The 125,681-nt window shown below is 37.2% G+C and overlaps 2 protein-coding genes, 3 long non-coding RNA genes and 2 pseudogenes across 59 annotated transcripts; 4 read left to right on the top strand and 3 right to left on the bottom strand.

The window, feature by feature from the left end:
• Window positions 1-6: 6 nt before the first annotated feature.
• LOC148783971 (pentatricopeptide repeat-containing protein At5g52850, chloroplastic pseudogene) lies at window positions 7-2,309 on the top strand (annotated as a pseudogene). The gene has a single exon (XR_016040600.1). The product of XR_016040600.1 is annotated as a pentatricopeptide repeat-containing protein At5g52850, chloroplastic pseudogene (transcript).
• Window positions 2,310-5,939: 3,630 nt separating this feature from the next.
• Window positions 5,940-10,270, bottom strand: LOC148783970 (uncharacterized). Its single transcript, XR_016047132.1, has 5 exons — window positions 10,108-10,270; window positions 9,412-9,526; window positions 8,745-8,859; window positions 8,057-8,133; window positions 5,940-7,416 (listed from the first exon to the last, which is right to left on the bottom strand). It is a non-coding gene; the product is annotated as an uncharacterized LOC148783970 (long non-coding RNA).
• A 3,514-nt stretch (window positions 10,271-13,784) lies between these two features.
• Window positions 13,785-18,301, bottom strand: LOC148783969 (uncharacterized). Its single transcript, XR_016047127.1, has 4 exons — window positions 17,997-18,301; window positions 17,580-17,624; window positions 14,515-14,629; window positions 13,785-13,874 (listed from the first exon to the last, which is right to left on the bottom strand). It is a non-coding gene; the product is annotated as an uncharacterized LOC148783969 (long non-coding RNA).
• Window positions 18,302-21,233: 2,932 nt separating this feature from the next.
• Window positions 21,234-22,222, bottom strand: LOC148783968 (uncharacterized). 2 transcript variants are annotated; one of them, XR_016047125.1, is made up of 4 exons: window positions 21,785-22,222; window positions 21,664-21,695; window positions 21,459-21,518; window positions 21,234-21,327 (listed from the first exon to the last, which is right to left on the bottom strand). It is a non-coding gene; the product is annotated as an uncharacterized LOC148783968 (long non-coding RNA). The 2 variants fall into 2 exon arrangements; XR_016047126.1 differs by having other exon boundaries at window positions 21,477-21,518.
• Window positions 22,223-26,279: 4,057 nt separating this feature from the next.
• On the top strand, window positions 26,280-82,414 carry LOC18440529 (uncharacterized). 50 transcript variants are annotated; one of them, XM_088851914.1, is made up of 23 exons: window positions 26,280-26,347; window positions 43,474-43,626; window positions 45,877-46,347; window positions 46,549-46,789; window positions 47,869-48,022; window positions 69,745-69,838; window positions 73,277-73,359; window positions 73,550-73,622; window positions 76,980-77,164; window positions 77,263-77,332; window positions 77,764-77,863; window positions 78,101-78,143; window positions 78,253-78,356; window positions 79,130-79,255; window positions 80,050-80,195; window positions 80,315-80,377; window positions 80,874-80,971; window positions 81,058-81,139; window positions 81,258-81,316; window positions 81,490-81,529; window positions 81,675-81,736; window positions 81,859-81,914; window positions 81,984-82,414. In XM_088851914.1, the coding sequence occupies exons 14-17, from the start codon at window positions 79,133-79,135 to the stop codon at window positions 80,884-80,886; spliced, it is 345 nt and encodes a 114-aa protein (XP_088708040.1). In that variant the 5' UTR covers window positions 26,280-26,347; window positions 43,474-43,626; window positions 45,877-46,347; window positions 46,549-46,789; window positions 47,869-48,022; window positions 69,745-69,838; window positions 73,277-73,359; window positions 73,550-73,622; window positions 76,980-77,164; window positions 77,263-77,332; window positions 77,764-77,863; window positions 78,101-78,143; window positions 78,253-78,356; window positions 79,130-79,132; the 3' UTR covers window positions 80,887-80,971; window positions 81,058-81,139; window positions 81,258-81,316; window positions 81,490-81,529; window positions 81,675-81,736; window positions 81,859-81,914; window positions 81,984-82,414. The 50 variants fall into 50 exon arrangements, 41 of the variants coding, with proteins under 41 accessions (XP_088708040.1, XP_088708010.1, XP_088707901.1 ...); XM_088851884.1 differs by having other exon boundaries at window positions 81,675-81,741; XM_088851775.1 differs by having other exon boundaries at window positions 80,893-81,139; window positions 81,675-81,741.
• On the top strand, window positions 42,965-43,617 carry LOC148783967 (cyclin-D4-1-like; annotated as a pseudogene).
• A 29,521-nt stretch (window positions 82,415-111,935) lies between the features above and the next one.
• On the top strand, window positions 111,936-120,137 carry LOC18436542 (regulator of V-ATPase in vacuolar membrane protein 1). 4 transcript variants are annotated; one of them, XM_088851700.1, is made up of 10 exons: window positions 111,937-112,560; window positions 112,954-113,117; window positions 113,335-113,426; window positions 114,299-114,463; window positions 114,989-115,261; window positions 115,373-115,624; window positions 116,590-116,969; window positions 117,103-118,498; window positions 118,708-118,764; window positions 119,446-120,137. In XM_088851700.1, exons 4-7 carry the CDS (start codon window positions 114,299-114,301, stop codon window positions 116,893-116,895), a joined length of 996 nt encoding a protein of 331 aa, XP_088707826.1. In that variant the 5' UTR covers window positions 111,937-112,560; window positions 112,954-113,117; window positions 113,335-113,426; the 3' UTR covers window positions 116,896-116,969; window positions 117,103-118,498; window positions 118,708-118,764; window positions 119,446-120,137. The 4 variants fall into 4 exon arrangements, with proteins under 4 accessions (XP_088707818.1, XP_088707826.1, XP_088707814.1 ...); XM_088851688.1 differs by lacking the exon at window positions 113,335-113,426 and having other exon boundaries at window positions 111,960-112,560; XM_088851705.1 differs by lacking the exon at window positions 113,335-113,426 and having other exon boundaries at window positions 111,960-112,560; window positions 116,543-116,969.
• Window positions 120,138-125,681: the final 5,544 nt, after the last annotated feature.

Genomic DNA, 125,681 nt, shown 5'->3' with positions numbered 1-125,681 from the left:
AATAATCAAATGGATCTGCATAGAAATGCCTTGGATGTTATTGTCCTTATGAGAGATGATGACATTGAATTGGATGGTCATAGTGTGGCCGGTTTATTATCAGCTTCGGCGGGTTTGGCCTCGTTAGAAACGGGAAAGCAACTTCACTGTCATTGCCTGAAAAGTAGATCAGATTGCCGGATGCCGGTCGGCAATGGCATTCTCGATATGTATGCCAAATGTGGAAGCATTGAAGATGCAAAAAGAGCCTTCATGGAGTTGCCAGGGCAACCTGATTTAGTCTCTTGGAATGCTTTAATTGCTGGATTTGCTTCACATGGGCTATTTTCTGATGCACTAAGCAGCTTTGAGGATATGAGATTATCAGGCATAAAACCTGACCATATTACACTCTTAATAGTCCTCTATGCATGTAGCCATGCAGGGTTGGTAGATCTAGGGATCGAATACTTTGAATTGATGCAAAAAAATTACCAAATCAACCGTACACCAGACCACTATGTGTGCATTATTGACCTTCTTGGTCGAGCTGAGCGGCTTGAAGATGCACTTGAGGTAATAAGGACTATGCCCTTTGAACCCAATGCTCTTATGTATAAGACCCTTTTGAGTGCTTGCAAAATTTACAAGAACTTAGGGCTTGGAGAGTATGCAGCTGGGTCTGCACTTGAGCTTGATGAAAACAACCCTGCGGTCTATGTGCTGTTGTCAAACATGTATGATGAAGCGGGAATGTCAAATTCTGGTGATGAAATCCGGCAGTTGATGAGGAATAGGGGACTGAAGAAAAACCCTGGCCAAAGTTGGTTAGAGATAAGGAGCAAGGTCTATAGTTTTGGGGCTGGAGATCATTCAAACCCACAAACAAGAGGGATGCATGAGAAGCTAGAGGAATTAAGTCTAGAGATGGAGGGAGGGCTTGGGATATTGCAGCAGACTTTTTGATAACAAAGCTTATAGTTATCATAGTGAAAAATTAACCATGGCTTTTGGGCTTTTGAATTTGCCGGTCGATGCACCTGTACGCATAATTAAGAACTTGAGGACATGTATCGATTGCCACAGTTTTATGGCCCTTGTAACAAAGCTACTTGACAGGGAGATTGTGGTGAGGGATAGCAGCCGTTTCCATACTTTTAGAGAGGGTATTTGTACTTGTGGAGGCTATTGGTAGTAAGAACAAGGAGGACATTGATAAGCTATTGATATTTTTTCCCCATATTGCATTTAATCTGTATAGTTAATAAAATAGATTCACCAAACAATCTCTTGTAAGGTTCTCTGAGTCATTAAAATGGATTCACCAAGGGATCTCTTATCATTCTCTCTTAATGAAAATTGCTTATTTCATATGGTAGCTCTAAAGAAATCTCATTCAAGCATATGCAAAGAGAAAAAAGCAATGAAGCAGATCATTTTTTTTTTCTTGGGGAGTTCAATGAAGCTGATGATTCGATAAACTAGGAAGGGGTCCCTAGAGTGGGGTTGAAAATGCGGAACACTCTCACTCCCTTCAGTATAATATCAGCACTTACTGTTCCTCTTACGTTATCATACCTCACAGTCAACTTTGGCAAGTTTCACTGCTGATGAATGTTAATAGAGCTGTTCTGTGCATCATGTTGGGTCATAAACATTTACACATGTGCGACAGTATTCAAGTATTCTATGCATGGTGGTGCATGCCCATACCATTGGTAATGTAAGGATGGGAGTTTCTTCGTACCCACTTCTCTCATGCTGTAAGTATCTTTCTCCATCCATGTTGACTAACCATAAGTTCACCATTACAATGTTTGCATTCCTTGTAATGTAAAATGATTACAGAGCATACCAGGTATGCTCTAGTGAAGCATGTGAGATTAAGTTTCTAGAGATTCAGAACTTAGAAGAAAGTACATAACACAACTACATATCTTACGCAAAACTTCATGTGTGTGGAGGTTAGGATTTTTTTTATGGTGCAGCCAAGGCTATATCAAGCCATTTCACATGTGTGGATATTATTCTATACGCCCGCCATATAGAAAATGTGCTACTTCCCTTTGGGGAGAAAATCAGTCGACCGATTTCACTGACTTAGATAGAATATCTACGTACATGCGTGCATGCATACACACATATATAGTGTCAACACAATGTGGAAGTGGGAGTTAATAGTTTAATTTGAAGATGGTTCTCATGCAAACCAGGCTGGCGTGCTGAACATAGCTTAGAGTTGCATGCAAAAGTAAAATTCAAATTTTCAGACAACTACTAAGCCATGCATAATAATAAATATGATGCTGATAATGGCATAATCCAGAAAATGAAATGAAAAGTCAATCAACATAATGAAAATGCAATGCGAATATGTGATCTACTTTATGAGAATCTAGGACTGCAAGATATTCAGAAATAGAACTCTTGTGAAAGGGGCTTATGCTAATGCAATTGTAAGAGTATTGAGGAATCATGTCATAGAATAAAGCAAAAGAAGGGAAAAAAATAAAAAATTAAAGAATAAACCCCCAGGGACAAAGGGGGGGGGGGGGGGGGGGGGCGGCGTTGGGGGAAGGGGTGAAGGGAGTTGCTGAATGCACATATTCAGTGGATCCAGGATGATTTTTCTCTGGGGCTATCTGTCCTACGTTAAGAGAAGAAACACTCGTTTAAAGTCACTTATTACAAGGTGGCCAGGTGGCTGGTCACATATTATAAGATGGCCAGATGTTGAGTGATGACTATTTTATTCACTGATATCACTTTGTTGAGCCATGAAGTCAGGCTCAGAGATCGCCAAGGATTGTACACTTAGGAACTCTCCCTGGTTGTGTTGTTTAACTGTAAGTCCTGTTTTCTATAACAAATTTTGTAAAGGAGGCTTTTGCTTTGACCTTAGTAGAATCACACAACCCTATTGGGGATGCGATAGCTGGACACTGAGACGACTGCATCCCTAAGAAGGCCTCTCACTCCAGAACTTGTGGGATTCCCAATGTGCTACTGATGAAGTTTGCCTGACCCTCCAAGGCAACAATTCTTGGACATCGCCACTAGTTAGTGCAATACAAACTTTACTCTGCTATTCATATTGAGAGCGTAGTTGACATATGCTGAAGATAGGCAAGAAAATAGGGGGGTGGGGAGAGAGAGAGAGAGAGAGAGAGTCAATGGTTTATGCTGATTAGTTTGGATTGTCTACATATGACAAAATTCTACCATGCAAAGCTGAGAAGAATGGGATTGGCTATAGACTAAAGTGTATACATTCCTCTTGTTCTTCTCAATAGGTGACAGCAGCATATACATTCAGTTTTGGATTTCTTTTCCTCTCTCTTTTGTAATTGTATTCACATAGATTGAATGTGGAAATTTCCTACTCTGTTAGGTCCCTGCCATCACCTGTAGTAGATCACCCCCTGATATGACCCTCTTAATCCAACTCTTCCTTGGGTTGAAAGCTAGGAGGAACTTGGCTACATGCCTTGTCAACAACATCTGTGTCCTCAAACTCCAAATCCATCCAGCTTGAAGTTTCACAATGAAAAACGTGCTCTTGTAACCCCACAACCCAATCGTTCATTTGGTTGATCACCATTTCTTTGGTGGGTTTGTTGCTATTCATAGTTGAGTTCATATTCCTCAATTGGAGATTATAATGGATTAGAATCACACAACCCTATACACTTTCTTACAAAGTCCTTTTCCAGGATATTGTTTTCTTGGAAAATATTTTCCACGGTATTTTCCTAAGAAAGTGTTTTCTAGGAAATTGTTTTCTGGAAAAACCTTTTCCAAGAATGTGTTATCTTGGAAAACGTTTTCCAGGAAAGTGTTTTTCGGGAAACCTTTTCTAGGAAATTATTTAGGAAAATGTTTTCCTTGAAAGTGTTTTCTAGAAAATGTTTTCTAAGAAAATGTATTCCTTGAAAGTGTTTTTTAGAAAACGTTTTCTAAAAAAATGTTTTCCTTGAAAATGGTTTCTAGAAAATGTTTTCTAAGAAAATGTTTTCCAGGAAAAAATTTTCCTAAGAAAGTGTTTTCTAGGAAAACCTTTTCCAGGAAAGTGTTTTCTGGGAAAAGCTTTTCCAAGAAATTGTCCATTTTCTAGGAAAGTGTTTTCCTGGAAAACCTTTTCCAGGAAATTATCTTGGAAATTGTTTTCCTTGAAACTGTTTTCTAGAAAATGTTTTCTCTGAAAATGTTTTCCAGGAAAATACTTTTCTAAGAAAGTGCTTTCTAGGAAAACCTTTTCCAGGAAAGATTTTTCTGGGAAAACCTTTTCCAGGAAAGTGTTTTCTGGGAAAAACTTTTCTTGGAAATTGTTTAGGAAAGTGTTTTCTTTGAAAGTGTTTTCTAAGAAAATATTTTCCAAGAAAATATTTTCCAAGAAAATATTTTCCAAGAAAATATTTTCCTGGAAAGTATTTTCTAAGAAAATATTTTCTAAGAAAATATTTTCCACCAGGAAAATATTTTCCAAAGAAAGTGCTGTCTAGGAAATCCTTTTCCAAAAAAGTGTTTTCTGGGAAAACCTTTTCCAAAAAAGTGTTTTCTGGGAAAACCTTTTCCAGGAAATTGTTTTCTTGGAAAACCTTTTCCAGGAAATTGTCCCTTTTCCAGAAAAGTGTTTTCTGGGAAAACCTTTTCCAGGAAATTTTCTAGGAAAATGTTTTCCAGGAAAATATTTTCCTAAGAAAGTGCTTTCTAGGAAATCCTTTTCCAAGAAATTGTTTTCTAGGAAAACCTTTTCCAGGAAAGCTTTTTCTGGGAAAACCTTTTCCAGGAAAGTGTTTTTTGAGAAATCCTTTTCCAGGAAATTGTCTCGAAAAATGTTTTCCTTGGAAAGTGTTTTCTAGAAAATGTTTTCTAAGAAAATGTTTTCCAGGATAATATTTTCCTAAGAAAGTGCTTTCTAAGAAAACCTTTTCCAAGAAAGTGTTTTCTAGGAGAACTTTTTCCAGGAAAGTGTTTTCTAGGAAAACCTTTCCAAGAAATTGTCTTGAAAAACGTTTCCTTGAAAGTGTTTTCTAGAAAATATTTTCTAAGAAAATGTTTTACTAGAAAATGTTTTCTAAGAAAACGTCTTACAAGAAAATATTTTGTGTTTTCTAGGAAATTGCTTTCTAGAAGAACCTTTTCTAGGAAAATGTTTTTTCAGAAAACGTTTTCCAAAAAATATTTACTAAAAAAACTTTTTCCAAAAAATATTTTCTAGAAAATGTTTCATGTGAGAAATTATTTTCTAGATGAAAATATTTTCATATGAAAATGTTTTCTCTATAAAATGTTTTCTAGAGAAAACATTTTCTAGAAATCGTTGTCAAAAATGTTTTCCATAAAAATGTTTTCTGAGAAAGTATTTTAATAAACCCAATCACGAGGATAAATATACGGTTTAAGGAAAAAAAAATAATAGAGCATAACTTAATTCATCCACTAACTGTTGTGAGACAAGACTACTTGATACAATTTGTAACTTCGATGAACATTTCAACTAATTTAATGCTCAAGAACGTACAAATTACCGGTTCATTGGCAGCTTGTGACTATATTGATTTAATGCCCAAGAACATACATATTACCGGTTCATTGGCAGCTTGTGACCGTCCAATTTTTAGAGGATGAGATTTTAGTGTTAAAAAACTCAAATTTCAAATTTTTTTTTTTTTTTAAATAATCATCCAAAATTTTAGATTGAAAAAATCCTCCTTAGTAGGTCATCTGACCAAGGTAGAAGAAGTAAACTACGCTCCTGAGGGAGCATAGTATACGTGCTCTCCATTGAATCCCCTTCTACTGCAATGGAGGGGCCCCATCTATAATCATACAATTTCAACCCCTCCAACAGTGCAAAGACTCAGCTTTGTTAGAATTTGTATGGTCCAGTTCCAATCCAATAACCTCTCATGGTCCATACTTTTTTTACATGAAATAATACATTTGCCCTACAGAAATTGCGAAAACAAAACTTTTATAATGTTAAAACTTTTACAATGTTCATTGCTATAAAAGCAAACTGAACATCAACAAAGAAAAATTTAAGAGACATCCATGCACATCAATCACAAAAAAAAGTGGCAAATCTTATATCCCTTACTTTTAAAATTTATGCTACCTTCACAAAAAACTCATCCGATGTCTGTGGCACCATCTTATATCCAAATAGAGGCCATAACAACTAAAAAAATTAACCATTTTGAAATAAGAGGAAATAAATATGGCAGATTGGGCTACAAACCATTTTCTATGCATAGCCAATCCATGCTAAAATGAGAATGATGTTAGAATTCAAATTTGATTTAGAAAAGTATTAACATGGCTACTCCATAGTTGACTGCGAGCAATTCAGCTAAGCATGCATAAGAAATGTTTAGATATTACCTGGTGTAAATGGAAATCGCTTAGGTACATTCAGCTCTTTATCTTTTCTTCTTTTTTTGAGGAAGTTTATATTGGAAGAGAAAGAGAAAACAAAGGATGAATGAATTTCACTCAACAAAATGCGACCATGTTAATGCAAATAAAAAATGAAGAATGCATATAATAGAAAGAAACTCCACCTTAATCCCAGAGGGACTCTCCATAAAGCTCAGTTTGTATGTATTTGATCTAAAGCTATGAAAAGAACATCCTTGACCTGGTAATGGGGGGAACCCAAGATTTCCTCATTCAGCACCGCAAGAAAGAAGTTGTCAAATCCCAATACACAAAAGCTATCTTATAAATATAAATAAAAATCAATAATGATAAAAAATTGTAAGAGATACACACTTTCTACTATAATTGAGAACTAAATAAAAGCTATGCCCCCAAACAATCACAACATTTGGTGTTAAAACCAACACACATTGGAATAACATAAGCCATATTGGAATAAGAGGAAATAAATATGGCAGATTGGGCCACAAACCACTTTCCATGCATAACAGCTAAAAAACAGAAGCTATATTGGAATAAGAGAAAATAAATACGGCAGATTGGGCCACAAACCACTTTCCATGCATAAGCAATCCATGCTTAAATGAAAAGGATGTTAGAATTCAAATTTGAATTCGAAAAGTATTAACATGGCTACTCCATAGTTGACTGCGAGCACTTCAGCTAAGCATGCATAAGAATTGTTTAGATATTGCCTGGTGTAAATGGAAATTGCCTAGGTATATTCAGCTCTTTATCTTTTCTTTTTTTTTTGAGGAAGTTTATATCGAAAGAGAAAGAGAAAACAAAGAGAAAGAGAATGAATTTCACTCAATAAAATGCAGCCATGTTAATGCAAATAAAAAATGAAGAATGCATATAATAGAAAGAAACTCCACCTTAATCCAAGAGGGACTCTCCATAAAGCTCAGTTTGTATGTATTTGATCGAAAGCTATGAAAAGAGCATCCTTGACTTGGTAATGGGGGGAACCCAAGATTTCCTCATTCAGCACTGCAAGAAAGAAGTTGTCAAATCCCAATTCACAAAAGCTATCTTATAAATATAAATAAAAATCAATAATGATAAAAAATTGCGAGAGACACACTTTCTACTATAATTGATAACTAAATAAAAGTTATGCCCCCAAACAATCACAACATTTGGCATTAAAACCAACACACATTGGAATAACATAAGCCATATTGGAATAAGAGGAAATAAATATGGCAGATTGGGCCACAAACCACTTTCAAAGTATAACAGCTAAAAAACATAAGCCATATTGGAATAAGAGGAAATAAATATGGTAGATTGGACCACAAACCACTTTCCATGCATAGCCAATCCATGATTAAATGAGAAGGATGTTAGAATTCAAATTTGATTTCGAAAAGCAGCTACATCGCTACCCCATAGTTGACTGAGAGCACTTCAGCTAAGCATGTCTAAGAATTGTTTAGATATTGCCTGGTGTAAATGGAATTGCCTAGGTACATTCAGCTCTATATCTTTTTTCTTTTTTTGAAGAAGTTTTTATCGTAAAAGAAGGAGAAAACAAAGACGAGAAAAAGAATGAATTTCACTCAAAAAAATGCAACAATGTTAATGCAAATAAAAAATGAAGAATGCATATAATAGAAAGAAACTCCACCTTAATCTCAGAGGAACTCTCCATAAAGCTCAGTTTGTACGTATTTGTTCGAAAGCTATGAAAAGAGCATCCTTGACCTGGTAATGGGGGGAACCCAAGATTTCCTTCATCAGCATTGCAAGAAAGAAGAAGACAGAGATTGTCCAACCCCAAATCTCAAAAGCTATCTTACAAATATAAATAAAAATCAATAATAATAAAAAATTACAAGAGACACTATCTACTATAATAGAGAAATAAATAAAAGCTATACCCCCAAACAGTCACAGCATATGGCGTTAAAACCAATGCAGATAACGGCTAAAAAAAAGAAGCCATATTGGAATAGGAGGAAATAAATATGGCAGATTGAGCTACAAACCATTTTCTATGCATTAGCCAATCCATGCTTAAATGAGAAGGACGTTAGAATTCAAATTTGATTTAAAAAAGCATTCACATGGCTACTCCATAATTGACTGAGAGCATTTCAGCTAAGCATGACTAAGAAATGTTTAGATTGCCTGGTGTAAATGGAAATTGCCTAGATACATTCAGCTCCATATCGTTTTTCTTTTTTTGAGGAAGTTTATATCGGAAGAGAAAGATAAAACAAAGAGGAGAAAGAGAATGAATTTCACTCAACATAATGCAACCATGTTAATGCAAATAATAACTGAAGAATGCATATAATAGAAAGAAACCCCACCTTAATCCCAGATGGACTCTCCATAAAGCTCAGTTTGTATGTGTTTGTTCGTAAGCTATGAAAAGAGCATCCTTGACTTGGTAATGGGGGGAACCCAAGATTTTCTTATTCAGCACTGCAAGAAATAAGAAGACAAAGAGATTGTCAAACCCCAATTCTCAAAATCTATCTTACAAATATAAATAAAAATCAATAATGATCAAAAATTGCAAGAGACACACTATTTACTATAATTGAGAAATAAATAAAAGCTATGCCCCCAAACAGCAACAACATCTAGCGTTAAAACCAATGCACATAACAGCTAAAAAAAAGAAGCCATATTGGAATAAGAAGAAATAAATATGGCAAATTGGGCCACAAACAAATGAGAAGGATGTTAGAATTCAAATTTGATTTAGAAAAGATATAACATGGCTACTCCATAGTTGACTGAGAGCACTTCAACTAAGCATGTCTAAGAATTATTTAGACATTGCCTGATGTAAATGGAAATTGCCTAGGTATACATTCAGCTCTTTTGTTTTTTTCTTTTTTTGAGGAAGTTTATATCGAAAGAGACAGAGAAAACAAAGAGGAGAAAGAGAATGAATTTCACTCAACAAAATGCAACCATGTTAATGCAAATGAAAAAATGAAGAACGCATATAATAGAAAGAAACTTCACCTTAATCCCAGAGGGACTCTCCATAAAGCTCAGTTTGTATGTGTTTGTTCGAAAGCTATGAAAAGAATATCCTTGACCTGGTAATTGGGGGAACCCAAGATTTCCTTCATCAGCACTGCAAGAAAGAAGAAGACAGAGATTGAGAAACCCCAATTCTCAAAAGCTATCTTACAAATAAAAATAAAAATCAATAATGATAAAAAATTACAAGAGACACAAACTATCTACTATAATTGAGAAATAAATAAAAGCTATGCCCCCAAACAGTCACAACATTTGGCATTAAAATCAATACACACATAACAGCTAAAAAAAAGAAGCCATATTGGAATAAGAGGAAAATAAATATGACAGATTAGGCCACAAACCATTTTCCATGCATAGCCAATCCATGCTTAAATGAGAAGGATGTTAGAATTCAAATTTGATTTAGAAAAGCATTAACATGCCTACTCCATAGTTGACTGAGAGCACTTCAGCTAAACATGTCTAAGAATTGTTTAGATATTGCCTGGTGTAAATGGATATTGCCTAGGTACATTCAGCTCTTTATCCTTTTTCTTTTTTTGAGGAAGTTTGTATCGGAAGAGACAGAGAAAAATATGAGGAGAAAGAGAATGAATTTTACTCAACAAAATATAATCATTTTAATGAAAATAAAAAATGAAGAATGCATATAATAGAAAGAAACTCCACCTTAATTCCAAAGGGACTCTACATAAAGCTCAGTTTGTATGTGTTTGTTCAAAAGCTATGAAAATAGCAGTCTTGACCTGTTGGTAATTGGGGGAACCCAAGATTTCCTTCATCAGCACTGCAAGAAAGAAGAAGACAAAGATTGTCAAACCCCAATTCCGTAAAGCTATCTTATAAATATAAATAAAAATCAATAATGATAAAAAATTGCAAGAGACACACTATCTACTATAATTGAGAAATAAATAAAAGCTATGCCCCCAAACAGTCACAACATTTGGTGTTAAAAATTACAAGAGACACACACCATCTACTATCATTGAGAAAGAAATAAAAGCTATGCCCCCAAACACTTACAACATATGGCATTAAAATCAATACAGATAACAGCTAAAAAAAAGAAGCCATATTAGAATAAGAGGAAATAAATATGGCAGATCGGGCCACAAAACATTTTCTATGCATTAGCCAATCCATGCTTAAATGAGAAGGATGCTAGAATTCAAATTTGACTTAGAAAAGCATCCACATGGCTACTCCATTTTTGATTGAGAGCATTTCAGCTAAGCATGACTAAGAATTGTTTAGATTGCCTGGTGTAAATGGAAATTGCTAAGGTACATTCAGCACTTTATCTTTTTTCTTTTTTTGAGGAAGTTCATATCGGAAGAGAAAGATAAAACAAAGAGGAGAAAGAGAATGAATTTCACTCAACAAAATGCAACCATGTTAATGCAAATAAAAAATGAAGAATGCATATAATAGAAAGAAACTCCACCTTAATTCCAGAGGGACTCTCCATAAAGCTCAGTTTGTATGTGTTTGTTCGAAAGCTATGAAGAGCATCCTTGACTTGATAATGGGGGGAACCCAAGATTTCCTCATTCAGCACCGCAAGAAATAAGAAGACAAAGAGATTGTCAAACCCCAATTCTCAAAATCTATCTTACAAATATAAATAAAAAACAATAATGATCAAAAATTACAAGCGACACACTATTTACTATAATTGAGAAATAAATAAAAGCTATGCCCCCAAACAGCAACAACATTTGGCGTTAAAACCAATACACATAACAGCTAAAAAAAAGAAGCCATATTGGAATAAGAAGAAATAAATATGGCAAATTGGGCCACAAACGAATGAGAAAGATGTGAGAATTCAAATTTGATTTAGAAAAGATTTAACATGGCTACTCCATAGTTGACTGAGAGCACTTCAACTAAGCATGTCTAAGAATTGTTTAGATATTGCCTGATGTAAATGGAAATTGCCTAGGTATACATTCAGCTCTTTGGTTTTTTTCTTTTTTTGAGGAAGTTTATCTCGAAAGAGACAGAGAAAACCAAGAGGAGAAAGAGAATGAATTTCACTCAACAAAATGCAACCATGTTAATGCAAATAAAAAAATGAAGAACGCATATAATAGAAAGAAACTTCACCTTAATCCCAGAGGGACTCTCCATAAAGCTCAGTTTGTATGTGTTTGTTCGAAAGCTATGAAAAGAGTATCCTTGACCTGGTAATTGGGGGAACCCAAGATTTCCTTCATCAGCACTGCAAGAAAGAAGAAGACAGAGATTGTCAAACCCCAATTCTCAAAAGCTATCTTACCAATATATATAAAAATCAATAATGATAAAAAATTACAAGAGATACACACTATCTACTATAATTGAGAAATAAATAAAAGCTATGCCCCCAAACAGTCACAACATTGGCATTAAAACCAATACACACATAACAGCTAAAAAAAAGAAACCATATTGGAATAAGAGGAAAATAAATATGGCAGATTGGGCCACAAACCATTTTCCATGCATAGCCAATCCATGCTTAAATGAGAAGGATGTTAGAATTCAAATTTGATTTAGAAAAGCATTAACATGCCTACTCTATAGTTCACTGAGAGCACTTTAGCTAAACATGTCTAAGATGTTTAGATATTGCCTGATGTAAATGGAAATTGCCTAGGTACATTCAGCTCTTTATCTTTTTCTTTTTCTGAGGAAGTTTGTATCGACAGAGATAGAGAAAACAAAGAGGAGAAAGAGAATGAATTTTACTCAACAAAATATAATCATGTTAATGCAAATAAAAAATGAAGAATGCATATAATAGAAAGAAACTCCACCTTAATCCCAAAGGGACTCTCCATAAAGCTCAGTTTGTATGTGTTTGTTCAAAAGCTATGAAAAGAGCAGTCTTGACCTGTTGGTAATTGGGGGAACCCAAGATTTCTTTCATCAGCACTGCAAGATAGAAGAAGACAAAGATTGTCAAACCCCAATTCCGTAAAGCTATCTTATAAATATAAATAAAAATCAATAATGATAAAAAATTGCAAGAGACACACACTATATATTATAATTGAGAAATAAATAAAAGCTATGCCCCCAAACAGTTACAACATTTGGCGTTAAACCAATACACATAACAGCTAAAAAAAAGAAGCCATATTGGAATAAGAGGAAATAAATATGGTTGGGCCACAAACAATTTTCCATGCATAGCCAATCCATGCTTAAATGAGAAGGATGTTAGAATTCAAATTTGATTTAGAAAAGCATTAACATGGCTACTCCATAGTTGACTGAGGGTACTTCAGCTAAGCATGTCTAAGAATTGTTTAGATATTGCCTGGTGTAAATGGAATTTGCCTAGGTACACTTCAGCTAAGCATGTCTAAGAATTGTTTAGATATTGTCTGGTGTAAATGTAAATTGCCTAGGTACATTCAGCTCTTTATCTTTTTTCTTTTTTTGAGGAAGTTTATATCGGAAGAGAAAGAGAAAACGAAGAGGAGAAAGAGAATGAATTTCACTCAACAATATGCAACCATGTTAATGCAAATAAAAAATGAAGAATGCATATAATAGAAAGAATCTCCACCTTAATCCTAAAGGGACTCTCCATAAAGCTCAGTTTGTATGTGTTTGTTCAAAAGCTATGAAAAGAGCAATCTTGACCTATTGGTAATTGGGGGAACCCAAGATTTCCTTCATCAACACTGCAAGAAAGAAGAAGACAAAGATTGTCAAACCCCAATTCCGTAAAGCTATCTTATAAATATAAATAAAAATCAATAATGATAAAAAATTGCAAGAGACACACTATATATTATAATTGAGAAATAAATAAAAGCTATGCCCCCAAACAGTTACAACATTTGGTGTTACACCAATACACATAACAGCTAAAAAAAAGAAGCCATAATGGAATAAGAGGAAATAAATATGGTTGGGCCACAAACAATTTTCCATGCATAGTCAATCCATGCTTAAATGAGAAGGATGTTAGAATTCAAATTTGATTTAGAAAAGCATTAACATGGCTACTCCATAGTTGACTGAGGGTACTTCAGCTAAGCATGTCTAAGAATTGTTTAGATATTGCATGGTGTAAATGGAATTTGCCTAGGTACACTTCAGCTAAGCATGTCTAAGAATTGTTTAGATATTGTCTGGTGTAAATGTAAATTGCCTAGGTACATTCAGCTCTTTATCTTTTTTCTTTTTTTGAGAAAGTTTATATCGGAAGAGAAAGAGAAAACGAAGAGGAGAAAGTGAATGAATTTCACTCAACAATATGCAACCATGTTAATGCAAATAAAAAATGAAGAATGCATATAATAGAAAGAATCTCCATCTTAATCCCAAAGGGACTCTCCATAAAGCTCAGTTTGTATGTATTTGTTCAAAAGCTATGAAAAGAGCAATCTTGACCTGTTGGTAATTGGGGGAACCCAAGATTTCCTTCATCAGCACTGCAAGAAAGAAGAAGACAAAGATTGTCAAACCCCAATTCCGTAAAGCTATCTTATAAATATAAATAAAAATCAATAATGATAAAAAATTGCAAGAGACACACACTATATATTATAATTGAGAAATAAATAAAAGCTATGCCCCCAAACAGTTACAACATTTGGCGTTAAACCAATACACATAACAGCTAAAAAAAAGAAGCCATATTGGAATAAGAGGAAATAAATATGGTTGGGCCACAAACAATTTTCCATGCATAGCCAATCCATGCTTAAATGAGAAGGATGTTAGAATTCAAATTTGATTTAGAAAAGCATTAACATGGCTACTCCATAGTTGACTGAGGGTACTTCAGCTAAGCATGTCTAAGAATTGTTTAGATATTGTCTGGTGTAAATGGAATTTGCCTAGGTACACTTCAGCTAAGCATGTCTAAGAATTGTTTAGATATTGTCTGGTGTAAATGTAAATTGCCTAGGTACATTTAGCTCTTTATCTTTTTTCTTTTTTTGAGGAAGTTTATATCGGAAGAGAAAGAGAAAACGAAGAGGAGAAAGAGAATGAATTTCACTCAACAATATGCAACCATGTTAATGCAAATAAAAAATGAAAAATGCATATAATAGAAAGAATCTCCACCTTAATCCTAGAGGGACTCTCCATAAAGCTCAGTTTGTATGTGATTGTTCAAAAGCTATGAATAGAGCATCCTTGACCTGGTAATTGGGGGAACCCAAAATTTCCTTCATCAGCACTGCAAGAAATAAGAAGATAGAGATTGTCAAACCCCAATTCTCAAAAGCTATCTTGCAAATATAAATAAATACCAATAATGATAAAAAATTGCAAGAGACACACTATCTACTATGATTGAGAAATAAATAGCTACCCAAACAGTCACAACACTTGGCGTTAAAACCAATACACATAACATTACAATTAAACACGAACAAAATTACAAAAAGAAGATGTGTAAATTTGGATACCTCTCTCTCTCCAATCATATATTAATGTGCACATAGCAAGGTTAAGTGTATCTCAATCTCTCACCATCCATGTTATCTCCTATATAAACAATTAAAGATAAATTTTATGGGCTTTTTGAGACCAAGACAGCTACATACAACTAGGTTCATCGCATCTACAGAAAAATAATGGAATTTTTTCACCCTAAAAAAGAAAACTTAGAAAGGTAGAGACACCTTGGTGGAACCTAGTTGATAAACTGGATAGACATAGAATGAAATACAATATTGCATGACTGTAAAAAATTTAACAAAATATGGTGATGTGTTCAAATACAATATTGCATGTATGTTTTTCCATAATCCGATCCTTGAAAGACCTTAAAGGAAGACTTCCATAGCTGCAAATCTTGAAGATTCGGTCAAAAAAAATGGTTCGAGATGCTAGGGACAGGGTACTTGATTGAGGCCAATCTAATAACATTCATTGAAGCCAAAAGATATTCTACTCCCTCAGGAGTATACTGTCCAGTTACTCCCTCAGAAAAAACCCCACCTAAGACTAGTTTTAGGGGATATAACCTTTTTAACACATAGATTAGCATCAATAGAAGAAATTTCCTAATTGCACCATCAAAGCACTTGAAAAAATAAATGTCTCAAGCTTGAATAGAAACCGTCTAATTTTTAGAGGATGAGATTTAAGTGTTAGAAAATTCAAATTTCAAATTTTTTTTTTAAATAATCATCTAGTGATTCTAAGGTGGTTATCAAAATTTAAGATTGAAAAAATCCTCCTAGTAGGTCATCTGACAGAGGGAGAGGAAGTAAACTATGCTCCTGAGGGAGTGTAGTATACGTGTTCTTCATTGAATCCCCTTCCACCGCAAGGGAGGGCCCCATCTATAATCATACAACAGAGCAAAGACTCAGCTTTGAAGAATTTATATGGTCCAGTTCCAATCCAATAACCTCTCATGGTCCATACCTTTTGACATGAAATACATTTGACCATCTATTAAGGATATGATACCCTTCAGAAATTGCGAAAATAAAACTTTTACAAAGTTCATTGCTATAGAAGCCAACTGAACCGTGGCACATCAAAACTAAAATTTGAGAGATACCCCTATCCCTTACTTTGAAAATTTATGCCACTTCAAAAAAAACTCATGCCATGTCTGCGTCTATACCTAAATAGAGGCATCCATAACAGCTAAAAAAAGAAGCCATATTACAATAAGAGGAAATAAATATGGCAGATTGGGCCATCAAACCATCTTCCATGCATAGCCATCCATGCAAAAGCTTAAATGAGAAGCATGTTAGAATTTAAATTTGATGTAAGAAATGTGGAGAGAGAAAGTAGGAGAAGAGAGAGGTTAGGTTTTCGGGCTTATGTGACGGATCCATCTTGGTAGTGAAGAACTTGACGAAGAAAACGAGACCAAACATGAGCTTGTGATCCTGTTGTGGACTAAGGGTTTTGAGGGGACAAAGCCATTCCCTATAAAAGAGGCAAAGGCCATTCCGATTTGATTTAGAAGGATACAAGAACATGCTAAAATACAAGAATTAAATTCTCGATAGTTTTTAATTTATATTTCAAATATATTGGACGAATTACCCTTCAACATCATCACAAGAAAAAAATCAACACCACACTTCATACATATTAAAAAAATGGGGAGCGTAGAGAGAGAAGCAAACACAATTATCAGACTAAGATCAAGCAGAGACTAATGACAACTAAGGATTATGTTTAAGTTTTCAAGTTTCGAAGAAAGTTGAGAAGATTGCTTCCCTGCTTGTGTTAGAGTGAGAATTGAGACCATCTTGCTCTTGATGAGCTCTTCTCCTGTAAAGGCCACCAAAATAGTTTCTCCTTTTTGGGTGGCTCTCGTTGTTGAGCTCATCATCTTCGCTTGAAGTACCCTTTGCCATTTTCTTGATTGTAAAAGTAGAAGAAAAAGATGGATTTCTGATCAATGACTAATGAAGCCTTATGGTCTAAACTAGAGGAAGATATTTGAAAAGATTCATGCCAGCTGGGGCTTTGTGATCAAGAAATGCATTAAGAGAGATGGATCGGTCTCTGATCAAGATACGCAAAGAGAGAAAAGAGAGTAGATCAGTAGATTGTTAATGGGGACGTGAATCAATGAAATATGGATTGGCCCTCACCGAGAACTTGAGTAAGGAGTAGTTTTGGGATTTATCTAGAGTAAAATTTGGGAGTGAGAACCCGTTACAGTATATATAAGACTATGGCTACATATATATAAATATGTATGAATTAGATTATTTTAAATCAAAAATATCTATTTCTAAAAAATATCTATTTCTATTTTAATATATATATTTTTATCACATATACATGTCTCTTCCATAATGTAAACCATCTGCATCTTAGTCACGTTTTTGTTTTTCTCTCAATTTTTATGTGGTTTTTTCATTTTTGGGCTTTGGAGCTAGCCGATTGTGAGCTCAGCTCGGCTTATTTTGGTTGACTCGGCTTATTTTGGCTATAAACAACTCGGCTCAGCTCAGTCGGCTCAGCTCAGCTCCCAAAACCGAGCTAGCCAACTCTAGCCAAAACCGAGACGACCAAAAAAACCAAAGGAAAAACAGAAAATTTTTAAAAAATCAAATAAAAAAAAAAAAATTAGTAAAAAATAATAAACAAATTCCTATTAAATAAAAAATCAAATAAAAAAAACAACCAATTAGCCAATTTACCTGTCAGGGGTCAAACCGCCTCGGGGCCATGTCCAATTAACCATTCTGGAACATAAGAAAGAGGAACAGTCTATTTGAGAGAGTGAAATGCAGGGGAGAGAGATGACTCGTATCAGTTCACATTGTAAAGCAAAGAATTGGGATATAGAAACCCTAATTAACTTCTAAAAATTTGAAGATTGTCTGTTTGTAATTTTTAGACAACAATTTGTAGCTGAAACGAAAAAAGATAGTTTAATTTGGGAATAAAAAATGATGTCTAAAATTTGCCTATGTTATAAAACTCCACAATTTTGCTATATTAAAATTTCACTGAATTTCGTTAAATCTTCACTGAAATTCTACAAATTTCAGTGAAATTTGTAATAGTTTTTTTTTTATTTTTTATATTTTCACTATTTTATTTTTTCGCAATACCTCGACTCATCTTATATAGGCTTGGCTCGGCTTGTATTGGCTCGGCTCGACTTACATCGATCATTCCTCTGTTGTCATTCGATACATGAAGACTTTCCAATCCCCATATGTTTTCATTTAGCATGTGTCAAATTGTGTCTAAGTGTCTAATTATTTCAGGTAGTACATGAAGATCAACGCAGGGCTCTCTATCCAACTCATTCTTTCAAGATTCTATTCTTCTGTTATCATTCTATTTTATTCTTCTGTTGTCAGGCTCGACTTACAGGCTCAACAGAAGAATAAAATAAGTCGAGCCTGACAACGGAAGAATGACAACAAAAGAATATATTCACATAGAATGACAACAAAAGAATATATTCACATAGAATGACAACAGAAGAATATATTCACATAGAATGACATATATTCACATTGAATGACATATAATGACATATATTCACATAGAATGACATAGAATGGCATATATTCACATAGAATGACATATATTCATAATATTTTATCATATGTGAATGTATTCACAATATATTCTATGTGAATATATTCACATAGAATGACAACAGAAGAATATATTCACATGTCTAACTATTTTATTCTTCTGTTGTCATTCTTCTATTGTCAGGCTCGACTTACAGGCTCAACAAAACCTGAAGTGTTATTGCAGAAGAATATAGGCTGATTAAATTTTTCATCATGCACATAAAGTTACAAAAGGTGACACATCATAAATCATCGAGGGGACATGAACAACCAAACAAACACACATGAGTTCATCATTATTCCTTTTTCAATGACTATTTAACTCATCATTATGATTAGGTATAATGACATATCAAACAATAGATAATATCAAAGGTTGTAACATAAGGAACTGTCAAAACATACAACCATTTTAATGGAACTACATGAAAACAGATATTTTAACTGTTGTGTGTCTTTTTTGTTTTGGCGAGGTCCATAGTTGTGCATTATGAACATGGGCAACCCATCTTAAAAGGAGATTGAGTTACACTCCAACTAAATATATATAAAACTTAACAGTTCAGATTTACTACTCATGAAGAATTGTGAGAATTTAATTGATCCAGACATTTACTGATCACATATTCATCGTGCACTACTGATGATGAAACCATGATCCATCCAAAAAAAGATTCAAGTATATAGGAAGTTGCAGATCCAGAACAAGAACATCAAAAGAAAGCTCACAGAGTATATGAATCCAATTCTGCATTGATAGAGAGGAACTGGACTTTTAGCAATTCACAGTCAACATCATATATGGATCTAAAACAATTCTCGTTAAATGGGAAAACTCAAAGTGGGTGACAGAGTCCCTTCCCCAGGCTTTAGTGACCTTGCAAAACTCCCTAAAGGAAACCTTTGAGCATAAGTTAGCAATAACAATTCAAATCCCAACCAAAACACACTAAAGAACATAAGAAACAACTCCCGAACTTCCTCTCAATGATAATTACAGAAGGGATAATTGTGAACAATCTCATATCAATGGCAGAAGCCCAGACACTATCGTAAACGCATTAAGCAGCAAACAAAACCAATAAAAAATGTATCCAACCTAGGACACTGACCTACAACTGTTAGATAATGGTATCCAACCTGGGACACTGACCTACAACTGTTAGATAATGGTATCCAACATGGACAAGAGTGACAAATTCAACTGTGAATTTTTTGAGTATGAACTATCAATCTGTTAGAGGCATGATCCAAGCAAAAGGGAGAAAACAAAAAATCACATACTAGTTGATATTTTTAAAAAGTAACTATGACTTCATGGGAGGGAATTTAAATGAAAACCATAATCAATATAAAAGGAAAGGCCAGCAACCAAACTTATAAACTGCTTTACATACTTGAGGTCAACTCCCATAATTTGTGGATTCAATGGATACTCAGTCACCTATAGAATGAATCAATGACAACATCAAAATCAAAATCAAAAATTTCTCTTTAACGAAAAATAACTAATAAGTAAAACTCAAGCAACAAAAGGACTGTTTCCATGTATGTAACTCAGAAACAGCAACCATCGTTAACAAATCACAGAATTTGGACATAATATATATGGATCAGAAGCGAAGTTACTCCATCTTATCAATCCAAGAATCCCAAACATAAATATTGATGATTATTCTGGAAGCTTACGTAAGGCCACCAGCCTGCAAATACAGACTGTTGTGGCCACATAACCATGGCATCTGTTGGAACATCCATATGCATATATAGAAATACAACTGTGACAATCAGAGGACTACAAAAGCTTTAACTTAGATAAAGCAGAATCTACATGGGATGAATTGGACTGCCACTTCGGGAGTCCACACAAAATGATTTATGATGCCTTGGCAAGAAGAAATACTCAATATGAAGTCCAAGAAAATATCACTTTTCTTCACAAGTATCTACTATCTTATATAGGGATCAATATTCCCATAGAATTTAGCAGCCAATATAAGATGAATTAATCTCCCTCAAAATATACAAGTCATCTAATGCTTAAGTGGCTCACCAAATGTAAGTGTTCCCTTGCCATATGTTCCATCAATCCCTTTATGTTACAGTCAAAGTGTAGAAGTCAATCCCTTCCATATGTTCGGTCAAGAAAAGGGGAATCAGTGCCATTGCGAGGGCACCAACTCTGGAGCTATGGAAAGTTTATGGGTAGAACTTTTACCAAGGGAAGTGATGAGGTCCATTATTTCACCTAGACAAAGTGCATCAACACAAGGGAGATTCTTGAAATTTTACTTCTCGCTAGTATCTATTTTCAAGGCATACATAGAATTGACCCGAAAACTTTTGCAAGTTAGACCTAGAGAGTGCAGCCATCAAGTGGATTTTGCATGCCAAGACCATGAAGGATCAAAGTGGCGAAGATGGATTAGGTGTCCAAGTGTTTTGATGGCTGCTATCTCAAAAAATGGTGCATGGAACCCCCTAAACAAGCGCTCAATTAGCAAAAAAGAACGAAAAAATAGCTAAACAATTTCTCCAAATAACCTTCCCATTATAATATGCAGAAATTTTGTGAACTAAGCTATAAAGCATAAAAATGTCATGATGGTAGATACCATGCCCTGATTTTTACCATATTTGCAGCATCATTTGACATTTGTAGAGATGAAAAACTAAGGCAGTTATACTAGCAAAGTAGCAACAGGAGATTAATTTTTCTTTCCATCCCTCCTGCATCTACGCAGAAGAATATGATTTTCAAAAGCCAATGGATTTCAACATGAAGTTGTACCCTAGTGAGCACTGAACTTAATTTCTGAATGACATCAATTATGTGATCGGACTTCACAGCCTAAAAAGAAGAAAAGGCAATTTAGTGAATAACCTATAACCTAAAACCTAAACATTTCAAATCTTTTGAGCCTATACCCAATCTACCTAAAATTCTGCAATTCACCAAATACAATACAAAAAAGACAATACCCATGTCTGGTTCTTAACTCGATCAGAGACCGATGGATCCAATCCAGGGAATCTAGCATTCTGAAACACCACGCATGCACATCAAATCAAAGTGCTATTCCATCCAGAAAATGCAACCAGATCAAAAGCACGCACTTAATCACCCTCTATCTTTCAATTATTATACGAGTTTGAAATAAACATCCCACTAAGGAATTGAACTTACCAGAGGAGAATTTCTATCTTCACCAATATAACCTGAAGATGATTAAAAGAATAATCAGAGGTTGCTCATCAGCCACTCATAAATCACAGAAGTTAAATGACCGTATGCTTGAACATTTCACCTGTCAGAAACACCAAAATCTAATGCAACAGAGGTCCAGATGAGTACTCTCCTTTTTGGGTGGCTCTCATTGTTGAGCTCGTCATCTTCGCTTGAAGTACTCTTCACCATTTTCTTGATTGCAAAAGAGGAAGAAGAAAAAGATTAATGGATTTCTGATCAATGACGAATGAAGCCTTATGGTCCAAACTGGAGGAACAAATTTGACAAGATGCATGTTGGCTAGGCTCTGTGATCAAGAAATAATGCAGAGAGAGATGGATCGGTTTCTGATCAAGATACAGAGAGAGAAAGAGAAGAGAGTAGATCAGTAGATTGTTAATGGGGACGTCTACTTAGAGAGAGAGTTGAGTGAGAGACAGAAAGAGCTGCAGCCAGGCCTTTTGTGTTTCGCTTGAGAGAGCTGTTGCCTTAGAGAGAGAGAGAGCCGTGGCCTTAGAGAGAGTTGCCTTAGAGACAGAAAGAGCCGTTGCCACATATAGAGAGAAAGAGCCGTTGCCTCAGACAGGGAGAGAGCCGTTGGCTTACTCCGGTGGTGTTCTTCAAGACCCATACGGAAAATTGGATAAAACCCTAAAAAATAGACGGCATTTTACCCACGTTAAATTTTTTTTAGCATATTTCTCCCAAAAATTAAATTTTAAAATAAATTTTTTATTTTTCACAATTTTTATTTTAATAATTTATTCATAATTTTATCGATTTTCTAAGTTTTGGGATTTTAGGCCAGCTATTTATTGAACTCGGCTCGGCTTTTTTCGCGCTAAAATGTCTCAGCTTGGCTCAGCTAACGTCGGCTCGACTTGGCTAACATCGGCTCGACTCGGCTAACATAGGCTCGACTCGGCTAATATCGGCTCGCTGCAGCTAACATCGGCTCGGCTGGGCTCAAGTCAATGAAACTCAACATTAGATTTAGCTATTATGCAAATATCATAGTTGCTAAGTCTCCATTCAAAACATTATTTTTTTAAATAAATATCCGATTTTCTTAAATCCGTTAAGAATCTTGAGTTTTTAAAAAGATCTTCAAAAAATTGTTTTTTTAATAGTATTGATATAAATTCGTATTTTATCTTTTCTAAAAAATACTTATTCCGCATAAGTTTATTTATTTATTTATTTAATATTATTGAAAATTGGTTTAAAGAAAAGTAAAGTTACAATAGGAGTAATATTAAAATCTTGATTTAACAAAAAATACCATTAAAAGTTTTACCAATGAGTTCCCTAAAAAATGTTAAAAAAATGCAATATATTCCCAAAAAAAAGTGACTAAAACAATCATATATCTCAAAATAGTAGGTAGAACCAGTGATTAAAAAAACGCCGAGTCGAACCGGAATCGGCACTGGATGTGCCGAATCTGTCAAAAAACACGGAATCGCCCTGTTGTAGAGAAAACCAGGCGATTTTGTACAGTGACTTGCCGATTCACTGTACGAAATTGGCGAGTCCCGTGAAGAACACGGGCTGCACAGTGTTCTTCACGGAATTCTTCAAAATTTGTCATTTTTTGATCATTTTTTTTGTTTTTTTTGCCCTGTGATCGAATATGCAGGCTTTATACAGCTTTTTTCAGCCTTTTCATGGATTAAATGGTGGAGAAATTTCGTTTTTTTTATCATAAAAGTTGGGTTTTTAGGGTTTCCGCTTTTCTTGTGTTTCATGCCAAATAGAGCATGAATCTGTGAATATTTGTAGCCATTTTGATCGTAAAGTTGTTCATCAAAACATTTTGTTACGAATTTGTGATAATCGTTGAGAAAAACAGAGTAATTTGGAGATTGAAGGCTCAGGTCTGTAAGCTGTGACTTATAGTTATGAGTGGATTTTGTGGAGTAAAAAGGATTTTTGGATGAGATTATAAGCAGAGTTTGGGCCCTGACCGTTCACGTTACACAGTCGTAATTGATCGTTTAGGGAAATTAATGGAGGTTGTTAAGCTCATAGTGACATGGAGGACAATTGCGTTCTTCCAAATGATGTCACGTATGGCGTAGTTATTAAATCTTACCATAAAGAGGGGCGACCAAGCGAGGCTTTAAGCCTTTTGAATGAAAAGCTTGAGAAGAAGTTTATGCCATGCCCAACCCCGTGCTGCAAATTTTTTTATCTTATTTGTAAAGAAGGCAAGGTTGATGAGGCTTGTATGCTATGGAAGAAGCTCTTAAAGAGGAAATACACCCGGATAATGCTATATAGTACTCTCATATATTGGCTTTGTAAAGGTGGTAAACTTAAAGCGATGAGGAAGCTTTTTGATGAGTTTGAGAAAGGGTTTTATCCAAGTACATTGACATATAATAGAATGGGGAGTTGTAAGAGGCAGGGAGATTATGGGATGATATACTCGGCAAAGCGTGTGTTACTAAGGTTTTTCACTTACAATAGGTTGATCAAAGGGTTTTCTAGCATTGGAAGGGCAATTGAAGGTTTTAGCATATTTGGAGGAAATGCTACGCAAAGGGTGCGAAGCCAATAAGTCCACTAATACCCAACATAGTGTGCTTCCATGATGGAGTTAGACTGTTCAGGGCAATAGAGGCTGGTATGTGGTCAGAGATTGTTTTCCCGAATGTGTCTTTTACGAGGACATTCATTTTTATTAACATGCTCGGTGAGCAAGTCTATTTCTTTCACCCTTCAAGAATTGTACTTTTCTAGTTGGAGTTGAACTTGGGTCTTAGAGTTAATCTCATATTTTTAAGGCAAGGCACCGATCATATTTTTACAAAAAACTGTAATCAAATGGCCCTCCATGAAGCTTGACGTTATTGTCCTATCTACTTTGACATCTTCTAGCCATTTTTCTAATATTCTCTAGCTTGGCCATTGGCATTAGGTTTTATAATTGGAGGATCTAATTCGAGTACATCACCACCCTATCATGGAAGGATACATATCTTTTTTTCTTTTTTTTTTTTTTTTTTAACACAAAAATTTGTTCTATTAATTTTTCCTAGCAATGGTACCAGATCGTCATCTAAAAGTCCCATGACCACTCTATGACCACACTTTGGACTTCAAGCCAACCCAACAAATCCACGAACCACATCTCCCATGCAATGGGTTCGTGGTTAGCCTATAGATCCCACGTGACCACTCCAAGGACAGTTTTGTGGTCACAAAGATCAAGAACTGCATAGGAGTGTCCTGATCTCTTTCTTCAGTAAAAGGGGAGTCCAACTACATGCAAACGAAGAACCAAGTATGCATCTCTTTCCCATTTTTGTCCAATGTCATTGTCATGCTTGTGTGCTGCGTAGGATGCCATGCAGAGGCTTTTAGGCACTCGCTTTTACAAGCCACCATATCATTGCACAATTAGGTCTTGGTTTCCTCTTGTCCCGCTTTGCTCAAAAGAGTCTTGGTTTCCTTCTGGCTCAGCATCCACGACCTTGGATCCTCTTTGGCTGTGCGTATTACATGGACTATACACATCCACCACCTTGGATCCTCCAAGATAATGCCTTTTCACATGCCAAGGCGAGAGTGATGGAGCCCCCTATGTCCTAGTTAGAATCAGCTCCAACCATCTCTAGTAGGTTGTTTTATCCAAGTAAAGCCCTGCTCAAATGGCCTTTTTCATCCAATTAGAGTACACCTTCCGTGATGATCTTTTCCTTCCAAGTAGCACACATCACATAGCATGTTTTATCCATAGAGCCTTCCTCACACATCTTTCACCCATGGATGTGGCACCCATTACTCTAATGGTTGCTTTCACTCAATTAGAGCCATACTCCCAGGGCTGCAAAAATATGAGTACCTAAACACATGAATATATGAGAGCGGAAATAAAAAAACCAAGCAGCAAGGGCTTTTAAAGGCGATTTATTAGGCTTTCGATGCACTCATGCCTATGAATTATATTGTTCTTCATACTACATGTACATGTTTGACCGTTGCCTGTATAGAGCTTTTGTAGTACTTTATATTTTGTATCTCATTTCTTTTGTGCTTCTTATACTTGGAATATTGGATTTCTGTTCGTTTCCTATGTTTTAATGGAAACTGCTAAATGCCTTCCTTCTGTTGAAAACGCTATTAATGGAATACTGAAGCGAGCTTCTAATGGGGTGGGAGCCTCCAATTGGTCACTTTTAGTATTGGAATGTTGGTCCACGTTTGAGCATTATGTCATAGATTTGGTGCAGTTATTTTTTGTGCATGGTTCTTTGATACTGCAAACATGAAGAAAACACCCACTTTACTCATTCAAAAAACTCCCGGCCATGCAGGGGACTCTCGTCTTATTGTCTCTCTTGTAATCTTATTTCAGTAATATAAATGTTAACACTTATCAAAAAAAAAAAAGATCAAAAAGTGAAAAAAAGAAAGACGGAACTATAAATCATGACCAAATATCTTGTTAATGCTTCTGGAATGACTGCTTCAAATAGACACAAGTATAACTTGAACTTTTTCATTAATGTTAATTAATGGCTTTTCATATCCCGTTGGGCTTACAAGACGTCACCTTGTTGCGCAGCAGCTCAATTGATTTTGAAAGGTTCATGAAATAATGTATCAAATTTTACAGTGAAGATGGAGTATTGGGGTAAGTTCTCGTCTCATTGCTTTCCCTGTGAAATGAAGATGAGCTGCAGTTAATATTTAGTGTTTAAACCGAATGGATACTTTGTATGCTTCAATATTCTAATGTACTAACCATGGTATTCTTGGACCAAACCATGTGAAGTTATGAACATTTGTTGCCATGGGATGTGTAGGATTATATGCATGCTCATGAGTGTGGCTTGCTGCTGGATGTCAATATGTGTTAGAAGGCTTATCATCTTAAACAAGGGAGTCTAAAGTAAAATAGTCAAGTTTTTGGAAGAAGATGAAACATAAAACTAGGAGATGCGTGAAGCTTTTCTCAGTAATGCATATTTACCTTAGGATATATTCTCTTTTTATATTTCTTTTTTGGCATGCAATGAGAAATGGAGCATCAACATGTGAACTTGTGCAAATATAGGGCTCACTGGTATTAAGAGGATATGTTATTTTCTGAGATGGGAGATGGAACCTTTATTCTTCCTTGTTTTTTATCCAAATCAGATGTAATTGTCATTCAAAATTGGGTTGGTTTAGAAACATAAGTATGGTATCTATCAATTTCAGAGTAGTATTTGTTAAGTTTCTAGACTAGCAACATATCTACGAACTTTCAAGGATTGTACCTTTTTTAAGTGACAAGCTTCCGCCATTTAGTGGGTTTTTATTTATTTATTTATATATATATATATATATATATATATATATATATATATATATATATATATATATATATATATATATATATATATATATATATATATATATATATATATATATATATTTGTTAATAAAGATACTTGACTATATGGAATGTTTCTTCATGGAGAAAAAAGGACTACGAACTATGGTTTCATATAGCTGTGACTTATTCCTAGATGCATCTGATTCCGAGTTAGCCAACTCATCAGCCACTGTATTTATCTTCTAAAAAATGTATTTAACAAGTTATTGAGAACTGGTCTTGGTTCTGTTAGTTCTTTTAAAACTATTGATGGCTTTCCAAATTTTTAGATCACAGTGGCAGTATCGAACTTTATAAAATTGATGGCTCATCTGCAGTTACTCCTATCCTACCACTTTAGATAATATCAATCCTCAAAGTTCTATTTAGGCTTCTCATTAAATACAAGACTACGTTATTGTTGGTTACGTGGCCTTTCAAGGCCTTAAAGCCAATAGTCTTACTCTCGGTGGGAGTTAGAGAGAGACTGAATCTTGATGCTTGCCGTACTGGGGCCTAGATTCATATACCCTGAGTATTTGAGGCATTGAGAATATACGTTTTGAGAGTTTGAACTCTCGAGGAGGTGTGAGGGTCACCTCCCAGTCATGACTATATTGATTAGAATGACTCATAGCTGATGTGATAAGCAAGGGCTTAGAGAATCCAATCGAGAATAATAGAGCCCGAGTAATTAAAAGAGTATTGCGCCTGTATGGAATGGTCGGCTTATAGGACATGAGCCCATATCCTGATACGAGACCTTTCTATGTCATGTGCACCCCACAATCGTTTGGGAAAGCCACTCTTCTATAGTATTATCCGACTTAGAAGAGCTAGTGCATATGTGCTTTGAGAGGACCCCTGTATTTGAATAAGAACATGCCCCACAGGGGTGCACCAGTAATCCATTGAACCCCTGGTGACGGGAAGCTCTGGTTCAGTGACTTTGATGTGAGCAATTATGTTTCCTTGCCATAGACCGTGGAGCATAGGTTCATTGGGTCAGCTTAAAACACCGGTGGAATGTCATTTGGGTTAGCCCAATGGAAGACTCCGACTAGTGTTATAAGTCTAGAGATCTCATTTACCTTTGGCCCAAATTAATCTAAAATTGATGAGAAAATATTTTATATTGATGAGAAATTGTGTAAGAATGTTGAGAAATCATTTAGAAAATTTTGTTGGGATTTTTGGAGAATTTTTCAAATGTTTTAAACAATAAAAAATGTGATTTTCAAATTTGTTTGACAAAAATACCAAACAAGGACATCCTATGGGGATGCTACATGGATCTCAAGTGGCCATAGGGATGCCACGTGGCACTGCCATCCCTCCACTCGTGGATGACATCATGCTGACATCATATCCATGTGGGGACCTATTTGTTATTAATTCTTTTGTTGGCATTATGTTATAACATGTTATCTTGTTATTTAAAGTGTTATATATTGTTATGAATTCAGTTTGATTTAAGTTACATGTTTTTTTCTTGCTCATATGTGTCATTTTTGGTATATGTGAAGTCATGGGATTTTGAGAATTAATTTAATTCATATTATTATCCACATATGTTTTTGTAGCATGTGGGTATATCTTATGTAGCACCACCTTATAGGCTTGACCCATGTGAAACTTTAGTGTTGTTAAAATCCTACATGTGTGGATATCTCATATTGCCTTTATGTTTATGTTCTTGTATTTTATTGACTCCCACAAATTATTTAAAAACCATGGGCATAAATGTAAACATGAATTTGGACTTAATGAGAAATAAAACATGGAGCTAAGGGCTTTTAAGTAAAATGCCTATAAACCTAGGTTTTAAAGAGTGAAGGGTGTCAAAAGCTCATCCATTGGTATTGGTGATAAGATATGGATGAGTGGCTTGGATAAAAGCCTCTCATTTGCCATTGATCTAAGGCATCAATGATCAAGATCAAATCCATCTTTATGATCTAAGATAAAAGTAACTTATGGGATCAATTATCCATAGAGCCTTCCTCACGCAACATCTTTCACCCATGGATGTGGCACCCATTACTCCAATGCTTGGTTTCACTCAATTAGAGCCACACCCAAGAGTGCAAAAATATGAGTTCATAAACACATGAATATATGAGAGAAAAAATCAAAAAACCAAGCGTTAAGGCTTTTAATGGTGATTTATTCAGCTTCCGATGCACTCATGCCATACAAATTACACTGTTCTTCATAGTACATGTTTGACCTTTGCCCTGATAGAGCTTTTGTAATACTTTATATTTTGTATCTCGTTTCTTTTGTGCTTCTTATACTTGGAATAATGGATTTTTGTTCGTTTCCTATATTTTAATCGAAATTGCTAGATGCCTTCTTTCTGTCGAAAATGTAATTAGTGGAATACTGAAGCGAGCTTTTAATGGGGAGGGAGCCTCCAATTGGCCACTTTTAGTATCAGAATGAGTGGAATACTGAAGCGAGCTTTTAATGGGGAGGGAGCCTCCAATTGGTCACTTTTAGTATCAGAATGTTGGTCCACTTTTTGGGCAGTGTTGTAAATTTGGTGCAGTTATTTTTTGTGCATGGTTCTGTGATACTGCAAACATGAAGAAAACACCCAATTTACTCATTTAAAAAACAGATCAGAAACGGAAAAAAAAGACGGAACTATAAATCAAGGCAAAATATCTTGTTAATGCTCTTGGAATGTCTGCTTCAAATAGACACAAGTATAACTTGAAATTTTTCATTAATTTTAACTAATGGTTTTCATATCCCGCTGGGCTTGGAAGACCTCACCTTGTTGCGGGACCTCACATTGTTCAATAAATACATATCGAACAATGAGTCTGTACTTCTACAAAATAAACCCATGTATTCCATATGATCCTTCAAAGCCAACAAATCACATTTAGTTAATCACTTTAGATAATATAAATCTTCAAAGTTCTATTAAGGTTTCTCGATCCATACGAGACTATGTTATTTCTGCCAAAGAGCCCTCAATACCAAAAGTACTGCATGGATCTTTTAATTGTCTCCTTATTTGTTTCATGTGATATCCAAAAAACATGCAAGTCTAGTGCTTCTCGTTGCAACTCCAAAAATTCAGCTTGATCATTTCATTATTTTCACTGTGGTTGGTGGTGAATCCAATCTCTATTGAGGCTTGGGTCTCAAACCTTGAAGATCTACGACTGTTTTTGGTCAAGCGTTTAACCAGTTCTTCATGAGCTTTGGTCCTTTGATTTTTCATTCTTTCCTCTTTTTTTTTTGGGACAAGGGTTTGACTAGTTCTTCATGAGGTCTTGATCCAGCTTGGATTTTTTTCACCATTTCGATTCTTCCAAGGACTCCATACTGTCACTAAGAAAATGCAGCACTACTGTTTTGGCCCTCGCTTGTTCTATCACATTCATCTCCATCCATGCGATGTAATGGAAATGCATGTATAAGTTGTAACTCAAAAAAAAAAAAAAAAAATAGACTGACATTTTTTTATCATATTGTGCAGCTGTATATGCTAACAACAACATGAGACTCCCACCTCTTATTCCTCTACGATATTGCATTTGTTTACCAAGACTAAACCCCTATGTTGGACATGATCCATCCATATGGTCCTTGCTTACCAGGGTCAAGAAATTTGGATACAAACATACTTAAAACATGAGAAACATGCTTCTTCCTCCAGATCAAACAAATCATGGATGCCTCTCAATAATGTGTACCTCATTGACTAGTTATTGGAACTTAGCTGGGTCACCAGCCCAAGCCCTTATGGAGCAGTGGTACTTTGGTACACCCCTCTTGAAAGGTGGATAATGTGACTGGGCAAGTCACTACCATTTAAATTTTTTCTATTTTTTCTTATTGTATTGCCACCCGAATCACTCACAAGTGTCTTTATACAATATGAACCAAATAAAATTGCCAAGAACTCTCATTTGCTTGCCATTAAAATTAAAATACATTCCAAATACAAATCTGAAAATAAAGATGCAATACAATCAAAAGAACATAAACTAAGAGAATACCTTATACCTTACCTCAAGTTACCCCAAGGACTTAGGACACCCCACACCGCGTCTCATCCACAACGGCACACAAGATCTAAGTCGAAAAACTTGTTTCACAAATTTGGGAAGCCTACGCAAAAACCAAGAGAGAGCGAGCATAACATAATATATGCTTGACCAAGGCTCAACATCTGAACATAAGGCCAAGACCTAGGGCTAGGTTATGTGGCTTGGGCATGCCACCCCTTGGCTTAGTTTTCTTTCCTAAACCCTAAAGTTTGGAGAGAGAATAAGAGAGAGATATTTAGAGTGGCATGTTACTCCATCAGGCATAGAGAGAGAGAGATCAAGTGAAGAGAATGAGCCCCACCCATAGCCAGTTTATATAGAATAAAGGCTAGGGTTCCTGGGGTTAGGGTCTTGCCCTTTTTGTGAGACTTAATCTCGACCTTTGACCTTGGAGATATGTGGGGTGAAGGGATCTCATCCATTATCCTTTAGATCGGCCATTATGATTAAAAGGATGAGATAAAACTATTATCCCTCAGTTTCCATAATTCTATTCCCATCAAATATTGTATAGAGAAAGTGATAAATTAATCACAATTAATTTCTTTATATCTTCTTATTTTGAAATCAATGACAATTAATTTCTTACACCTCCTAGTTTGAAATCAATCAAAATCGCTGCGCAAAAGGTTTCCTAAAATATCAAGTTAACATATGGCATAATTGCCATCTTTCATTTTAGGAAAGTTTGGAGGAGGTGGGGCGCACCACCCATAGGGTGGCCATGTGGGCCCTACGTCCCATAATATGGTGGGCCCAATGTACCCCAATAGGCCCGAAATACTTAAACATTATTTTAAAAAATAAAATAATTTTATAAAATCTCAAATATTTTATTTTTCTCTCTGATTAAAATAAATCCAGAAAATTTATTTTTCCTTAGTTAAAAATCATTTCTCAATAAAATAAAATACTTAGAGAGGTCTAAAAATTTATTTTAATTATCTAAAAAATAATTAACATATTTAAACATGTCTAAGAAGATTTGATGTGAAGGATCGATAAAGTTAGGATTACGACAAATATACTGAGGACTCATCCTCTCTAGAGTCCGTATCTCACTGCACCTTCTCAAACTGACCCAATAGTTGCCATGACCCACAACCTCTCACAAGGGTTCATGATTGGGCTATCAAATTCAGCCAATAAAGTGAAGGAGATACGATTCTAGACCATAGATTACAGGTCCGTCCTTGAGGAAAGTCCATACCCCATTTCAGTAATATGCTCCATGGGTCCTTCCAACATAGTCCGGTGTTGTAGGGAGTCATCTCTTCTACACATGTACATGTCATACAACCTTATCTAAAAGGCCCACTTCCCGGACGGCTATCTAGTGTACATGTCGTGTGATGGTAATGATGAGAATTTAGGCCCTTGTTCTCTCAAGCCATCAATCACGCACAAGGGTAATGATGGGAGTGATTTTGATTTTATGGTGTTAGCATTTTAGACACTTTGTAAAATAAAAAGCTGTATTATTGTCCTATCTACTTTGTCATCTTCTAGCCATTTTTCTAATAGTCTTCTAGCATGGCCATTGGCATTAGGTTTTATAATTGGAGGATCAGGTTCAAGTACATCACCACCCTATCTTGGAAGCATACATATCTTTGTTTTTATTTTTTATTTTGAAACACTCAAAAGTTTGTTCTATTAATTTTTTCTAGCAGTGGTACCAGATTTTCAACTAAAAGTTCCATGACCACCCTATAACCACACTTTGGACTTCAAGCCAACCCAACAAATCCATGATCCACATGTCTCCCATGCAATGGGCTCGTGGTTAGCCTATCAAAGATAACCAAGGCATAGAGGGACCATGGATAGCCATAGATCCCACGTGACCACTCCAAGGACAAGTTTGAAATTTACTATTCACTCTTTGAAGTGTGCCAAAATTTGGATATGAAATTCTGCAATTTTCCAGAAAAATGCATGCTCTGTAAATTGAGCTTTTCATTGACTTATATATACATCCAAATGAGCTCAACCCAGGTTTAAATGAAAGATGGGTAAGTTCCCTTTAAAAATTAATTTGGTGGCAGCGTGAAATTCCCTGTAAATTGGGAGATAGATCAAAGTTTCCAAAATACTATCACCTGAAATTCTGAATTTTTTCAGAAAAATGCATGCTCTGTAAATTGAACTTTTCATTAACTTATATATATCCAAATGAGCTCAAACCAGTTTTAAATGAAAGATACGTGTGTCTATTATGCTTTTTCTGTTTAAGCTCAATTGAATTCTTTACATATTCGGAGCTATGTTTCTGTTTGTGAGTGCATGTCACTATTATCAGATTTCAGCAGATTTCAGAATTTTCATTCTTTTAGTGTTGAGTTTTTGACTAATCAAATGGGGTCCAAATGATTTCAAACTACCTTCATTTGAAAGATATGTTTTTATATTTAAACTTTAGTTTTGAAATCATCTCCAAACTCCTTATAGATTGGAAGTTATGTCTTTGTTTATGGGAACATATCACTATTATCAGATTACAGCAGACTTCAGAATTTTCGTTCCTATTGTACTAAGCCTTCGACTAGGGCAACGGGATCCAAATATTTTCAAACACCTCCTTTTGAAAGATATGCGTGTCTACTTTGAAATTGATTTTTATACCATATTAAAATTTCATATATATTGGATGTTATGCCTCTATTTATGGGGATATATTAGTGTAAGGAATTGCAGAAATTTCAGGATTGTAGTCCATTTTACACTGAACCCTTGACTGACCAAATGATGCTCAAATAACTTCAAATTTCCTTTGATTGAAAGATATATATGCCAATTTCAAGTTGATGTTAAAATTGAGTTGAAATTTCTTACGAATTGGATACCATGCCTCATTTCGCATATGTATATCACTGATGGAAATGGTAGTGAATTTCTGAATAAAGCTTAAACCCTTCATAAAGAGATTGAAATTTTCTGTCATGAGGCACTGAATATGCATGTTTATGATACTGTGAATGCGCCTAAATTCTTGAAGGATAGCGAAGCATGAGTGAATGAATGCTTGAATATGCATGTACACAGTTGTAATTTGATGTGTTATAATATGACTGTGTTACTAACCACTACGTAATGGGATACCCATTGGTAGCGGGATACTGTTATGTTATGACTGTGATACTCACCACTACGCAATGGAACACCCATTGGTAGTGGGATACTGTTATGATATAATTGTGATACTGACCACTACGCAATGGGACACCCATTGGTAGGGGGATACTGTCACGATAAGAAAGTAATACCGGCAGTTAAGATCTTGCCCTGACCCCAATGATAGAAATGGGGTTGGGATATGGATATGAATATCTGTGAGGGTCGCACCCCCCCAGGATCTATACAGGCACTCCGCATTGGGTCACTCAGTGGTAGTGTGATGCCCCCTCACCTGAAAGGCATAAGGAGAGGGTCGTGTCTTGCAAGGCCACTGTCTATTGAAAACCCCAAAACACGCTGGGGATTGTATGCGTGTGTGAGGACATTCGAAAATAGAACACCCATTTGTCATTGTCTTCCCTCCTGAGTGAGGGTAGAAGTTCCAAGTTACAGAATAAGGTTGGCCTGATCGATGAGACTTCTACTTCAGGAGTAGGCAACTCTAGATTCTGCCTGTGGGCATTATGTGTTCTGTCTGAGTTTCTGACCCGTCATTGTGATAAGAGATGGAGTGTCTGCTAGCTCATGCATTATGGAATGTCCTGATATCTGTACTCTACTCCTTACATTCTTTATAGGCTGAATTGTGGGCACTATCTATAATTATCATTCTTTATAGGCCGAAATGCAATGGTGATGATCTACTTACTGGGCTTTGAGCTCACCCCTTTTATTTTCCCTATGTAGAGTGATAACCGACAGTTCTTATGTGGGCAGTTTAGCAAAGGAACTTCTTGATAGTATGTGTCTAGTGGTAGTGCCACAGAGTTGTTTGATGAAGTGATGAAATTTTGTTGTTAGGCCTGTAGTACTTTGAACATAATTGTAAAGAATTTTTGGAGAATGTATATGTATAAAATGGTTTTACTCTATTCAGTTGTGTAACTTTGTGTTTGTGTTTTACCTTCTTTCGTGGTTTGCGTTGATTCCGCCTTTCTATAAGTGTAGTGCCACTCCCACCTAAGTGGCATTCGCCATCTCTGGTCGCGATCCCGCACTCGCCCTCCAGCATGTACGGTAGGGGTCAGAGGGCGGGATCGTACAATTATTCTCTTGGCACAGGTAAGTTGATTATAGCATCTATGGTTTTATAGTTTTTGTTTGATTATTTAGTTTGGATTACAAGCTTCGACATGTATGATAATATGCTAGAATAAGCCCAGATTTTCCAGGGTTTTGCCTCTTATTTGCATGATAGATTGAGCATTAAAGGCATTTCTGTTGGCTATGAAAATTGGTGGGGAAGCACTCTTATGAATATGGTTTAAGATAAAAACAACCTTGCATTAATGCCTATTTTGGTTTGAAAGTTACTATTTACTCTTTGAAGTGTGTCAAAATTTGGATATGAAATTCAGCGGTTTTCCAGAAAAATGCATGCTCTATAAATTGAACTTTTCATTGAATTATATGCATCCAAATGAGGTCAACCCAGTTTTAAATGAAAGATGGGTAAGTCCCCTTTAAAAATGAATTTGGTGGCAGCGTGAAATTTCTTGTAAATTGGGAGATAAATCCGAGTTTCCAAAATACTGTCACCTGAAATTCTAAAATTTTCCAGAAAAATGCATGCTCTGTAAATTGAACTTTTCATTGACTTATATATATCCAAATGAGCTCAAACTAGTTTTAAATGAAAGATATGTGTGTCTACTGTGATTTTACAGTTTAAGAGAGAGATCTATTGCTCTATTCAATTAACGGTGGTTAGGATAAATTGGGTAGCATTGAGAGCAAGAATGGTTTTGGCTTTAATAATTTTTTTTTTTTACAGATGAATTGTTTTGTGCGGGCTGATATGTGGTTCAGAGGTATAAAGTATCGATCTATTTTAAATATGGAGGCAAATAAGGGGTCCATTTAAAAACAATTGAAACTAACGATCCAAATGTTTTTTTAACATAATTATTATTTTAAATTTTCAAAATTTATTTATTTTTTCATACTCATGATCCCCATGTTTTCAAAAATAAATTTATTAAGGCGTCCGCATTTCCTCGCATGCTTGCCGCTGCTTTTTCATCTAGGCAGAGAAAGAGGTGGGATCTTTGTTGGGGGAGAGACGCACGCAAGAAATTTTGACGTGGAAATTGAATGCCGCAAAATTCAACTACAAGTTCAATTTCTAAATATTCAGATTTTTGGGCGTTATTTGAATCTTAAAAGAGATGATTTGACTCTATAAAACAAGGCATGTAAATTTTTAAAATTAAGAGGTTTTTAGATTCTATATTGTCTTATAATATCACAATATTAGGGTGTTGTCAAACACAATATTGTTTGATAACACCCTAATATCACAATATTAGGGTGTTATCAAACAATATTAGGGTCTTATAATATCACTTTAGTGATTCATGATTGATAGAATTGACTATGTTATGTAAATATTGAGATTGTTCTTTAATCTTGTGGTATGAAATTTAATGTTATGCTTTGTTGTTTATGTGAATTGAAGTCTCATTGGATTATTATGATCAAGTGTATGATGTGTATGAGACATTGTGATACATGATGAGGATGAAGAATGAAGATGAAATTATCATGTAATTTTGATATAATAAAGAATTTTGAGTGCAAGTCATGTAATACGTCGTAGCAATGTACATTGTGAGTATCTAGACATTGTATTGAGTTTAAGTAAAGGATTCGTAAGGGACCTATTAGTATTGAAGTTTTATTATTCAAATGTGTGTAAACCAAGCTTGTGAGCTAGAATGTGGTTTTGTATTGAGCTATTCATAAATTCAAACCCTTGACTTTTAATAATATCAAAAAGCTTTTTAAAAGATTACGTATCTAGCCCCTTGGTCTTATACCACCAACAGGAAGGTGGGTTTTTTATAAAGCTCTTTTTTTTTATGGTTTTCATAGATTTCTTTAGTTTTTGTTTTGTGACATTTGTTTGGGTTGGAGTTTTGGGTTTTGAAGGGTTTTGTTTGGGGTTTTATAGGTTCATGGCCATTATAGCTTTCAGCCACTCACTTCATACCTCTTTGTAAATTATCTGGATCGATTCTTATCTTGCTATGAACTTCCTATAAGTAGTGAACAGAGTATGCCAAGATTGCTCCTTTTTTTCTTCATTGGTTTGTTTAATGATTGAGTTATAGGTGTTTTGTTTTGGGTTTTTGTTTTATTGATTGGTTTCACAGTTTTTTTATCATATGTAGCAAGGTAACGCTTGGATGATACAATTGTTATCAGTTACTCATTTGTATCCGGCTACTAAGATGGAGGAAGATGATGTGCCATTATCTCTTCATTTAAATGTTAGGGAAGTGAAATATTTATTCTAGTCTCGAACGATTCTGAAAACGGAGCTTCTTGCACATAGCACCTTGAAGTGGAGAATGCAGTCTGTGACACCATTCTCTTTTGTTGATTACTTTCTTCATAAGATCAATGGCTCGATTCCTGGGCCTTGTGAGCTTGTCTCTATAGATCACGTGAAATGATCTTAAGCACAATCAAAGGGACTGAGTTTTTGGAGTTGAAGCCTTTTGAGATTGCTGCAGCTGTCTGAGGAATCCAAATCACTTGATCTCAATAACGCTCTTTCTTGTAGCCCCCATGTTGAAATGGCAAGGTGTTGAGGTGTTATTGAACTTATTCAGTAAATTTTGTTGATTAAGAGCATTGGGTCAATTTCATCAGTGCCTCAGAGTCCAATAAGGGTTCTTGATTCTCCATGTCTAAGCTATAGAAATGATGATAAAACGGTTGGGTCTTGCTCTAGTTCACATACCAGCCCTGCTAGCAAGAATGGGAAACTAAACTGAATTGTTGAAGGGACATGAAGGGGAAAAGAAAGAGAATTCAGGGGTTGTAGAATTGTGTCACATATGGTGGGGGATTAATGTTAACTAGGAGTTTTTGTGAGATGCACCATCTAATGCGTTCGTAATATTTAACTTATTCATTATCTAATGAGATGCAGTTATAGATGTAATGTAATTTTTGGAATAACTTGTCTTGGGTCGTGTGCGTAGAGAGAGAGAGAGCGAGAGAGAAAGTGAGAATCATAATTCGATCTACAAAATATCTAAAAATATGATTGGAACAGTCTATTTTATTGCTTATATTATTATCACCTTATTCCCAAAAAATCTTTTTTATTGGTCATGTAATACTAGGGAATTATTAACTTATAGAATGAACGATTAAACTGCATTAACAGTAAATAACAAAAAACTAGTTTTCATCTTCAAAGTGCCAAATGGGGTCTTTTTCATATACTGGGTCCTTATCTTCCAGGAACCAGCCAAATAGCATTGTTTTCAAACTTTGCTTATACATATACTAGAATCTGCAAAATCATGAATTGAGAGAAACCCAGGATTGGCGTATTCTGGGACCCGAACGACCTTTTAATGAATGACAGGGTAACTAGTTGTACTTAGGGGTGGCAACGGGTCTGATAAGGGTGGGTTCCGGCTGGATCCAGACCTTGGCTCCAAAGTTGGACCCACACTCATTCCCGTTGGGTCCCAGGTCTATTGCCACCATCACTATGAGCCGCCCCCCTGTTTTACTGTCATATATCCATATTATTGATAACAAGTTCCTAATCACCTACCATTAGATTTCAAGCCGTCTGATTTGTTGTGTATATATATATATAAAGCTTGTGTGAGCCCACTAGCTCATGGAATAGTACAAGCCCAACGGCCCACTCTGGGCCGATCTGACGAACACATATGTTTGGCAATGTTTGAATTTTAAAAAACTTTCTACAAATCCAAATCACTTGAAATTTTAGACGTTTGTTATTCTCATCAAGCCGCACCTAATAAAAATATATATTATAATAATTTGTGAAAAAAATTGACCAAAATACCCCCAAAACCTTTTGGGGGTATTTTGGTCCATTTATTTCATGTAAAATATGTTTTTTGATATTTTTCTAAGATTCACCTATTTTTGATGTACATATGCTCTAAATTTCAAGTGCTATGGACTTTTAGAAAAAAAAATTAAAAATTTAAGCACTACTGGACATTCGTGATCGTGAGATCGGCCCAGATGCAATCTGGGTCGTTGGGCTCATTTTTTCCTGTGAACTAGTGGGCTTACCCTAGCATCTTCTTATATATATATATATATATATATATATATATATATATATATATATATATATATATATATATATATATATATATATATATATATATATAAACCCTAAACTCTATATATATGGGAAAAGTTTATATAGAGCCGAGGCTCGAAACCATCAAATTAGAGCCAACCTCAAAACATTCACTAGAATAGGTTGGTTTGATGCCCAAATATCCTCAAATTGATCATCTCAACATTAAGATGCATGGACATGAAAAGAAAATGGATTTCAAGTTTTTGAAATAGCATATTTTATAACTCATTTTTTGACCGTCAATTTTCAAGTTTTCGTAGATCTATCAATCTACACTATAGGGATTGTAGTTTCATCAAATTTAGTTATCTCGTGTATTATTTGTGAAATTCATTTCTGTTTGGAGCTCAATTTTACTGAACTTGTACCTGAATTGAGGTCTGCTCTTCAAACTAGCAAACTTTTTGGGAGAGGTGCAACTTTGCAGTGGAAGACCCTAAACAGCCTCACTATTGTTCAAGCTACTATCAAACCATTCCAATTTTATGTTCTATGATGTGACTCAATGTTCCTAATGGGCAATCTCAATACAGATTGTGACATACATGACCAGAATGATTTCAAGTTAATTAAACCCTGGTAATGCAAATTCCATAATATTGTCAAATAGCATGTTAATTATATTTCTATCTGAAACTCTAATTTACGTGGGGAACAAAATGTCTATTGATTTAGGAAATGGGACGAAGGGGCTGTGGTCAAGAGTAATGAGGAGGGTAGGTAGTGATAGTGGAGTTGACTGCATGGTTGCTTGACAACTTTCAAGCCTGGTCATGGAGTGAGGTACTGCTTACTTGGATCACCATTGGCAGTTAGCCGAACCAGAGGCCCAGGAAATAGCATTGTGTGAGTCCCCTTCTATGGTGGCCCTCAAGAAATGATCTAGCTTCTGCTGGTTGGAAATCGGAGTGCCCTATGATCTTCGAGAAAGATGTAAAGTGGACCCTTTGTGGTCTCTAAAAAGACGTATACCTGATGGTCCTGGGTTACTTATGGAACAACCATCAAAGTTGAGCTTTACACGGTCCAACTTTGGAGGAAGCCACAACGAGGCTCGTGAGTTACTCGTGTGGTTGTAAGAAAAGGAGATTGTACCAGTGTAGGTGGAAGGCTGAAGGGGGGAAGCCTTTGAACCTCTTGTAATTAGTAGCCCAGAAGATAATTGCCGCTTGGATTATATCAAACAAGGATTCAATGGTAGAGAACTGTCCTTACAAGATATGATTGTTACGTTCTATCCAAATTTCCCAAATGAGGGCTGCCATTGAAGCCTTCCACAATATGATAAAGAGATTGGGAATATTTTTTGGGGTCACCCATTGCCATTTGAAGAGCTGAAGAAAAGCTCCCCACAAGGAATGGGCCAAAGGACAATATATAAAGAGGTGATGCTTAGTTTCCTCGGCTTCGCGACACATGATACATCAATTAGGTAAAGCCAAGCCTCTCTTTGCAGTTGGTCAATCTCTTAAAGAGTGTAATCCAGTTGTTTGGCGTGTGGGTGCGTGGAAAATGAAGGTTTCACTGTGTGGGTGTGTGGATTGGCGTGTATTAATACTCATTCATTCTAGCTTGGTCTTTCATCTGACTCTGAGATATGAGTTTGGCTGCTTTGTTTTAGTATCAAATGGGCTATGAAAATTCCTATGTGTATCCTTATATATACATACACATGCACATCCTATTTCTGAATGGTAATTTCAGAAACCTATAATCGAAAATTTTTAAATACATGTGTCTTTTCCTTTCTATAATACTAGTGGAGGGCACTAAATATAATTGTGCATATTCCAAATTTTCAAATTTCAAGGCTTTTTATTTTTTTTTTACTTATCAAATCCACCCGAAATTTGGAGGGTGTGTGCGCTTAGAAAGATGCCACCTAAGAACACTATGAAAATAATTCAAATAGTAAAAATGATTAAAATAGTCCTACAAATAATTTTTGACAATTTTTATTATTTAAATTTTTGAGCGATTTATGTATGGAAACCCTTAGGGGGACTCTTAGCTGGCAATGACAATGTCGGATGTGAGGGCCTAGTCTTTCCACAAAGCACTAGCTCTGGCTAGTTTTTCTATTACCCAGAGCTCCCTCTCTCCACAAAGTAGCAGTCTGAAGCTCCACAACTGCAGACATTTTGCCATCCTAATCTGGTACGTCTAATGGTTGTGTATTAGTCTGGAGAAAATTAGATTAATGGTGGATTAGGGTTTTGCAATTCAAAAACCCTAATCCACTAGGAATTAGAGAGAGAAACTCCATCCTGATTGCAATAGGAATCCCAGGTTGCTCTTGTAAATCCTGTGGACTTTGATGTCGCAATCAGCTCGATTCCTATGTCAACTCACAATCACTTTGACTCATTCATTTTAATTGCAATCTCCTGAAAAGAATCATGGCATGCCAACATTGACAGTCTGCAAATGAAATCACAATATCCATGAGTTGGCTGACTTTGTTAATGGGTTTTTTCATTTGTTGTATTTTGTTGTTGTGCTTTATATCTGCATCCTTGCACTATCTCGTTCTCTCTCAACTCAACCACTCTCTCTCAAGGAGGCAAGGCATGCCCATGCCCTTTTCACAAGCTTTGGTTTCCAACACCTAATCTCTGCAGCTGCTCACATGGTCACCATTTACACTCTTTGCAACGACCTCCACTCTTCAAACCTCCTCTTCTTCAACGACCCCACAAAAATATATACCTTTTTAACACGATATTCAAGCTCATGCCCATGTTAATCAGCCAACCCAAGCTTACGGGTTTTGGAAATCTTAAGGGGTTAAGCAATGGGGACTTTTCGGGATTGAGGTACAGGATTGAGAAAAAAGGCATGAGTGTAGAGAAGAGAGAGAAGAGCAAGAACTCTATTGGGGTCTGAGATTTAGTGGTGGAGAAGGGCCCCAAGAACAAATAGGGGGGAGCAGCCTATGTTCAAAAATTGGGTTTTCTAGAGAGAGAGAGGGAGGTTTCCTCGCATGCTTGCCGCTGCTTTTTCATCTAGGCAAAGAGAGAGGTAGGATCTTTAATGGGGGAGAGACGCACGCAAAAATTTTGACGTGGAAATTGAATGCCTCAAAATTCAACTACAAGTTGAATTTCTAAATATTCAGATTTTTGGGCGTTATTTGAATCTTAAAACATATGATTTGACTCTATCAAACAAGGCATGTAAATTTTTAAAATTAAGAGTTTTTTTAGATTCTATATTGACTTATAATATCACAATATTAGGGTGTTATCAAACAGTCCCTTAGTGATTCCTGATTGATAGAATTGAGTATGTTATGTGAATATTGAGATTGTTCTTTAATGCTATGCTTTGTTGTTTATGTGAATTGAAATCTCATTGGATTATTATGATCAAGTGTGTGATGTGTATGAGACATTGTGATACATGATGAAGATGAAGAATGAAGATAAAATTGTCATGTAATTTTGATATAATCAGCAATTTTGAGTGCAAGTCATGTAATATGTCGAAGCAATGTATATTGTGGGTATTTGGACATTGTATTGAGTTTAATTGTATTTTTGAGTAAAAGATTTGTAAGGGACCTATTAGGGTTGAATTTCTATTATTCAAATGTGTATAAACCAAGTTTGTGGGCTGGAATTTATGTATTGTAGTTTTGTATTGAGATATTCATAAATTTAAACCCTTGAGTTTTAATACAATCAAGGCCATTACAGCTTTCAGCCTCTCACTTCATATCTCTTTGTAAATTATTTGGATCGATTCTTTTCTTGCTATGAACTTCCTATAAGTAGTGAACAGTGTAGGCCAAGATTGCTCCTTTTTTTCTTAATTGGTTTGTTTGATGATTGAGTTATAGGTATTTTGTTTTCGGTTTTTGCTTGATTGATTGATTTTGCAGGTTTTTTTATCTTATGTAGCAAGGTAAAGCTTTTATGATACAATTGCTATCAGTTACCTATTTGTATCCGGCTGCTAAGATGGAGGAAAATGATGTCCCATTATCTCTTCATTTACAGGTTAGGGAAGCGAAATATGTATTCTAGTATCGAACGATTCTGAAAACGGAGCTTCTTGCACATAGCACCTTGAAGTGGAAAATGCAGTCTGTGACACCATTCTCTTTTGTTGATTGAACTTATTCAGTAAATTTTGTTGATTAAGAGCATTGGGTCAGTTTCATCAGTGCCTCATAGTCCAATAGGGGTTCTTGATTCTCCATGTCTAAGCTATAGAAATGATGATAAAATAGTTGGGTCTTGCTCTAGTTCACATACCGGCCCTGCTAGCTAGAGTTGGAATCTAAAGGCATGAAGCGGAAAAGAAAGAGAATTCAGGGGTTGTAGAATTGTATGTCACATATGGTGGGGAATTAATGTGTAAACTAGGAGTTTTTGTGAGATGCATCGTCTAACGCGATCGTAATATTTAACTTATTCATTATCTAATGAGATGCAGTGTTATAGATGTAATGTAATTTGGAAATAACTTATCATGGGTCGTGTGCGTAGAGAGAGAGCGAGAGAGTGAGTGAGAATCATAATTCGACTTGTAAAAATATCAACAAATATGATTGGAACAGTCTATATAATGGTTTTGACTTTAATATATTTTTTTTATTTTTTTTACAGATGAATGGTTTTATGCGAGCTGATGTGTGGTACAGAGGTATAAAGATGAAGGCAAATAGGAGGTCCATTTTAAAACAATTGAAACTAACGATCCAAATGTTTTCTTAATAGAATTATTATTTCTAACTTTCAAATTTTATTTATTTTTTCATATTCATGGTCCCATATTAAAGATTACATGTGCTCTACAACTTCGGATCTAATTCTATTTAAAAATAAATTTATTAAGGCGCCCACATTTCTACATGTGCGGGCTTGACTGCATGCTAACTGCATCTATTTTTATATATTTAAATATTTTTTGTATTTTTATATTTATTTTAATTTTTATCTACCCCGCTTTTCGCTTTATGGCTTGGCTTGGCTTGGCTCGGCTCATGAGCTTGGCTATGAAAGAGGCAATAAACAGTCTATTTGAGGGAGAGAAAATTAGGGGGAAAGAGATGCCTTATAACAGTTCAGATTACGAAGCAAAGAATTGGGATATGGAAGCCCTAAACTTCTAAAAATTTGAAGTTTTAGATTGTTGAGAAAGAAATGGTTTGCAAAATGTGTGGATCTATAGAGGGTGAGAATGAAAGTCAGGATGAGAGATTAGTGTGGATAGTTGGCAAAAGGGGGCGAAGAGTCCAGAACATTGAAAGAGAAGGGAGATGGAGAGATTTCGGGAAATGGGGCAAGAGTCCCAAAAATTGAAAGAGAAGGGAGATGGAGAGATTTGGGGAGTGGGGAAGAAGAGATGAAAGAAAGAGGAGAGCGATAGATGATCAGAAAAGAGAGGGATACTCGGCTCATTCATTCAATTGCTCTCTCTCCCATTGGAGGGAGGCTTGGGGGCGAAGGAAGTTGGAATGGGTACTCTCTCCTCTCTCTATGCAAAAATTTCAATGGGTACTGTAAATGGGACAAGATTTTTTAGTGTTTTCCTCTTTCTAAATTAACATTTCTCTCTATACTAAATTGTGTAGTATTATTTATACTCTCCCTAAAAAAAAAATGATTGATTGGCTACTATATGCTATGAGTCTTTATGTTGTTTCTCAGTTTTCGAATCTGTAATTAGCTATGTTACTTTTGGCTTTAATAAATTTTTTTTTTCAGATGAATTGTTTTGTGCGGGCCAGAGGTATAAAGCATCAATCTATCTTAAAGAGGGAGGCAAATAGGTGGTTCATTTAAAAACAATTGAAACTAACGATCTAAATGTTTTTTTAATAGAATTATTATTTTTTATTTTTAAAATTTATTTATTTTTTCATATTCATGATCCCCAGTTTTCAAAAATAAATTTATTGAAGCGTCCGCATTTCTACATTTGCGGCCTTAACTGCATGCTAACCGCATTTATTTTTATATATTTAAATATTTTTTATATTTATTTTAATTTTTATCTAGTCCTCTATTGCCTTTTTGGCTTATCTTGGTTAACTCCGGCTCGGCTATGGCTATGAAGAAAGAGGTAATACACAGTCTAGTTGAGAGAGAAAATAAAAAAAAAAGAGATGACACATAAGCAAAGAATTGGGATATGGAACCCTAATTAACTTTTAAAAATTTGAAGATTGTCTATTTCTGATCTTTTGACAACAATTTGTTGCCGAAATGGAAAAAAAAGATCGTTTAATTTTGGAATAAAAAATGAACTCCAAAATTTGTCTGATGTTCTAAATTTCATTGAAATTCCACGATATCGCTATTTAAAAATTTCAATGAATTTCGTTAATTTCAAAATTCCACTAATTTTCTTGTGGAAACGTAAATTTATGTTTATGGCTTTGTTTTTTTTCGTAGGTTGACTATTTTATTTTTTCTCACTCAGCTCAGCTTATATAGGCTTGGATCGGCTTGGCTTGGCTTACTTCGGCTCAGCTCGGCTCTGCTCGGCTTGGACAAATATCGGCTCGGCTCAGATAGACTTGCTAGGCTTTTATCGGCTAATTTCGGCTAAAAGCAGTGAAAATTTAATTCAACCAAGCCGACATGAGCCAAGCTAAGCCCATAAAAGTTGAGTCGCGTCGATATAAACTGAGTTAAGCCAACAGAAGCTAAGCCGAGCCGTTTTAAGCCGAGCTGAGCCAAGTGTAGCTGAGCCGAGTCGAGTTGAGTCGCGCCGATATAAACTGAGTTAAGCCGACACAAGCTAAGCCGAGCCGTTTTAAGCCGAGCTGAGCCAAGTGTAGCTGAGCCGAGTCGAGTGTAGCTGAGCCGAGCCGAGTGTAGCTGAGCCGAGCTGTACTGTATGAGCCAAAGGAATAAAAATAGGTAAATTTCACCTGCCCGACCTCTTTTCTGATCATCTACTGCTCTCCTCTTTCTTTAATCTCTTCTTCCCCACTCTCAATCTCTCTCCATCCCCCAAAATCTCTCCATCTTCCTTCTCTTTCAATTTTCTGGACTCTTCCCCCGCTTAGACTATGGCAAAGTCCAACTACCCAGACTAACTGTCATTCTCACCCTTTATAGATCCACACATTTTGCAAACCATCTTTCTCTCTCTTACCACGAACCATTTGTTTCTCAACAATCACCGCTCATGGGGGACTGAAGACCGTTTTTGCTGAAAGGCTGCTATATAGGGCATTAAAACTTACTTAGCAAGCCGCTCTAGTGAGAGAAAAGAGGAGCTCTTATCTGGTTATGGATGTGAAACCTGGCAAGGCCATCCTTGGAAGTCCTCAATGAAGCATACGATAAATGTCGCAAGGTTTGAGCAGAGTATGCCATGACTTTTTTTTTTTTTTTTGTGAACGATAGAGTATGCCAAGACTTTTCACCTAGGTATTGCTTTCTCTCTCTCGAATTTCTCTCTCTCCTATTGGAGGGAGGCTTGGAGGTGAAGGAAGTTGAAATGGGTACTCTCTCCTCTCTCTATCCAAAAATTTCAATGCGTACTATAAATGGGACAGGCTTTTTTAATGTTTCCCTCTTTCTAAATTAACATTTCTCTCTAAACTAAATTCTGTAGCATTATTTATACTCTCCCTGAAGAAAAAAAGATTGATTGGCTACTTCTCTATTTTCTAACCTGTAATTAGCTACAGTACTCCTCTCTTCCTATCTCTACTTCTCTTTCTCTCTCTTCTCTTTGCAGTAATGTGACAAGTTTAAGATGGAGGTGGACAGTAATGCGACAAAATTTTAAGATAGAGCTGGACAGTCAAACATGCTTAGAAAAATGCATATTTAGAATAATTTATAGTTCATATATATGGAAAACTGGTTAAGGCTATACTCATATTTCTAAAAATATGAATATCCAGATTCTGTTTTGTCAAATAGAGCCTTAAAGTGTTAAACGAATTTTTTCTGCACCATTTTTATTTAAATGAGAGATAGCAGATAGAGAAGCTCACTGTGATGGAAATGCTATGGGATATGTTACAGGGAGTACCAACTCTATTGAAATGATAAGCCGGTAAGAATGTCGGCCATAACCCTCCAAAATTTTTTTTTGTGGGTAAGTCAGTGGGGGAGACATAACCCTCCAATTCTATTTTCGGACATGCACTTTTTGAGATATTATTACCAGTCGCTTTGCATTTGGTATATATCTGACATCTGCGATTTGGAGGTGTTTGAATTGAGTTGAGGCACGAGGGAGGTTAATGGTAATCATAATCTCGGAGATTCGCATAAATGTAACCGTGATTTTCGATTCTGGTAAAGTACAGAAGAGAGAGAGAGAGGATTTTTGAGGAATATTTTTTCGTTAAAAATGGGAGCATTGTGATGGGTGAGTATTTTGATTGGTTGATTATTTAATTGGTTAAAAATGGATTTCAGGAGGGGTGTAAGAGTGAAGTAGTGGAGGGAGAGAAGCCTTGTCCAATGATGCGTCTGTCAACTGAACAAGGCTTATAAGAATTAGCCTGACTTACAACTTAGAAAGAAAGAACATGCAATGTACATATGGATTCTCTTATGTACACATAGCAAGGTTAGATGCATCCTAATCTCTCATCACCATCTTTTCTTTCTAGATAAAGCATTAGAGAGAAATTTATGGGATTTTGAGAGTAAGACTGCTCCATACAACTGGGTTTGTTGCATTCCAACTAAACTCAATAAACTTATTCACGAAACACGAGAAGTGAATATATGAAAGTTTTGCACTATAAATGAGGTTTAACAAAGCCTCAACAAGAATGCACACCCTGAAGATATGCCATGCAAAACAAAGGTCAGCTCGTATTGACAACACCTATATGTCATTTCTCTTGTCTCCCCTCTTTTGGACTATCTGGATTTGATCGTTTCATGAATTTTACATCTATTAATTCTTCTTTCTAGTTCATGGCATTCGTTCTATCAGATTTTGGCCTGCCTTAGTTCCAGGGTACAACAAGGGTACCTTAAAGAATGAAAAAAACATAAGAATTATATGAACTTGTGGGATCAATTTATGTATATGTAATTTGGATATGCTTTACAATGGTTTGTGAGTTTTTATAGTCAGATGTCCTATTTTTGCATTTTTTTTGTTTGATTTTTCTGGAATCTCCAACCTTAAACCATATTTTGTAATCCAATTTGTTATATTCTTTTGATCTTATTTGGATTCCTTACATGTTGTTTTTAGTTTTGTTTCGGGTTTAAATATTTTATTTTATTTATTAGCATTTTAAAGAAATCTTTTTTTTAAGGGGCTTTTGGGTCATGCACAGACCTAGTCCACTCAACCTCGCACTTGGCTGAGTTACTCTGGCTGCTTCTAAGGCCCAAGCAATGTGGAATAACACTGCTTAGTATTAACCATGAATGTCTGTCATACATACAGACATGGCCGTGGTGTAAATGCTCATACATGAACCCATTCATTTCTTTAACATTGGGATATTTTGGTAGTTTACTCATGAATATTATTTTTAATAGATTATTCACATAACATAGCGTAGAAGCTTGTGAACAAATGAGGCATGTGATGATTTTTTCTTTTTTTTCTTTTCTGCGTACTTGCTGAACATCTATGGGGATAAAAATATTTTAAGATCCTTAACTAACTCTTTTTTTTTTTTTTGCTATTTTCTTTTTTTTTGATGGTTTGAGTGTTTGAAAAAGGCATAAATTTTGAAAGATATTCCCTTTAATGAAATATTTGTTGGAAAATTCATCAGAGTTTTCCACGGTATTTTCAGCACACATCTAAATGCTTTCATTTTCATAAAAGATTCCGTATTATGGCATCATATTCTATGTACCTATTCCGATAATGGGGACCAAGTTTTACTAACTTCTTTTCTCTTTTTCAAGACTACACATGAAATTGCATTTCCATTAGAAATTTATCAATCGAAAGATGATGCCTTTTTTCATCATACTACCAAGCAAATTTTCAACAAATTGTTGAGTGACCAATCTGACTTGATAATGAGGCAGTGTTGAGCCAAAAAAAAACCATTCAGAAGGTAAACACACAATACCTAAAGCTTTCAATTTCAGTCACAAGGGCCTACTACTCTTTCCTACAATCACTTAGTGCATATCATCCGGATCCTCCGTAACTATCAGAAATCCTTTTCTCGATGGCACTCATGCACAAGTGCCACCACAACTCAAAACTGTCACTGCATTGTCATTTATGCTGCCATTCCCCATACCCTCACCTCTCACTCACTGGCGTCTAAAACTCTCACCCAAGAGGCTCATAAACATCATCAGTCAACAACAAAATGTAGACCTAGCTTTACAATTCTTTGACCATGCTGTGAAATATCACCCCAATTTCTTTCATAATTCTGATACTTATCATATGATCATAGAGAACTAGCCATGGCTAGGGATTTGAATTCCATGGAAATTATACGCAAAGATTTAAAGGATTCCAGAATTTCAGTGAAATAACATTCATAAATGTTATTCCAAACTATGGCTTTGCAAACAAGCCCAAGTTGGCCCTTCAGCCCTTTTTCAGGATAAATGAGTTTGGGATAAACAAGTCAGTTCTTTTAATACTCTTTTGAATGCAATGATTTAAACCAAAAGGCTTGATTTGGTTAATTATATGTATTGTATAGGAATTACAGGAAATTTGGGATATTTCCAATTGTTTTTACGTGCAATATCCTAATTAAGGCCTTATGTTAAATGAACGATTTGAAATCAGCTTTCTAGGTTTTGGAGGAGATGCCAAGCTAGGTTTTTTGTTTTTCAAATACTGTAACTCTGTAAGCTGTGACTTACAGTTATGAGTGGATTTTTTGGAGTAAAAAGTATTTTTGGATGAGATTATAAGCAGAGTTTGGGTCCCTGATAGTTCAACTTACACAGTTTTAATTGATGGTTAATGGGAAATTAATGGAGGCTGTTAAGCTCATAGTGAAATGGAGGACAATTGAGTTCTTCCAAAAGATGTCACGTATGGTGTAGTTATTAATTCTTACCATAAAGAGGGGCGACCAAGCCAGGCTTAAGCCTTTTTAATGAAATGCTTGAGAAGAAGTTTATACCATGCCCAACCCCGTGTTGCAAATTTTTTTATCTTATATGTCAAGATGGCAAGGTTGATGAGGCTCATATGCTATGGAAGAAGCTCTTAAAGAGGAACTGCACCCCGATAATGCTATATATTGGCTTTGTAAAGGTGGTAAACTTAAAGCGGCGAGGAAGCTTTTAATGAGTTTGAGAATGGGTTTTATCCAAGTACATTGACATACAATAGAATGGGGAGTTGTGAGAGGCATAGAGATTATGGGATGATATGCTCGGCAAAGCGTGTGTTACTAAGGTTTTTCACTTACAATAGGTTGAACAAAGGGTTTCTAGCACTAGAAGGGCAAGTGAAGGTTTTAACGTATTTGGAGGAAATCCTACACAAAGGGTGCGAAGCCAATAAGTCCACTAATGCCCAACATAGTGTGCTCCCATGATGGGGTTAGATTGTTTAGGACTATAGAGGTTGGTATGTGGTCCGGTATTGTGTTCGCAAATGTGTCTTTTACGAGGACATTTTTATTAACATGCTCGGTGACCAAGTCTATTTCTCTCACCCTTCAAGAATTGTACTTTTCTAGTTGGAGTTGAACTTGGGTCTTAGAGTTAATCTCATATTTTTTAGGCAAGGCACCCATCATATTTTCTGCGATGTAGTCCGCTACAACGCTAATCAAATTTCCCTCCATGAAGCTTGACATTATTGTCCTATCTACTTTGTCTTCTTCTAGCCATTTGTCTAATATTCTTCTAGCATGGCCTTTGGCATTAGGTTTTATAATAGGAGGATCAGATTCAAGTACATCACCACCCTATCTTGGAAGCATACTTTATCTTTTTTTTTATTTCTTTTTTATCTTTTTAAAGCACAAATTTTTTTTTTATTAATCTTTCCTAGCAATGGTACCAGATCGTCAACTAAAAGTTCCTTGACCACCCTATGACCAAACTTTGGACTTCAAGCCAACCCAACAAATCCATGATCCACATGTCTCCCATGCAATGGGCTTGTGGTTAGCTTATCAAAGATAACCAAGGCCTAGAGGGAGCATGGATAGCCATAGATATCACTTTAAGGACAAGTTTGTGCTCACAAAGATCAAGAACTGCATAGGAGTGTTTTGATCTTTTTCTTTAGTGCAAGGGGAGTCCAACTACATGCAAATGAAGAACCAAGTACGCCTCTCATACCCATTTTTGTCCAATGTCATTATGCTTGCGTGCTGCGTAGGATGCCATGCAGAGGCTTTTAGGCACTCGCCTTGACAAAACACCATCTCATTGCACAATAGGGTCTTGGTTTCCTCTTGTCCCGCTTTTCTCAATAGAGTCTTGGTTTCCTTCGGGCTCAACATCCACCACCCTGGATCCTCTTTGGCTGTGCATATTACAAAGACTATACACATCCACGACCCTGGATCCTCCAAGTCAATGCCTTTTCACATGCCAAGGCGAGATTGATGGAGCCCCCTATGTCCTAGAAAGAATCAGCTCCAACCAACTCTAGTAGCTTATTTCATCCAAGTAAAGCCCTACTCTAATGGCCTTTTCATCCAATTAGAGTACACCTTCCGTGATGATCTTTCTCTTCCAAGTAGCGCATATCACATGGCCTGTTTTATCCATAGATCCTTCCTCACACAACATCTTTCACCCATGGATGTGGCACCCATTACTCTAATGGTTACTTTCACTCAATTAGAGCCACACTCCTAGGAGTTCAAAAATATGAGTACCTAAACACATATGAATATATGAGGGTGAAAATCAAAAAACCAAGCGGCAAGGCTCTTAAAGGCGATTTATTCGGCTTCCGATGCACTCATGCCATACGAATTACACTGTTCTTCATATTACATGTTCATGTTTGACCTTTGCTCTGATAGAGCTTTTGTAATACTTTATATTTTGTATCTCGTTTCTTTTGTGCTTCTTATACTTGGAATATTGAATTTCTATTCGTTTCCTATATTTTAATGGAAAATGCTAAATGCCTTCTTTCTGTTGAAAATCCAATTAGTGGAGTACTGAAGCGAGCTTCTAATGGGAAGGGAGCCTTCAATTGATCACTTTTAGTATCAGAATGTCGGTCCACTTTTTGGGCATTGTCGTAGATTTGGTGCAGTTATTTTTTGTGCATGGTTCTTTGATACTACAAACATGAATAAAACACCCACTTTACTCATTTAAAAAACAGATCAGAAAAGGAAAAAAAAAAACGAAACTATAAATCAAGATCAAATTTCTTGTTAATGCTCCTGGAATGACTGCTTCATATAGACCCAAGCATAACTTGAACTTTTTCATTAATGTTAACTAATGGCTTTTCATATCCCGTTGGGCTTGCAAGACCTCACATTGTTCAATAAATACATATTGAACATTGAGTCTGTACTTCTACAAAATAAACCCATGTATTCCATATGATCTAGAGATTGCCTTTTAAACCAACAAATCACATTTAGTTAATCACTTTAGATAATATCAATCCTCAAAGTTATATTTAGGTTTCTCAATCCATACGAGACTATGTTATTTCTGCCAAAGAACCCTCAATACCAAAAGTACTGCATGGATCTTTAATTGTGTCCTTGTTTGTTTCATGTGATATCCAAAAACCATGCAAGTCTAGTGCTTCTCTTTGTAGCTCAAAAAATTCAGCTTACCATTTCATTATTTTCTCCGTGGTTGGTGGTGAATCCAATCTCTTTTGAGGCTTGGGTCTCGAACCTTGAAGATTTGCGACTGTTTTTGGGTCAAGGGTTAACTAGTTCTTCACGAGCTTTGGTCCTTTGATTTTTCATTCTTTCTTTTTTTTTTTTTTTTGGGTCAAGGGTTTGACTAGTTCTTCATGAGGTCATGATCTTGCTTGGATTTTTTTCACCATTTTGATTCTTCCAAAGACTCCATATTGTCACTAAGAAAGTGCAGCACATCGGTTTTTGCCCTCTCTTGTTCTATCACATTCATCTCCATCCATGCAATGTAATGAAAATGCATGTATAAGTTGTAACAAAAAAAAAAAAAAAAAACTAGACTGATATTTTTTTATCATATTGTGCAGCTGTAAAAATAATGGAAGAATAATAGTGTAGAGTGGAAACATTGCGATGAAGGGTAAGCGTCGCCATTACTACCCTTCGTATTCCTGGCTTGTATCTATGATTTGTACCCTAAGACTCATCTTCTCCAACCTTCTTCCAACAATCTCTCCTCTCGCCTTCACCCTAAGCTTCCTCTTCCGCAAGCTAGAATCCGCCTCACTTCCTTTGCCCAAGTAGTAACTGCCTCCAAATCAGCTAACCCTATCCCTCCTAACCCTCCTCACCTCTTTGCTCCTTCCTCGGCCCCTTCGTTTGTTCTCCATCTCCCGGACACTCTTGGCCCATCTCCTTACCTTTCGTTCTGTGTTCCTTCTTCCCTAGTGGAGTCAGAGGGGAGCATCGTTCTGTGTTCCTTCTTCCTCGGCCACTTACAGATCCAAACTAAACGCCTCCTTGATTGAAAGTTTCGAACCTAGACGGGATGACATTAGAGGGATTGAGAAATGGGCACGGGGATACTGGAAGAAGCCTAACCTCTGTTGCAGTTGCCTTTCGAGTGGAGAAGTCTTGTTCTCTTTCTCGTCTTCTACAGGAGCTAAGTTGGCTTTACAGGATGTTACTGGCCTGCCTTTTAAAGAAGCTTCATGCTCACTTTGGGCCTGGTCTCCGGATGAAGGAGCCTTCAAGAAACAACGATCTAGCTCACCCTAACTCACATTCCCCTTCATGTGTGGTCGCCAAAAACTTTCCGTAGAATAACTGCTGTTTGTGGTTCTCTCATTTCCATCCATTGGATCTCCATGGAATCCCTTCCTCTGAGAGCCATTCGTCTTCTTATGGAGGTCCTTGATCCCTGTCGGATCCCTCGAACTGTCTGGCTTGAAGCCGAAGACCTCTTTTACCCTGTCTCTACTTCCTGGGCTCGACCCTCACCCCCCTCCTCTAGTTTTCTGAGACAGGAACATCTTTTTCTGGTGCCGAAAAACCCAGCTTCTTGGACAGTGGTGGAAAGGAAAAAGAGATCACGCAGTAGACCCCCAAGACGCTCCTTCGACCCGGGCCCGATTAAGTCAGGTTACCTGAGTCATAACCTGGCCACCCAGAGTAAGCCCCTGAAAGCTGCTTGTTGGGTCTCAGTTCCGGTCCCTGACCCGATAAACCAGAGCAAGGGTTCCTTAGCTTTGCCCTTCCCTCAAGAGAGGCCCACTTCCTCACATCGACCCGGGAAAGAAGTTTGGAGGACTCCTCCCCGCTTCCTCTTTCTCCCCGACTTGAGGACCAACCCGGCCTGTCAAGCTCTAAAAACCCTCTAGAACTTGACCACCCTAACGTGGATTCTCTCTCTTCCCCCGCAAGATAAGGACCGTCTACACCTTCAGCCCAAATCTGTCTATTCTCTGTCTCTCGATCTTCTCACCCCTTCGTCGCCTTCCATTTGTCCACCCCTCTCACCTACCCTTGACCACGTGCCAGTCGATGAGACTACCCATGCTCCCCTCCCCTCCTGCCACAACCGACTTCAGCTGTACAGCTGTCCCCATCCGCGTATAGTATGCAGCCCCCGCTGACGCTCCCTCAGCCACCCTCGTGCCACTAGGCAATGCCCCTTCCCCTCCTGGCCACGTGTCCTCGTTTCCGTTGGGAAGCATGCACCCTCCGCAGCCCATCCCTGTAGCTTCGTCTCCCGCTTTCCCTCCTCCTTCTTCCTTTCCTCCTGCACCTCCAGAAGCTGCTTCTGTTGACAGCCCCAATGATTTGTGCTCTTCCCAGCTCCTCCCTAAGGTTAGGCCGACTGGACCTCTACCCACCTCCCTAGCACTTCCCTCCCTGTGCCCCTTCTCCCTCTCCTTTTGCCCCTTTTCCTCTGATGACCTTCTGTTACTCGGCCTCAAGCTTTTGGACCTTCTATCATCCAGAGGTTTGGTGCCTCTAGGCATTGTTACAGTCCTTTCGATGGACCCCTCTCCTCCTGACCCGGCGCTCCTCTCTGACCTGTTATCCCTCCACATCACCTTTGTCACTCACCTAGTTCACATTTGGCGCGTGGCCCCCAACTTTCCTTACGTCGTCTCCACCTATTCCTCCTACCAGTCCCACCTCTTTCTGGCCTACATCCCTTATGGCTAGCTCCCTTTCTCTACTCACGGACTCTTAGCCCCTTCAGCTTACTCGCCTTCTCCCTCTCTTACTCCGTCCCCTGTTGATATCCCTTTTGTTCCCCTTGGTTCTCTAGCTTATTCCCCTCCTGGTTCTCTTTCTACCTCTCAACACCTCCTTCCTTTGGCTTTGCTTGAGCCTGTTCTCCGCCTCTCCCTTCTCTTCCCTTTGACCTGTATCCTTCGAACCCTTCCTCTCCTTCTCCCGACCTAGCTATCTTGGATCTCGCAAACCTCCTCGAGTCTCCAGATATACAAGAGCTTCTGGAAAAGCTAGACAGTGTCTCAAAGTTGGCTCTGGACTCCTTGGTACCAGAGGACATAGCATAAGAGACCACCACCTTTTCCTCTCAAGCTTTGCCAAGAGAAGTGTCAATGGAGGACGGCAGAGATGAGCACCAAACGAAAGCAAACAGGGAGGAGTCGAACATGGTCAATGAAAGGATGCTCTCGATGTGCAGACTCATGGGATTCGATTATGATGGCCCTAAAGGACCTGCCCACATGTTTATGACTGCTGACGCTCAGAGTAGGTTGCAGGTGAGACTCAGAGGACAAAGGAAACTCTGCAATCTCTTCTCATCCTTACCATTTACTGGCCAGCCCTTAGACGTCTCTTCGCCCTTGGCATCAGAGGACCGCCTAAGGAGGTCTCTTAGATTAGTCTCCTCCCACGTCCATTATTCCAAAAAATGAAGGTTCTTATCTGGAACGTGAGCGGCTTAGGACAGTCCTCTAGGAAGTCCGTGGTCAGAGCTTTCACTTCCAAACTGTCCCCCACTATCCTAGCCTTGTTAAAAACTAAACTACTTGCCCCTAACCACCAGCTCATCCGTCGAGTGTGGGGCAGCAGGCCATACCATTGGATTTCGTTGCCAGCCGATGGCGCTTCAGGTGGGATTTGGGTGGTTTGGCACCCCTTTGACTTGTCTCTAATCAACCACTTCATCGGAAGTTTCTCAGTAACTCTCCTACTCTCCAACATCTCTGATGGCGTCCAATGGAAATTTTCGGCTGTTTACGGGCCAAACTCTTGCTTTCTCATGCAAAGGTTTTGGTTAGAATTGGACCACATTTCCTCCCTACCACATCTCGTTTGGTGTGTGGGAGGAGACTTCAATGTCACTCGTTGGTCCTACGAGAGAAATACTTCAACCTCAATCTCTCCAGAGATGAGGGATTTCTCAGACTTTATTAGCCGCAATGATCTGTTAGACATCCCTCTTCAGAGCTGTCAATACACGTGGTCCAGTCATTCCCCTAACCCTACCCTCTGCAAGCTAGATAGATTCCTCATCTCTATGGAGTGGGAGGAGAAATTCTCGAGAACTCTTTCTCAGGCGCTCCCCAAACCAGCGTCAGATCATTGCCCTATCCTCTTGGATACCAAAGCAATCAATAGGCGCCTCCCTTCCGTTTTGAACTTCACTAGCTGTAAGAGGCTAATATCCACTCTCTCGTCCAAACCTGGTGAACTCATTGGCATCTCAGGTATCTGGTAGAGCAGGGTACATACTTCCGACCAAGCTCCAACTTCTTAAGTCTGCCTTGAAAACTTGGAGCAAATCCTTCCATGTCAACTTCTCCCTTATCAAAACTAACCTGTTAGAAACCATCAAAAACTTGGATGTCCTAGAGGAAACCCAACATCTGGATACTTCTGAGTTGCAACTGAGAACCAAATCAAAACTGGACTACTTCTTAACCCTCAAAAAAGAAGAGACCTACTGGTACCAAAGATCTCGCGTCTCCTGGTTGAAAGAGGGGGACCACAATACAACCTACCATCGAATAGCCAATTGTCGCAGGAGAGACAACATTGTATCGATGATTAAATTCAACAATTATTATCTTACCCAATCGGGAGAAATTAAGCAAGAAATTCTATCGTTTTTTCAGTCCCTTTACTCTACCCCCCCAGGGTCGAGACCTAGGATGACCTCCCTTGACTTCTTAACTCTCTCTGAAGACCAAGCCTTGTGGTTAGAGAGACCCTTTTCCGAAGATGAAATCATTCAAGTTCTCGATGCTCTACCCAAAGACAAACACCTGGTCCGGACGGATGCCAGTTAGCCCCTTTAAAGGCTTTCTGAGAGATCCTTCGTCCCGACTTCCTTCTCTTCTTCGAAGAGTTCTTCAACAGAGGCACTCTCCATAAAGCTTTGAACGCCACCTTCTTGGCGTTGGTCCCTAAGGTAGAAGGAGCTGAGGAAATTAAAGATTATCGGTCAATTAGTCTCCTCAACTCTTCATACAAGTTCCTAGCCAAAACTTTAGCCACAAGGCTACAACATGTATTTCCAACTGCTATCTCCTCCTCTCAATCTGCTTTCCTCAGAGGCAGACAAATTCTGGATGGGGCATTGGTGGCCCATGAATGCATCCATTCCAGACACCTTTCTAAGCAACTAGGTCTCATTTTCAAAATCGACTGGGAGACTATGACCATGTGGACTGATTTTGGATGAGACCATGGCCAGAATGGGTTTCGAGGAGAAATGGAGAAAGTGGATGAGAGGCTGCTGCTCCCGTCCACATTTCTCAATCCTTATTAATGGGTCACCCAAAGGTTTCTTTCCGTCTTCAAGGGGACTCCGCCAAGGCAATCCCCTCTCTCCCTTCCTCTTTACGATAGCGGCTAAAGTTTTTAATCGCTCTATTTCTAGACTCTTCCAGGCGGAATTGCTCACAGGCTTCAAGACCAGCAGACTTGGCCCCACGGTGTCGCATCTTCAGTATGCGGATGACACCCTTGTTTTCTTGGAGGCCTCATCTAGAGAAGTGGACATCCTTAAATTGTTTCTCCATTGCTTCCAAAAGGCAACGGGATTCAAAGTGAATGTGCTCAAGTCCATAATGGTGGGTGTTGGCATGACCACAACACAAGTTCGTGACCTTTTGCCTGGTTGGGATTGCTAGATGGAGGACCTCCCAAGCACCTACCTTGGCTTACCTCTGGGGCTCAGTAGCCCTAAGAAAAGACACTGGTCAACAGTTATAGACAAGGTAGATAGGTGCCTGGCTGGGTGGCAGAGCAGATTCCTTTCAATGGCAGGGAGAGCGACTTTGATCAAAGCCACTCTCGCGAACTCGCCAATCTACTTCATGTCAATCTTCCATATGCCTGCTTTTGTGGCCAATCGACTCAACCAGCTGATGAGGAACTTCTTGTGGTCGGGGCAGGCAGAAAAGAAGAAATACAATGTGTCCTGGGACATTGTGTGCCGTCCTAGAAACCAGGGTGGCCTAGGCATCAAAAACCTCCGAACGCACAATGTGGCCCTTCTCGGGAAATGGTGGTGGCGTTTAGCCAACCAGCCGAGTGCTCTGTGGGCCCTGGTCCTCGAGCACAAATACCACATCTCTGAGGATGCCTGGCTACCTGATAGAATCCAGAAACACAAAGTAGCAGGTGCTTGGAAATCTCTCTCCACTGCTTTTACTCTTTTCAAAAGTTCAATCAGAGTCCTCCCAAGAGATAGAACAAGAGTCATTTTTTGGACTGATTTGTAGCTAGGATCCTCTCCCTTGAGGGAGGCCTTCCCCTCACTCTTCTCTCTAACACGCAATGCCTATGCTATAGTTGTGGAGGAAGTGGTTCTCTCCGGAGATCGAAGAGTCTGGAGCCCTTCTTTCTAAAGGAGCCTAATAGAAGATGAATCCAATCAGTTCCAGGTGCTCTCATCTATCTTACACTCTGTTTTTCCAGTCTCAAGGCAGTGACGCTATTGTTTGGACTTTCACACCTTTCAGAATTTTTTCGGTTGCCTCTTTCTATAAAAGTTTGACTCTGCCATCCATGCACTCAGGGCTTTTGAGCTCGGTGCATAATAGAGTATGGACAACCATAGGCCCACCTAAAGTAAAAACTTTCAATTGGCTTGCCTCCTCTCACAAAACTCTAACGGTGGACAAACTCCAGAAAATAGGGGTCCAGCTTCCTATCAGGTGCGCTCTGGGTGAAAGGGAAGAGGAGACCAACCTCCATCTCTTCATCCTCTATGATTTCTCCTTCGAACTATGGGGTACAGTTCTGCAACTGTTTCGAATCAGTTGGGTTACTCCCCCATCGGTCAAGGACCTAATCTCTTTTGAACCACATTCCTGCTAGCCCAAAGCTGGGAGAATCATTTGGAAGGCTATGGTAGCAGCTATCATCTTGTCCATTTAGCTCGAAAGACACTCTAGAATATTTCGTGGATGCAAACTCCAACCCTCGATTATATATCTCAGAGCTGTTTCTTTTGTTACATTTTGGGCCTCAAACCAAAAGACCTTTAAAGGCATACTAGGGAGTTTCCTCTTTCCCCATTGGGCCAACCTCCTTCATCTTCGACCTCAATCTATTACAAGGTCAAATAACTGGCAGCCCCCCCTCAAGGAATGATCAAACTAAATTTTGATGGGTGCTCCTTAGGCAACCTGGGCCCAGCAGGGGTTGGAGGAGTTTATAGATACCACGAAAGCTCCGTCCTCCTAACTCTTTCAGAGTACATTGGCCTTAAGGACTCCACCCAAGCCGAAAGTTTGGCCCTTTTGCACGTTCTCAAAAACTACAGTCCGGCATGGGGCCCACACCTCATTGTGGAAGGGGACTCTAAGAATGTCCTTTCTTAGGCTAGTTCTTCTAACCCCCCACTGTGGTACCTTATTCCATTATTTGATGAGATACATCACATTTGCAGGGCTATGGACGTCTCCTGGATGCATACTTGGAGGACGTCCAACGACCCCGCAGATCGGCTGGCGAAAGAGGGAGCTAGAAGACAAGGACAAGAAGTACAACCTGGGTCCACCTTTTTTGACTTAGGACTAGGGGTATACTACCTCCACATCTCAGCCTGAGTTTTTGCACATTAGTCAATTTTTTGCACAGGAGTTTTTTGACAGCTTTTTGTATATCATTGTACAAGGGCGACTCTATAAGCCCTCTTTCCTGTTTCTTTAAACTACGATGTAAAACCAGTAACTGGGCATTGTTATAAGCCACTGTACAAATTTGATCTTGTGATTTTTTATCGAGTCCCTGGCCGTGTGACTTCGGAACTCTAATCTTGTAATCTCTTACAATGTTAATACAAGTTAACCTTTCCTCAAAAAAAACAACAACATGAGACTCCCACCTCTTCTTCCTCTACTGCATTACATTTGTTTACCAAGACTAAACCCCTATGTTGGACATGATCCATCCATATGGTCCTTGCTTACCAGGGTTAAGAAATTTGGATACAAACATACTTAAAACATGAGAAACATGCTTCTTCCTCCAGATCAAACAAATCATGGATGCCTTTCAATACATGCTTCTTCCTCCAGATCAAACAAATCATGGATGCCTCTCAATAATGTGTACCTCATTGATTTGTTATTTGGACTTAGCTGAGTCACCAGCCCAAGCCCTTATGGAGCAGTGGTACTTTGGTACACCCCTCTTGAAAGGTGGACAATGTGACCAGACAAATCACTACCAGTTAAATTTTTTCTATTTTTTCTTATTGTATTGCTACCCGAATCACTCACAAGTGTCCGTATACAATATGAACCAAATAAAATTACCAAGAACTCTCACTTGCTTGCCATTAAAATTAAAATACATTCTAAATACATATCCGGAAATAAAGATGCAATAGAATCAAAAGAACATAAACTAAGAGAATACCTTATATCTTGCCTTAGGTTACCCTAAGGACTTAGCACACCCCACACCGGGTTTTATCCACCAACGGTACACGGGATCTAAGTCCAAAAACTTGTCTCACAAGTTTGGGAAGCCTAGGCAAAAAAACCAGGAGAGAGCATAACATAATATATGCTTGACCAAGGCTCAACACATGAACATAAGGCCAAGACCTAGGGCTAGGCCATGTGGCTTGGGTGTGCCACCCCTTGGCTTAGTTTTCCTTCTTAAACCCTAAAGTTTGGAGAGAACGGAAGAGATAGATATTTAGAGAGTGGTGTGTCACTCCTCAGGCACAGAGAGAGAGATCAAGTGTAGAGAATGAGCCCCACCCATAGCCACTTTATATAGAATAAAGGCTAAGGTTCTTGGGTTTAGGGTTTTGCCATCTTTGTGAGACTTAATCTTGACCTTTGATCTTGGAGATATGCGGGGTGAAGGGATCTCATCCATTCATCCTTTAGATCAGCCATTATGATTAAAAGGATGAGATATAACCATTATACCTCAGTTTCCACAACTCCATTCCTGTCAAATATTGTGTAGAGGAAGTAATAAATCAATCACAATTAATTTCTTACACCTCCCTATTTTGAAATCAATTAAAATCTCTGCACAAAAGGTTTCTTAAAATATCAAGTCAACATATGGCATAATTGCCATCTTTCATTTTAGGAAAGTTTGGAGGAGGTGGGGTGCCCACCCATAGGGTGGCCATGTGGGCCCTACGTCCCATAATATGGTGGGCCCAATGTACCCCAATAAGCCCCAAATACTTTAAACATAATTTTAAATAATAAAATAAGTTTAGAAAATCTCAAAATATTTTATTTTTCTCTTTAATTAAAATAAATCCAGAAAATTGATTTTTTTCTTAGTTAAAAATCATTTCTCAATAAAATAAAATACCTAGAGAGGTCTAAAAATTTATTTTAATTATCTAAAAAATAATTAACATATTTAAACATATCTAAGAAGATTTGATGTGAAGGATCCATAGAGTTAGGATTATGACAAATATACTGAGGACTCATCCTCTCTAGAGACTGCATCTCACTGCACCTTCTCAAACGGACCCAATAGTTTCCATGACCTACAACCTCTCACAAGGGTTCATGATTGGACTATCAAATTCAGCCAATAAAGGGAAGGAGATACGATTCTAGACCATAGATTACTGGTCTGTCTTTGAGGACAAGTCCATGCCTCCATTTCAGCAATATGCTCCATGGGTCCTTCCAACACAGTCCAGTGTTGCAAGGAGTAATGTTTTCTATATATGTACATGTCACACACCCTTATCCAAAAGGTCCACCTGGACGCCTATCTAGTGTACATGTCGTGTGATGGTAATGATGAGAATTTAGGCCTTTGTTCTCTCAAGCCATCCATCACACACAAGGGTAATGATGGGAGTGATTTTGATTTTATGGTGTTAGCATTTTAGACACTTGGTAAAATAAAAAGCTGTACTACTAGAAAAATCCACTCTCATATGTCTTACATACTCTTTGTTTTTTTTTTAGAGAGAGAAACTCTTTATTGCGATTCTCTTGTTGCACTCTTGCTCTTCAAACTAGTATTAGGCTTTCTTCCACACTAATCTACATATATGAGGGTTTGACTTGAAATGTACATTCAGGTTTTTTCTCCATTTTTCACTTTCATATCTCAACTTTTGTTTTCTTTTGTCCTTTTATTTTTCTTATTTTTGGATTTTTTGTTTAAATATGGTTGTCTTTGTAGTCCATTTTCTCATATTTCAAGTTGTTTCTCATATTTTATTTTTCTTCCTCTTTTTTCCCTTGAGGGATTTATTTAGGCTGGATTTGTGTTTCTACTTGACTGGTTTTATGGTGTTCTTGCTTCCCTACGCTGATAAGTGGTCAAGATCCCTTGTCTAGTACTTGGCAACACTGGAAAGACAACTCCTCTACATAAGTTGAAGAATGAGGAAATATTCTTGCTATGGATTTTACTTAATTTGATGTTTTTGTCTTTTGGCATTATTTATTGGTTTGTGCTGTCTTTTGCATGGTTTATTTAAAATCTTGTTTAAGTTGCACAAAGAATGGATTTTTTTGATAAACAGAAAAAAGAATTATTTGTATTGGTCATTCATTTGTGCATCAGTTATCCAAGGCTTTCTTATAATAAGCACTTGAAAGAGACAAACTGCTTGTTTTTACTACACAATGTGCCTGCCGAACCTGTCCACCTGTGCCCATGTTCCGGGATTCCTCCAATCCCTCCCTGCTGTGCCGTAATGCTTGGAATACGTACTAAAAACAGTCAAAATGAGAAGATGATAATATTTAGTCACTCCAAACATAGAAAATTGAAACAAAAGAATGAGCATTAGCAAGAGAAATAATGTTACTTATTAGCAGTCACAATGTCAGGTCACTAAAGGCTAGCAAGTCTATAGCACAGGAGGATGGATCGATTTTGGCATTATTAAAGAGCATTGCATTTGGCCTAAACCCTATTGAAACTTTTTTTCATGGTTCAATCACAACAAAGTACAAAAGAGCATAGCGTGGCCATAGCATGGCTGAACATGGGCCATATATACCCAATCTGATGGGCATCCCACAAATTGTATATTAAATTCACAAACCACTTTGACAAACTTCAGTTCTGTGCTAGGCCAAGTAGTTTTATAGAGCCAATCTTGGTATGTACCAAAGTCATAAAAAATTGATTTCTCACTAAAAGTTCAATCAACCCTAGCCAGGGGTCATGAAATCGTAGTAAAGAAGTGAGGATATTGTTATTTGATGGAGCTTCTTATGATGTCATTATTGTGTTGTGGCAACCTTGGATTAGTGAGTTTTATTATCATGGAATGAAAGAACATATTGAAGGCCTTGATAACGGTCCACTCTTGTATTTCCAGAGGGAACTTTGTGAATAGTGAGTACATAAGTATGTTTAAGATGGTATGTAGCTATGTGCATTCTATTTCATTTTAGGTGCACATTAAGAAATAACCAACATCATATGAGGCTGTTTGTAGACTTGAATTTTGTTTTGGTCATTTATGACCTGCTTGTTAGATTTATTCATACACTGATGAGCAATTGGTAAGATGCAGAATAGCTTTTATTTTAGTTGGAATTCTTATTTCCTCTTCCCAAATCTATCTTGATAAATATTGAATTTCTTATTCGGCCCATTCGATCATTGGATCTGGAGGCAGTTTATTTTAGACATGTCGTGGTGTGTGGCGCTACCACTGTAACCAATTAATGTGTTGTTGCTTCTGACATACCAGTAGACAATCTGATGATCCTCACCAAGCATGTGTCATTTTTTGGTGTCAAACATATAGGCATTTTCCTGTTCACATCGTGAAATTTTAGACATGGACACCTATGGTTTGACATTTTTTCCCCCATAAGTTTTGACATGTGTCTAGAAATTGAACAACCATATTCCTATATGGGATGCATGTATTTTCTTTTTGATGTTAAATTTTCTTATTTGCTTTTGACAATTTTTATTATTTGTAGTTCTTTTTATAGCTTTTGAATTTGTCTTCCATCTTATGTTTCATCGTGATTCATCACATAGGAATATTTGTTGAGGCATGTTTCAACATTCAACAAAATGCATATTTGAATTGGGTCCCTCACTTCACTAATAAGAATTAACATGCGCGTAAACGTAGTCTCAGATTAAGATTAATCTTTTCTTGAGTCACCTTCCAAATCATTGTTAGCACTTAGCTGCCTTTGTACCATCAAATAAAACTCATGTGACATGAAAATTCTGCTGGCTCTCCAAAACAGAGGAACACAGTAATTAGGTCCAAATTGTTTCAGCATTCATGCAAGTTGAACTGGACAAGATGTGTCTTATTTTTGTTTGAGATGCCCTTTTCTAGGGATTGTAGTTTCTTCAAATTTAGTTATCTCGTGCATTTTTTGAGAAATTCATTTATGTTTGGAGCTCCCGAACTTGTACTTGAATTGAGGTCTGCTCTTCAAACTAGCAAACGTTTTGGTAGACGTGCAACTATGCAGTGGAAGACCCTAACAGCCTCACTATTCTTCAAGCTACTATCAAACCATTCCAGTTTTATGTTCTATGATGTGATCAATGTTTCTAATGGGCAATCTCAATACGGATTGTGACATACATGACCAGATTGATTTCAAGTTAATTAAACCCTAATAATGCAAATTCCATAATATTGTCTCATAGCATGTTAATCATATTTCGATCTCGAACTCTAATTTACGTGGGGAACATAATGTCTTCTGATTTAGGAAATGGGATGAAGAGGTTGTGGTCAATTTTAAAGAGGAGGGTAGGTAGTGATAGTTGAGTTGACTGCTTGGTTGCTTGAGAACTTTCAAGCCTGGTTAGGGAGTGAGGTACTGCTTGCTTGGATCACCATGATTTGACATTCTTTCAGGGAGGTCTGAAATAGGCGGACGGATGATCTGTGGGAATGGAAAGATGTTTTTTTCTTTTTGGTGGTGGAAGTTGTTGGAAGAGGAAGGGACTGTTAGGCTGCAAGGGCAGTGAACCAAAAGGCTAGGTTGCGGATGGTAAGGTTAGGGATGCTGCAGGTGTGGTGTAAACTGTAACAAAACATTTCAAGCTTTATAAATATTCAATAGCAAATATGGGATAGTATAAAAACATAGCATCACAATAGGAAGAAGTCAAAGGCAATCTTCATATACAACATGGTAACAAGTTTATAGTTGTTAGCTAACAATGTAACCACTTGTTTGAAAATTCCAACCAATTTCCCAGAAGAGTAGGAGACACTGTTCTGGTTTCTTTGTTTTACCTACTGCAACAAGTAAAAATGATACCAAGATGGATGATTGCTTATCAAGTGAAAATGACAAAAAACTTGATAATATGAAGGAACTCAACTCCCCACAATAAAGGTTTCAGAAACCAGCATGATTCTGCCACACAAAATTAAGGGGAATGCATCACCTTTATGTCACCTCTTGGCACTACCAAGCATTTCCACACTTACCTATATATCTCCAATATCTCCCCCAAGCTTGCCAAGCATTTTGCACATGCACCCCATGATTTTTCATGCATTTCTCGGGGTAAAACATTTGAAGTATTCATTAGAGTTTTCCACAGAATTTTCAGCACACATCTAAATGCTTTCATTTTCATAAAAGATTCCCTATTATGGTATCATATTCTATGTACCTATTCCGATCATGGGGACCAAGTTTTACTAACTTCTTTTATCTTTTTCAAGACTACACATGAAATTGCATTTCCAATTGAAATTTATCAACCGAAAGACGATACCTTTTTTCGTGGTACTAAAAAGCAAATTTTCAACAAATTGTTCAGTGACCAATCTGACATGTAATGAGACAATGTTGAGCCAAAAAAAAACCATCCAGAAGGTAGACACACAATACCCGAAGCTTTCAATTTCAGTCACAAGGACCTACTGCTCTTTCCTACAATCAATTAGTGCACATCATCCGGATCCTCCGTAGTAATCAGAAACATTGGGCAGTCTTATAAGCCCTTCTTGTATATGATACACTGACTGTATTTTTCTAGTCCACTTCTTACCCTGTAATACAATGTTAACCTTTCTCAAAAAAAAAACACTTTTTGCCGATACGCACAAGTACCACCACAACACAAAACTTTGTCACTGCAGCGTCATTTATGTTGTCATTCCCCATACTCTCACCTCTCACCCCTCACCCATTGGCGTCTAAAACTCTCACCCAAGAGGCTCATAAACATGATCAATCAACAACAAAATGTAGACCTAGCTTTACAATTCTTTGACCATGCTGCGAAATATCACCCCAATTTCTTTCATAATCCATGGATAGGGATTTGAATTCCATGGAAATTATACTCAAAGAGCTTAAGGATTCCAGAATTTCAGTGAAATAGCATTCATAGATATTATTCCAAACTATGGCTTTGCAAACCAGCCCAAGTTGGCCCTTCAGTCCTTTTTCAGGATGAATGAGTTTAGGATAAACAAGTCAGGTCTTTTAATACTCTTTTGAATGCAATGATTCAGATCTTTTAATACTCTTTTGAATGCAATGATTCAGACAAAAAGGCATGATTTGGTTAATCATATGTATTGTATAGGAATTGCAGGAAATTTGGGATATTTCCAATTGTTTTTACTTGCAATGTCCTAATTAAGGCCTTGTGTTAAATGAATGATTTGAAATCAGCTTTCTAGGTTTTGGAGGAGATGCCAAGCTTGGGTTTTTTTTTTTCCAATTACTGTAACTCTATAAGCTGTGACTTACAGTTATGAGTGGATTTTGTGGAGTAAAAAGGATTTTTGAATGAGATTATAAGCAGAGTTTGGGTCCCTGACTGTTCAACTTACACAGTCATAATTGATGGTTTAGGGAAATTAATGGAGGTTGTTAAGCTCATAGTGACATGGAGGGCCATTGAGTTCTTCCAAATGATGTCACGTATGGTGTAGTTATTAAATCTTACCATAAAGAGGGGCGACCTAGCGAGGCTTTAAGCCTTTTGAATGAAATGCTTGAGAAGAAGTTTTTACCATGTCCAACCCTGTGTTTCAAATTTTTTTATCTTATATGTCAAGAAGGCAAGGTTGATGAGGCTTGTATGCTATGGAAGAAGCTCTTAAAGAGGAACTGCATCCCGATAATGCTATATATAGTACACTCATATATTGGCTTTGTAAAGGTGGTAAACTTAGAGCGGCGAGAAAGCTTTTTGATGAGTTTGAGAAAGGGTTTTATTCGAGTACATTGACATATAATAGAATGGGGAGTTGTGAGAGGCAGGGACATTATGGGATGATATGCTCGGCAAAGCGTGTGTTACGAAGGTTTTTCACTTAAAATAGGTTGATCAAAGGGTTTTCTAGCACTAGAAGGGCAAGTGAAGGTTTTAGCATATTTGGAGGAAATGCTACACAAAGGGTGTGAAGCCAATAAGTCCACTAATGTCCAACAAAGTGTGCTCCCATGATGGGGTTACACTGTTTAGGACCATAGAGGCTGGTATGTGGTCTGGGATTGTATGTGTCTTTTACGAGGACATTCATTTTTATTAACATTCTCGGTAACCAAGTCTATTTCTTTCACCCTTCAAGAATTGTACTTTTCTAGTCGAAGTTGAACTTGGGTCGTAGAGTTAATCTCATATTTGTCAGGCAAGGCATCCATCATATTTTCAGCTATGTAGGCCGCTACAACTCTAACCAAATTGACTTCCATGAAGAGGCTTTTAGGCACTCGCCTTTACAAGCCACCATCTCATTGCACAATAGGGTCTTGGTTTCCTCTTGTCCCGCTTTGCTCAAAAGAGTCTTGGTTTCCTCCTGGCTCAGCATCCACCACCTTGGATCCTCTTCGGCTGTGCGTATTACAAGGACCATACACATCCGCCACCCTGGATCTTACAAGTCAATGCCTTTTCACATGCCAAGAAGAGACGCGAGAGTGATGGTGGCCCCAATGTCCTAGATAGAATCAGCTCCAACCAGCTCTAGTAGCTTGTTTCATCCAAGTAAAGCCCTACTCTAATGGCCTTTTTCATCCAATTAGAGTACACCTTCCATGATGATCTTTTTCTTCCAAGTAGCGCATATCACATGGCCTCTTTTATCCATAGAGCCTTCCTCACACAACATCTTTCACCCATGGATGTGGCACCTATTACTCTAATTGTTGCTTTCACTCAATTAGAACCACACTCCCAGGAGTGCAAAAGTATGAGTACCTAAAAACATATGAATATATGAAAGCAGAAATAAAAAAACCAAGTGGCAAGGCTTTTAAAAGCGATTTATTGGGCTTCCGATGCACTCATGCCATACGAATTACAATATTCTTCATATTACATTTACATGTTTGACCTTTGCCCTAATAGAACTTTTGTAATACTTTATATTTTGTATCTTGGTTTTTTTGTGCTTCTTATACTTGGAATATTGGATTTCTTTTCTTTTCCTATATTTTAATGGAAACTGCTAAATGCCTTCTTTCTGTTGAAAATGCAATTAGTGGAATACTGATGCGAGCATCTAATGGGGAGGGAGCCTTCATTTGATCACTTTTAGTGTCAGAATGTTCGTCTACTTTTTGGGCATTATGTCGTAGATTTGGTGCAGCTACTTTTTGTGCATGATTCTTTGATACTTCAAACATGAAGAAAACACACACTTTACTCATTTAAAAAACAGATCAGAAAGGGAAAAAAAAGACGGAACTATAAATCATGACCAAATATCTTGTTAATGCTCTTGGAATGATTGCTTCAAATTGACACAAGTATAACTCGAACTTTTCATTAATATTAACTAATGGCTTTTCATATCTCACTGGGCTTGCAGGACCTCACCTTGTTGTGCAGCAGCTCAAGTGATTTTGAAACTTTTGGTTCATGAAATAATGCATCAAATTTTATGGTGAAGATGGAGGATTGGGGTCAGTTCTCGTCTCCTTGTTTTCCTTGTGAAATGAAGATGAGCTGTAGTTAATGTTTAGTGTTTAAACTGAATGGATACTTTGTATGCTTCACAATATTATAATGCACTAACCATGGTATTGCTGGACCAAACCATGTGAAGTTATGAACATTTGTTGCCATGGGATATGTAGGGTTATGTACATGCTCATGCGTGTGGCTTGCTGCAGGTCATCAATATGTGTTAAAAGGCTTATCATCTTAAACAAGGGAGTCTAAAGTGAAAATACTCAAGCCTTTTGGAAGAAGATGAAACATAAAGCTAGAAGATGCATGAAGCTTTTCTCAGTAATGCATATTTACCTTAGGATATATTCTCTTTTTCTAAATTCTTTTCTTGCATGCAATGAGAAATGGAACATCAACATGGGAACTTGTGCAAATATAGGGCTCACTGATATTAAGAGGATATGTTATTTTCTGAGATGGGAGATGGAACCTTTATTCTTCCTTGTTTGGAAACATAACGGTCGTATCTATCAATTTCAGAGTAGTTTGTTAAGTTTCTAGACTGGCAACATATCTATGAACTTTCAGGGATTGTACCTTTTATAATCGACAAGCCTTTGCCATTACTGGTTTTTTTTTTTTTTTTAATAAAGATACTTGACTATAGGGAATGTTTCTTCATGGAGAAAAATGGACTACGAACCGTGGTTCCATATAGCTGTGACTTATTCCTGGATGTATCCAATTCCGAGTTAGCCAACTCATCTGCCACTGCATTTACCTTTCGAAAAATGTATTTCACAAGTTATTGAGAACTGGTCATAGTTCTGCTAGTTCTTTAGAAACTATTGATGGATTCCAAATTTTCTAGATCACAGTGGTAGTATCGAACTTTATAAAACTGATGGCTCATATGCAGTTACCCCCATCTTACCACTGTTTTTGTTGGACTTTGTGTGTGCATGTGAATGCGTGTGTAGAGAGAGAGAGAGAGTATTTGGGTAAGGGCAATTGTAGAATGGGAGAGAGTTTATGTATAACTATATTTTCATAGGAGTTTGTCAAAAAAAATGCTATCTTTAGAGAGAGAAGCTTGGTAATAGCATCGATAAGCCTGTGAGATGAGAGGTTCTTCTTTTGGAGTGAGGTTTAAATAAGGGGAGATAGAATCAATGTCTAAGAGAGAGAATATAGAAGAGAGTAGGTGAGACTTAGGTTGAAGCCGATTTCCATAGGACTTTAATTATATTTAGAGATAAGAGAGAAAGAGAGAGAAAAAGAGAGAGAGAGAGAGAGAGATAGAGGGAGGAAAGAGACAAATTGAAAGGACGAGCCCTCTGAATGTAAAATGGAGAGATTTTAGGGAAAAGAAAAAGTGATGGGTGCAATACATTTGCTGGTTCGGAACTAAAGTCGAGTGCGGTAAGTTAGAAATTTTAGTTTACTTTGGTCATCTTTTGGGAGATTTAATTTGAATCAGAATTATCCTTTGGATTTTATACATATCGAATTTAGTTGTCTTGAATTGATGATATGAGTATAGAGGTGCACACGCATTTTCAAGTTAATTAGTATCTAAGAAAAATATATTGTATATTTATTTTTTTTCAAAACTTCCCTAATAGTAACACTCATCAAAATGCCAAAGGCCTTGCAACAGACAAATGCACAAATTCAAGAGGTTTAGCACATAGTACTTGTTTTTAAAATTAACTTGGATTTATTGCCTTTTCATTTTCTTGGTTGATGACCAATTGTTCTATCTTTTGTTTGTGACTGAGTAGATGATTTTCATGCATTTCAACTGGCTTGGATTTATGCCTTTTCATTTTTCCTAGTTGAGGATCAATTCTTCTTTCCTTTGTTTATAACTACGTAGATGATTTTCATTCATGTCAATTTCATTTCTACCGGCGCTTACAATAAAATTCGCCCTTCGTGGGCATAAATGTGCAACCAACTATTAAAATTATTGGATATTTATCACATTCGCTTGAATTAGAGAGTTCTGTTATGAACTTTATTTATATGGGGGATACTATTTTCATAAGGAAAACTGGCATTATATCTCAATTTAATGAAAGGGTGGCCCATGATTAAATCTTTTTTGGGTTATCTATGGTATTTATTATTTTGCATGAGAATTTGGTTAAATAAATGGGGACTTGCAAAATGGGAACTAGGTTTCACGTATGTTGATTTAATTGTATGGGGAATAGGGTATAAGGGTAGGTTGGTCGTTGTACTATTCTGTTAGAGGTATTTTGGTTAATATCATGGGTCCACAATTGGGTTTAAATGTACTGTACAGACGTTGTTATTGATGTTATTTTGATTTATGGAATTGAAAAACATTCCCTCCTACTTTGGTGTAGTACAGAAGGCCCCTACATTGTGTAGAGGTGCAGCCCTACTTCGAGTACTGACGTGGTTAGGGCTGGAAAGGCCCCTTGTTCCTTTCCCTTTCTTGATGGTGATCTAGGATGTTTTCCTCTTGTTGATCGACCGGCATGATCGACGGGTTGTCGTTATTGAATCGGTCTCGAATCTCTCCTTTCTGGGGATTGGTTTTGCACCGCTGTACCGACGAGTACGTAAACTGTTATGAGAACAACTCAAGGACATGGTCGTTGTATGTTTGATGGAGTAATTGTGATATGCTCGATTCAGCCATTTACACTCGTTGAAATTGCCTCAATTCAGCCGCAAGTTGCTAAGTGCAGTGATAATTTGATGAGATAAGGGTTTCTCTATGGTATGTCTATTTAAGACCACAAAAAAAATTATGCTCACACAACGAGGTTACCTCTCCTTTGGTTATGAGGTGAATTATAACTGCAATAGGATATAGATCCGCCTTTGTCATGAACGACCAAACATCATTCAGAGCAGGTTGGCTTCACCTCATCCACCAGATCCTCAAATCTCCTTTGATTTGACTTTTTTACATCCCTCGTACACCACTTGCTCAATTCTCATTAGATCATTTTATTTCCTCACTTATAACTTTGTCACCACCACATCCATGAACTTGACCTCTCTAACTATCATCGAGCAAACTTGCAGCAAATGCTCATGCTCTTTGGCAACGGGCCTGCTCCAATACCAGATGGTATGGTGGAAAGAAAAAAGAGGAATAGAGAAATCAAAGATCGAATTGATTGAAATAATAGGAAGCTTACAATCCAAGCTTCTAGCTCTATGGTGAAACCAAGATTTTGAACAAAATGTATCTAAGTCTGAAAGCAAAACCCTGATACGACCACTATTTATAATAAAAGATCTACTTAAATTCCAAGGAATCCTAATTCTAATTGAAAAAAAGAAGTCCTGATTAAAACAAAATTTGTGATAACTTTTTTGCCCTTGATAAAATAAATAATTCCATAATAACTCTTAACTAGCTTAATCAAGCATTGATGTTGAGGCCTACGAACTTTTTATTGTAGTAATCACATTGATAAAGTTGGTGAAATTTTTGTTGGGATTGGAATCTAAAAGCTCCACAAGTGCCTGAATTCTCATTCAAGAGGTAATTATTGAACTGGAGAAGATATTGTATCTCATTTTTGTCTAAAATGCCTTTTTGTAGGGATTGTACTTTCTGTTCAAATTTAGTTATCACTTGCATTACTTTGTGAAATTCATTTCTATTTAGAGCTCAATTTTATTGAACTTGTATCAGAATTGAGGTTTGATATTCAAACCCGCAATCCTTTCAGGAGAGGTGCAACTATGTAGTAGAAGACCCTAAACAGCCTCCCTATTCTTCAAGCTACCATTAATCCATTCCAGGTCAGTTATGTCACTTTTTCTGCCCTATGATGTGACTTAATATTTCTAATGGGCAATCTCAATACTGATTGTGAAACACATGACCAGATTGATTTCAAGTTAATTAAACCCTGGTAACGCACATTCCATAATATTGTTTTATATCATGTTAATCATATTTCTCTCTCGAACTCTAATTTACGTGGGGAACAATGGTCTTCTGAATTAGGGAATGGGAGGAAGGGGCTGTGGTCAAGAATAAAGAGGAGGGTAGGTAGTGATAGTGGAGTTGACTGCATGGTTGCTTGAGAAATTTCAAGCCTGGTCATGGAGCTAGGTATTGCTTGCTTGGATTACCATGATTTGACATTCATTTGGTGAGGTCTAAAATGTATGGACGGACTGTCTGTGGGAATAGAAAGATGCTCTTTTCTTTTTGGTGGTGGCGGAGGAAAGGACAGTGACACTGCAAGGGTAGCGAACCAAAAGGCTAGGTTGTGGATGGTAAGGTTGGGGAATGTTACAGGTTGGGTGGGAGGAAAGGTTAGGTTGTGGTTGGGGAGCTTTTGAAACGCTTGCAATGGCCTTATTAATCATTTGATAAAAATGAATGACTAAAACCAATCCAATTATTAATTTCTCTGTAATTCATCAAAATCCTCATATGCATATTTTGATAGAACCAAATGAGTTGGTCAATGATTATATCTAGTTGTTGTCAACTAGCATATATGTTGGTAACAAATATTCACCAATTTGTATTAATGTATACTTGGAGATTTGCCAGCTTTGGCAAAACTTTAGGCTATTTAGTTCTCTTTTCTAACCTGAGCTTGTTTTTCAATAATACTTTTTGTGTTTTATGATTCTAGTTTTTTCTTTGGCCTCTAGGATGGTGTTATAACTTACTGATAAGAAAATATACATTGTTTATAATCTTGCTTGCTCTATTGTTTTGTGTAAGCAATTAACTGTAGTGAAGCAAGACTTGGATATTGTTCACAATCTTGTTTGCTCTACATTTTTTTTTTTTTTTAAAGTATAACACTTATGCTTTTTTTGTTGATTTATCATTTCGGAATTTGATGTGGTCTTTAGATTTGTTTTTGAATCCTTCTATTGATTTGGTAATTTAACATCGGGTTTTTGTAGGCTCTTAGTAGAATTCCAAATTATATATGAAAGAATAATAAGAAAAACATGGCTACCCACACTATAACAAGTGTCCGCTTCAGATCTGTTCCTAAAATGTTGGACAGTCTACGTTTGTTTTTTATAAAAAGTATTCCAAATGTATATAAATATAAAAACAATACTTTGAAAGCATGTGATTTGAAATAATGGGGGAAAAATGTGAAAAGAAAAGATTGAAACCTGGGATATTTGATATAAGATAAAAGATAAATGAAACTAGGACTTAGGATATCGCATTCCTACCCAAAAATAACTAACCACATTGCTAAGCCAAATCTGTGAATGTGCGTGTATGAGAGAGAGAGAGAGAGGACACCCTTGCATGAGAAGCTAAAAGGTGGATATAATTCGAATAAAAAATACCTTCCATGGATATATTTTGCACTTTCATCATCCAAATGAAAATTTAATTGTTAACTAACTACAAATGCAACTGAAGTTAAATAAACATTTAGGGAAGGCCCGAACGTGTAGAGTGTTTAGTAGGCTTTGCAACAAGTAAGTGATTCTCAAGCAATATGTTAATAAGGGGCATATTTTAGTCCACATAAGCCTCCCAATATCCATGATATCTTTACATATGAACCCTAACTTTGCTCTCTCTCTACAGGTTTCATATTTGTCACAATCTTTCAACTCCTTGTTGTTCGTCATCATCACTGCCAAAATAAACAAAGAACTGAAGAAAAGATATATGAATTGTTATCAAGAATAATGTAAACACCAACATTCTAAATAAATGATGGGTTACAAGACTTGGATGAGCGTCCAAGGTTCTGGGCTCATGTAGACACTAAGAATGTGACACACATGTCTAACACTATAGAAACTAAGATACTTTAATTGCTTAAAATCGCACCTCCCGACCCGTCGAATATATCTATGAATGTGTTGTATCTAGAAGGGGCTAAGTTGCATTTCTGACATGTATATTGGTGTATGACACTGACACTCATACCCATATCCTTGTAACATAGATGATGGAGCTTTCTTATTTCTTAAAACAAATGGAAGAGCACATTGATCTTTTTCAAGAAACAGAAATATTTGTTGAGGGAAAGTAATTTATTTGGAAGAAAGCATAGAACTATCTTGGGCATCTTACAAATGGTTTTGTGAAGATCTCATTGCTTAAAGTAAGAACTATAGCTGCTTCATGAAATAGAGAGAAGCAACACCCTTGCAATGATGTTCTTCAGAATCCACAGTTAACATGTTAGTCAAGTGCCATTATTTGAATTATGGAAAACAAGATAGAAAATCTAGAAGTGTAGCAGTGCTAGTATTAGGTATCCTGCTCTAACAGGAAATTGTGGCTGCTGTATTTCAAAAACCATGCAACAACTAGTTTCAAATCAAGAACTATGCTCTTACAGGATATTTTGCTGTTTCAAACCTCCTAAACAAGCAGGGCACCTAGTAATTTTCTAAAACTACAAGTGGCAACCAAGAGTTTTTCGATAATATAATGCTGCAAATTGGAAATTTAAACTCATTTTCACAAAGAAAGAGTAATAAATTACTATATTTTTACAAGTAAGCTCTGATCAATTGCTTCTGAGAAATCAAATTGGCGGTCTACATCTACTGCCCAGCTGGTGAACCATGTAGTTGTATGGAAACCTTCTTTGGATATCCCCATATTGTATAGAAATCCTACATCTATATCAGAACAATGAAGAAAGTAACACTTTGAAGAAGGTTCTTCCAAAAACTGGTTATGATTCTTATTTGATGGTCACTAATTTTCCCTTAAAGCAAATGGGCACAGCTAGCCGCTGGACGAAGATTGACTCCCAAACCAGATATCCTTTTTCTTATATATTCCAGCCAATTGCTGAAAAGAACAGGGTTCCTAAATGAAATATCTTCACAAAATAATGCAAGAAATAAATGAATCTTTTTTTAAAAAAAATAATAAAAAGAAGAAGGAGAAACCAGCCATGAAAAGAAGCAATTCATTCCTACAGGGAACTTAAAATTTTGGTTCATTTCACTTGAACTATGAACTATACACATTTCACATTAACTGTGAACTGTGCACAATAAATTATGTATAATTTAATAGTGCTCTAAATGAACATTCAAATATTTCCGTATTACATGTCCATGCATATGCTTATGTGAGCAATGATCCTATGATTTCATAGAATGCTAATTCTCTATCTGTGTATCTTTCACAAGATATCTACAACAGATACAAGAACCAGATTGTAAAGGATCAAAGGTATTTGTATACTGAAGAATAGGGGATTACTCATGTAAGATTTCCATTGGCAAAGATGATGACAGCATGTTGCAAAGGCAACACCTCTCAGGCTGCAATTGTCTCATGTCTATTATGTTGCTGAGTGTGGCAGCACCGTAAGGTAAAGTCTGCAAGCACAATTTTAATATGAAATAAAGAATGCCGTGAATTACCGAAGCCAATAATACTGACAAAGTTATCTTCACATGCATTTCCTAGTTAATTATTGGGTGACAAACTGAATTTGCCAACCTATGGTAGGACCACATAAATGTTTCTCAATTGCAAGGTAAGAAATACCCCCTAAAGTCTACACATTATTCAAGTCCAAATCATCAACTGCAATAGTTAAGTTAGACATTAGATGCGCAAGGGGGATGTAAATTGACAGTATTCAATAAATACATCTATACATGTAATGTTAAATATTGTCTGCTTATCATGTTAAATGTGTTAGAAAACCAAATGAGCTCCCATTAAAGATAGCCTTCATTAGTTTAATAGTGATTATGTATGGAACTCAAGGCCCCCGCAAGGTCCCCTGAGCACTGGGCCCTCTAGCACTATTACAACACAATTGTTTAATGAACTTTCATCGTGCAAGAGCACTCTGAGGGTGGACCAATGCAACCCATGGAAAAAGCATTCTGCCATTACTGACCTGGTTATAGTATAAAAACTCGACATTCCTCTTAACTTGATGGTGAAGCATTTCAACAGATTCCTATGAAAGGAAGGGTCCATAGCTAATGGATTATGGATGATTGCAATAGTTCATGAACCCACATCTTGAAAGGGAGCTATGCCTCAGCAGTTGGAGGTCAGTGCAAAATAAATTCTTTCGCCTTTGTATATGATATTCCATCATTTCACAGAGACAATCAGGTATGTTGTTACTTGATGAGTTCTTTTGTGCTTTGAATGGATGCAAGTTGTATCATAGCATACTGCCTAAACTTTTCAAGATGAATATTATAGTTTCTACTGTTCCAAGATGAGTTGCATCTGTGAGCTGAGGGAAACCATTATATTCTTACTAAATGTATTTACTTCCCAGTGGCAGCTGACCAAGTCTCCGATGCAAACAAAGTTCTCTTTAGGCATGTTGTTTGATCCGAGGTTTAGAATGGAACTGTCCAATGATGAAATCCGAGACCTGATAATCCTGTTTTAACCCCTAAATCCAAATTTCCTTCCTCACCATGGCAGGGACAAGATGGTGTAGGAGCCAGCTAAATCAAGGTTCTTTTTGGCAGAACATCTTTCTATGAGCAGCTTTGGCCAAGTGATCTTCCCCTGCCATTGCCAGCGAGGTATGGATCTCCCCAGCCATGCCCAAAACCTAGCTTTTAGGTTCGTTATTGATTAGCAAAAAGGCTTTCATGGTGGACCACATTCAGCGTGGGGGAATACACTTCACTGACATATACAAATGTATCATGTACAAAACAAAACTAGGAATCAATTGGGCTAGTAGGATTTCTATTTGCGCCTGGAGACTAAACTAGTATTTGAATATTTTTGAGCCACTAAATCTCTTGAGGTGTCTTCCCAACACGTATGGCATGAAGCCAATGCTATCATGGATAGCCTCACCAAAGATGGAGCTTCCCAAACAAATCTTGTAACCTTTGTCTAGTGGGCAGTCCCTTTTTGTTCCTTTTTTGTACAATTTTGTCTCTGTTCTTTATTAATTAATTGTATAAGAGGTCTGGTTTTACACTTGTTATAAGTAATCCGAAAGAGTAAATAAAGAAAAAAAGAAGTTTTGCTTTCCTTGTGGAACTTGCATAATATCTACAGTTGACTTTATCATTTGTCTGTTGTTCATGAAAATGGGAATGGAATTTGAAATAGTATTAATTTCTGGAAGTAAATCTTAGGTTTTGTAAAGAAATATTGATTTTACTTCTGGGAATAATCACAGAAAAAAAAAAAAAGCAAAGCAAAGCCTCTAACATAGTTTAGAAGTAAAAAGATGCATTTTATCTATTAGCAAAATGGCTAGAACTCCTTGAATATTTTGAGACCCTCATTTCTAGTAGACAAGCATTAAAATAATTACTTTGTGTATTTTCTTTATCAGTGGATGGAGGCCAGAATCTATGCAGTGATTATCTACGTGGCCAGTAATTTCCAAGATGCTTTTTTTTTTTTCTCAAAGCAGTTTTTCCTAGATATATTTGACACTCAAGTTATCCTTGATTCCATTGTAAGTATCTATACTACCAAGACTCTTGTAGCTACTTTGTTAGCTGTCCAACTTCATATACCTGCTTATGAAGAGTATTTTCGTTCACTACATTTTTGATATACCACAACATTTGTGTTGTTTTCTTGTCTTTGAAATTATCTTTATTTGAAAATGATATTCTTTATGAGCATTGTATGCTACAAACATGTCATGTTCATATTTTCCCTCTTTTTTTATCGGCAACCTTAATCAAAGTCTTTTTATGGTGTATCTGCAGTGTCATATTTAGTATCCTTTCTTGGCTATTTTCAAGGGAGAGAAAGGGCAAAAGATAAATGAATGAAGAATTGTTTAGAGATGTACTAGTTGGAGAGTACTACATGCACTGGTGTAGTGAAAACATCCGCCAAAATAGGAAGGATAAACAAAATCACCTACACCGCACTTGCTTTTCTTGTGGTTTATGTCTTCTCTTTTTTTTGCCTTGTAATTGTAGGTGTGATTTTTATGTTATTAAGCATTGTCAAACTAGGAGAGCCACATATTCTTTTCTTTTTTATTCTATTTTTGTTAAAAACAATTGTGGATGTCGTGGTGAAGATTCTCTCTCTCTCTCTCTCTCTCTCTCTCTCTCTCTCTCTCATAGTTTAGGCCTCTGGGCATTTGGCCATCTGATATGGTACTCTTTTTGAAAGTCTTTTATATTATGAAATACACATATAATCTGTATATGGTATCTAAACTTTTCTATTTTCTTTTCATTAATGGACGTTCATGTCCTAAAAAATCTGATCTCATGTTGTAATATGTAGACATGTGAAATGCATTGCTTGGGCAATGTAGCTGAAATGCGTGATATAGATTTTCAATTGGATTTCCTGACCCGAATGCTCCTATTCCACCTGGTGCTAGCTTTGGTTATCATCCTAGAGGTTGGGGCAAGCCTCCTATTGATGAAGTAAGCTTCCTATGATTCTTGCATTCAAGCTGTCGTAGTGTTTATAATATTTTGTATGGATTCTTCTTTTGTGCAATTGTTTATTCTTTTGTGACCGCTTCTTTGAAATTTTTATGTAGTTCGGACGCCCACTATATGGTGACGTTTTTGGTGTCCAACGACAAGAACGACCTAATTATGAGGTATGGAGATATTCATTCGGAAAAGCTTTCTATGTAACCCCACCCACATATAATATATGTGACCCCTGATCTCAGCCATCAGATATGAGTAGATGGCTTTCGATTTTATTTAGGTTCGCCCTAGTTTATGATGGGACACTCAAAATTTCATCCAAAAATGTTTTGTATAAAAAAAATGAAAAATAAAACAGCATTTGGCATGTCATTGTGGCATGAACAATCGTAGCCATCAATTTTGAATCAAACAACTAAGAAGTGGGGTCACATATAACTTCTATGTTGTTTGGGTCACACATAAAGCTTTCCCTATCCATTTTCACTTGGTTTGTTGAATTAATAGAATAAATCCTTTATGTTATTATAATAAACTTCATGCGCGGGCAATTAAATCTTCCTTTGTTGGAAAATGACTTTCCATGTTACTATAGTTTTCTTAGTTTTATTAATGATGGCGATATCATTGTTGTCTCATTATGCATTTTCCTTTGATTGCAAGAGGAACTTGTTGATATCAGTAAGCATTGGGATGACTTGGAGGAAGAGGAGGTAGAAGAGCAAGAAGAGGAGGAACATATGGAAGTAGAGGAATTGGAGGCCAGTATTCAATCAGATGCCAGCCTCTCTCTCTCTCTCTCTCTTACTGCTGTATTAATAAATTTAGTTTTTTAAGTTCCCCACAGTACACCAATTGGTGTGAAGGCGCCTGACGTCATTGATCTTCGAAAGCAATAAAGGAAAGAGCCAGGGAAACCTCTTTACCAAGTGAGTACATCGAAAGATTTTGAGCACCATCTTCCAGTGAGCTACATTATTAGTCATCTTTTGATTATCAATTTATTCTTGTGGAGTCCAACACTCTATTTCTCTTGTTCCAAATAAGGTACTCGAAGAGAAGGAAGAAAGGATTGCACCAGGAACCTTACTCGAAACAACGCACATGTACGTCTACACCTTAACTAGCTGCTTATTTGACTATCACTTTCATGAATTTTAGGACTTCTTTTGTGCATTTTCTTATTTCTCATTGTGTGAGTTTTTTTTTTTCTTTTTGAGAGAGGGTTTATCATAGGGAAACTCTTGATGAGCATTTGAGAACTTTTTTCCTTGGACAGGTATGTGCTTGGGGCAATGGATAAAACTGGTGCTAAAAGGGTAAACAGATTTATTCTTCTGTATGTTAGTGTTGCTCTGAAGCACTTAATGATTTGTTGGCTAGATTTATATATGAAATTCTTTCGACCTCTTTTCAATTATCCTCTGCATTTTGTCATACTGATTCCGGATGATCTTTACCCAGGTTGAGCTACTATTAGGACAAAGTGAATTAAAGGCTTTGGATGATGTTACTTTCGCAGCAAAGTAAGGTATTTTTTTTTATAATAGGAGCCCAGATTCTTGATGTGTTGTTTGATGCATGCATACAAAGTTTTATACATAGTTATTCATTATTGGGTGACATGGTTCATGTATGACGAAACAAGGGAAGAAGAGAAGTCATGAAATCAACATGAAGAACTTCAGTGACCTGGTGGCAGAGGTTTTCTGAGTGCATTCTAGAGTGGGTTTTCACTTTTCTTTTCTTTTTTTAATTTTTTGAACTGTGTAGGCTAATAAAAAGAGGAAGCGCAAGATGTAGGAAAAAGGAAGGGAAGGCAAAGAAGGATTTCAAGTTTTAAACACAAAGTTATACATCAAATTCGCATAGCATGAATGCTACCCCTCGCCCATTGGATATATTCTGTTTGGTGAATATATTGTGAACTATGTTATTCAAAGGATCTGACACATTGAAAGTTCTTATTGACATGTAAAATGTGAAGTTCTTTGGTCGATCTTGGGCCATCTTGGTTCGATTAATGAATGGACAGGGCAGCTAGTTGCACTATTGAGGTAGGAGTGATGTTTAAAGGGAATTTGATTAGTGAATCCATTTTGAGATCATCGATGAATCTTAACTGTGCATGAACTTGGTGGAAAGTTAGAAGTGGTTTTATTTTCTTTAGGGAAGCCATGACCTATAAAGCATGAATTTCTCAAGGTTTGCTTGTGTGATGTTCTTGTTTTTATGTTTTGTTTCTTCCTTTGTGTCGACGAGCCACAAACACGATCTAAAGGAGCATTATTATCAGCATAGGAAAAGTCCATTGTTTGCATGAAATAACTGGGTGCGTGCCATAGTTAGCGACCCAAGGAATAATAAAATATCGGCATATCAAAATTTTGGTAATAAATCGGTTTTATTTCAAAAGGTCGGAGGAAAAAATCGGTTAAAAAATATGGATCGCCAACAAAGAAAGGTCACTTATAGAATCATGAATATTTGAGATTTGGTTAAAAAAATGTAGTGAAAAAAATAAGATACGCAAAGATTATAGTTGGTAAGTCTCCCATTTAAAACACGATTTTTTCAATAAATCTCCGCTTTTTTTAAATCCGTTAAAACTCTGAGTTTTTCAAAAGATCTTCAAAAAATCGTTTTTTTTTTAATAGTGCAGATATAAATTTGCATTTTATCTTCTCTTAAAAAAACTTATTCCCTGTAACTTTATTTATTTATTAATTTAATATTATTGAAATTTGGTGTAAAGATAAGTAAAGTAACAATGAGTAAATTAAAAATCTTGATTTAACAAAAAATACTTTTTTCATTTCGTACATATTTAAATAAATTTTTTAGTTTTAACAACATTTATATTAATAATTTTTCCACAATTTTATCGATTTTCTAGAACTCGGCTCGGCTTTTATCTGCGCTAAAATGAGCTCAGCTCAGCGCGAATTTATCTCGCCTCGGCTCGGCTATTATCAGCTCGGCTTGGCTAATGTAGGCTCGGCTTAGCTAGTATTGGCTTGGCTCGGCTAACATTGGCTCAGCTCGGCTCGGCTCAGTTTAGTGAAAGTCTATTCTATTTGAAATAAGTTTAGATATTTTAGCTGAACCGAGCTGAGCCGAGCCGATAAAAGCTGAGCCGAGCCGACTTAAGTTGAGCTGAGCCGTTTTAAGCCGAGCCGAACTTTTATCAGGGCAAACCTAAAATCCACGAAAACAGGGAAATTTTAGCTAGAAAAGTGCTTCCATGGGCTTCTTCTGGTTTTCTAGGTTTTCAAATTGAGGGGAAGAATTGGAGAAGGGAGGGATGCCATGCGTCAGTCGATTGCGAATCATCATTTTCTTTGGGAAAGTGTGCCCGAGTCTCTTGCTACCCTAGTTTTACCCCATTCCATTATCACCACCCAAGACCCCTTTGCCATCCTTCACTCGTTGCCCCAATTCACGGCTCTGGTTTTGCTCGGGTACTCATATGTTGGTAAACATCTAGCAAAATACAGCGCAGACAGCTTCCCCAAGCTTCAAATTCTACACCGAAGATGGAGGATTGGGGTCAGTTTTCATCTCCTTGCTTTCCTTGTGAACGAAGATGAACTGCAATTACAGTTAATATTTAATGTTTGGACTGAATTGATAGTTTGCATGCTTCAATATTATAATGCACTAACCATGGTATAGTTGGACCAAACCGTGTGAATTATGAACGTTTGTTGCCATTGGATGTGGAGGATTATGTGCGTGCTCATGAGTGTTCCATGCTAATAGACATCAATATTGTGTTAGAAGGCTTATCATCTTGAAATAGGGGGTTTAGAGTAAAAATAGTCAATCCTTTGGAAGAAGATGAAACATAAAACTAGGTGATGAATGAAACTTTTCTCAATAATGCATATTTACCTTCGAAAATATTCCTTTCTATAAGTCTTTTGTGGCATGCAATGAGAAACAGAGCATCAACTTATGAACTTATGCAAAAATAGGGCTCACTGGTTCTATGTAGATATGTTATTTGTTGATATGGGAGATGGAACCTTTAGTCTTCCTTGTTGCTTGTCCAAATCAGACCTCATAAGGGTGATATCTATCAATTTTAGAGTAGTATTTGTTTAAGTCTCTAGGACTGACAACATCTCTGTTAATTTTCAGTGGTTGTACCTTTTAAAATTCACAAGCCTCTTCCATTTATTGGTCTTTCTTTTAATAGAGATACTAGACTATAATGAATGTTTCTCCATGGAGAAAAAAGGACTATGAACTATGGCTTCATAGAGCTATGATCAATACTGACGAAAGCTTAAATATTCGAGGAACATGTTCCTGTTTTGCCTGCCACATAATAAATGTATTAATTTAAGTTCAATATTCTCTTATTCAAAAAATTGAAATCAAATTGGAAGTAGGTTTTTCATACAAACATACCAACATATGTCAAACTTAGTAGGTATTTAAAGTGATACATATACAAATTGAATAGTGCTACCTATATTAAATAGGTATTTGAACTGATACATATACAAATTGCATATACAAATTGCAGTATACAACATTCCATGAATGAAATTGGAGAGAGCATTCATGAAAGAAGCAGCGCTCAGTCTCGCAAAATCACTAAACAGCCAAAATGGAACAATAAAAAATGATGGCGCTTAAGGGTGGATCGAGCACTAGGGATGTGTTAGGAGCCCCTCGTTTAGCCAAGCCATCGACTATGCTCAATGTTCCAAGAAATAGAGGCCTAGGACAGTGCCTGCCCAGGGGCAAAAATGCCCCCAATAGAGAGGCATTTTTGTACTTTTCCTCCTAAATAAGGGGGGAAAAGAAGGGGTTTCATGTGTCCTAAACCCTTTTGTTTTTTACATGAGTGAAAAAACACAAGAAAAAGATACATTTTTGCTTTCCTGTTAATTCAGAGTTTTGAAAAATTGATGCAAACATCATCCTTTTCGTTTGGATTTGATTTTATAGATTTTTAAAGTTTATTAGAGGGCTTTTAGGAAGCATTTGAGAACGGAAAACATCTCAAATGTTGAAGATAGAAGCTCAAGAAATCTAGGCCGGCCACCCTTGTATGGGAGGCCAGCCCCACCCCACAGGTACATAGGCACCACCCGGCCTTTTTTGGAACATTGGCTATGCTACTGGCCTCTTGCCAAATACAATGAAAAAGTGAGGCACTTACCAATAAAATCTCTTCAACATCTCATCAAATCTTCATAAGCAAGTAGAGACCCTATTGTCCCAATTGATGGTATTTTTTGAATGCCCTTGGAAGACTAACAAGGTGCCCTATATCGAAGAGCTTGAAGCCTTGTAAGAGGGCACATGGCCATTGATTAGTTGTAATGCTGATTGGCCCCAAAAAGGATAAGATCGTGGTTCCCTTACTATCCCCTGAACATTCCTCCCACACCTATGCTACCTGGTTTCCGAATGAATGCCCGTCAAAGGTTAATTTGATGGTGCCCAGTTTCTGCGGTCACCAGCACAAGGTTCAATGTTGAGAGTTCTACCACATCAGGCTATAACGTCCCTGTTAGTAGGAAATACGAGGTCATGTAAGATTTGAAACCTTTAAGCTCTCTCATCCCTTCAATCACCATTGTTTTGATTTCTGCTTAACATATAGGATGGTTCTCTATTTGCCTTAGAAGGTCCTGTTACATTTGATCCACACATTCCAATAAAAGCAAGGGTTGAGGCCCTTCAACATCTTACTCCTGCCTTTTGTAGTGGGGGCCAGAAATAGGTCAAAAAGAGTTGTTCGATAGTTTTCGGTGCTACCCATTCTGCCCCAAACATTGGCTCCAATGGTTCCCTACTGCTGGGGACCAGAGGAAAAGGGGTAGGCCACCGTCTCCTCACTATCTTTCCAAAGGATGCGTAAATTGGGCATGCTAAAGCTAGGGCTTTGTTACTGGTTCAGTTTTGAGGATCTTTTTTGTACGTCCTGCCACCCAAACAGTAGGATCCTATAGGAGTCAGGAGGGAATCAAGAATGTTTGACCTCCGAGTTGGTGGAGGCCTTCATTTTTAAGAATGTGGTAGAAGGATGACAAACTGGAAAAGACCAGGGACTGCAAATGAGAATGTCCCAACCAAACCAAGGCAGGATAAATCTTTGAAGAGTAGAGAACGAACTCTCTAGTTTAAGCAGTTCCAAGTCATTGAGATCACGTCTGAATCTTAGGGTCCACATTGGTGCCACCCAACAATTCTATAACCTCGGCAATGCCCTGCAACACCCCTATTAACTGTCTAGAACCCCATGTTGTACAACTCAAACTGAGCAGCAAACGATGCATCCTGTGTCGCATGATGACAATGAATGACTCAGATTTAGACACCACTCGAATTTATAAATTAACTTTCTAGGGTCCAGATTCTACTTTTTTAAGCCATACCACTAGTTTTACAAATTTTGCAATTTTACCCTCAAACCCTAAAACAATGGAACGCTTACTAGTGTACAAACAACTAGTGGAGAGATGAATGAATTTTTAGTAACAATAGGTCTATATCAAGGGTCAGCATTGAGCCCGTACCTCTTTGTCTTAGTTATGGACGACTTTACTAAGCACCTACAGGATGAGGTATCATAGTGCATGTTGTTCGCAAATGGCATAGTTTTGATCGATGAGACCCGAAACGGTATGAAATATAAGTTTAGTAATAATAAGAGTCGAGACTAAGAAGTAGTTAAAATTGACAACCACGAAGTACCAGAGAGACCACACTTTCATATCTAGGGTCGATAATCCAAAAAAATGGAGAGATTGAGGAAGATGTCGCACTGAGAATTAAAAATGGGTGAGCTAAGTAGAGATGTGCAACCGGAATTTTATGTGATCGCCGGATACCAATGAAGTTGAAGGGCAAGTTCTATTAGACAAATGTTAGACCAGCTTTTCTCTATGGACCAGAATGTTGGACGGACGAAAAACAATATACCCATAGAATGAGTGAAGTGGAGATTTGTAAAGCCACATTTTCACATTCTCTTGACATTCGAAGCAAGGCAGTGGCTTTGTGGAAGCCTCTTTTGTTGTTTATTGCATCTTGTAATAGTGATTAAGTTTGGAACTCAAGGCCCCTGCAAGGTCCCCTGAGCATTGGGCCCTTGCTCTTGGACCATCATAAGGGTGTCCTAGATCTATAGGCTTCTATTCACATAGCTTATCTATTTCATCGAAATTGTAGGAACATTAACCTGCACTCTATGCTAACAATTATTTAAGGCAAATAGAGAAACTACGTAAAAATAACTAATTTATGCTCACCATGCTCCATAACCTCGTGGGGTATACAAATCCATATGCTCGTTTTTGGAATCCCAAATCCTCAGTTTGCACTATTGAGTGTACGACGCAACATAGTTCCTCGAAGGTAGCCCACATTTATGTCTAGCTTGCCTTTCTAAACAAGAATTGTGATGCTTTTTGCATTCAGAGATCTGTTGTTGCTTCTCTTGTTCCCACTATGCAATGTGCATGCCGAACCTGTCCACCTATGCCCATCTTTCGGGATTCCTTCGAGTCCTCCCTGATATATGGAATACGTGCTAAAAAGAATTCAAAATGAGAAGTAGTCACTCCAAACATAGAAAATTGAAACAAACAATGAGCATTAGCAAGAGAAATAATGTTGCTCATTAGCAGCCACAGTGTCAGGATACTAAAGGCTAGCAGGTCTATTGCACTGTAGGATGGATCGATTTTGGCATTGCTAAAGAACATTGCATTTGGCCTAAATCCTATTGAAAAAAAAATTCATGTTTTTTTTTTTAATGATGATGTTAACTAAATTTTTTTCATGGTTCAATCACAACAAAATACAACCATTTTCTTTTGGAGTCTGCATAGTGTGGTTGAACATGCGCCATGTATACCCAATCTGATGGGCATCCCACAAATTGTATATAAAATTCACAAACCACTTTGACAAACTTCAGTTGTGATCTAGGCCCAAGTAGTTTTATATAGCCAATCTTGGTCCGTACCCAAGTCATAAAAAAATTGAGGATATTGTTAATTGATGGAGCTTATTATAGTGTCTTTGTTGTGTTGTGGCAACCCTAAATTAGTGGGTTTTATTATCATGGAATGAAACAACATGTTGAAGCCCTTGATAACGATCCACTTCTTGTATTTCCGGAAGGATTTTGTGAATAATGTGTACATAGGTATGTTTAAGATGGTATGTAACTGTGTGCATTTAATTTCATTTTAGGTGTCCATTAAGAAATAATCAACATCATATGACTATGTTTGTAGACAAGAATTTTGTTTTGGTCATTTATGACCTGCCTGTTAGATTTAATCAAAAATTGATGAGCAATTGGTAAGATGCATAATAGCTTTTATTTTAGTTGGAATTCTTATTTCCTTTTCCCAATTCTATCTTTATAACTATTGAATTTTTCATTTGGCCCATGGGATCATTGGATCTGGGGTCATTTCATTTTGATTTGTCAAATGCATGATGATATTGTGCACCTCATGAGTTTGGCAGTATTTAATCTGCTCATAGAACATGTGAGTAGCTAAATGGATTAGATGAATCAAAGATGCAGTTTTTAGACATGTTTTGGTGTGTGGCTCTACCACTATATCCGATAAATCTGTTACTACTTCTGACACACCAGTAGACAATCTGGTGAGGCTCATCAAGCATGTCATTTTTCTTTGGCCTCTAGGATGGTGTTATAACTTATTGATAAGAAAATATATATTGTTTATAATATTGCTTGCTCTATTGTTTTGTGTAAGCAATTAACTGTAGTGAAGCTAGACTTGGACATTGTTCACAATCTTGTTTGCTCTACATTTTTTTTTTTTTTTAAAGTATAACACTTCTGCTTTATTTGTCGATTTATCATTTCGAAATTTGATGTTGTCTTTAGATTTGTTTTTGAATCCTTCTATTGATCTGGTAATTTAACATCGGGTTTCTGAGTAGCCAAACTCATCAAACTGTGGTAAACAATTTTTTCAAGATAACTGCGGTTTCATTTTGAATGTTCGTCGGGATCAACTTTAGAAGCTACTGTAGTTGTGCTTAAACTTTCTTTTGTTACTTTGTAAGAATTCGCTACTGTAAATTTGTCCTATCAAGAGATGTATATATGTTTTGACTGTCACATCTCAGGAATATCAGTATTGTAAATTCTTAGAGTGTGACAATCTATCAATTGAAAACCTACTGAGGCTATGATGGACCCTGGGGCTACACACAACTTTGTGCCAGATCAAGAGGCTCGTTGGCTGAACCTCAGTGAAGGTACTGGATGGTCTCTCCCTACAATCAAATACTTGCGGGTGTCGTTCAGCCTCCTTTCAAGGGAAGAGTGGCTAGAACTTGCCGCGCTCCCTCCCTCACTTACCTCTGACAATGAAGCAAGAATTGAATCAATTACTTGTTTCAGTCAGCTTGCTTTCAAACTAGTCATACTCGAACCGACCTTATAGACACGATGAAACTCGATTCCTTGTTCACCTCCTCGTCACCTGCTTTACTACTCCCTTGCTAGTTTCTTTTGTCTGACCCGTAACCCTTCCTCTTCGATGGCAGAAAGCATTACTGGTCCACCTAATGCGAGATCTTGGAACCACAATTTCAAGAGACTCTTAGTTGACCACAAGCTTCACCAGTTTTTGAATCTCTCGGTCTTGCCCGATTCGATATTTTTTCTCCCACATGCAATGACAAGATTGTCTGATCGCCCTCTCCATCAGGTTTATTCACAGTTGCTTCATTTTACTGAAGCTTATAGTCCCTGCCTTCTCCTCCCCTCTCAGCCTTTCCCTTTATAGCCACCATGGCTTGGTGCTCCTTTTTGCCCTCAAAATCGAGCTTATTACTTGGATAGCACTCTATGAAAGGGCTTTGACACTCGATCAACTACAGCAAAAGGGGTATACATTTTCCTAACAGGTGCACCATGTGCCTCAATGCTGAAGAAACCAATCAACATCTATTTCTAAATTGTGAGGTTGCCTTGGCCCTTTGAACCGGCCTTCTTCTTCTATTCAAGTGGTTGTGGATCATTCCCCAATTGATCTCTCACCTCTTCTCCTTATGCCTTGGAACTCCTAGGAAAAATTCAAGAAATCTTCTATGGAGTGCTTCCATCTCAGCCACTCATTGGACCATTTGAATTGAGAAGAATAATAGGATCTTTAGTGAGGAGAGAGCCTCTACCTCAACTCTATTGAAAAAAGGAGGTTACTTGTCACATTCTGAGCCCTAAACCTCCCAAGCTTCTCCATCTTCTCCTTTCCGGATCTTCACCAAAATTGGCAAGCATTGCTGCACCTAAGTACCCACAGGATTCCTCAAGCTTCTTTATGAAGGACACCGGAACCTGGGGCCATCTGATAACTGCTCTCTAGGCAACGGGCTCCTCAAGCATTGGATGCCTGTTTAGGAATTTTGAAGCCTTGATCCTCCTTTCTTATGCTCTGCCTATCAGAGTCAAGGACTCCACATTCACTGAGGCCAAGTCTCTACTCAAAGGACTCAGAAGATTTAATCATCTTTGGAGCAGAAAGGTGTAGGTAGAGGATATTCCAACAACACTATCGCTTGGGCTTCTGGCAATGCCCTCTGCCCTTGGAGACTAGATAACATTTTTGTCGAAATTGGCCACATTTGCAGCAGTATTCAAGTCTCTTGGAGACACACTCATAGGAATTGTAACGCTGCGGTAGATACACTAGCAAGGGAGGGAGCAAGTCTCTACTATCCCTAGGGGAATTTGGACCTCCCTTAGTGCTCACCTCATTTTTGGATCTATTGCAAAGATTCTCGGACCCTAAAGGCCTTCTGTATAGGGCACCCTGTTTTGGGAATTGCCTAATTTTTGTTAGTAATTATCTATACAATCAATACAAAAGTCAAATTCCTCTAGGAAAAAAAAGAAGGTTGGTTGACTAATGGAGAACATGTTGATTTATTGCATTTGGGTTTTATGCCTAGAGGATTCATTACAAGGTTCAAAACTTTTTAATACTAGATCTTTCTATTCGGTTTCTGCTCACCTTGAATTTGGTTAGATGTTCATATTTCTGCCTCGTTTTGTCAATTTTTTATTTCTTGTGTGTTTGTTTGGTGGTGGTGGTGGGGAGTGTAAGAGAGAGAGAGAGAGAGAGAGAGAGAGAGAGAGAGAGAGATTAATAGATGATATAAACTGCATCTCAAGGCATTGATATTTTAGTTGACTTGGGATTTGATTTATGCCTAACATGATGGCAAATTGCTAATAGAACATTTGTGAGTATGAAACTTTGGGATTAGTCATTATTTTGAACAGGGACCACAAAAGTATAAATAGCCATTGAATATGGAAAATGAGACTTTATGTACTGTTTGTTTGCCTTTTGCTTGCTGCATTATAGATATTTGTTGTTTGTTTTTTTAAACAAGGTGGTTTCTCAGTTATCTCTTTTATTAAATCAATGTAATTTTTTGTATGTGGTAGAGCTGGGATTTACCCTAACAGCACTTGCTCATGTTTGACACAATGCCATGATGGATGAAAAGAACAGTAAGTTATGCCAGCAGTGGAGGTCTGGCTGTTCAAGCATTTCAGGCATATTTTCAGCTTAGCAGCCTTTGCTACATGAGGCTTGTTTGCTTGTTGTACAGGTACTATTTAATATTGTTACTCTATGTTGTTGATCCCCTTAGGCTGGAGGAATATCTAAATAACTGATTAAAGCTCATATCGTGAAATTGGGGAATTCTGTGTATTGTAGTCTTTGGTGGTATTTGCCATTATAAGTAATCTTGTAACCATTTATCACCATTTCCTCATGATTAAAGCACCTATTCATTATACATTATCTCATATCTATATTTTTTTCAGCACTTTTGTCCCAACCATATCCACATTCCTAATATTACTTTGTAATTGTGCAAGCCTCTCTCTCTCCCTTACACGCCGACACACACGTGCACCTGCACATTTGCAAAACAAAATGAAAAATAACTATTGCTACCCATGAAAGAAGTATTAAGCACATTTACATGTAGAATATTTGCTTCTGGGTTTTTTTGTTAAGTATATATAAAACAATAAAAAAGTATACAAAGAGACCATTTACTTTTTGTACAAGGAGGTCACAGTCATTTATGTCCCTTAGATCTCAAATTGGATGGTTGTAGAAGTGTCATTAGATAAACTCAAAGTTTGAAACAAAAAATTCTCGGACTTTGTGACCCACCCGAAGCCATCAAATTTGACATCCAATGAGTAGAAGTAATTGTGACCCCCTTATACAAAAAGTAAATGGTCTCTTTTACAATCCCGAGAACATTTGCTCCTTGAGTGATCAATATTGTTTGTTGATATCAATCGACAATTTGACTTGGGCATATGTGTCTCCTATTTTGTCTAAATATGCATGGAAATTTTCAAATTTTGAATACTCGTTACTCTCATGGTTGAGTGAATATATGATTATATTACCTAATTTTGATTTCTTTTTTTTCCATGTACCCCAAGCAAAATAACTAATCTTGAATTTTTTGCATTAGGAACATGCATGCTTTGGAATTTTACCCCCATCATCATGCATGGAGGAGATATCACTTTTATTGAAGGCCATCCTGAAGTATACTATATAGGTAAACGCAATTGTAGAGTTAAAAGTTTCTGAACTCTGAGTGATCTGGGCTGACCTGATTGCTGATTGGCAAGCATGGGAAGAAGTGAAGGACATGTCCATCTTTGATGCCATAAAACAAGTTGTTCATTTGCATGGAAGACGCTGAATAAAGAGAGTTGCTAGCCCCACCTGCACCTCTTATTTTCTAGCCTTCAATAATCGAAGGCATCGATACATTTATCAGCGAGTCATGGAAGGACCGTCTGCTGCAACATGGAGAGCTTGCTCTTGTGCGCATGTTTTGCTCGATTTGCCAAGGTTCTCATTTGAAACTGAAATAACTAAATAGGCATTAGCAATTGCTTTTTATAGAGCCACATTTTCACGTTCTCTTGACATTCGAAGCAAGCCAGTGGCTTTGTAGAAGCCTCTTTTTCTGTTTATTACGTCTTGTATATATTTTGCCTTGATTATATAAACAAGTTTTTGGAGAAGGATGAGGATGAAGATTTCACTGTGTGGGTGTGTTGATTGGCATGTATTTCTGCTCATTTGTTCCAGTCTGGTCTTTCCTCTGACTTTGAGATATGAGTTTGGTTGCTTTGCTTTAGTATCAAATGGGCCATGAATATTCCTGTGTATCTTTATCCACACACATCTTATTTCTAATTGGTGATTTTAGAAACCTATAATCCAAAATTTTGGACAACCTTTTGCCCTTATATTTATTAAAATACATGTTTTTTACTTTCTATAAAACCAATGGAGGGCATTGAATATAATTGTGCATGCTCCAAATTATCTCGAAATGACGCAATGAGATTCTCATGTGCTTAACTAAGGTAGCATTGCAAGTGGCGCACTTAGAACAATGACTTTCCCATTTGATATTCTATCCTTGTCCAAGAAATAGAAGAGAGAGAGAGTGTGTAGATTTTGTAAAGAGAGAGAGTGTGTGTAGATTTTGTAAAGAGAAAGAAGTAACCAACAAAATTGGTGTCATTATTAAAATAATTGCATAAGTGAAAAATCCTATGCCATCAACAATAGAGAAAGAAGATTGGTCTCATAGCAAACAGAGCATTTCACAAGAGACTTTATGGAAAGGAAGGACTTGAAAGAAGCCATACTCTCTGCCTCTATTGCAAGAGATCATATTACCTCTTCTGTCTCTCTAGAAAAAAGGCATACTTCAAAAGTTACAGGGAAGAAGTTTTTTTTATAAAAAAATGAAGTACGGATATATATATATATTTATTTAAATATGATTTTTTGAAAAATTTTTGAAAAAACTCGGCATTCTTAAAAGATTTAAAAAATCAAAGATTTTTTAAAACTCGTGTTTTAGATGACGACTTGCTAGCTTGGGGGTTCAAGTTTTGGCCTTGTAGGTTCGGGGTTAAGGAAATTGGGGTTTCTAATTTTTTATGATCAATATTAGAGCATCCAAGAACTGGGTTAATTTTTTATGATTAATTTTTTATGATCAATAATAAAGCATCCAAGAGGAGGAGAGAAAACTGAGGGCTTTAGAGAGAAACTGCGTGAGAGCCAAGAAAAGAGTTAAAAATATTAATATATTTTTTAATAATGTAGTGGGACTCAACTCGTATCGGCTCGGCTCAGCCAATAATGACAAATATCGGCTCGGCTCGGCTAAATTAGGTTTGTTGTTGATCCCCTGAGGCTGGAGGAATATCTAAATAATTGATTAAAGCTCAGTTCGTGAAATTGGGGAATGCTCTGTCTATTATAGTCTCTGGTGGTATTTGCCATTATAAGTAATCTTGTAACCATTAATCATCATTTTCTCTTATTCTTTCCATCCTACTATGCATGTGATTAAAGCACCTATTCATTGTACATTCTCTTGTATCTATATTTTTTCATCACTTTTATCCCATTATTCCCCTCTCCTTATCCCCAGCAGCTAGAGCAAAACCATATATATATATTCCTAATATTACTTTGTAATTGTTCAAGAGCCTCTCTCTCTCTCTTTCCCTCTCTCCCCCTACATGTCGACACACACATGCACGTGCCCATTTGCACAAACAAAATGAAAAATAACTATTGCTACCCATGAAAGAAGTATTAAGCACATTTACATGTAGAACATTTGCTTCTGGGTTTTTTAGTTAAGCATATAAAAATAATTAAAAAGTATATAAAGAGATCGTTTACTTTTTGTACAAGGAAGTCACAATCATTCATATTCCTTAGATTTCAAATTGGGTGATTGTACGAGTGTCATTAGATAAACTCAAAGTTTGAAAAAAACAATCTCAGACTTTGTGACCCACCCTAAGGCAACAAATTTGACATCCAATGAGTAGAAATAATTGTGACCCCCTTATACAAAAAGTAAATGGTCTCTTTGTATACAATCCTGAGAACATTGCTCCTTGCGTGATCAATAAGGTCGATCGATATCAATTTACAATTTGACTTGGGCATAGGTGTCTCCTATTTTGTCTAAATATGCATAGGAATTTTCAAATTTTGTGTTTTTCATACTACCGAAGTGTTTTTCATATTACCGAAGTGTTTTTCAATTTTTCATATTTTGTCTAAATATGCAAGAGAAAATATTACCAAAGTGTTTTTCAAATTTTCATATTACCGAAGTATTTTTCAAAATTTTCAAAATTTCATATTTTGTCTAAATATGCAAGAGATCGTATTACCGAAGTGTTTTTCATAAAAACATGAAGTACATATATATTTTTTTTTTGTTAAAAAATATAATTTTTTGAAGATCTATTGTAAAATTTCAGAGTTCTTAAAGGATTTCAAAACTCGAAGATTTTTTAAAAACTCGTATTTTAAACGACGACTTGCGAGCTTGGGGGTTCAAGTTTTGCCCTTGTAAGTTCGAAAATTGGGGTTTTAAATTTTTTATGATCAATAATAGGGCATCCAGGAGGAGGAGATTGAAACTGAGGGTTTTAGAGAGAGAAAGAGCCAAGAAAAGAGTTAAAAATTTGAGCTTATCTAAGAAAATTTATTTCTATGATATCTAAATAGTTTTCTATATTTTTATTGATAGCTTTTGATGCTAAATATTAATATATTTTTTCTTCTAATTTTTACCGAATTTTTAGAAATGTTTTTGGTTTTTATAGGGCTAGTTTGGGCTTAAATATAGAGGGGTTAGTTTTACTCAGCTCGATTCAGCCAAAGATGATGAATATCGGCTCGCCTCGGCTAAAATCAGCTCAGCTCGGCTAGATTCAGCTTGGCTTGGCTATATTAGGCTCAGCTCGGCTAAATTCGGCTCGGCTCAGTTGACTTCACGTAATTTGTAACGGAACTGAGCTGAGCGGAATAATATAAGCCGAGCCGAGCCGATATCAGCTGAGTCGAGCTGATATCAGCCGAGCCGATATCAGCTGAGCCGATATCAGCCGAGCCGCGCCGACCAAGCCAGCCAGTTAGTCCACATCCGCCATTTATATTAAAAAAAAAAAAAAAAAGAGGGGGCTAAATTAATCATGTTCACCTTTGTTCCCGCTCTGTGTGCCTGTGTAAAATGGGAGATTAGTTTGAGGATTGGGATTTTGAGAAACTTCTTCACTGCTTTAGGTTTTATGTGTCATGAGAAAATGATTGTGGTTTGTTTCTTGACCACTATGATAATAAATAAATGGAATGGGAGCTGCTTCAATTGTTGAGAGAAAAAGAAGTACATTTGTACCAGTTAGAGAGAGAAAGATTTGCATTCTTTCATAGAGAGAGAGAGAGCATAAGGAGATTGCATAAAAACACATGGAAGAAGAAACAAGTGGAAAAGGAAAAGATGTGGTAGTTCTCTTTCTAACTGCTCATCAATTAAGAGGATAAGGGCTTTGCTTTTCTTTGCCTACATCTGTGTAACTCTGATATGCAAGAGAGAGAGGGAAAATGCCTCGCCAGAAAAGAAAGGAGCAAAAGGGCATATGCTAGCATCCTGACCTCCACCACTTCCTTGGGCTCACTCTTTAATAAAGGTGTATCTGATGCGAGAGGAATTTGAGTTGCTTGACCTCTTGTTTTCATTTCTTTCAGGTTCTTAATAAAGTTTTTGCTTTTAGATAAATACAACCACAAGAATTAGAATGAAAGATATCCATCATAAAATTGCTTTTAGATAAATACAACCACAAGAATTAGGATGAAAGAAATCCATCACAAAATTACATAAATAGAGCACACAATGCAGTGGACAACAAAAGCAACCCTAGACAAAACCAAACTAAAGTTTGGTAATTTGGATACAATTTATGAAGAAACAGTTGAGGCCCCAAGTAGTTCAGCTGGAAATATGCAGTATATCACATTGCAAATAGAGGGGGCAAACCAGAGATTGCCACTTCCTGTGCATTGGTTCCTGAGTCCTTTGACAACTGTCGATGCCACTGAGAGTATAGATTTTGCCAAGAGTGGGCATTTCTTTCTGTTGGGTCTTGAAGCTATGTCTGCATTATGCTCTGAAAATCCAAGTTCACCAATTTTACATGTTCCTTTGGTTTGCAAATTACATGCACTGTCCATGGTTTTCCTCAAAAGAAATGACATTCTTGAAGAGAAGCAATCAGAGATACTTTCAAAATTTTACACGACATGTATGGGCAACGTCTGGACAAACTGAGACGAAGAAGACCTGTAGTCATTCCTGAAAATGAAAAATCCTCTGGTGTATATAGCAGAAAAATCCTTTACTTCGTAAAAGACGTCCATGAAAGTTATCACTCATTTATTGAGATCCCCATTAAGCAACTCAATGTTGTATCCTATTTGGCCAGCAATTAGGTGTATATCTCCACCGTACAGTAGAAGTGCCAGTCAGACTTGCCGCATAGAAAGCACTATCCAATGCCCATATTTTGGAACTTTTGCCACCTATAAATGATTGCATTGCCGAGATTGAAGGATATCTGATCCCTTTTGAGGTACTGGATTAGACTTCTGTTTGCTTCCGTGCCTCGACTTTACTTCATACTGGCATCCTTTGACAAAGCTGTCTCTGACTTATGTGCACTGTTTTTTAGTGAGAGAAAGAGAATTACATTTGTAAATAGTTAGAGAGATAAAGGTTTGCATTCTTTTAGTGAGAGAGAGAGAGAAAAAACATAAAGAGATTGTAACAGAAATACAAATAGAAGAAGAAACAAGTGGAAAAGGAAAAGGTGCGGTGGTTCTCTCTCTCTCTCTAACTGATCATCAATCAAGAGGATAATGGGCATATATGTGCAAAGTTTGAATGAGCATCTGTGTAACTCTGATAAGGCCACTATTTAATTTCTAGAGAACCATCGATGCACTTCAATTTTCAGCTTTTCTGCTGCCTGACTTATGTCCTTACTCATGCTGCTCGATGTAGCCACCCTTCAGCTTACTGTTATCTCCCAAATAAGAAAAATAAAATTGAAAATCGGTCTTTAGGTATCTTTGTAGAGGCAGAGGGAGACCAACTGGTCTTTGAGATGATGATTTCTGGCTCAGGGCAGCTCTTGACCCATGTCATTTGCTTTTGTATTTTTGTGTTCTTTGATCCTTTTTATATGTAGAAATTTTGTTATCCATCAAAAAAGGTACAAAGTATTTTGATGCAACACCTTAACGTGGTTGAAAGGCTTGTATTATGCTAGCGTCAGTTCAATTGCGCATTTGAATCATGAGTTTGTTTTCCCCACAGCATGTACATGTTCTTGAAATATGTCATATATATATATATATATATATATATATATATATATATATATATATATTTTTTTTTTTTTTTTTTTTTTTTTTTTTTTCATCCATGTGATGGTGCTGTTAGGATGGGTGGGTGTCTTGCTTAAATGTTTAAAGTTAGAAGCATTGGGAGGGGAAGACGATGTTGATAGCAAAGTTATTGCGCTGGATAACCGAACCTCTCCACATCATGCAGCCATTGAAAAGGCAGAGCTCAGGTAACCACCATTGCCATTTTCCTCTAGATATTTGTCCATCATTGGGTGCTTTTTTTTGTTTTTTTGTTTTAAATATCAAAGCATTTGAGAATTTGATTGAGAGAGGAAAGGAGAAGCAAACTAGACGTGTTGTTATGCTGGACAACTGAACCTCTCCACTTCATGCAGCCATTGAAAAGGCTCAAGCCGTGGTCAGGTAACCACCACCACCATTTTCTCTGGATATCTATCCATCTTTGGATACTTTCTTTTCTTTTCTTTAAATATCAAAGCAATACTATGATTGAGCTACTCGCAGGTTGGAATTTGATGCGAGATAGGAAAGGAGAATTGAACTAAAGTTTCTTGAGAAGGTGAGAACCTGTTTGTTGTCGTCTCACTTTACCATTCTCCTCGATACATTTGATGCGGTTGCAATCCCATTTAACAAAGATGAATTTCCATTCTGGTGTTGTAGGGAGGCAATCCCTCTTCTTCCTATTCCTCAAAATCTTCTTCACCGGCCTTTGTGGACTCTAGCTTTGCGAACGCAATCAACCAAGCCCAAGGCAATCCTCACGAGATGCTTTAAGTGATGGGCTTCCTGTTCAACGGCCATGAAGCCCTTGAAGCCTTCATCAATGCTGATAGCGAATCTAGATGCCAGTATAAGTCGAAGAATGTCAAAGGTAAGGCTCCCGCCACCAATTTAAGAGCATCCTGAGAGCTTCCAACTCTCTTTCAAAGTAAGGTACGAGAAAGGAGAACCCTCAGCTAAGGTCCTCCCCACTCCCTCCACTCCTCAGCATTCTTGCCGCTCGACCATGAGCGAAATGGGCCCCTTATCTTTGTTATGAAGATCTTTATTTGGAACATAAGGGTTTGGACCACCTAGGAAAACGATAAAATATTCGTCAATTTGTTTCAGTATTCTTCCTCTCTTCTTGGTTTGGTGGAAACCAAGTTTCCTTCCCCACTCCCAAATTCGAAATATTTGGGGTTTTCCCCTACCAGTGGTTAGCTCTGAATGCAATCAGACCTTCTGATGGTATCTGGGTCCTCTGGGACCCATCTCAACATGCCTTAAATGCCTCTCACATTGGCAAGTTCTCTGTCATGACCCTAGCTAGGATCACTTATTTCCTCCATTGGAAGTGCATTGTGGTCTATGGACCACAAGAAGACAATGAGAAATTGGTCGTTTTGAGAGAGTTTACAGTCTTTGATGATCCTCCCTTTTTCTTAGTGGTGCGTAGGAGGTGATTTTAATATCACCAGATGGTCTCACGAAGTAATTCCCATGGCAAAACTACCCCTTCAATGCTACAGTTCTCTGATTTCTTAGCTCATAACAGTCTTCTAGACATCCTGTTGGAAGGAGCGGAGTTCAGTTGGTCTAGTCATTAGGTTAATCCAAGCCTCTCAAAATTAGATAGATTTCTAACCCCTCTCGAGTGGGATCATGAGTTCCCTGGCACCCGCTCTCTGGTACTTCCCAAGCCCGCCTCAAATCATAGACCTATCCTGCTGGATACCCAGTCCCTTCCTCGAGGGCCTAAACCTTTTCGCTCTGAGCATGGCTCTAAAAGCCCGGCTTCCCCTCTCCTGTCTGTAACCATTGGGAGTCCTTCTCCCCCCTTGTGAATGGGTGGGCCGTTTATCTTGTAGAAAAAGCTTCAAACGCTCGAAGTTTTCTTGAAATCATGGAGCTCACAGCTCCTTGGAAACTTATGATACCAAAAAGACTCCCTTTTGAGGTCTATTCAACACTAAGACTTCATTGAAGAACTTAGACATCTCTCCCCTTCTGAGCTGGATTCTTGATCCATGCACAAAAATGATTACCAATGCCTCCTAAAGAAAGAAGAAATTTATTGGGCTCAGCGGGCCAAAGTCAAATGGCTCAAGCTTGGCCACCAAAATACAACTTACTTCCACAAGGTAGCCAACTGATGAAGAAGGGAGAACTCTATTACCCACTTGTTGACTATCCCAATCTCATTGAGGCAGCGGATGTCGAATATTTTTTCAAGCTTTTCTCTTCCTCTTCTGGTCCTAGTCCAGTAATTGCGGACCTCTCCATCTCTTCTATTTCTCCATTATCTGCAGCCTCTTTGGAAAGCCCTTTTTGAGAGGACAAAGTACTCCAGGCCATTAAAGATCTCAATGGAGACCAGGCCCCTAGCCCTGACCGCTTCCCCATAGCCCTCTTCGAAGTCTGTTGGGATACCCTTAGGACTGAAATCATGGCTTTCTTTTATGAATTTCACTCTCGAGCCACTATCCATAAGGCGATGAATGTCACTTTCATTGCCAAGATCCCCAAGAAAGAGGGAGTAGAAGAACTTAAAGACTTCAGACCCATTAGTCTGATTAATACGTCCTACAAAATTCTCTTGAGGGCCTGACTTCCCGCCTTAAAACTAATGGCTGCAGCTGTTGAGTCTTTTAGACCTGGTTTACATCTCCCCTATTCATCTGGATGATCTCGTGTGGGAACTTGAATATGATGGCATTTTCTCGGTGAAGTCCTGCTATAGACTTCTCTTTCATGATCGATGGCGGTGGTCGCTACCTATTGCACCTAAGGTTTGGAAATGATCGACTCCTCATAAGGTGCAGGTTTTCATCTGGCTTGTCATTCAGAATAAGATTTTAACCGTCGACAATTTGATAAAGAGAGGTCAAATTTTACCCAATATTTATCTTATGTGCAAAATGGATGAGGAAATGGGAACTCATCTTTTTATTCATTGCAAAGTAGCCTCCAATATTTGGTAATGGTTTTTGGTTTATTGTGTATCCAAGCTTCCCTTCCTTTGTTAGTTGTCGACATTGTCTCTCATTTGGATTTTCCTCATTTACCTTTTGGTGGCCAAAAGGTGTGGCAAATTGCTAGAGGGGCAGTCCTTTGAGAGATTTGGAAAGAACGAAACAGACGAACTTTTGAAGGGGTGAGTCTCTTGGACGCATGTGGTTTATTTGATAATGTTAAGCTTTCTATCTGGCATTGGCTTTCGGGTCACCAAGGTAGGATGGGGTCTTTCTCTCATATGTTATTCTTAACTTTCCAAATCTTTTTCTTTTGGGTAAAGTCAAGATGAGACCCTGTAGCTTTTGGTTGTCCCCAGAGGAGGGGTATTTCAAACTGAACTTTGATGGATGTTCGCTTGGTAATCCCAGTTTGACTGGGATTGGAGGGGTGTTGCGCAATAGCCGAGGAGAGGTCACATTTTCTTATGCCGGCCCTCTAGACCAAGCTAACGCAAATCATGCGGAACTTGCCTCCTTATTGCAAGGGTTAAAATTCTTTATCTTTAGAAACCTTGGCAGTAATTGTATCATTGAAGGTGACTCCTTAAATGCAATTGGCTGGTGTAAGAAGGATAGGCGTGTTCCGTGGAAACTTCGCTCTATTTGGCTGGAAATTATTGACATCTCAGCCTTCCTTTCGATTTCCTTTTCTCATATCTATCGAGAGGTTAATGCTCTTGCCGATTCTTTGGCTAAAGGCAGGGTTTCCTTGCCCTCTCTCTCTTGTGCTTCTGATGTAATCTCCTTTGCTTAGTTTTACTAATATAATTTTGGAACCTTCGTCAAAAAAAAAGGATTTTAGATAGTTGAAATACTATATAATTGTTTTTATGAGAACTTAATGAGAGAGAGAGAAAGCATAATGAGAGAGAAATAAAAATCATTATGAGAGAGAAAAGAACTTACATATGAGAGAGAGAAGACCATCATGATAGGTTTATGATGAACATATGAGGGGGAGAAAAGGTATTTGAAGTGAAAGAGAGCACTTCTCTATTTGACACATGTTTACTTATGTGTTTTTTATTTTTGTTAATTTCTTATTTATATGTGTCAGCTTATGACACATCATCAAAATGAATGCTTCATAGTTGACACATCATCTCATGCTTATAATTATCTTAATTAGTTAATCTTTTTGGTGTAAAAACGTGGAAATGAAAAGTTTTAAAAAGAATGGTCCCATAATCTTTATAATTGACACATCATCTCATGCTTATAATTATCTTAATTAATTAATCTTTTTGCTGTAAAAAGTTTTAAAAAGAATGGTCCCATGATGTATTCATTAGCACAATGCACTATCACTCAAAGTTATTCTTTTATATAGGTATTTTATATTTTTATTTTATTTTATTTTATTTTATTTTATTTTTTTATTTTTCAGTTCCAAAAATTTTAGGGTTATTACAGTACTAGCAATTATTTGGAGCCAATGGCTAGGATGCAATGTTAGAATATTTGAAGTTGAAGAATCTAGAGCCCGAATTAGAAAAAGTTCCACGCAAAAGTATTGGTATTGAGGCCTCTTTGGCTGTCATAACACAGTCTTGGATAAATTGAGAAACCTAAATACAACTTTGAGGATTGCCATTATCCAAAGTGATTACCTAGATATGATTTGTTGGCTTAGACGAGAATCCCTAGATCATGTGGAGAAACATATTTATTTTATAGAAGTACAGTCTCATTCTCAGTATGCACTTACTGAATATTTAGCATCATGACTGGAAAGGAAATATAATAACAAATTGCCTAACTAATGTGGCCATATAGGGCTGCAGCAAAGGGATTATATATTACTGTAGTTAGACATCCCTTTCAATGACGTTTCTATTAAATAAATAAATAAATAAAACAAGGAGAAGATTTTTCCATCATTTAAACCAAGAAAACAATGGTAAGATAGGGGTAACTACAATCCACAAATGAACCATTAGTTTTATAAAGTGTGATTCTGCCATTGATTTAGAAATTTTCGAAAGCCACCAATAGTTTTTAGAGAACTAATAGAACTACGGCCAATTGTCAGCACCTACTTATTAAACACATTTTTCAGAAGGCAATTACAGTGGCAGATGTGTTAGCTTGATGTGATTAGCCAAGGACAAGTGTAAAAAGAACGTGAGTATCTTGTGATGAGAGCATGCCCTGTATAGAATGGTCAAGACTTACAGCACGTGAGTCCCTATCCTGACATGAGACCTTTCTATGGCATATGTACATTCATTCGCATGGGAAGCCACTCCTCTATATGTATTATCCGACATTGGAAGAGCATTTGTACATGTGCTTTGAGAGGACCCATGTAATAGAGTAGTAAAATGTCCCACAGTGGTACACTTATAATCCATTAAGAAGCCGGATGGTAATAAGCTTTGGCTCAATAACTTTGATGTGACCAATTATGTATCTTTGCCAAAACTATGGAGCATAAGTCTGTTGGGTCAACTTAAGACACCGGTGGAACAGCATTCGGGACTAGCCCAATGGAGTACTCACGTTACTAAGTCAAAGACTCAAAGCCTTGAGATCTTACATGTACCTTTAGTCTAATTTAATTACGATGAGAAATGATGTAAAAATATGTAAACATGTTTTAAATATTTATTGAGATTTTTGGAGAATGTGTTTTCAGAATTGTTTGACTTTAATTCCAAATGAGGACATCCATGCAGATGCCACATGGCACTTGAGTGGCCATAGGGTGGCCACGTGGCACCATGGGCCCCTCACATTGGGCCCCCTTCTAGTTTGGGCGTGGATCCTCTTTTGACACCTAATTATTTAATTTGATTTTCAAACCTTATGTTATATGGTTACAACTTAAAGTTACATTTTAATCACATGGGTAATTGTCACACATATGGCATGTTTGGCTTGTGTGAAGCCAAAGGAATTTTGAAATAAAAATTGTTTATTAAAATTAATATCTACATAGGAAATATGGCATGTGAATATTTCATGTGGATGCACCTCATTGGTGTGACTCATGTGAAGGTGTGTAGTGCATGTGAAGGGTGTAGGTTGTGTTGATCCTATTGGTGGTATCCTTTTTACCATTTACTATTTTACCCCTTGCCTTTGAATATTCTTTGCCCTCTTGAATTAAAGAAATGTTGAGGGTATTTCTGTAAGTACAATTGGATATGTTTGGAATAAAAGTATGCGGCTAAGGACAAAAAGGTAAATGTGGCTTTGACTTAAGGTTTTAGTGGGCGATAAAGGTAGCAAATCTCATTCCTTCATCTGGGTGGGTAAACTATGCTCAATCAAAGGATCATCAAAGTATGAAGCTTGTATTCGAATGAATGACTACCCTATAAAAGGCAACCATAAAGATTACATGAAGCAAAGGGTAACAAGATTACAAAGCTACTGTAACAAAGAATTTAGAGTAAGCTTTGAAGTGGAAGATGATGAAGAACAATAAGGGAAAACTCGATGGAGGGTTACCATGATGATTGCTTAACACAAACTTGATCTCATGTAGAGAACGATCACCCTAAAGCTCCAAATATGATCAATGGAGTGCAATGGAACAAGATCTACAATGACTTGTGTGTGGAGTTCATGGAAGCTCTCTCGACACAAATTTTTCTGGTGCATTTCTTATACTTAATTTCAAATTCCAAAGATCTATTACCTCTTTGAATCATTTAGAGTCCACACTTTTGCATGCAATCCCATTTTAGTGGTAGTCTATACTACAAAGTTTTGATACATCTTCCTCGATTTTGATCGGATCTCCCTCATTCTTTTTGCAAACTGTTGTGGGTTGATTTTATTATTGATTATGGACCATATGAAGTGTTTGTAAAGATGTTTAAGCTTCCCAAATTGGATAGATACCTTTGAGTTAAATAAACCACTTGTGCACTTATCTGTGAGATAAAATTAAGTCCTCAAAAGCTCCAATCGTGGACTGGGCACAAAGGGTTCGAACCATTGGCTTCCTAAATATTGTTGGCACTCTAATACCTCTGTTTATTATTCTTTGTTACAACTGTTGGGGCAGTTTGGTTCATGAAAATTGATTATGTGATGGTGTATGTCTACTGTATGTAACTAAGTGTTTCAATTTTGAGTTGGTGTGAGTGGCATATAATTTGCCCAATAGGAAAAATATCTTCATACCCCTCATTTTTAAGTTATATCTCAATAAACCCAAGGTTTTAAAACATATCTTAGATCATAAAAATTATAAGTTTGGTATCTTTTAACCCCCTAAGCTAACTTTATCCCCTTTAAACCTATTTTTTTACACCGAACAAATATAAAAAAGATATATCCTTTCTAAACACCATCATTTCTCTTGCTTCACGTGATTTTCCCCTAAATTTATCTCTCTATCTAGTTTCCCACACTCTCTCCCCTGTATCTCTCACCCCTAAGGGTTTAGAATGAGCATGTCTTTTTTATATTTGTTAGGGCTAAAAAAATAGTTAAAAATGTGTAAAGTTAGTTAGGGGGTTAGAAGATATATTTTGAATATTTAGGTCTATTGAGATCTGAAAACCAAAACTAGGGGGCGTATGGGGATATTTCCCCTTGCCCAATAAGGGGACTGTTTTAGAGTTGATTTTTAGTGATATGTAAAGTCTAAGATGTTTGTATCATTGTGTTAAAAAATGTAATTGTGTATTTTCTTTGTATAAGCAAGAGTTTTGTAATAAAGTGTTGAGTTGTATTGTTGTTTTTTGTTCAAATTAAGCGTTCCAAGACTTTGTACCATATCAGAGGCTTGTTAATTTTACAAGGTACAACCCCTGAAAATTCACAGAGATGTTGCCAGTCCTAGAAACTTAACAAACAATGCTCTAAATGTGATAGATACCACCCTTACATTTCGAAATCAGCCTTATTTTGAATGAGAATAGGGACTGATTTGGATAAGCAATAAGGAAAAATAAAGTTTCCATCTTCCATCTCAACAAAGAACAAGTTCCCTATATTTGCATAAGTTCATATGTTGATGCTCCATGTCTCATTGCATGCCACAGAGGAATTATAAGAAGGGAATATATCCTACGGTAAATATGCATTTCGGAGAAAAGATTCACACATTTCCTAGTTTTGTGTTTCTTCTTCTTCCAAAAGACTTGTCATTTTCATTTTAAACTCCCATATTTAAGATGACAAGCCTTCTAACACAATATTGATGTCTACCAGCAAGTATGCACATAATCGTACATATCCCATGGCAAAAATGTTCATAACTTCACAGGTTTGGTCCAGCAATAACATGGTCAATGTATTATAATATTGAAGCATTCAAATTATCCATTCAATTTAAATACGAAATGTTAATTGCAGTTTATTTCATTTCACAAGGAAAGCAAGGAGACGAAAACTGACCCCAATCCTCCATCTTCACCGTCGAATTTGATACATTATTTCTTGAACCAAAATTTCAAAATCAGCAGCACTGCTACTCAACAAGCTTAGGTCAAGCATGCTCATATAGAAGACAACTTGTTAACATAATGAAAAGTTCAAATATCCCACTTTGATAAAAAAAGCTTATTTTTCATGGAATGTGCATATCGATATGCATGGATCATACCTTTCCTTATGCTTCCAATTCCCATTTTGATAGAAATGGGACTCTTCTCCCCCGGCAAGTAGCCCACAAATGTAAGCATGATTCCATTCAAGCACAACCTATTTTGATATGAATGGGACTCTTGCTTGTTCCCCAGACAACTAGCCCACAAATGTATCCATGATTCCATTCAAGCACATCTCTTAGACTCTCAGTTTTAAAATTGCCCTAAAAACTCCCAAAGACTTAAAACCATGCCCTAAGAACTCTCCTGTTTTTTTTGTTTAGGGTGGGGGAGGGGAGGGGGATTTCAATTTTGGTGAGGGCACCCTGTCTCTGGGCGGGCGCCTTAGGCGCCTAGGCACCCAAAACGCCTAGGCGCTCGAATCCGCATTTTTAACATTAACTCGGCTCTAGGAAATTGTTTAAGTCCATAAATTGCCTTTTTTAATATACATATCTTTTCTGTCTTTCCTTGAAGTTGAAAACATGGAGGCATGGTACCATAAACTTCCTCATAAAGATCTTCATGTAAAAGAAATTTTTCACATCTTGCTGATGTAAGAATCAAGATTTATTTGCAACTAAGAAGAAAACGATTCTAACAGTTTTTAACTTTGCTACAAGGGTAAAACTCTCTTTGTAAACTATACCATGAATCCGTGTAAAACGTTTTGCAGCCAATCTCACCTTGTATCTTTCAATACTGCCATTGGCCTTGTATTTCATTGTAAACACCCATCTTGCATCTTGCCACCTTCTTCCCCTTAAGAAGTTTGGTGAGTTCACAAGTTTTTTTTTTTTTTCAAGAGATTTCATTTCCTTCCACTTTGTAGTCTTCCGTTGAGGCTATGATAGACTTCTACTACACAAGATAGAATGCTTAACAATAGACAAAGATGATAGAAAGTCACGATAAGGTGACATGACATTATAAAAAACAAAGTTGCCTGTAGGACATTACATGTAGAAATGCTTTCCTTTGCATAATGCAATAGGTAAATCAAGGTCAGATACCAGGGTTGGATCGCACGGGTTGGGTCCAGGTCAATCGGGCCTGGCCCAACCCAATATATAAGTATGAAATAAGAAGTAAATAATTATATATAATATATAAAATTATTTTTTATTTTATTTTATTTCTATACCCGAAACTGAATCGACCCAACCTAGTGGGTCAGTTTTGAGGCGAAATGACTTGAACCCGACCTGGGTCCGGGTCCAAGTTAGACCTAGTTGGGTCGGGCCAGGTTGGGGTCCGGACCCGTTGCCACCCCTACATTGTTCCAAGTTGACACCTGAGTAAATAATCATTCTAGACTTCGGATTGTATCAACCTCTTTCTTTGCATATATGTCCTCAACTCCTTTTCCTTGGGTGCAATAAGGAAATTTCAGAAATGAAGAATGGTGTGGTATTGCTCTCTTCTTGAAGAAGAAATTGCTGTCCAAGAGGAGAAATATAGAATGGACTCTAGGAAGGTGACATCCATAGAAACAACGAACTTCATTCATAGGATCGAAGCATTTGCAACCTTTTTGATGGGCTGGATATCCTAAGAAAACACACTGAATGACTTTAAGATCAAGTTTGTCCCTTTTAGAACCCAAAACACGAACAAAGCATACACAACCAAAAATTATCAGAGTTATAGGAAACAAAAGGGAATAAGGGAGAAGAGTTTGGAAATGAGACTTACCTTGAAGAACCCTTGATGGCATATACTATTTATTAAGTTAGTAGTAAGGACAATGTCAGACCACACAAATTTTTAGAACTTTCATTCCAAGCAAGAGGGGTTATGTCACTTCTAACAAGTGTCGATTTTTCTTCTCAAAGACTCCATTTTGCTAAGTATAAGGACATGTCTGGAATTCTATAGTTGAATTTATTAGATAATCTTTTAGATAATTAAAAGCATATTCACCAGCATTATCAAAACGAGTACATTGACATTTGCATTGTATTGTGATTTGACTATTTTATGGTAAACTTGAACAATATTTGCAGCTTCATCTTTATGTTTCATTAGATAAAATGTGGTCAATCTAGTGCAATCATCCATAGAGGTAACAAAAAAAAAATGAAAACCAAAAACTGAAACATCACAGGAGGGTCCCCACACATTAGAATCTACTATATGAATGGAGTGTCACATTTTTTATTATTCATAGGAAATGAGGTTCTACAATGTCTTGATAACTGACAAATTTCACATTGGAATTGAACTTGAGCCAATTATGGAAAAGTCCTTGTTTTTTTGGGCAAGTAAAATTGATAAGTCAGTTGGGATTTTTGGGCCCCCATCTATTGGTGAGAATGGAGTCAGAGACCTCATCATGGGGCTCGGCAATACTACCACCAACTCCCCAAACCATTTTTGAAAAAGGGATAAGACAGTGGGGATTTGCGCCCCTACCCTTTGGTGAAAATGGAGTCAGAGACTTCATCATAGGGATCGTTGGTACTACTGCCAAGGCCCTAACCCAACATGGAAACAAGAGCATCACCAAGATGGTGTGCAACAAAAGCACTACATAGTGCATTACCCAGTCAAATATATAATCGTGCTAGCAAGTTTCAGAGGTAAAGTGGCTATAAAGCTATTCGATAGACATCCAACAGTAGCCAAAAAAAAAGATGGAATAATAGGATCCAAGATTCACCATTGAATGCCACATCAAATAGTTCGTCCACCCCCCCCCCCCCCCCCCCCCCCCTCCCCAAAAAAAAAAAAAGACACCATGAATTTATTTTTAGATTTCTCATAAAAAAAGAAAAAAATTATTCAACCTGGTTAATCATCAGATCACCTATCTATGAATCATGAAAAACCGTAAATTTTGGTGATAAAACTTTACAAAATTGGCAACTTTCGTGAAAACCAGATCAGATTAGGAGCAAACCCTAGAAAATGACACTTTCCTTCAAAAAACATATGTTAGAATAGTATAGAACAGCCCAGTATAGAAAGTGGTCCGGTTTTTTCTTAGCTAATTTTAACTTGTGACATGAGAACTTTGTGAGAAGTATTTCTTTTCTCGTGAAATGGAATGAGAATACCTTGTATATTGTGAATGTGAGTTGCAGCATATCATCTTTCCGTTATAAAAAAAAAAAGGTTTTGCTTATGAAAACAAATGATCTATTGGTGAAATTTCATCTCTGCACTAGGCAGTTGAGGGTACCACAGTCTAATCTGTGGCTGGCTCCTCAAGATGTGTCAATCAAATTTAACTGCAACAGTTGCTCTCTATGCAAACCTGGCAAAGGCGGCATGAGTGGCATATTCAGGGAGTCTTTTCCAGGTTCATTGTGGTCTCAGACTCATAAAAAGTGGAGATTCCTCCCTTAAGGCTTGAAACAATTTGAAGCAAGGTCAGGACTCTAGAGGTGAAAGGTGATTTCAAGAATGCCACCTGATGGCGCATCTAGGCAGACAAACTTTCCATGGTATTTGGAGACGATATTCGAACAGATTTGGGAGATTTCCCATAGATGACAAATCCAATATGGACACAAATGGCACGAAGCCAACTCTACTTTGGATGCCCTTTGGAATCTCCAGGCCCTCGGCTTGTTTGACTCCTGAATGTAAAAAGTGTATATTTGTTTGACTCCTGAATGGGCAGGGAATTTTGTAAAGGGGTATACTATTAATACTAAAGTCAATTTTTCTAAAAAACATTCCTCACTACACACATTGGAATATAGCAGAGCACACGAAATGCTTAAACTATCCTCAAGAACCTTGTACATTTTATATATTGCTAAAATCGTTGAGTGAGCTTATGAATTGAGCAGAAACAGTTTGTTAGGATGGAATGTTCATCTATCATAATAGTTTTGATGAATGTATTCATTCTTTGTATATGGCAATGAAGCTTAGTCACGAGAAATGCCTGTGGGAGCAGGATATGTGGTGTTGGCGAAAAAAATTAAAAAAAAATTCCCTTAGGCCTAAAAATTGCCTAAAGCTAGTAGTTTTGGGAACACCTCCTTGGTACAAGGTTCCTGCAACTAAGTAAGCTTGACTATGTGCTGTGTCAAAAATATGATTATGACTTTGATTTGATCTAACTCATTCCTGTAAAACTTGAGAACATAAAAATTTAGAAGAAAATTTTATATGAATTCTTTTTATAATGTAGTATATATAATTTAATATCCCAAAGAAATTTTTTTTGCAAAAATCATTGGGAAACAACAGGATTATCACAACTGTTCCATTTCCACAAGAACTAAGTATTGTCTTGAAAGTGTGAAATTGTTCATCATCATCATCATGACCTTCTCAACTATTTAGGGTTGGCTACCTGAATCTTGGCCTTCTAGTCTGCTCTATCAAGGGTCATTTCCTTAGTGAGACCATTTGTCCCCATATCTTTTCTCACTACTTCCAACCATGTCGTTTTGGACCTACCCCTAGCCCTTTTTGAGCCGTCCACCTGAATCAACTCGCACCTCTTAATAAGTGCCATACTGGGTTTGCGAAATTGTGAAATTGTTACATCTTGCAATTTTTCGTTGCATGGATTGTTCAACAAAAAACTCAAATGTAATGCTTTTAGTATAGTATCGATTATTGACATGCATTTATACCATTCAGTACTTTCTATATTCTACCATGTATATTTTTCAAGGGGAATAATTTCGAACCTGTCTTCACTTAATTTGTGGCTGTTAAAATCATCATTTTTTTCTCTTCCATGATCTATAAGGTGAATTATCTACATTACTTTCTTAATCTCTCCAACAAATTGTTTATTTTCTATTTTTTAATGGTTTCCAATGAAATTTACTTGAAGACATGGCATTTTGATATGCAGATGAAATCTTTTTAACTCTGTTTCTTGAGGAGATGGTTCTTTTTTATACTGACCCGATTGAGTGTGCTTCAGTTATTCTTGCCATCACATAAGTTCACATCTGGCATTTGATGTCGATCCCAACGTTTTGTAAGGTTAAGTGTCTGATCCTGTGGTAATCCAACCATGTAGCTTTGAAAGGTGCAGTCTTAGCACGAACCATTTGCCACACTGGCTTCAGTAACAACACTTAAGGTTTATGGAAGCTCTTCTGGAGGTTTTTGCCAAACTCCTCTACAACTCAGCAGTCATGAGCAAATGGCCATCCTAGATTGATCCCTTAGTGGTAGAAATCGTGCTAGATTTGAAGCCATCGCACTTCTGAATATACGTGATGATAAGAAAGGATCGAGAACCGGCCACCTGAAATCCTATCCAGTGGTGATAGTTGTAGTGCCTGTTCAATTGCCTCCAAAAATATCCTCTCTAAAGGGCTGGCTCCACACTTTCCTGCTGCTCATTGCTGAACATAACTTAAGTTGATTCCTTCGTAAGATCTGACCATCCAAAGTGCTTCAGAAGTATTGGTGCTTTGAACAAATTTTTGCACCCTCTAACCTCTGTTACTGTATCTTCTGGACATCAACCCCTGGAGTGTGACTAAAGGTACCAATTCCATTACCATGATAGACTAGGCCAAACAAATACCCCTACTATATTTTCTCCATATTTGATCCCTAAATGTTGGTCTAGGCAATGGGTACTTCACTGCATCCATGAGGGTTTAAGAGGGAATGCTTATGGCTAATTTTTTTTCTTGAGATGTTTCATTTCTCATGATATAAGTGTCTGGCATTTATTTGATGTTATGTAATTGTGACATGTGGACTGATTTAATGCCAGATATAGTTGATGGACCAAGGTTCAATTTCATATTTTCCTTTCCTCCCACTGATGTACTCAGAAACTTTTGGATCGAGGCTATTTGCTCTGATTCCGTAATTGTGTTTCTTCATTTTTTTGGAAGTAAATGACATGGTTTATCTTTTCTTTCCCAAGGTTCTGGGTTGCTGTACGTATCAAAGTTGATGGCATGGGCATTGCAGTCTGATAGTCAAGATGATTTATGCAATTCTCTCCTGTCTAATGAACCATGTTGGCAAGAAATGAGGAATTTGGGTCTGGGTTTTTGGCTTACAAGTGGAACTTCTTTACGTGCAAGGGTAAGATTATAATTAATTATTTGTATGGCCTTTGGTATTTTTAATATACGTTGGATTTCTATTGATGATTATTGTGATACTATCTCGAATGGGGCAGATCTGTGGTCGATTTTTTAATCTGATATTTTTTTTGTTTGTTTTAATATATTTAGAATGTCGGACATTTGAACATTCTTAAACCCACAAAGTTGTTAACATATTTTGCTTCAATAAACAGCCGTGCAGGACTTTAATCATATACTGTAATGATGATATCCAGTCAACAAGATCGTGAAAAGTGCATATGTTGAATGGATGCCAACGTAATTGGTAAACAGTTTCTCTAAAAACAAAAGGCATTTTGAATAGCTATGTTCACCGTATTTGTGAGAAGTTGTATAAATTTGATTGGTCCATGTTCATTTACAACCATGTATGAGTAATTCAAGTTCATTTCAAACTTCAAATGCATCGCTTTTCATTGGTTTAGCATGAATAATGTTCTTAAAAAGTCCCAGATTTGAATGGGTGGTATGATCGTGGGTATTTTCTGTACCTCTAAATTAAATTTTTATAAAGTCTGGATTAACAAGTGAGTGCTTTCAATATATGCTTCATTGATCGTGTATGTAAGTGCACAACGGGTTTATCTCGAGACAGTTCATATATCCTACATTGACTGTGTATTAAATTTACATCGGGTCTATCTTGTGACATTTCATTTATCTCTCTCTCTCTCTCTCTATCCCCCCTCCCCCCCAACCTTCTTATGTATCTGTGTGCGCGCGCGCATGCGTGCATGTGAAAGGCTACTACACTACCTGTTTATATCTTGCAGGGATATAAACAGGTCCCTCAACTACCTTACATCGACAATGGATGGTTGTGGGGCTCATGCCTCTACTCAAATATTGTTGACATAGGATGGTTGAGTACCTGCTTATACCGTGTGGGTTATACAGATCTAATGTGTGTGTGTGGTGCGCGCACAAAATGTACTTTAATCCTAAAATTACTTGTACATTATATTGTGATCCATCATATCATCCATAGTCCTTGGTGTTATAAATTCTTATCGTGCATGCTTGCACACACGCAGAAACACACGTCTTTGTGTGTGTATTGGACATAAACATACTACTGCGTTTGTTCTCTACCAAAGTGCTATTCTTTTTCTTATTCTTTGTACCATGTCCGTGTAGATGGAGAAGCTGGCGAGGCTACAATTTTTGAAAAGGAAAGATCCAAAGGAATGTGCACTTCTGTACCTGGCACTGAATAGACAACAAGTTTTGGCTGGATTATTTAAAATTAGCAAAGACGAAAGGGACAAACCCTTGGTTGGGTTTCTTTCGCCAAACTTTCAGGTTTGAGGATTTTGACATGTAAAAGGTCCCTTTCTATTTTAACTTACACCTTCATGGATTTTCTTGAAAAGCTTGAGTCCAGATAGAATGCATCAATAGCCTGGATTTGACTGCTTATATTAATCTAGGGCCTGAATTCATTTGAATGTTTGAGTACTGAGTCCTTTCCATCTAATTTGTGTGTCATGACATGAAATACTTGGTAGCTCTCTTTGGTGGTAGCATTTTCTAGATCTACTTACCCACTTCCTATTTGATTTACAAGTCCTGTTCCTTTCTTTTTCATATGATCATTTTAAGATTGGAAATAACTCCTAAACTCACTAAGACGAGCTACTGCCATGCAATCGTTTCTTTTTGTAGTTCCTTTATTTTTTAAGTCGCATATTCATTGCTTTATATGTTTGTTCTTCGTGCTGCAGATCTGTGCATATTCATCATATGTAACTTCCCACAACAATTTAATTTATGCAACTATGCTTTTCTCATGTGTATTTTTGTTATTCTCTATGAACTGATTTTCAGGAGGAAAAGAATAAATCTGCAGCTTTGAAAAATGCATATGTTTTGTTGGGGAGACATCAACTGGAGCTTGCAGCTGCTTTCTTTCTTCTTGGAGGTGATCTTTCTTCTGCTATTGCTGTCTGCACCAAAAACATAGGAGATGAACAACTTGCGCTCGTAATATGTGAACTTGTGGAAGGAACCAATGGGCCAGTGCAACATGAACTTATCTTAAATTATTTATTGCCCTCCGCTATCGAGAAAGAGGAAAATTGGCTTGCCAGCATGTTGGAGGTGCATGAGTTGTCATCGATTAATGCAATGTTCTTAATAGCCCAACTTTTTTGTCTCGTATCTATAATTGTGAGAACTCGTTGTCTTGTTTAACTTGTTGTGTTTGTGCAGTGGAGGTTAGGGAAATATTCTCAATCGATATTGCGCTTGCTTCATGTGGCAGTTGACTTAACAGTTGAAGAAAAGATATTAGATCTTCCTGGCACTCACTTTGCTTTCTTAGACCCAGATGTTGGTCAGTACTGTGCAATCCTTTCAGCGAAACGGAGCTTGCGGAATTCCATTGGTGAATCTAGTGCTGATACATTGGCAAGATGGGCTATCATAATGACTTCAATTGCTCTAAACAAATGTGGACTTCCTGTAAGTGTAATTAGTCTCTTATTTCTAGTTCCCATCTCTCATATGATCAGGATGCCGCTTAGTGCATTGATATTTGTGTTGCTTCAGTCCCACATATCAGTTTGTTGCAATTTTTTCATTTTGTCATCCCCACCCTATTGTGACTGTCTTCTAGGACTTCGGATCAATGTTTACAGCAGTGGTTATGGATACTCTAGAAGCATGAGCATCAAGTGGTGTGTGCTGCTCCTGCATATATATTAATCAATAGTTGTCTTCATTTCCTAAAAGTTTTAAGATCATGATGAAGTATTTAAGAAAATATATTTTTGTTTCTGATAAGAAACAAGTTATTTATTCATATCCAAAATTGTAGTACAATAGGTTACACTGAAATATGTGGACTACACAAGGGTTCAACTGAAGCACCAGGGATGCAGTTGCCTACTCATTCGGAGACGATGTTTTCTTCTCTGTATGGTTTTGTGGGATTCCTCTTCAACTGCTGGATTAGAGGGAGGTGGACTTACCTGGAGGTCTCCTTCATCAAACCTCCTGGCCTGGTAACCCCCATCCTCACTCAACAATTTCTAATATGACAGTTGAGAAGGACACTCTCACAAAACCATAAATGAAGGATCCCCTACATGATTATTTTGTGGTACACACACTCTTTTCTTTCATTATTTTCTTATTGAGATTTTTCAGGGCTGTTTGAATCCTGGGATTACCATAAACTCTTGTGGCATGCTTTGTTTGGGGAGCAAAACCTGGATGCAGATTCAAATCATCCTTACTAATTTTGGTTAAATTCATACAATCAAGATATAAGTAGGGCTTTAAAAAGCTATAAATTGTTTTTTGGTAATTCTCTGCTGTATTATGTGATATCTATGGATTGTTTGCTTGGTTATTCCGGTTTTCTCTGATATATGTCAGTTTCTGCTATGGGATATTAACTCGATCAATCTCTTCTAAATGCCAAGCTTGAAGCTCTGGGTTGCCTTTCCCCTTCTATCAGTAATTCTGATGGTAAAGAACCAAGTGTATATTCAAGCAACGGATCAGAACTGAAATCTACATCAAAGGATGCTTCATACAACTGGCTCTCGGGAAGTTTGGCTAGCTGTTTTGAGTCTCATGCTAAATTAAATTTGGCAATGCAATACATTTCAAAAATTATACGTGAACATCCAAATTGGGAAAGATTCAAGTTAGTGTCATCATGTATACCATCAGGTTCAATAAAGAAAGTGGCACTCATCAATTCATTCCTCTACTGGAAGAACTAGAGAAGAAGCTCAAGACCGGGATTTCCGTTCTTGATGAGAGGTATTCAGTGAAGGCCACTGACTTGAAGACTATGGTAATGTTTTGGTGCATTAGTTTGGTTACTTCTTGCTACTCAGAAATGGCCTATTTTCCCTTTGTTATTTTCCATTTGCTCGTAATATCCATTTCCTTGTTCATTTATGAGGGCTGCTTACCTCTTTCTGCAGATGTTCGTCTTTTCCTGCAATAATGGGATGTTGTTTCTTGGATACCACGTGTTGCAATGCCTGCTTTTCCCAAAACATACACATGACCTGTTTAACATTTCTGATAGTGTTGCTTCGGTTCAGCTGGACCTTCTCCTAAAGGCTGCTGAAGAAATATGCAATGGGTTTGCTCACTGTGTTGTTGGATATAACATTACTGTCTCTGCATTTATTCCTGCTCCCAAACTTTCAGATGGATGTCGGCGAAGTAGCATTACCCAACTTAATGCTTGGGATTTTTATTTAGAGAGCCTTCAACATTCTCTTGGGACCCTTAGACTGTTTCTGAAGGTCTTGAATTCCAATGGTTTATTGATAGATGACATCACCTTGAAGGCATCCGATGTTCTAGACCATCTGGAATACTGCATCCGTTTTGCTTCAGCATGGTTGAGGAGGAATCCTGAAGATCTTCTGATGATGAGTCAACCAATTTCAAATGGACTCAATGGAATACCATCTTCTTCTGAATTTAATACAGCTCCTCTAAGAGTGAATTTGGTGGTGCATAATGATTCGTTTGCTGTTGACAACGAGCTTCCTGTTTCTGCCAGCAGGCCACAGCTTCACAATTTTACTGATGCCAGAGTACACTTGGTTCCAAGTGATGAAAGATGGCAACTGATTGGGTGTTGTTAGTGGAGACGCCTATTCGTTTTTACTAAAGCTCTCCTATGCAACCATGCAGGAAAGGACTCTTAAGACTGGTGATTCTTCAGATGTACTACTGTCTGGAGAGCCTTCCCGGTGTTATAGTTTTGGAAGAACCCATTCCCTGAAGCCAATTGATTTGCTGCCAAGCTTGTTGTCTGAATTACTCTTGAATGCATTAGCATATACTTCATCTGGTCTGAACAAAGAGTTTTCCTTCTTCATCAGGCTGAAACTAGAGAAGGATTTACCTGTTCTTGCTCTTGCTTGGCTGCAGGATCCAGGCTCTTCATGTTCTGGAGCTCTAATCTGTTAAAAGAATCAAGAAATTGGTAAATCAGAAATGTTTCCCAATGAAAAGAGTGTGATGCCTTGTGATATACTTTGGAATGTTTTTGCTAGCCAGGAAGATGTACGTGAAATTCTTACAAAAGAGAAAATCAAGTTTTACCAGACTCTTGGTCGCAAGTCGCCTAGAGGCTGGAAAGATGTACAGATATGTATCATAGCAAAGGACGAAAATGATGATACTATTGGACATCACCAAGAGGGAGGAGCTAGAAATATTTCTGATGGGAGAAATTGGATCTTTGATGGCAACAGTTTTCTGGGAACCAAAAGAAAAAGTGTCAGCCCTCCCAGGGATAGGGTCTCTTCTTTCAATTATCCAAAGGAAGTATTCAAGAGAAATGGTGAACTTTTGGAAGTAGGTCTCTTTACTTAGTGGGTCACATCATATGAATGAGGGAGTTGACTTTGGGAGATAGCCTCGTTGTTATTTTTATGTTGATGATTCAGTTTCAATTCTGTGATTCTATTTCCATAAAAAAAAAACAAAAATGTTATGATACTTTCATTAGGGATAAATTATCTTAAAGGTATCTCTATATCTTATACCTTTAATTTTAACTTCAGGCAATTTGTATCAATTCCTGTGATCAAAATCAAGTTGCAGTTGCCAGCAACCGCAAGGTGAACATCCCTGCCCAAATTCTAGTCTCATGTTTGATTCCAAATACGGATTCAAAACTTTTACTCAATGCAAGCTTGGCACCTTAAAAATGTCTGTCACCCTTTCCAATGTATTTCATGAATAGAATATTCATGCAGAATATATTGGGAGCAAAAGTTTTGAAAGGTAGACTTAGGAAGTTCATGGTTTGAATCTTGGTACTCAAAATTCAATGACTACCAGTCCAAAGACTAGCTTATGGATTGTAAGCATTTCCTTGAAGACTTGGGGTACTATACATTGGATGAGAACATAAAATTTGGCAAATCAGAATTTCAAAAGATTAAACTTTGGATTGCAAACAACTCTTTGATGGCAAAAATGGTTCCTCCTATATCAATATAACCCTGAAATACAAATACTCCATTGGAAAAAGGATCCCCTATAACCAATGTCATAATTGCTTTAGGGGAGGCTTGCTCTTTTATTTGAAAAAGAGAGAAAATAAACTGAATAACATAAATGTGAATATGAGCATTGAACAATATCAGCAAAAATAAGGATAGATGGCTGAAAATTAGTTGCCCATTTCATTTTGTACCTCTTGAGTCATTGCTATGTATGACATACCTCTCTACCTTCATGCTGAATATTTTTTGGAATTCAAAGCAAATCTTACTTTACTACTCTTTTCTTGTTAGGAAATCTTGTGTGGTGGACAAAAAGGTGACCTATATGTGCGGTAAGTTAGAGACATATCAAAAAAGAAGGGAAGTTCAGTAGCATGAGATCGGTTCCTACAAGGAGTCTCTGCAAACTCTCCTTCGCGCAAGAGAGGCCCATGCCTATTTCCTTCTCTTGGAACATGATGAAAAGTTACAAATCTCACTGCCACCTAGGTCAAGTATCGCCTCCATGGATCAGATCCACTTCAAGTAGGGATTCTTCCCATCCATCTAATGACATTAAGAGGAGTCAGCTTCCACGAAGGCCAGCAACAAGAAAATTGAAAGGAAATCTCTATGCTGGACAGAATAGCCATGGCCTCGGGCATTGTAGCACCAAAGTACTGAACATCGTTGTTAGTGGCAGGAGCATGGGAGCGGGAGCAGAAGTGGCGGATCATTGGTTTCTAGGAGATCTCTAGTTTGGGCTCCATGATGATGCCCATACAACACATGTATAAAACTAAAGAAATTTTATAGAATAAAAGATTAATCGCAATTCTTTTAAAAATATTATATACCAAGTAATGTATTAAAAACAACTTTAATTATACTTGTAGGGGTTTATGGCCTTTAAAGGTCTATGCACTTTTTTATAAAAGATATTTTGGTATCCCCCATGTATTTGTACTTATGCATATTCTATTTATATAATTCTCTTGATTTGAGTGGGTGTGTTGGAAGGATGAAAGAGGTCATGTGAGTGAACCCTCCTTGGATGAAAGAGGCCATCAGGGGAAGTAAGCTCAACTTGAGTGAAAGAGACCATTAGAGCATCCATGAGTGGGCTAGATTTGGATAAAAGAGGCCATTGGAGCTGGAGTATACTTGAGTGAAGAGGATATTAGAACCGGTTGGAGCTAATTCTTATCTGAGACATGGTGGGTTTTGTTACTCTCACCTTGGCATGCGACTAGGCCCTGGTTAAATGAGTTGAACCACACCCTCGGCTGCATAGGCTTAGACCCTATGATGTGCATCTCCACGGAGGATTTATGGGTACCCATTCAACCAATGGTGGATCACTGTAGACCAAGTACAACACTTGTTAGGAGCTGCAAGTTAGTTCAAGTGGAAGGCTCAAAAAGGGCAAGGAGTATGCCCAAGGGACATGGTTAGAAGTAGTGAGAAAGGATATGGGGATTTATGGCATTACTAAGGGTATAGCCCTTAATAGTGCAGAATAGAGGATCAGGATTCGTGTAGCCCCCAAATATTTAGAAAAAATCTTTGAGGATGACGATAATGATGATTCAATCAGTGTTCAATGCAGATTCAAGAGGAAATCAAGACACTCTTGGGCGATGCGGGGCACAAGTAAGCGAAGACACTCTTGTCGGATGGCCAAGAGGAAACTCAAGAACTCTTTTCAAATTACTAGGAGGAAGCCAAGACACCTTTGTTGAATGGCTAGGAGGAAACTATGACACTCTTGTGCAATGGGATAGTTGCCTATGAGGACGAGTGCCTGAAAGCCTTGACATGACATCCTATGCAACATGCATGCATGACAATCACATTTGACCAAGATTGGTCAAATTCCTTATATGGGTCTTCATGTGCATGTACTTGAGAGAGGACTCCCACTATGTTGAGAGGGAAACCAAGACTCTCTATTGAAGTTTCTTTTTGACCAAAAGGTAACAAACTTGTCCTTGGAGAGTCTTCTAGAATCTGCAGCTATTTATGGTCCCTCCACGCATGAGCTAGCCATGAGCCCATTGCATGAGAGACATGTGGGTAATGGGTTTGTAGAGTAAGTTTCGAATCTATGATGTAGTCGTAGGGTAGTTATGTAACACCTGCTGAGGATCTAGTTCTGTTTCTGGAACACTATTGATTATTTTTATAAAGGATTTTCAAAAGTTCAACGAAATTAAAATGGTTTTATTTATTGTTGTTAACTGCCCATATTTTGTACTAATTGTTGTATTTAAACAGGAACATTTTTGGAACAAAAACAATGTTTTAATTTTGGGCTGTTCTTTGAATTATTAATTGTTTTTATTGGGAACAATTAGTTGTACTAAGACGGAGTATATAGAAAGCAAGTTTAGTAATAATAAGAGTAGAGACGAGGAAGTAGTTAAGATTGATAGCAAAAAAAACCAAAAAGAGTGCACTTTCAATATTTTGGGTTGATAATCTAGAAAAATGGAGAGATTGAGGAAGATGTCGCACATAGACTTAGAGCTTGGTTGGCTAAATGGTGATGTGCAACTGGAGTTTTATGAGATCGCTACATACAAATGAAGCTAAAGGGCAAGTTCTATAGGACAACTGTGAGACCAGCTTTGCTTTATGGGGCAGGGTATTGGGCAATCAAGCTACAACATACCCCTAGAATGAGTGTAGTTGAGATGAGGTTGTTGTGATGGATGAGTGGCAAGACAAGAAGGGATTGAATTTGAAATGAATACATTCTGGAGAAATTAGGTGTGGCACAAATAGGTGTTAAGATAAGAGAAAGTAGACTTAGGTGGGTTGGTTATGTGCAGTGCAGACCCAACACAACACCTATTAGGAGGTGCAAGTTAGTTCCAGTAGAAGGCTAAAAAAGGGCAAAAAGTAGGCCCAAGCAGACTTGGTTGGACTTGGAAGTAGTGAGAAAAGATATAGGGATTTATGGCTTAACTGAGGGTATGACCCTTGATAGAGCAGAATGGTGAACCAAGATTTGTGTAGCCGACATCAATTAGTTGGGAAAATGCTCTGATGATGGTGATGATGATGATTGTAAACAATTTAGAGGTTATATGTAGACATGTATGGGGGCCATTGTTGGACATTGTTCCTGTCCATGTGGGGTATGTCTGGTTTTGTGGCCTTTAAAGGCTTATGGAGCTTGTAAAAATGATAACTTTATAGTGTAATATTCACTTCAATGGGAGTGTGTATTGACTAACCATGGGTTGGGCAGTTTATGGCCCTGATTATGTCTAAAACCCTTACCCCTGGGCATGTATCGCTACCCAAAAGGGTTTACAGTGGGTCATCCCTTGTTGAGTTAGAGAGATGCCCAGAGATGATGTTTGTAGTCCAGGAGAACTGTGTGATCTCCTGTGTGTGATTGCGTGCCTGTGAGAGCAAAGGCCAAAGCCTCAACAAGCTTCCGCACAATATGTACACATGACAACCGCATTACTGGGAAACAACTCTTTAGAGAGATGTGTGTACACTATGGTCACAGTTGCTAAACTTGCTCTTAAATGTGGGAACTGTAATACACATTCCAGGATAATGTTTTCACTTTTCATTGTCCAATTTTGACAAGCCAATCATGAGCCCCTGCATTGAGACTATGGTTCATGGGTCTTTGTTGGTTGGATGAGAAAATACTAGTGGATCATGATTCTTGAGTTAAATGGAGTGCCCTTATTGTCGTTAATTTTGACCCTTTGGCACCAGTCCACTTCTAGAATATTTTATTTTGTTATTAAAAATGTTTTTATAATTTTTATAAATATCTCAAAATTTTAAAATTTTATTTCTGCTGTGAAATTCGTTAAAAGGGAAGTTTTGAAATTTTCAGAGCTTGAAAGGGCACTTGTGGGGACCTAGGATCTAGACCCCCACATGTGTATACCACCATGAGTAGGGCGTGTGGTCTTGAAGGGCCCTCATAAGGTCCCTAGGGTGGCACGCCACTTTTTTTGTTGTCTTATGTGCCATCTTTGGCTTAAAAGATGGTTAGATAGGAAAACTTTTTTTAAAATAGATTTGTTTCCTATTCGAATGGGAGTTGTAAAATAGAAATATTATCTCCTATTGATTTTGAAAGATCTATATAATATTAAAAGTGGTTATAATTTAAATTTAAATAGAATAATTAACAATTTAAAAAAAAAAATTAAATAAAAGTTGAACTTGGGTCAAATTATAAGGGGATAAGGTTTTTATTTTCCACCTGAAATCATAATGGTCAAGCTGAAAAATAAGATAAGGCATAACTAGATTGAATCCTGCTCTAAGTAAGACATAGATTTGTTTCTATTTAAATCTATTTGAATGGATCGCCATCTTCGTGGCACTTCCTTTTGTCACTTGATTCCTCTCTCACATTACAAGATCTCTCTCTCTCTCTCTCTCACGCCATATGATAGAGTACCTTGAGATTTAATTTGGTGGGTGTTAAAAAGAATGGAGTCTCCAAATACTATATCGACTTAGTGAGAGATATGTACGAGGGAGCGCTAACTAGTGCGCAACTAAGTAGTTAAGAGATGAATGAGTTTTTAGTGATAATAGGTCTATTTGTCGGCATTTAGCCAAATACCTATCTGTCTTAGTTATGGACGACCTAACTAGGCACCTACAAGATGAGGTACCGGCGTGTATGTTGTTCACGTTAGACGTAGTTTTGATCAATGAAACCCGAAGCAGCTCTAGCACAAAGTTAGAGCTTTGGAGGGATGCTCTAGAGTCTAAGGGTTTTAAAATTAGTCGGACTAAGACTGAACATATGGAATGCAAGTTTACTAATAAGAGGAGTAGAGACGAGAAAGTAGTTAAGATTTTCGCCTAAGAAATACTAAAAGAGAGCACTTTCCATATCTTGGGTCGATAATCTAGGAAGATTGATAGATTGAGAAAGATGTCGCACATAGTATTAAAGCTGGGTGGGCGAAGCGGAGATGTGTAACTAGAGTTTTATGCGATCGTCGCATACTAATAAAGCTGAAGAGGAAATTCTATAGGGCAACTATGAGACCAGCTTTGCTTTATGGGACGGAATGTTGGGAGGTCAAGACACAACATACCCATAAGATGAGTGTAGCTGAGATAAGTATGTTGAGATGGATGAGTGGCAATGCAATAAGGGATATAATTCGACATGAATACATTTAGGAGAACTTAGGTGTAGATCACTAGTGGTATTTAATACTCCATGTGGGTGATGTCACACCCCTCCTAACGACTAAAAATACCCTTACTAAAAAAATATTGTATTATAAAACAAGGCTATATAAGTCTCTAAAATTTGTTGAGTACAATTATGAAATTCTCTATTGTGTGAGCACCCTAACATAACCCATATATATATATATATATATATAGTTTGATTACTTGATCGATGGTGCACTCTGATCCTATTGGCCTTGCTGAATTCACTGAGTGGGTAAGCTCCTTTATGCAATACCTATTTAGATGCAGGGTTATGCTTACTATTATCGCCTTGATTACACCTCTTCAAATGCATGGTTATACTTACTTTTATCACCTTGATTGGGCCCTCTTTTTCCAAATTTTGAGTTCTACCCCCCTTATTGATTATAGGAGGAAAGGAGGCTAAATTAAGAGCAGATTGGTCAACTCCTTGGCTAGTAGCTTGACATTATTTTGCCTCTCTTTACTCTGAGCAAAGGAATACACCTGGTTAAGTGACAAAAGGGTATCCCTATTGAGTATTTGAACTCTATCTAATTCAAACTCGGGGTTCATACCCGCCAAGAACACAACACGATTTGTTCCACAAACACTTTGTATTGCTTACCATGTTCTTTACAAGATGGTTTAAAAATTTGATAGTGGTCTAGCTCCTCCGACATACAATGAAGTAATAAAACATATTCAGCAAGAGACTTGTGCCCATGTCACAGATGGCAAATTTCTTGCCTCAGTTGGTACACTCGAGCTACATTCTTACTTTGAGAGTAAGTTTGAGATACAAAGTCCCAAATCTTTTTACAGTTTGAAGAACAAAAATTCGATAGCTGCATGGAGTGTAACAACCCGTTTAGCAAAGTAGGATTTTCAGTTTCCCACTTCTCATGTCTAGATTTGTTTCTTCATATTCAGTAATCCATTGATATACCCCAACCTTTCCCTTCCACCGATGAACATTTTAGCAGATTGTTACCACTCTAAATAATTTTTTCCATCGTGTTTGATAGTAGTAATCTGCAATCCAAGGTTATACCCATGGATACCCTCATGGAGGTGTCTCCATGGATACCTGTATGGGAGGTAACACTGGGAGTTTTAGTGAAGGTGGAAGAATGGTCTGAATCCCTCAAACTAGACATATTGGCCACAATACAGCCTGAAAAACACAAAGGATATACGTTGATCAAGGCATTAGCTACCAAAAATACTTTGAATAGGGACCCGAGATCATCCTTACAAGTGATCTCGAAAAAAACTAAATTAAACAACTCATAAACAATGATTTGATCCATATAAGTTGGTGCGTCAACAAACATTAACATCAT

Source organism: Amborella trichopoda, chromosome 1 (assembly GCF_054954075.1).
Source record: "Amborella trichopoda isolate Santa Cruz 75 chromosome 1, AtrichopodaSantaCruz75HAP2 v2.0, whole genome shotgun sequence".
Classification (NCBI taxonomy): Eukaryota; Viridiplantae; Streptophyta; class Magnoliopsida; order Amborellales; family Amborellaceae; genus Amborella; species Amborella trichopoda.
Note: the sequence above shows the minus strand (reverse complement) of the source record. Positions and strands in the feature narration are given on the sequence as shown.

Coding starts and splice junctions, on each gene's coding strand:
- LOC18440529 (XM_088851785.1), top strand. CDS start 79,133: ATGGAGGCCAGAATCTATGCAGTGATTATCTACGTGGCCAGTAATTTC. Junction 79,256..80,049: donor AAGTTATCCTTGATTCCATT/GTAAGTATCTAT, acceptor TGTAATATGTAG/ACATGTGAAATGCATTGCTT. Junction 80,378..80,892: donor AAGAACGACCTAATTATGAG/GTATGGAGATAT, acceptor TGTTGATATCAG/TAAGCATTGGGATGACTTGG.
- LOC18436542 (XM_088851688.1), top strand. CDS start 112,983: ATGGCATGGGCATTGCAGTCTGATAGTCAAGATGATTTATGCAATTCT. Junction 113,118..114,298: donor GAACTTCTTTACGTGCAAGG/GTAAGATTATAA, acceptor ATGTCCGTGTAG/ATGGAGAAGCTGGCGAGGCT. Junction 114,464..114,988: donor TTCTTTCGCCAAACTTTCAG/GTTTGAGGATTT, acceptor ACTGATTTTCAG/GAGGAAAAGAATAAATCTGC.